Source organism: Ranitomeya imitator, chromosome 6, assembly GCF_032444005.1.
Source record: "Ranitomeya imitator isolate aRanImi1 chromosome 6, aRanImi1.pri, whole genome shotgun sequence".
Taxonomy (NCBI): domain Eukaryota; kingdom Metazoa; phylum Chordata; class Amphibia; order Anura; family Dendrobatidae; genus Ranitomeya; species Ranitomeya imitator.
The window spans coordinates 505,216,041-505,360,219 of record NC_091287.1 but is presented as its reverse complement, the minus strand read 5'-3'; the positions used below and the strand labels follow the sequence as shown (position 1 = coordinate 505,360,219).

The 144,179-nt window shown below is 44.7% G+C and overlaps 1 protein-coding gene across 1 annotated transcript; it reads left to right on the top strand.

Annotated features, from left to right (window-relative positions):
- Positions 1 to 43,336: 43,336 nt before the first annotated feature.
- On the top strand, positions 43,337 to 127,840 carry LRP12 (LDL receptor related protein 12). Its single transcript, XM_069731763.1, has 8 exons — positions 43,337 to 43,451; positions 51,205 to 51,285; positions 104,671 to 104,727; positions 107,764 to 107,899; positions 108,954 to 109,156; positions 112,728 to 113,820; positions 116,123 to 116,255; positions 125,567 to 127,840. The coding sequence occupies exons 2-8, from the start codon at positions 51,216 to 51,218 to the stop codon at positions 126,413 to 126,415; spliced, it is 2,541 nt and encodes an 846-aa protein (XP_069587864.1). The 5' UTR covers positions 43,337 to 43,451; positions 51,205 to 51,215; the 3' UTR covers positions 126,416 to 127,840.
- The last annotated feature ends 16,339 nt before the right edge of the window (positions 127,841 to 144,179 follow it).

Genomic DNA, 144,179 nt, shown 5'->3' with positions numbered 1-144,179 from the left:
TCAGGCCCCTGCTGGGAGATCGTTGGTCGCTGAGGAAAGTCCAGAACTTTATTTCGTCGCTGGACTCCCTGCAGACATCGCTGGATCGGCGTGTGTGACACCGATCCAGCGATGTCTTCACTGGTAACCAGGGTAAACATCGGGTATCTAAACGCAGGGCTGCGCTTAGTAACCCGATGTTTACCCTGGTTACCAGCGTAAAAGTAAAAAAAAAAAAACAGTACATACTTACCTACCGCTGTCTGTCCCCGGCGCTCTGCTTCTCTGCACTCCTGCACTGGCTGTGAGCGTCAGTCAGTCGGAAAGCAGAGCGGTGATGTCACCGCTCTGCTTTCCGGCCGCTGTGCTCACAGCCAGTGCAGGAGGAGTGCAGAGAAGCAGAGCGCCGAGGACAGACAGCGGTAGGTATGTAGTGTTTTTTTTTTTTTACTTTTACGCTGGTAACCAGGGTAAACATCGGGTTACTAAGCACGGCCCTGCGCTTAGTAACCCCATGTTTACCCTGGTTACCCGGGGACTTCGGCATCGTTGGTCACTGGAGAGCTGTCTGTGTGACAGCTCTCCAGCGACCAAACAGCGACGCTGCAGCGATCGACATCGTTGTCGGTATCGCTGCAGCGTTGCTGAGTGTGAAGGTACCTTAAGGCAAAAGACAGGTGCATAATCTGATTGCTGATCAAGGTCAGAATTCCAGGAAAATAGTGCATTAAAACAAAGGGGCTAGGCAAGCGGATGGTCAAAGGTAAATCTAAGGCCGAGCAACAAAGATCAGAATATAAGAACTCAGAGCACTTAGCAAACACACACCACTTGATGTAAGCTACAACTGGCAGTAATTGGTGGCAGACAGCCAGCTAAATAGCCAGGTAATCACTCCAAACAGAAGACACATGGAAAAAACACCACACGCCCCAGACTCGATTGGGTGGCTGGACTGTCACTGACAACACTGACAGCTCAGCATCCCTCATTCCTAGATTGGATGGCTGAACTTTCAGTCACTGTGTCCAGACACACCGATAGGAGCAATTGTGACAATAATATAGGGCAACAGACCCTGATTCCAGTAATCTGTCACTGACTGGACTGCTTGGTGCAGTTTTGATAGAATCCCTGTTTTCTCTGTTGTAGATGTGTCAGTGCTCAGAATGCTGAGCTGTGTACAACCTTACCCACACTCACGATTGGCAGCTTCCAGTGTAAACTGTACATGTTCAGCAAGCTGTCAATCAGTGGTGGGGCGGAGTTACACAAATTAGTTGGACTGGCTTGCACGTGAGACCTAGTCTTCTAGTGATAATCTCTTGCGGATAAAACACTGATTAACTGAATAAATCATAAATACTATCAAATAATCTTCATTAGTTACAAAATTGAAATTTACATGATAAGAACACTGTAAAATGGTGCATGCTTATGTCTAAAAACATGCCAAAAACAAAGATACAAGCTGATGTTAATAGTGCATCCTGAATGAAACATATGCATATAAAAATTCAATAGATGCAGTAAGAAGGGTAAGGGAACAAAACATACAGTAAATATATTCAAAGTAATAGATAAATATAAACAGAATCCCCTTTATATGATACCCGACCAGTCCACATGTGAATCTTCCAAATGAATAATCTGCCCAACATTAGCCAAGGTAGATGTCAGCTTAAAGATGAGAAAAAGAAGTTAGATTATACTCACCTGGGTGGGCGGTCCGATCTGATGGGCGTCGCGGTCCGGGGCATCCTATCTTCATACGATGACGTCCTCTTCTTAGTAACATAGTAACATACATAGTAACATAGTTAGTAAGGCCGAAAAAAGACATTTGTCCATCCAGTTCAGCCTATATTCCATCATAATAAATCCCCAGATCTACGTCCTTCTACAGAACCTAATAATTGTATGATACAATATTGTTCTGCTCCAGGAAGACATCCAGGCCTCTCTTGAACCCCTCGACTGAGTTCGCCATCACCACCTCCTCAGGCAAGCAATTCCAGATTCTCACTGCCCTAACAGTAAAGAATCCTCTTCTATGTTGGTGGAAAAACCTTCTCTCCTCCAGACGCAAAGAATGCCCCCTTGTGCCCGTCACCTTCCTTGGTATTGTGAGGTGCCAAAGGGAGAAGTACTAGAAAACAGATATGTTTCTCCCCGTTTCATTTCATATGTATCACGGTATTGATTGTGAAGCTGTTTATTTCTCTGTAATCCGGTCCTGGTTCCTTTAGTGATCAGCCTGAAAGCTCTGGTGCTTCCCTTCCACACATACAATCCAGCTTTTGCTTCAGCTGATATAATCAAGGAACTGCTGGGATCTCAGTCGCTCATCTGCTGGTCTGGGAGCTGACACAGTAAGGTTGCACAAACTTCTTTCTTGTTGTATAGGTTTATTTTGCAGTTAGTATCTTGTTGTTAGTTAGTGGCCAGACGGCCTTAGACATTTTATTTCATGTTTAGCACGTGTAACATTGTACGGCAAATGTGTACAATAAATACACCTGACACATACCTGTGTGGAACTCGCTAGCCTGCTATTGTTTGTTGTGACTCCATAGCCACCTGCTTGGGCCAAAGCAGAGATCCCTGATGAGCTATATTCCCACAAATGGTTTTGAGAATGCGGGCATAGTGGCTGTTGGACTGTGACTGCAGATAAAGTGCTCTGTGTATGTCCTGGCTGAAAGCTCATGTGCTTTTGAAGAGCCAAGAGTCCAGTAATATGGAGGAACTAGTGAAACAGTTATTGCAGGCAAATGTGCAACAACAGCAGACCAATACTTACTTCCAGCAAGCCCTGGACCAGCAAAACCAGATTCAGCAAGAGCAGTTGAATGCAATAAAGCAGGCTTTGATTCGGCAGCCCCGAGATGAGAGGGATCATGCACAAAGTGTTGCTGGTGCACGGAAAGCCGTACAAAAAACCCTGCTTAAAATGACTGCTGACGATGATGTAGAAGCGTATCTCACCGTATTTGAACGTATTGCAGAACGTGAGCATTTACCGGTGGACATGTGGGCTGAAGTGGTTGCGCCATTTCTGAGTGGAGATCCACAAAAGGCCTATTATGATTTAAGTGGAGTGGATGCTATGGACTATACCAAATTAAAAAGCGAAATCCTGGCAAGGCTGGGAGTAAACACATATGTACGAGCACAGAGGGTACATTTATGGACTTTTGTGGAAGATCAGCCAGCCCGCTCACAAATGCATGATCTTATCCATCTAGTAAAAAAATGGCTGCAACCAGAGATTTTGACATCTGCAGAGATGGTGGAACGTGTTGTTCTAGACAAGTACCTGCGGTCCTTGCCCCCTAAGTTACAGAGGTGGGTTGGACAAGGTGACCCATATACAGCCGACCAGTTGGTGAATATGGTCGAACGCTACAATGCTTCCGAAAGCCTACTCCAAGGGACGTTATCACCTCGCTGGGCTCCCAAGAAATCCCCAGAAAATACTGCGAGACCTACTTCATCTTCAAAAAAAGAGAACGTTGCAATAAAGGGTAGCAGACCCACAAAGAACTATGGAGGCGGTACAGTCTCACAGCAATTCAGCAGACCCTATCAGGCGTCTCCGGCGAGGAAGCAAGGACCTATACAATGTTGGCGATGTCGCGGGCTTGGCCATGTAGCAGCTAACTGCCCAATGACTACAGAGCCAATGGACTGTAACGCTATGAGACGCCTTTCGTTATATGTACAGTCAGTCTGTGTTGCAGAGGTCCTCACAGGAAATGAACGACACGTGTGTTGCCTCGAGGTCGACGGCCATAGTATGAATGCCGTCTTGGATTCCGGCAGTCAAGTAACTCTGGTACATGCCAGTTTGGTGGACCCTAGAGCCCTAACGAACTCAACCCTGGGCATTAGTTGCATCCATGGCGATATAAAAAACTACCCCACTGCCTGGGTCACCCTTGCCACGCCAGTAGGAACCAAAAGACATCAAGCGGCAGTCCTAAAGTCTATGGGACATGATGTAATATTGGGGAGAGACTTTCCCTTATTTTGGGACTTGTGGAACCTTAAAAATGGCATGAGCACTCTAGTTGAGGAGGGTGCCGTGGGGCTAACCCCTGAGCTAATGCAGCAAGAGGGGGGGGAGTCCATCTCAGAGGTAACTCCAGAATCTGTAGACTCACCTCTGGCTGTATATGCAGGCGACGCAAGTGAACTAGAGGAGGCTATAGAAATGCCAGGTCTTGAGGTGGCCCGTGGTAAGTTCGGGACCGCTCAACACCAGGACCCTACTCTGGCAAGGGCATGGGAAAATGTAAAGGTCTCTGAGGGAAGACCATTGTACCCAGGGGCTCAAAATGAGTTCACACACCTAGCTGTGCAACAGGGTATGCTGTATCATATAGACAAAGTGCGGGGGGTGGCGGTAGAGCAACTAGTGGTGCCCAAGTCCTTTCGCCAGGTAGTTTTGGAACTGGCACATAAACATCCCTTGGGGGGACACCTGGCCGGAGAAAAAACAAAACACCGTATTCTGCAGCGTTTCTTTTGGCTGGGTCTAGGGGGGGACGTGACCCGGTATTGTCAGTCCTGTCCTACGTGTCAATTGACCACACCTATGTCACATTTTAGAAGCCCCCTTGTGCCCTTACCAATAATAGAGGTGCCCTTCGAGAGGATAGCAATGGATATAGTGGGTCCATTAGTTAAATCTGCCAGGGGACATCAGTACATTTTGGTAGTACTAGATTATGCCACTCGTTACCCTGAAGCAGTGCCTCTGCGGAATGCCAATGCGAAAGCAATTTCAAAGGAGCTTGTTAATATGTTTTCTCGCACCGGCATTCCGAAATAAATACTAACAGATCAGGGAACCCCCTTTATGTCTCGAATACTTAAGGACTTGTGTAAGCTACTAAAAATCTCCCACTTGCGTACTTCAGTATATCACCCTCAGACTGACGGGTTGGTGGAGCGATTTAATAAAACCCTGAAGGGAATGTTGAAAAGGGTGGTAGATAAGGACGGGAGGGATTGGGATGCTCTCCTACCATATCTCCTGTTCGCTATACGGGAAGTACCCCAATCCTCCACAGGCTTTTCGCCTTTTGAGTTAGTTTACGGGCGATGTCCTAGAGGCCTGTTAGATATTGCTAAAGAGACTTGGGAACAAGAGGTGACTCCTTATCGCAGTGTAATTGAACACGTAATGCTTATGCAAGATAGAATTGAGGCGGTCATGCCAATAGTTAAAGAATGTTTAGAACGTGCGCAACAGGCCCAAAGCACGGTATATAACCGAGCGGCTAAAACACGAGTCTTTCAACCCGGAGACAGGGTGTTAGTATTAGTACCCACTGTAGAAAATAAATTTCTTGCGAAGTGGCAGGGCCCATACGAGGTGTTGGAGAGAATAGGTGAAGTGAATTATAAGATATATCAACCAGACAAGAGGAAAACCGAACAAATCTACCACATAAACTTGCTTAAGGCCTGGCGGGATAGGGAGAGTCTAATGACAAAAGCCACCCTTAATGATGGACCTCGTAGGGCACCCCCATCTGTGGTAAATGACCCCCAGGTAGCATTGCCAGAGGTGGGTATTGCAGAGACACTATCCGAAAGTCAGAAACGAGAGACTAAGGAATTTATACAGAAAAACGCAGAGGTTTTTTCAGAGCTTCCTGGTCATACTCACTTAATTAAACACGACATTGTTACTGATCCACAGGTCCGTGTACGACTAAAACCATATCGAATTTTGGAGGCTCGGAGACAAGCCATTGCCCAGGAAGTCGAGAAAATGTTAGAACTTGGAGTCATTGAAGAGTCCCGGAGTGATTGGGCTAGCCCAATCGTGCTAGTGCCCAAACCCGATGGGACTATTAGGTTTTGTAATGATTTTCGGAAATTAAATGAGGTATCAAAATTCGATGCCTACCCGATGCCGAGAGTTGATGAACTTATAGAGAGACTGGGTTCGGCCAGGTACATATCTACTATCGACTTAACAAAAGGTTATTGGCAGATTCCCCTCACGGATTCAGCCAAAGAGAAAACGGCCTTTGTAACGCCACAGGGACTGTTCCAGTACCGTGATATGCCATTTGGGTTGCATGGTGCTGCAGCCACCTTCCAACGTCTAATAGATATTGTCCTTAAACCCCACGTCCGGTATGCGTCCGCATACTTGGACGATATCATTGTCTTTAGTGATGACTGGGACACACATTTGTCAAAAGTACAAGCCGTCTTAGACTCGATAAAAACTGCTGGGTTAACTGCCAATCCTAAGAAATGTACCTTGGGATTGGAAGAGGCTCGCTATCTGGGATATAGCATAGGGCGAGGAGTCGTAAAGCCACAGACCAATAAAGTGGACGCTATTCAGAATTGGCCACGACCGGTCAACAAAAAAACAGGTCGGAGCCTTTTTAGGGATCATTGGCTATTATAGGCGCTTCATTAAAAATTTTGCCACCATCGCGGCCCCTCTCACAGAGCTTACCAAGGGCTCAAAATCTATCACAATAAAGTGGAACGCAGAAGCAGAGAAGGCCTTTCAGTATTTGAAAACGGTCCTCTGTGACCAACCAGTGTTGGTTGCCCCTGACTTTAAACGGGAGTTTATTGTCCAAACGGACGCCTCTGGTGTCGGCCTCGGTGCAGTGTTGTCACAGGAAGTGAATGGCGAGGAACACCCAGTAAGCTATCTGAGTAGGAAGCTTACCAGGGCAGAAAAGAATTATAGCGTGGTTGAGCGCGAAGCCCTGGCTGTGAAATGGGCCCTATTCACCTTACGCTATTATTTACTAGGTCGCCAATTTAGGCTAGTAACGGACCATTCACCCCTAACATGGATGTCCCGCGCAAAAGAGGGCAATGCGAGGGTGACACGCTGGTTCTTGGCATTACAACCTTTTAACTTTTCCGTTGAGCACAGGGCAGGCGCAGCGCACGGGAATGCAGATGCGTTATCCAGAACACACTGCTTAGTGACTCATCGTGTCCGACCCTACAGGCTCGAACAAAGGAAGGGGGTATGTGAGGTGCCAAGGGGAGAAGTACTAGAAAACAGATATGTTTCTCCCCGTTTCATTTCATATGTATCACGGTATTGATTGTGACGCTGTTTATTTCTCTGTAATCCGGTCCTGGTTTCTTTAGTGATCAGCCTGAAAGCTCTGGTGCTTCCCTTCCACACATACGATCCAGCTTTTGCTTCAGCTGATATAATCAAGGAACTGTTGGGATCTCAGTCTCTCATCTGCTGGTCTGGGAGCTGACACAGTAAGGTTGCACAAACTTCTTTCTTGTTGTATAGGTTTATTTTGCAGTTAGTATCTTGTTGTTAGTTAGTGGCCAGACGGCCTTAGACATTTTATTTAATGTTTGGCACGTGTAACATTGTACGGCAAATGTGTACAATAAATACACCTGACACATACCTGTGTGGAACTCGCTAGCCTGCTATTGTTCGTTGTGGCTCCATAGCCACCTGCTTGGGCCAAAACAGAGATCCCTGATGAGCTATACTCCCACAGTATAAACAGATCCTCAGCGAGATATTTGTATTGTCCCCTTATATACTTATACATGGTTATTAGATCGCCCCTCAGTCGTCTTTTTTCTAGACTAAATAATCCTAATTTCGCTAATCTATCTGGGTATTGTAGTTCTCCCATCCCCTTTATTAATTTTGTTGCCCTCCTTTGTACTCTCTCTAGTTCCATTATATCCTTCCTGAGCACCGGTGCCCAAAACTGGACACAGTACTCCATGTGCGGTCTAACTAGGGATTTGTACAGAGGCAGTATAATGCTCTCATCATGTGTATCCAGACCTCTTTTAATGCACCCCATGATCCTGTTTGCCTTGGCAGCTGCTGCCTGGCACTGGCTGCTCCAGGTAAGTTTATCATTAACTAGGATCCCCAAGTCCTTCTCCCTGTCAGATTTACCCAGTGGTTTCCCATTCAGTGTGTAATGGTGATATTGATTCCTTCTTCCCATGTGTATAACCTTACATTTATCATTGTTAAACCTCATCTGCCACCTTTCAGCCCAAGTTTCCAACTTATCCAGATCCATCTGTAGCAGAATACTATCTTCTCTTGTATTAACTGCTTTACATAGTTTTGTATCATCTGCAAATATCGATATTTTACTGTGTAAACCTTCTACCAGATCATTAATGAATATGTTGAAGAGAACAGGTCCCAATACTGACCCCTGCGGTACCCCACTGGTCACAGCGACCCAGTTAGAGACTATACCATTTATAACCACCCTCTGCTTTCTATCACTAAGCCAGTTACTAACCCATTTACTTGTCTGCCCTGTTGAGGGCAAAGTACTGCAGTGCGCAGGCGCTGTGCCTCTCTGACCTTTCCCGGCACCTGCGCACTGCAGTACTTTGCTCTGCCCTCAACAGGGCAGACAAAGTACGCCTGCGCTGAAGCCGCAGCGTAAATACAAGAAGAGGACGTCATCCAATGAAGATGGGAGGCCCTGGACCAAACTACGACGCCCATTGGACCGGACCACAGCGGGACCGCTCCTGGGTGAGTATAATATAACCTCTTTTTCTCATCTTTCAGGTTACATTGGGGGCTTATCTACAGCATTATAGAATGCTGTAGATAAGCCTCTGATGCTGGTGGGCTTAGCTCACCTTCGATTTTGGGGGTGACAGGTTCCCTTTTATATTCTCCTGGCATTCACCAAATCCAGAGTCATTCATTAGATGCCGGACAGAGAAACATGACCCGACACTCCACAAAGAATGTTTCCACTGTTCCAAAGTTTACACCACCCCATCTGATGCTCAGCCTAAGGCCGGCTTCACACTCAGCGTATGAAAATACGGTCCGTATATTACGGCCGTAATACGCTGAAAAGTCCCGAAAATAGTGGTCCGTAGCTCCTCCGTAGGCAGGGTGTGTCAGCGTTTTTTGCGCATGGCATCCTCCGTATGTAATCCGTATGGCAGCCGTAATGCGTGTTTTTATCGCAGGCTTGCAAAACCGACATACGGCTATACAAGGGATCCATGTGTAAAAAAAAAAAAAAAAAACATATATACTGTCTGTATATATATATATATATATATATCAGTAGACAAATATATGTATATATATTAATATTTCATCCAGCGCGATATAGCAGAAAGCCGGTAATTCAATTACCGACTTTTGCTTTCTCCTTCCTAAAACCCGACATGATATGAGACCTGGTTTACATACAGTAAACCATCTCATATCCCAATTTTTTTTGCATATTTCACACTACTAATGTCAGTAGTGTGTATATGCAAAATTTGGCCGTTCTAGCTAGTAAATTAAGGGGTTAAATGGCGGAAAAAATTGGCGTGGGCTCCCGCACAATTTTCTCCGCCAGAGTAGTAAAGCCAGTGTCTGAGGGCAGATATTGATAGCCTGGAGAGGGTCCATGGTTATTGCCCCCCCCCCCCCCCGGCTTAAAACATCTGCCCCCAGCCACCCCAGAAAAGGCACATCTGGAAGATGCGCCTATTCTGGCACTTGGCCACTCTCTTCCCATTCCCGTGTAGCGGTGGGATATGGGGTAATGAAGGATTAATGCCACCTTGCTATTGTAAGGTGACATTAAGCCAAATTAATAATGGAGAGGCCTCAATTATGACACCTATCCATTATTAATCCAATACTAGTAAAGGGTTAAAAAAAACAAACACACACATTAAAAATTAATTTAATGAAATAAACACAAAGGTTGTTGTATTAATTTATTCTACTCTCAATCCACTCACTGAAGACCCTCGATCTGTAAATAAAAAAAATAAAATAAACCAAGACTATACATACCTTCCGAGGATCTGTAAGGTCCAACGATGTAAATCCATCTGAAGGGGTTAAAATATTTTGCAGGCAGGAGTTCTGTTAATGCAGCGCTACTCCTGCCTGCAAAACCCCAGCGAATGAAGGTAAAGTAGGTCAATGACCTATATTTAGCTTCATTTGCGGTGAGGCGCCCTCTGCTGGCTGTTCCTAGATCGTGGGAACTTTCCTAGAAAGCTCCCTGGCTCGAGTTCATATGAGGACAACCAGCAGAGGGCGCCCTCTTATGATCTCGAGCAAGGGAGATTTCTAGGAAAGTTCCCACGATCTAGGAACAGCCAGCAGAGGGCGCCTCACCGCAAATGAAAGAACAGCCAGCAGAGGGCGCCTCACCGCAAATGAAGGTAAATATACATTAACAGAACTCCTGCCTGCAAAATATTTTAACCCCTTCAGATGGATCTACATTGTTGGATCTTACAGATCCTCGGAAGGTATGTATATGCTTGGTTTATTTTATTTTTTTTATTTACAGATCGAGGGTCTTCAGTGAGTGGATTGAGAGTAGAATAAATTAATACAACAACCTTTGTGTTTTTTTCATTAAATTAATTTTTAATAATGTGTGTGTGTGTTTTTTTTTTTTAACCCTTTACTAGTATTGGATTAATAATGGATAGGTGTCATAATTGACGCCTCTCCATTATTAATTTGGCTTAATGTCACCTTACAATAGCAAGGTGGCATTAACCCTTCATTACCCCATATCCCACCGCTACACGGGAATGGGAAGAGAGTGGCCAAGTGCCAGAATAGGCGCATCTTCCAGATGTGCCTTTTCAGGGGTGGCTGGGGGCAGGTGTTTTTAGCCGGGGGGGGGGGGCCAATAACCATGGACCCTCTCCAGGCTATTAACCCCTCTGTGACCTTAGACGTACTATCCCGTCGAGGTGCCCTGGGCTTATCTGACCCTGGACGGGATAGTACGTCATAGCCGATCGGCCGCGCTCACGGGGGGAGCGCGGCCGATCGCGGCCGGGTGTCAGCTGCTTATCGCAGCTGACATCCGGCACTATGTGCCAGGAGCGGTCACGGACCGCCCCCGGCACATTGACCCCTGGCACACCGCGATCAAAGATGATCGCGATGTGCCGGCGGTGCAGGGAAGCACCACGCAGGGAGGGGGCTCCCTGCGGGCTTCCCTGAGACCCCCGGAGCAACGCGATGTGATCGCGTTGCTGCGAGGGTCTCACCTCCCTCCCTGCTCCCTCCAGCCCCGGATCCAAGATGGCCGCGGATCCGGGTCCTGCAGGGAGGGAGGTGGCTTCACAGAGCCTGCTCAGAGCAGGCACTGTGAAGGCTGCAGCGCTGCATGTCAGATCAGTGATCTGACAGAGTGCTGTGCAAACTGTCAGATCACTGATCTGTGATGTCCCCCCCTGGGACAAAGTAAAAAAGTAAAAAAAAAAATTTCCAAATGTGTAAAAAAAAATAAAAAAAAATATTCCAAAATAATGAAAAAAAAAAAATATATATTATTCCCATAAATACATTTCTTCATCTAAATAAAAAAAAAAACAATAAAAGTACACATATTTAGTATCGCCGCGTCCGTAACAACCCGACCTATAAAACTGTCCCACTAGTTAACCCCTTCAGTAAACACCGTAAGAAAAAAAAAAAAAAAACGAGGCAAAAAACAACGCTTTATTATCATACCGCCAAACAAAAAGTGGAATAACACGCGATCAAAAGGACAGATATAAATAACCATGGTACCGCTGAAAGCGTCATATTGTCCCGCAAAAAAAGAGCCGCCATACAGCATCATCAGCAAAAAAATAAAAAAGTTATAGTCCTGAGAATAAAGCGATGCAAAAATAATTATTTTTTCTGTAAAATAGTTTTTATCGTATAAAAGCACCAAACCATAAAAAAATGATATAAATGAGGTATCGCTGTAATCGTACTGACCCGAAGAATAAAACTGATTTATCAATTTTACCAAACGCGGAACGGTATAAACGCCTCCCCCAATAGAAATTCATGAATAGCTGGCTTTTGGTCATTCTTCCTCACAAAAATCGGAATAAAAAGCGATAAAAAAATGTCACGTGCCCAAAAATGTTTTCAATAAAAACGTCAACTCGTCCCGCAAAAAACAAGACCTCACATGACTCTGTGGACCAAAATATGGAAAAATTATAGCTCTCAAAATGTGGTATTGCAAAAAATATTTTTTGCAATAAAAAGGGTCTTTCAGTGTGTGACGGCTGCCAATCATAAAAATCCGCTAAAAAACTCGCTATAAAAGTAAATCAAACCCCCCTTCATCACCCCCTTAGTTAGGGAAAAATAAAAAAAAATGTATTTATTTCCATTTTCCCATTAGGGCTAGGGTTAGGGCTAGGGTTAGGGCTAGGGCTAGGGTTAGGGCTAGGGTTAGGGCTAGGGTTAGGGCTAGGGTTAGGGCTAGGGTTAGGGCTAGGGCTAGGGTTAGGGCTAGGGTTAGGGCTAGGGCTAGGGTTAGGGCTAGGGTTAGGGCTAGGGTTAGGGCTAGGGTTAGGGTTAGGGTTGGGGCTACAGTTAGGGTTGGGGCTAAAGTTAGGGTTAGGGTTTAGATTACATTTACAGTTGGGAATAGGGTTGGGATTAGGGTTAGGGGTGTGTCAGGGTTAGAGGTGTGGTTAGGGTTACCGTTGGAATTAGGGTTAGGGGTGTGTTTAGATTAGGGTTTCAGTTATAATTGGGGGGTTTCCACTGTTTCGGCACATCAGGGGCTCTCCAAACACGACATGGCGTCCGATCTCAATTCCAGCCAATTCTGCGTTGAAAAAGTAAAACAGTGCTCCTTCCCTTCCGAGCTCTCCTGTGTGCCCAAACAGGGGTTTACCCCAACATATGGGGTATCAGCGTACTCAGGACAAATTGGACAACAACTTTTGTGGACCAATTTCTCCTGTTACCCTTGGGAAAATACAAAACTGGGGGCTAAAAAATATTTTTTGTGGGAAAACAAAAAGATTTTTCATTTTCACGGCTCTGCGTTATAAACTGTAGTGAAACACTTGGGGGTTCAAAGTTCTCACAACACATCTAGATAAGTTCATTGAGGGGTCTAGTTTCCAATATGGGGTCACTTGTGGGGGGTTTCTACTGTTTAGGTACATTAGGGGCTCTGCAAACGCAATGTGACGCCTGCAGACCAATCCATCTAAGTCTGCATTCCAAATGATGCTCCTTCCCTTCCGAGCCCTCCCATGCGCCCAAACGGTGGTTCCCCCCCACATATCGGGTATCAGCGTACTCAGGACAAATTGGACAACAACATTTAGGGTCCAATTTCTCCTGCTAACCTTGGAAAAATACAAAACTGGGGGCTAAAATATAATTTTTGTGGAAAAAAAAATATTTTTTATTTGCATGGCTCTGCGTTATAAACTGTAGTGAAATACTTGGGGGTTCAAAGCTCTCACAACACATCAAGATGAGTTCCTTAGGGGGTCTACTTTCCAAAATGGTGTCACTTGTGGGGGGTTTCTACTGTTTAGGTACATTAGGGGCTCTGCAAACGCAATGTGACGCCTGCAGACCATTCCATCTAAGTCTGCATTCCAAATGGCACTCCTTCCCTTCCGAGCCCTCCCATGCGCCCAAACGGTGGTTCCCCCCCACATAAGGGGGATCAGCGTACTCAGGACAAATTGGACAACAACTTTTGGGGTCCAATTTCTCCTGTTACCCTAGGGAAAATACAAAACTGGGGGCTAAAAAATAATTTTTGTGGGAAAAAAATTTTGTTTTATTTTTATGGCTCTGCATTATAAACTTCTGTGAAGCCCTTGGTGGGTCAAAGTGCTCACCACACATCCAGATAAGTTCCTTAGGGGGTCTACTTTCCAAAATGGTGTCACTTGTGGGGGGTTTCAATGTTTAGGCACATCAGTGGCTCTCCAAACGCAACATGGCGTCCCATCTCAATTCCTGTCAATTTTGCATTGAAAAGTCAAACGGCGCTCCTTCCCTTCCGAGCTCTCCCATGCGCCCAAACAGTGGTTTACTGCCACATATGGGGTATCAGCGTACTCGGGACAAATTGGACAACAACTTTTGAGGTCCAATTTCTTCTCTTACCCTTGGAAAAATAAAAAATTGGGGGCAAAAATATAATTTTTGTGAAAAAATATGATTTTTTATTTTTACAGTTCTGCATTATAAACTTCTGTGAAGCACTTGGTGGGTCAAAGTGCTCACCACACCTCTAGATAAGTTCCTTAGGGGGTCTACTTTCCAAAATGGTGTCACTTGTGGGGGGTTTCAATGTTTAGGCACATCAGTGGCTCTCCAAACGCAACATGGCGTCCCATCTCAATTTCTGTCAATTTTGCATTGAAAAGTCAAACGGCGCTCCTTCCCTTCCGAGCTCTCCCATGCGCCCAAACAGTGGTTTACTGCCACATATGGGGTATCGGCGTACTCGGGACAAATTGGACAACAACTTTTGAGGTCCAATTTCTTCTCTTACCCTTGGAAAAATAAAAAATTGGGGGCAAAAATATAATTTTTGTGAAAAAATATGATTTTTTATTTTTACGGTTCTGCATTATAAACTTCTGTGAAGCACTTGGTGGGTCAAAGTGCTCACCACACCTCTAGATAAGTTCCTTAGGGGGTCTACTTTCCAAAATGGTGTCACTTGTGGGGGGTTTCAATGTTTAGGCACATCAGTGGCTCTCCAAACGCAACATGGCGTCCCATCTCAATTTCTGTCAATTTTGCATTGAAAAGTCAAACTGCGCTCCTTCCCTTCCGAGCTCTCCCATGCGCCCAAACAGTGGTTTACTGCCACATATGGGGTATCAGCGTACTCAGGACAAATTGGACAACAACTTTTGAGGTCCAATTTCTTCTCTTACCCTTGGAAAAATAAAAAATTGGGGGCAAAATATAATTTTTGTGAAAAAATATGATTTTTTATTTTTACGGTTCTGCATTATAAACTTCTGTGAAGCACTTGGTGGGTCAAAGTGCTCACCACACCTCTAGATAAGTTCCTTAGGGGGTCTACTTTCCAAAATGGTGTCACTTGTGGGGGGTTTCAATGTTTAGGCACATCAGTGGCTCTCCAAACGCAACATGGCGTCCCATCTCAATTTCTGTCAATTTTGCATTGAAAAGTCAAACTGCGCTCCTTCCCTTCCGAGCTCTCCCATGCGCCCAAACAGTGGTTTACTGCCACATATGGGGTATCAGCGTACTCAGGACAAATTGGACAACAACTTTTTGGGTCCAATTTCTCCTGTTACCCTTGGTAAAATAAAACAAATTGGAGCTGAAGTAAATTTTTTGTGTAAAAAAGTTAAATGTTCATTTTTATTTAAACATTCCAAAAATTCCTATTAAACACCTGAAGGGTTAATAAACTTCTTGAATGTGGTTTTGAGCACTTTGAGGGGTGTAGTTTTTAGAATGGTGTCACACTTGGGCATTTTCTATCATATAGACCCCTCAAAATGACTTCAAATGAGACGTGGTCCCTAAAAAAAAATGGTGTTGTAAAAATGAGAAATTGCTGGTCAACTTTTAACCCTTATAACTCCCTAACAAAAAAAAAAATTGGTTCCAAAATTATGCTGATGTAAAGGAGACATGTGGGAAATGTTACTTATTAAGTATTTTGTGTGACATATCTCTGTGATTTAATTGCATAAAAATTCAAAGTTTGAAAATTGCGAAATTTTCAAAATTTTCGCCAAATTTCCGTTTTTTTCACAAATAAACGCAGGTACTATCAAAGAAATTTTACCACTATCATGAAGTACAATATGTCACGAGAAAACAGTGTCAGAATCACCAGGATCCGTTGAAGCGTTTCGGAGTTATAACCTCATAAAGGGACAGTGGTCAGAATTGTAAAAATTGGCCTGGTCATTAACGTGCAAACCACCCTTGGGGGTAAAGGGGTTAATATCTGCCCTCAGTCACTGGCTTTACTACTCTGGCAGAGAAAATTGTGCGGGAGCCCACGCCAATTTTTTCCGCCATTTAACCCCTTAATTTACTAGCTAGAACAGCCAAATTTTGCATATACACACTACTAACATTTTATTTATAATAAAAAAAAAAAAAAAAGGTTCCTCGCATCATGTTCTCATACACTTTATGCAGTAATAGCCCTCTGTGTCTGTACTGCTACATACTTAGGCAGTTAACTGGTTCATGCAGCTTTACATGAACACCTGAGCCTTACACTATGGCCGGTCCGAATAACTAAAGCAATTGTTACCATCCACCTCTCGTGTCTCCCCTTTTCCTCATAGTTTGTAGCTTGCGAGCAGGGCCCTCACTCCTCCTGGTATCTGTATTGAACTATATTTCTGTTATGCTGTAATGTCTATTGTCTGTACAAGTCCCATCTATAATTTGTAAAGCGCTGCGGAATATGTTGGCGCTATATAAATAAAAATTATTATTACCGTATATACTCGAGTATAAGCCGAGATTTTCAGCCCATTTTTTTGGGCTGAAAGTCCCCCTCTCGGCTTATACTCGAGTCATATACCCGGGTGTCAGCAGGGGAGGGGGAGCGGGGGCTGTGTAATCATACTTACCTGCTCCCAGCGCGGTCCCTGCAGTCCCTGGCTTCTCCGGCGCTGCAGATTCTTCCTGCACTGAGCGGTCACATGGCACCGCTCATTACAGAAATGAATAGGCGGCTCCACCCCCATAGGGGAGGAGCCGCATATTCATTGCTGTAAATGATCGGTGCCATGTGACCGCTCAATTACAGGAAGAAGCTGCAGCACCGGAGAAGCCAGGGACTGCAGGGACCGCGCTGGGAGCAGGTAAGGGGAGCGCAGCGCTATAATTACCTGCTCCTCGCTCCGGCTCCGTCTGCAGCGTCCTCTAGCAGTGACGCTCAGGTTAGAGGGCGCTGTGACGTAGTCAGTGCGCGCCCTCTGCTGAGCGTCAGTGCTGGAGACGGAGCCGCACGAGGAGCAGGTAATTATTGAAAGCGCCGGCGTCCTGAGAAGAGAGGTGAGTATGTGATTTTTTTTTTTTTTTATGGCAGCACCAGCAGCATTCTAAGGAGCACCTATGGGGCCATAAAGGTGCAGAGCATATATGGGGCACAGCATTATAAGGAGCACCTATGGGGCCATAAAGGTGCAGAGCATATATGGCACAGCATTCTAAGGAGCATCTATGGGGCCATAAAGGTGCAGAGCATATAAGGGGCACAGCATTATAAGGAGCACCTATAGGGCCATAAAGGTGCAGAGCATATAAGGGGCACAGCATTATAAGGAGCACCTATGGGGCCATAAAGGTGCAGAGCATATAAGGGGCACAGCATTATAAGGAGCATCTATGGGGCCATAAAGGTGCAGAGCATATAAGGGGCACAGCATTATAAGGAGCACCTATGGGGCCATAAAGGTGCAGAGCATATAAGGGGCAGCATTATAAGGAGCATCTATGGGGCCATAAAGGTGCAGAGCATATAAGGGGCACAGCATTATAAGGAACACCTATGGGGCCATAAAGGTGCAGAGCATATAAGGGGCACAGCATTATAAGGAGCATCTATGGGGCCATAAAGGTGCAGAGCATATATGGGGCACAGCATTATAAGGAGTACCTATGGGGCCATAAAGGTGCAGAGCATATAAGGGGCACAGCATTATAAGGAGCACCTATGGGGCCATAAAGGTGCAGAGCATATATGGGGCACAGCATTATAAGGAGCACCTATGGGGCCATAAAGGTGCAGAGCATATAAGGGGCACAGCATTATAAGGAGCATCTATGGGGCCATAAAGGTGCAGAGCATATATGGGGCACAGCATTATAAGGAGCACCTATGGGGCCATAATCAAAGGTGCAGAGCATATATGGCACAGCATTATAAGGAGCACCTATGGGGCCATAAAGGTGCAGAGCATATATGGGGCACAGCATTATAAGGAGCATCTATGGGGCCATAAAGGTGCAGAGCATATATGGGGCACAGCATTATAAGGAGCACCTATGGGGCCATAATCAAAGGTGCAGAGCATATATGGGGCACAGCATTATAAGGAGCACCTATGGGGCCATAATCAAAGGTGCAGAGCATATATGGCACAGCATTATAAGGAGCACCTATGGGGCCATAAAGGTGCAGAGCATATATGGGGCACAACATTATAAGGAGCACCTATGGGGCCATAAAGGTGCAGAGCATATATGGCACAGCATTATAAGGAGCATCTATGGGGCCATAATCAAAGGTGCAGAGCATATATGGCACAGCATTATAAGGAGCACCTATGGGGCCATAAAGGTGCAGAGCATATATGGCACAGCATTATAAGGAGCATCTATGGGGCCATAATCAAAGGTGCAGAGCATATATGGCACAGCATTATAAGGAGCATCTATGGGGCCATAATCAAAGGTGCAGAGCATATATGGGGCACAGCATTATAAGGAGCATCTATGGGGCCATAATCAACGGTGCAGAGCATTCTATATAGCACAGTTGTATATGGAGCATCTATGGGGCAATAATGAACGGTATGGAGCATCTATTTTTATTTTTGAAATTCACCGGTAAATGCTGCATTTTCTACCCTAGGCTTATACTCGAGTCAATAAGTTTTCCCAGTTTTTTGTGGCAAAATTAGGGGGGTCGGCTTATACTCGGGTCGGCTTATACTCGAGTATATACGGTATATTATTATGTAAAAAAATGGGGATATGAGATGGTTTACTGTATGTAAACCAGGTCTCATATCATGTTGGGTTTTAGGAAGGAGAAAGCAAAAGCCGGTAATTGAATTACCGGCTTTCTGCTATATCGCGCTGGATGAAATATTAATATATATACATATATGTGTCTCAATTATATATATATATATATATATATATACCTATTCTATGTGTACACATTTATTCTACCTATTCTACTGTAAGCTGTCAGTGTGATTTTACTGTACACCGCACTGAATTACCGGCTTTTCTCTCTAACACCGCTGCGTATTTCTCGCAAGTCACACTGCTGGTCCGTGTGTAATCCGTATTTTTGGGGCTTCCATAGACTTTCACTGACATTTTATTTGTGCAATACGGTGACAAACGCAGCATGCTGCGATTTTCTACGGCCGTAGAAAGCCGTATAATACTGATCAGTTTAATACGGCAGATAGGAGCAGGGGCATAGAGAATAATTGTGCCGTATTTTTTGCGAGTTTTACGGACGTAGTTTCTGCGCTCTTACGTCCGTAAAACTTGCAAGTGTGACGCCGGCCTAATGCTTGGTGATGTAAGGCTGCATACATCTGCTCAGCTATGGATCTCCATATCATGAGGCTTCCAGCGCACAGTTTTGTGCTGATGTTAAAATACCAGAGGAGGTCTGGACTCTGCAGTTATAGGGTCAGAAGAGCGTTGGTCACTTTTCTGCCCTCTGCTCCTCAGCACTCGGTGACCCCGCTCTGTAACATTATGTGGTCTCCACTTCATGGCTGAGTTGCTGCGGTTCCTTATCTTATCAATAATATCACTCGCAGATGGTGGAATATTGAAGAAGGAAGAAATGTCAGGAACTGACTTGCTACAATGGTGGCTCTGATTACAGGACTGTCCTGGGTTCAGTGTGTTCTTTACCACCAGCCAATCTGTCACGAATAAAAAAAACACAAAAATTGAGCTTGGTTTTAGTCTACATGCAGCACATAAACGCATGTTCACATTGGCCAAAAAGCGCACCAAACCTACAAGAAGCAAAATGAGCAAAAACCCTGCTGTAACTAAATACCGTAAGTAAAAAGCAAAAGCGCATTTAAATAACGCAGAGTTCTTAGTAATACTGTTTTAGATCAAAAATAGCATAAAAGCCATCCCACCATCGACAAGGTGACCCTGATCGGGACGGTCCTAAGCTTTCTACTATTAAAAATCTTACCATATGTTAGAGTTGACCTCAGTGTCTGAATAAGGGCAGACAAAAGGACCGGGTCCCGACCTGTGGACACCAGTCTGGGGAAGCCTTTAAATGTAATTTCCAGCTCAGGAGAGGGAGGCCACACCCCTGTCACAAATGTCTACAAAGGTAGAGGGCATGGTGAGGAGCAGGATGTTATATACTGCAGATAGTGAGACTGAAAAAACCCTGGATTCAATACTTTTGTCTATAACGCGTATATTAACTGGCTGAACACAGGGAAACAGAAATAAGGGAAGCAAAGATCAACAAGCTCAATTGGCAGCACTTTTTGGTTATGCTGGTCGGCCTCAACTCCTGGGAATTGACTGTTAAACTTGGTCCACAGAAGCTATAGCACAGGCAAAGCCCATCCATATTGGAGCCCACTGTCCGTACCCCTTGTAACCACTCTGGACATGCGTTTTCCAAACTTCTCTCCAGGACATATCTCATGTAAACCGCTCCTCCTGGTGTTCTCTTACCGCCACATTAACATGCTGTGCAAAATCCTAAAATGATTTTCTGAGTAAGTGGAACTGTCATCACATCTAAGGAAAGATAACTTACATGTCAGGATTCATTTCAATACATTTAAGCATCTTTCTTCATCTTATGGTTCTCGACGTAATAATCAAAGACCGAGAGTTTGCTCCGTGGAAATATTACCATCGTATTACAATGCTGCTGAGATTGTTGGACCATTTTGAAGGACACTGCTGCTGATTCGGTACATCTAGGCTCCTCATATACTGCACTGTCTCAGCAGACCTGGACGCGTTACAATACCTTGACGCACTGCCGCAGGCTGACATATCGAGGTCATAATGTGCTTAATTTCAAGCCTACCTGTTAAGGTGTTTCTCTCTTCTCATTACTGTGGTTAAACCATGTTCAGTGAATATCATAATGCAACTGACATGCACGAGGATGGAGAATGGCGTTCACGTGTGCCAATCTGGAGTTAAAACCCCCATATAAAGATAGTCTATAGTCTGGGTACAAAACTGGGCAAGCACCTGTCACTTATTCTGGTCTATTCATTACTGTTTGTACTCCATGTGCATTGTGTGGCATAACGCAACACAAGGCGAATGTAGAGTAGAATGTGTGCATGAATTGGGAGTGACAAGGGTTAACTCAACAGCCTCGACCCCCCCATTGTAAAAGAGTCCATCGCCTCTGCTGTAGGTCCAACGCTGAGTGTCCACAAAAGCATGAGAGCTGTCAAAGGTTGCACTGCTTTCTCTGTTGTTTTCACGTTGGTGGTTGAGCTAGGACTAGAGGAGGAATGATGACCCAATGCAGTTGAATGTGCCATGGGGATACACAGTTATGGGGCACCGAGTTGGATTGCTAGGGGAGCACTTGCATTGCTTTAGAATACTGTGGATGGATATGTTAAAGAGGCATCTAAATGCAATTTTTAAATAGGTGACTGACTGGCACTCCAGGGGTTATCCGAGACTATTTTAGTTTTTTACCACTGGCCTATGAACTAATAGACTAGTAGTTGTTAACTACCTTCCTGTTGTCCTGGTGTGATCTCTGCGGCACAGATCGGTCACAGATCAGTGGCTTCTGCATATGCCATGTCGACAGAGGAGCGGCTTCTCTTCTGCTCTATTGATGGGGCATGACTGCCAAAGTTCTGGTGATTGACAGCCAGCTCCTCTGCCTAAATGCAGGAAGCCAGATGTCAATCAGCATGATGTTGAAAGTTATGCCCTGTCGGTAGAGCAGCTCAGAAGAGGAAAATCTTCTATGATGTTGACAGTCACGACTCATCGACAGAGCAGCTCAAAAGAGTAAGAACTTCTCTGTTGATGTGGAACAACTGAATCGCCAGCAGGAGTGGTCACTGACTGCTCTGAGCCTGCGCTGGACAGAACAGGCAGGTAGTTGCCCCTGTTAGTTTTTAGGACAACCGCTTTAAGGGGCACTTGGCTTCGGACTTGCAGCATGGACTCTTAAGGGTCAAGAGGCTAGTACCGCATTCCCAACGTTTACCTTGTAGACGGGCCACTCTGCAAGCGTTTTTCTTTGCATGTGATAATGTAAGAAGCCCCAAATTTACTAAGAGCTGTGTGTTCCTAAATAGCTTTGCCAAATGTTATTCCAGCACTCCTTTGATTAGGACTGGCATGTGAAACAGTGGTTTTAGCTAGGGTACATGCACATGATGTCTTTGACATCGGAGTATCTGCATAGTTTTCGAATCAGAAGACGTTTCAGGGAAATGATGGCCGTGATTTTCCTGAAGTGTCTTCTTTGGCTACGTTCACATTTGCGTTGTGCGATGTTGCGTTGGCGACGCAACGCACAACGCAAACAAAAACGCACGCTAAAACGCATAGTTTTGCAACGCATGCGTCCTTTTTTGCCGAATTTTGGACGCAAAAAAAATGCATCTTGCTGCGTCCTCTGCGCCCTATCGCTTGCGGCAAAAAAAACGCATGCATCGCAAAATGCATGCAAACGCATGTCCATGCGCCCCCATGTTAAATATAGGGCACATGGCGCATGCGTTGCCGCGGCTGCGCCCGACGCAGCCCGGCAGAACGCAAATGTGAACGTAGCCTTTGCCATCGGTTATTTCATTTTTGCAGTGTCATTACAATTGGTGTCTTTTAAAAAAAAAAAAAAAATTATATATCTAAAATTGTAGCAGCTTCCAAGAGGAAGCCTCCTGGACAATGGACCAGTCACGTCTTTTAGCTGCTTCCTGGCTTTCAAAGCCTAAAGCAGTTAAAAAAAAGTTTTAAAAGATGAAGCATACGCCCAGGCAGAGGTCACTGGATGCTATAAGGTCACAGTGCACGTCAAGACATCACAGCCTTACGATACACAGTGACCTATGTCGGCAGTATGGTTTGGTCTATAATGAAGATCCTGGACATGCGGTGCGCAACGGTGGAAAGAAGAAGACCAGAATACAGGCGGCGAGCAGGAGGGCGGTCAGAGAAATGAGAACTACGGTAAATATTTTTTTGTTTTTGTTTTGAATATCCGATGTTGGTATCTATGAGTTAAAAGGGTTTTCTCATATTCTGTCTACCTTGCCTCCTGGCGTACGGCTCGCTATGGGAGTAGAGCTGGGGTGCTTCTGATGATTGATAGCTCAGATCAATGATATTGTTGAGGCAGTGACCAAATAGTGCACTAACTCACGTTGCAAGAAAAAGCACCTTTGCCTCTGCATCCGAGAAGCGAAGGGGGGTGAATGAAGCTGGCCGTATCCAGCTATTTTCAAAGCAGTGCTTACAAGATCTACATTAAAGAGCTTGTAAACACTGCGCTCCTTTCTTAGGCACCGCTGACCATCTACAGCTGCAGCCAGCACTTCAGGCAGCAAGCAGTAAACCATAAAATTAAAAATGTGCAAATTGCAAAGTTGCTTGTTTTTACAAACACTTTGCAATATTTCCCATTTAAGAAGATGAGACGACCCCGCTAATGTAATAATAATAATAATAATAATAATTTTTATTTATATAGCGCCAACATATTCCGCAGCGCTTTACAAATTATAGAGGGGACTTGTACATACAATAGACATTACAGCATAACAGAAATACAGTTCAAAACAGACACCAAGAGGAGTGAGGGCCCTGCTCGTAAGCTTACAAACTATGAGGAAAAGGGGAGACACGAGAGGTGGATGGTAACAATTGCTATAGTTATTCGGACCAGCCATAGTGTAAGGCTTGGGTGTTCATGTAAAGCTGCATGAACCAGTTAATTAATTTTTTTTTTTTTTTTAATATAGGCCACACAGGGATCGTTAGGTTAATGCATTGAGGCGGTAGGCCAGTCTGAACAAATGAGTTTTTAGGGCACGCTTAAAACTGTGGGGATTGGGGATTAATCGTATTATCCTAGGTAGTGCATTCCAAAGAATCGGCGCAGCACGTGTAAAGTCTTGGAGACGGGAGTGGGAGGTTCTGATTATTGAGGATGCTAACCTGAGGTCATCAGCGGAGCGGAGGGCACGGGTAGGGTGGTAGACTGAGACCAGAGAGGAGATGTAGGGTGGTGCTGAGCCATGGAGTGCTTTGTGGATGAGGGTAGTAGTTTTGTACTGGATTCTTGAGTGGATGGGTAACCAGTGTAATGACTGGCACAAGGTAGAGGCATCGGTGTAACGGTTGGTGAGGAATATGATCCTGGCAGCAGCATTCAGGACAGATTGGAGCGGGGAGAGTTTGGTAAGAGGGAGGCCGATTAGTAGAGAGTTACAATAGTCCAGACGAGAATGAATAAGTGAAACAGTCAGAGTTTTTGCAGAGTCGAAAGTAAGAAAAGGGCGAATTCTAGAAATGTTTTTGAGATGCAGGTAAGAAGAGCGAGCCAGTGATCGGATGTGGGGGGTGAATGAAAGGTCAGAATCAAGGATGACCCCAAGGCAGCGGGCATGTTGCTTTGGAGTAATGGTGGAACCGCAAACGGAGATGGCAATGTCAGGCAAAGGTAGGTTAGTAGAGGGAGAAAACACGAGGAGTTCAGTTTTTGACAGGTTTAGTTTCAGATAGAGGGAGGACATGATGCTAGAGACAGCGGTAAGACAATCACTGGTGTTTTCTAATAAGGCAGGCGTGAGATCAGGAGAAGAAGTGTATAGTTGGGTGTCGTCAGCATAGAGATGGTACTGGAAGCCAAATCTACTGATTGTTTGTCCAATAGGGGCAGTATACAAAGAGAAGAGGAGGGGGCCTAGGACTGATCCTTGAGGAACCCCAACAGTAAGGGGAAGGTGAGAGGAGGAGGAACCAGCGAAACATACAGTGAAGGATCGGTCAGAGAGATAGGAGGAGAACCAGGAGAGAACGGTGTCCTTGAGGCCGATGGAGCGGAGCATAGTGAGGAGGAGCTGATGATCCACAGTGTCGAATGCTGCAGAGAGATCCAAGAGAATTAGCATGGAGTAGTGACCATTAGATTTAGCTGTTAGTAGGATTAGAGACTTTAGTGAGGGCAGTTTCAGTAGAGTGTAAAGAGCGGAAACCAGATTGAAGAGGGTCGAGAAGAGAGTTATCTGAGAGATAGCGGGTAAGACGGGAGTGGACCAGGCGTTCGAGGAGTTTAGAGATGAAGGGAAGATTAGAGACAGGTCTATAATTAGCGGCACAGTTTTGGTCGAGGGATGGTTTTTTAAGTAATGGATGTATGATGGCATGCTTAAATGAGGAGGGAAAAATACCGGAAGTGAGGGAAAGGTTGAATATTTTTGTTAGGTGAGAGGTGACAGCCGGGGAAAGGGACTGGAGGAAATGTGACGGAATGGGGTCACTGGTGCAAGTGGTCGGGCGAGAAGATGCAAGGAGCCTGCTTACTTCTTCTTCTGTAACTGGTTCAAAGTCAGAGAGTGAACTAGATGCAGTGGGGGAGGGAGGACAGTGCATGGTATGAAGAGATTGGGAGATGATTTCCTGTCGAATATGGTCAATTTTTTCTTTGAAGTAATTGGCCAGATTGTCAGCACGGAGATCCGTGGTTGGGGCCTGCGCTCTTGGGTTGAGTAGGGACTGGAACGTGTCAAAGAGACGTTTAGGGTTATTGGACAGGGAGGTGATGAGGGTGTTGAAGTAGGTTTGTTTGGAGAGGTGAAGGGCAGAATTGTATGTCTTTAGCATGAACTTATAATGGATGAAATCTTCGGGTAGATTAGATTTTCTCCACAGACGTTCTGCGCACCTGGAGCACCGCTGCAGGAAACGTGTTTGCAGCGTGTGCCACGGTTGTTGCCGTCTGTGCCGAGTTGTTTTATGTATAGGAGGAGCAGCTTCATCCAGAGCACTTTGCAGGGTTTCATTGTAATGCTTCAATGCAGAATCAGGACATGAGATGGAGGAGATTGGGGCCAATGAGGACTGCAAGTTCTTCATAAGTTCCTGGGTGTTAATGGCCTGTATGTTTCTATAAGTGTGGAAAGTGGGGGTGACCTGAGCGGGATGGCAGTTCTTGATAGAGAATGAAAGAAGGTGGTGGTCAGAGAGTGGGAGAGGGGAGTTTGTGAAATCATCCACTGAGCAAAGCCGGGAGAAGACCAAGTCAAGGGAGTTTCCATCTTCATGTGTTGGCGAGTTAGTATGCTGCGAGAGGCCGAAAGAGGAGGTTAGAGCCAAAAGGTGAGAAGCAGATGGGGAGAGGGGAGAGGCAATAGGGATGTTGAAATCACCCATGATAAGGGTGGGGGTGTCACAGGAAAGAAAGTGTGGAAGCCAGGTGGCAAAGTGATCCAGGAACTGATGAGAGGGGCCGGGAGGACGATACACCACCACCACTCGCATGGAGAAGGGGACGTAGAGTCTGACCACATGGACCTCAAAGGAAGGGAAGACAAGTGAGGGTACTTGGGGGATAACTTGGAAAGTACATTTTGGTGAAAGGAGCAGACCAACGCCTCCACCTGCTCTGTTGTCCGATCTTGGGGTATGAGAAAAGTGTAGTGCACCATATGAAAGAGCAGCAGCAGCGGTGGTGTCTGACTGCTGGATCCAGGTTTCAGTAAGAGCCAGGAGATTAAGAGAATTAGAAAGGAAGAAGTCATGGATGAAGGAGAGTTTATTGAGTTGTAACATTTGGCTGCACTAAATTAAAAAAACTGCACTTTTTTTTGTTAAAAATGGTGCAAAAAAAAAACAAAAAAACCCTGCAATGTTTTCCTCTAGAACGCAGCCTAAAACAAATGCATGAAAAATATATAATTTCTTAATGCAGTTATTTGTGTAGCTGCAAAATGATGTTCTTGTCAAAAGCATTTACGGTATGCCTTTTTTGATGCATTTGCCTGACATTGATTGCTAAAGATAAAATAGTATTTTCATGTAAGACACAGAATCAGCCACAGATGGACGTCTGATACACGTGGGCCCCACATTTGGCCCCTGCCTCTCTCATGAGTAGGGGAACCTGATTCATTATACATGCAATCCAGTCTTTGGACAGAACAGTACAGAAACGGATCACCATTAAATAAGCCCTCCTATAGGTCCATCGGCAGGAAAATAAAAACATATAAGGATCTCGGAAAATGGCAACATAAACCAACATTTTCTTTTATTTTTACAAAGTTATGATTTTTTTAAAGCACTTAAATATATATATATATATATATATATATATATATATATATATATATATATATATATATATATATATATATCTGTACAAGTTTGGTATCGTCATAACCGTACTGATCCGTAAAATCCTGTTATCCAGTCATTGTTAGTGCATAATGAACAAAGTAAAAAAGCAAACTCAAAATCAATGGCGGCATTGCATTTATTATATATATATATATATATATATATATATATATATATATATATATATATTACCTCGATTTTAATTTTTCCCCCCGTCTTTTAGCACGTTACATGGTAAATTGAATGTTGTTATTCTAAACCACTCTCATATGGCCATTTATACGGAAAAATAAAATTGCTATGACACAGTTCAGAGAGGTGGAAAAAAATAGAAAAAAAAAATTTAAAGCACAAAAATAAGGAGTGGCGCAGTAATGAAGGAGTTAATAGGAATTCCGTGTGAAAGGAATGACAATACCGGCACTGTTCAAGACATGGCGTTCTGTGGGAACTTTTGCGGTCAGGTAATTTGCTGGCACAGTGGTGCATGGAGGTGAATGCTAGCACTATTACTTATGGGGTAGCCATATTTGCCCTATTCATGGGGTCACTTCGATGGAGGTTAAATTGCTTAGTTAGAATTGCAACGTCTGGGACCCCTATTCCTATTGCTCCCTACAATCAGGGGATGAACTGAGAGATTCCGGTAGAAATGCATCAGCTGTTCCATGCCGGACACTACTGCGAGCAGCTGCACCGGGACATCTGTCACACACAGCCACAAGCCCATTTGCTTCCAATGTTTTTTGTGGTATCAGCATCAGTATGTGTGATTACTATAAAGAGGTTCTTCCCATCTCATACAGTGATAGAATACTGTTATAAAATGATGGTATAAAATTGTGACAATATAAGGGGCACATCAATACATAAGTGAGTATAAAGGTACTGTCACACTAGACGATATCGCTAGCGATCCGTGACGTTGCAGCGTCCTGGCTAGCGATATCGTCCAGTGTGACAGGCAGCAGCGATCAGGCCCCTGCTGGGAGATCGCTGGTCGGGGAAGAAAGTCCAGAACTTTATTTCGTCGCTGGACTCCCCGTAGATGTCTTTGCTGGTAACCAGGGTAAACATCGGGTAACTAAGCGCAGGGCCGCGCTTAGTAACCCGATGTTTACCCTGGTTACCATCCTAAAAGTAAAAAAACAAACAGTACATACTTACCTACAGCCGTCTGTCCTCCAGCGCTGTGCTCTGCACTCCTCCTGCTCTGACTGTGAGCGTCGGTCAGCCGGAAAGCAGAGCGGTGACGTCACCGCTCTGCTTTCTGGCTGCCCGGCGCTCACAGCCAGACCAGAGAAGCAGAGCGCCGAGGACAGACAGCGGTAGGTAAGTATGTAGCGTTTGTTTTTTTACTTTTTAGGATGGTAACCAGGGTAAACATCGGGTTACTAATCGCGGCCCTGCGCTTAGTTACCCGATGATTACCCTGGTTACCGGGGACCTCGGGATCGTTGGTCGCTGGAGAGCTGTCTGTGTGACAGCTCTCCAGCGACCAAACAGCGACGCTGCAGCGATCCGGATCGTTGTCGGTATCGCTGCAGCGTCGCTATGTGTGACGGTACCTTTAGGTTCACGGTCCGGACCACCCACCAGCCTCCTGACCACAATTCAACAGCCTAAGGCCTCATTCAGATGTCCTGACCATTATTGGTCACTGTGCCAGATTTACCATCAGTGTTTAATCGGTGATTTTCACCTATGGAAACTGTTAAAATTGCCTGAGAAGCTTCTCATATCCATTAGAATAGTAATCACGGATTGTACGCTGATGCCATCCATGTCCTGTCCGTGATATCCCCGGTGATTTTTATTTAACCCCTTCATGACCCAGCCTATTTTGACCTTAAAGACCTTGCCGTTTTTTGCAATTCTGACCAGTGTCCCTTTATGAGGTAATAACTCAGGAACGCTTCAACGGATCCTAGCGGTTCTGAGATTGTTTTTTCGTGACATATTGGGCTTCATGTTAGTGGTAAATTTAGGTCAATAAATTCTGCGTTTATTTGTGATAAAAACGAAAATTTGGCAAAAATTTTGAAAATTTCGCAATTTTCACATTTTGAATTTTTATTCTGTTAAACCAGAGAGATATGTGACACAAAATAGTTAATAAATAACATTTCCCACATGTTTACTTTACATCAGCACAATTTTGGAAACAAAATTTTTTTTTGTTAGGAAGTTATAAGGGTTAAAATTTGACCGGCGATTTGTCATTTTTACAACGAAATTTACAAAACCATTTTTTTTAGGGACCACCTCACATTTGAAGTCAGTTTGAGGGGTCTATATGGCTGAAAATACCCAAAAGTGACACCATTCTAAAAACTGCACCCCTCAAGGTGCTCAAAACCACATTCAAGAAGTTTATTAACCCTTCAGGTGCTTCACAGCAGCAGAAGCAACATGGAAGGAAAAAATTAACATTTAACTTTTTAGTCACAAAAATTATCTTTTAGCAACAATTTTTTTATTTTCCCAATGGTAAAAGGAGAAACTGAACCACGAAAGTTGTTGTCCAATTTGTCCTGAGTACGCTGATACCCATATGTGGGGGTAAACCACTGTTTGGGCGCACGGCAGGGCTTGGAAGGGAAGGAGCGCCATTTGACTTTTTGAATCAAAAATTGGCTCCACTCTTTAGCGGACACCATGTCACGTTTGGAGAGCCCCCGTGTGCCTAAAAATTGGAGCTCCCCCACAAGTGACCCCATTTTGGAAACTAGACGCCCCAAGGAACTTATCTAGATGCATAGTGAGCACTTTGAACCCCCAGGTGCTTCACAAATTGATCCGTAAAAATGAAAAAGTACTTTTTTTTCACAAAAAAATTCTTTTAGCCTCAATTTTTTCATTTTCACATGGGCAACAGGATAAAATGGATCCTAAAATGTGTTGGGCAATTTCTCCTGAGTACGCCGATACCTCATATGTAGGGGTAAACCACTGTTTGGGCACATGGTAAGGCTCGGAAGGGAAGGAGCGCCATTTGACGTTTTGAATGAAAAATTATTTCCATCGTTAGCGGACACCATGTCACGTTTGGAGAGCTCCTGTGTGCCTAAACATTGGCGCTCCCCCACAAGTGACCCCATTTTGGAAACTAGACCCCCCAAGGAACTTATTTAGATGCCTAGTGAGCACTTTAAACCCTCAGGTGTTTCACAAATTGATCTGTAAAAATGAAAAAGTACTTTTTTTTCACAAAAAAATTCTTTTCGCCTCAATTTTTTCATTTTCACATGGGCAGTAGGATAAAATGGATCATAAAATTTGTTGGGCAATTTCTCCCGAGTACGCCGATACCTCATATGTGGGGGTAAACCACTGTTTGGGCACACGGCAGGGCTCGGAAGGGAAGGCGCGCCATTTGACTTTTTGAATGGAAAATTAGCTCCAATTGTTAGCGGACACCATGTCGCGTTTGGAGAGCCCCTGTGTGCCTATGCATTGGAGCTCCCCCACAAGTGACCCCATTTTGGAAACTAGACCCCCCAAGGAACTTATCTAGATGCATATTGAGCACTTTAAACCCCCAGGTGCTTCACAGAAGTTTATAACGCAGAGCCATGAAAATAAAAAATAATTTTTCTTTCCTCAAAAATGATTTTTTAGCCTGGAATTTCCTATTTTGCCAAGGATAATAGGAGAAATTGGACCCCAAATATTGTTGTCCAGTTTGTCCTGAGTACGCTGATACCCCATATGTGGGGGTAAACCACTGTTTGGGCGCACGGCAGGGCTCGGAAGGGATGGCACGCCATTTGGCTTTTTAAATGGAAAATTAGCTCCAATCATTAGCGGACACCATGTCACGTTTGGAGAGCCCCTGTGTGCCTAAACATTGGAGATACCCCAGAAATGACCCCATTTTGGAAACTAGACCCCCAAAGGAACTAATCTAGATGTGTGGTGAGGACTTTGAACCCCCAAGTGCTTCACAGAAGTTTATAACGCAGAGCCATGAAAATAAAAAAAAAAAATTATTTTCTCAAAAATGATCTTTTAGCCTGCAATTTTTTATTTTACAAAGGGTAACAGGAGAAATTTGACCCCAAAACTTGTTGTCCAGTTTCTCCTGAGTACGCTGATACCCCATATGTGGGGTTAAACCACTGTTTGGGCACATGCCGGGGCTCGGAAGTGAAGTAGTGACATTTTGAAATGCAGACTTTGATGGAATGCTCTGTGGGCGTCACGTTGCGTTTGCAGAGCCCCTGATGTGGCTTAACAGTAGAAACCCCCCACAAGTGACCCCATTTTGGAAACTAGACCCCGAAAGGAACTTATCTAGATGTGTGGTGAGCACTTTGAACCCCCAAGTGCTTCATAGAAGTTTATAATGCAGAGCCGTGAAAATAATAAATACGTTTTCTTTCCTCAAAAATAATTATTTAGCCCAGAATTTTTTATTTTCCCAAGGGTAACAGGAGAAATTGGATCCCAAAGTTGTTGTCCAGTTTCTCCTGAGTACGCTGATACCCCATATGTGGGGGTAAACCACTGTTTGGGCACATGCCGAGGCTCGGAAGTGAAGTAGTGACGTTTTGAAATGCAGACTTTGATGGAATGCTCTGCGGGCGTCACGTTGTGTTTGCAGAGCCCCTGATGTGCCTAAACAGTAGAAACCCCCCACAAGTGACCCCATTTTGGAAACTAGACCCCGAAAGGAACTTATCTAGATGTGTGGTGAGCACTTTGAACCCCCAAGTGCTTCATAGAAGTTTATAATGCAGAGCCGTGAAAATAATAAATACGTTTTCTTTCCTCAAAAATAATTATTTAGCCCAGAATTTTTTATTTTCCCAAGGGTTACAGGAGAAATTGGACCCCAAAAGTTGTTGTCCAGTTTCTCCTGAGTACGCTGATACCCCATGTGTGGGGGTAAACCACTGTTTGGGCACACGTCGGGGCTCAGAAGGGAAGTAGTGACTTTTGAAATGCAGACTTTGATGGAATGGTCTGCGGGCGTCACATTGCGTTTGCAGAGCCCCTGGTGTGCCTAAACAGTAGAAACCCCCCACAAGTGACCCCATTTTAGAAACTAGACCCCCCAAGGAACTTATCTAGATATGTGGTGAGCACTTTGAACCCCCAAGTGCTTCACAGACGTTTACAACGCAGAGCCGTGAAAATAAAAAATCATTTTTCTTTCCTCAAAAATGATGTTTTAGCAAGCATTTTTTTAGATTCACAAGGGTAACAGGAGAAATTGGACCCCAGTAATTGTTGCGCAGTTTATCCTGAGTACACTGATACCCCATATGTGGGGGTAAACCACTGTTTGGGCACACTTCAGGGCTCGGAAGTGAGGGAGCACCATTTGACTTTTTGAATACGAGATTGGCTGGAATCAATGGTGGCGCCATGTTGCGTTTGGAGACCCCTGATGTGCCTAAACAGTGGTAACCCCTCAATTCTACCTCCAACACTAACCCCCCCACACCCCTAACCCTAATCCCAACTGTAGCCATAACCCTAATCACAACCCTAACCACAACCCTAATTCCAACCCTAACCCTAAGGCTATGTGCCCACGTTGCGGATTCGTGTGAGATATTTCCGCACCATTTTTGAAAAATCCGCGGGTAAAAGGCACTGCGTTTTACCTGCGGGTTTTCCGCGGATTTCCAGTGTTTTTTGTGCGGATTTCACCTGCGGATTCCTATTGAGGAACAGGTGTAAAAAGCCGCGGAATCCGCACAAAGAATTGACATGCTGCGGAAAATACAACGCAGCGTTTCCGCGCGGTATTTTCTGCACCATGGGCACAGCGGATTTGGTTTTTCATATGTTTACATGGTACTGTAAACCTGATGGAATACTGCTGCGAATCCGCAGCGGCCAATCCGCAGCCAAATCCGCACCGTGTGAACATAGCCTAATTCTAAAGGTATGTGCACACGCTGCGGAAAACGCTGCAGATCCGCAGCAGTTTCCCATGAGTTTACAGTTCAATGTAAACCTACGGGAAACAAAAATCGCTGTACACATGCTGCGGAAAAACTGCACGGAAACGCAGCGGTTTACATTCCGCAGCATGTCACTTCTTTGTGCGGATTCCGCAGCGGTTTTACAACTGCTCAAATAGAAAATCGCAATTGTAAAACTGCAGTGAAATGCGCAGAAAAAAACGCGGTAAATCCGCCATAAATCTGCAGCGGTTTAGCACTGCGGATTTATCAAATCCGCAGCGGAAAAATCCGCAGAGGACCAGAATACGTGTGCACATACCGAAACCCTAACCCTAACCCTAGCCCTACCCCTAACCCTAGCCCTAACCCTAACCCTATTCTAACATTAGTGGAAAAAAAAATTTTGCTTTATTTTTTTATTGTCCCTACCTATGGGGGTGACAAAGGGGGGGGGGGGGGGTCATGTATTATTTTTTTTATTTTGATCACTGAGATATAATCTATCTCAGTGATCAAAATGCACTTTGGAACGAATCTGCCTGCCGGCAGATTCGGCGGGCGCACTGCGCATGCGCCCGCCATTTTGGAAGATGGCGGCGCCCAGGGAGAAGACGGACGGGACCTCGGCTGGATCGGTAAGTATGATGGGGTGGGGGGGGACCACGGGGGGGGGATCGGAGCACGGGGGGGGGATCGGAGCACGGGGGGGGGGAATCGGAGCGCGGTAGGCGTGGAACGGAGCACGGGGGGCGTGGAACGGAGCACGGGGGGGCTGGAACGGAGCATGGGGGGGTGGAACGGAGCACGGGGGGTTGGATCTGAATGCAGGGGGGGGTGATTGGAGCACGGGGGGTGATTGGAGCACGGGGGGAGCGGACAAGAGCACGGGGGGGAGCGGAGCACTGGATGGAGGGGAGCCGGAGCAGTGTACCGGCCAGATCGGGGGGCTGGGGGGGCGATCGGTGGGGTGGGGTGGGGGCACACTAGTATTTCCAGCCATGGCCGATGATATTTCAGCATCGGCCATGGCTGGATTGTAATATTTCACCCGTTATAATGGGTGAAATATTACAAATCGCTCTGATTGGCAGTTTCACTTTCAACAGCCAATCAGAGCGATCGTAGCCACGAGGGGGTGAAGCCACCCCCCCCTGGGCTAAACTACCACTCCCCCTGTCCCTGCAGATCGGGTGAAATGGGAGTTAACCCTTTCACCCGATCTGCAGGGACGCGATCTTTCTGTGACACAGCATATGCGTCACAGGTCGGATTGGCACCGACTTTCATGACGCATACGCTGTGTCACAGGTCGGGAAGGGGTTAAAGGGAACCTGTCACCCCGTTTTTTGAGATTGAGCTATAAATACTGTTAAATAGGGCCTGCGCTGTGTGTTCCTATAGTGTATGTAGTGTACCCCAATTCCCCATGTATGCTGAGAAATAACTTACCAAAGTCGCCGTTTTCGCCTGTCAATCAGGCTGGTCAGGTCGGGATGGCGTGGTGACATCGGTGGTTCTTCCTCAGCTTTACGTTGGTGGCGTAGTGGCGTAGTGGTGAACAAGCAGCGCGCGATCTGCGCTGTAATCCCTTGCATCGGTGGGGGCGGCCATCTTCCTGGGGCCGCGCGTGCGCAGATCGAGTGCTCTGCTGCACGGGGCTTCAGGAAAATGGCCGCGGGATGCCGCGCGTGCGCATTAGAGATCGCGGCGGCCATTTTCCCAAAGCCGAGATGCAAACTCGGCTTTGGGAAAATGGCCGCCGCGATCTCTAATGCGCACGCGCGGCATCCCGCGGCCATTTTCCTGAAGCCCCGTGCAGCAGAGCACTCGATCTGCGCACGCGCGGCCCCAGGAAGATGACCGCCCCCACCGATGCAAGGGATTACAGCGCAGATCGCGCGCTGCTTGTTCACCACTACGCCACTACGCCACCAACGTAAAGCTGAGGAAGAACCAGCGATGTCACCACGCCCTCCCGACCTGACCAGCCTGATTGACAGGCGAAAACGGCGACTTTGGTAAGTTATTTCTCAGCATACATAGGGAATCGGGGTACACTACATACACTATAGGAACACACAGCGCAGGCCCTATTTAACAGTATTTATAGCTCAATCTCAAAAAACGGGGTGACAGGTTCCCTTTAAGACTCCAATCGACAACAGAAAGGTCTCCCTGATTATTTTGATTCCGCAAGTGTGAATAGCACCATAGACTTTAAAGGGTTTTGACAAGGCTTGGGGCGAAAGTCTGCAGTCACTCAATATGACTGCAGACTTGTGAATTCTCACAGTGTGCACAGTGCATGCTGTCAGGATTCACCGGTAACAGCAGCAAGCGTCCGGTGACTGTAAAGTATGTGCTGTTCACACTTACAGCCACATTCCTACTAGACATGTCCACTAGTATTGAGCAAGGTCACACACATGTCTAGTCGGCACAGGACCGCATGTATGCAAATTGCAAACTTGTGGTCATGCACCCACTCCTGGAGTCGCCACCAGAGAATCCTGACAATGCACATACTGCATAGAGTGACTGCAGACTTGATCCCCAGGCCTGGACCTTCCATTTAATGAGTATGTGTTCTACAAGTGAAAACGACAGAACATGTATGTGAAAAATGGACGTCTCAGTGAGGCCTTATTGTCTTATATGAGGCTGTTAAGTTTGGGACATAAAATCCGCAGCGAGTCTGGAGATAACGGCCTATAATCAGACCGTGAAAGTCACACTTGTGAAGATGGCCTAAATTGGAATTGTGGAATTGTGGTATTTTGTTGCATGGGACGGTATGTGCCAATCCGATTTCTTTTCTACGGACATACAGAGTCCCAAAACTCCACTCACAATGACAATGTTAAAAAAAGCAAACATATAAAGTAGGCTTTAAAAAGGGCACAAATGAAAAACACCAAAAACTAGACATTAAAAGGCAAAAATTCAATAAAGAGTTGAGGAATTACTTTTCTTCAAATGAACGGAAGTAACATAAGAAAAGATCAGACTTTCAAAGCAAGAGCTAAAAGTCATGGTCTGTAAACAGCTTACAACACAGCAAAGGGATCTCATTGTTAAAAGTTATCAGAAGTGTATAAAAACAATTCTGAGGCATTGGATGTACCAGGAACATTGTGACAACGGTCATCAAGACGTGGTTTAATTTGGCACAACATTGACATTACCTAAAACTAGATGTCGCTAGAAAATTGATGAAGAGACCAGAAGACAATTTGTCAGGGAGACTGACAAGAGGCCTACAGCAACATTAAAGGAGCTGCAGGAAAGTAATGGAAGTATTTTCTTCTATAGAAAATCATCTAAGACCAGCTATGTTTGTGTCCAAACCTACATCATCTCCCAAAAGCATGTGATGTGGGAAAATGTATTATGATCTGACAAGACCAAGATTGAACTTTTTGGCCATAATTCCAAAAAATATGTTTGGCGCAAAGTCACCACTGCACATCATCAAAAGAACATCATACCCACAGTGAAGTATGGTGGCAGCATTATGCTTTGGGGCTCCTTTTCGGCAGCTAGAACTGGGGCTTTAGTCAAGGTGAATTATGAACAGTTCCAAATATCTGTCAATCTTTTATTAATACCGTCAGGCAGCTAATGAAAAGCTGAAGATGAAAAGGAATCTCATATTTCAGCACAAAAACAACACTGAGTCACATACAAATCAACAAAAAATGGCTTCGCCAGAAAAAGGTCAAAATTTTGGAAAGGACCAGCCAGAGCCCAGACCTAAACTCAACTGAAAATCTGTGGGTGACCTGAAGAGGGCGCTGTCCACAGATGTCTGAGGGGGTACATTGCTAATTCTGCCATAAAGTGCCATAGTGACAGACTCTGACCCAAAAGGCATGAATGCTGTAATATATTCACAGGACACATGCACAAAGTATTACAGGGTGCACATATTTATGCAAGCACATTATTTTTGTTCTTTTCCACCTGAAAATATCTCAATTGAATAGTACAGATTATGGGTGACATGGAAGCAGGGAAAAACTTCTGCTATTATTCTACATGGTATGATTTTTTTACAGGGGTGTGTAGACTTTTTATACTCACTGTATACTCATCTATACACATGAACAAGACGAGGCTGAAGTTGGTTTCTTATTCGTTCAGTTTCTTATTCGGCAATTTTTTCTTTTCTGTTTTTTATAGGTTTAACAACTAAAAATAATCATCACAATAATAACATACAATGCAGTGAGGTGCCCTAATGTGAATACGCTTAAAAACGGCTACAAAAATAATAAAACTGGCACAAAAATGGGCATCAAAGTGGGCACCAAAGAGCGCTGAAGAAAGGGTTAAATGCCTTTGGGCCACTGATCTAACACTGCAGACATATAGAACAGGGCGCCCCGCATCCAAACCAGTGATTTCCAGCCTGGCCCAAATGGGTTCAGGGCACCAGAACTGGCATCAAAGTGGGCAGACAGTCAATTCTTGCCATTTTAATAAGTAACTGATGTTTTTAAGGGGTTAAATGCCTTTGGGCCACTGATCTGACACTTAAAATTCACAGATATATATGCCCTGCATCAAACCCAGGTCCCTGCAGCCTGGCCCAAATGGGTTCTGGGCACCAGAACTGGCATCAAAGTGGGCAAACAGCCCATTTTCACAGATTTGAATAAGTAACTGATATTTTTAAGGGGTTAAGTACCTTTGGGCCACTGATATGACACTTAAAATACACAGAAAGTGATGCCCTGCATCAAACCCAGGTCCATTCTGCCTCGCCCAAATGGGTTTTGGGCACCAGAACTGGCATCAAATTGGGCAAACAGCCCATTTTCTCAGATTTGAATAAGTAACTGATGTTTCTAAGCGGTTAAATGCCTTTGGGCCACTGATCTGACACATAAAATACACAGATAGTGATGCCCTGCATCAAACCCAGGTCCCTTCAGCCTGGCCAAAATCGATTCTGGGCACCAGAACTGGCATCAAAGTGGGCAAACAACCCATTTTCGGTGCCGCGCCCTCCGCGCTGTTTTCGTTTCAAAACCGACGCCTGTGCTGTCTACTACTGTGTGGGGCAGGCGCAGTAAGCTCTGGCCGTCTGACATCCCAGCCAGGCTTGCAGACTGCGCGTGTGCGGCCGCCCTGCCTATGAATCCCTGCCCCGCACTGTGCATAATGCATAACACAGTGCGGGGCAGGGATTCCCAAGGTGGGTGGCCGCAATGCCCGCACAGGCGCAGTCTGCAAGCCTGGCTGGGACGTCAGAGGGCCAGAGCTTACTGCGCCTGCAAACACAGTAGTAGACAGCGCAGGCTCCGGTTTTGAAGCAAAAACAGCGCAGAGGGGGCGGCGCCGAAAGCCCCTGAAGATTTGAGTGACGGCAGAGTAGCGGTTCAAGCTGGGGAGTGAGGACCCGCTTCCTTGGACAAAGATAGGTATTTTGCATAACTTTCAAAACGCTTTATTTTCGGAATACATGAACCAAAAACTAAAAGAGCAACCTTGGTAGAATGCAGCATTACTGCTGCACAAGGTGGCTCTTTTAGTTTATAACGGCTGGAGGGGGGTGACAGTGGCCCTTTAAGAGGAAGCGACAGTTCGTTTATAGAGCATAGAAGACAAGCTAGTAAATTAGATATTTTACTCCATAAAAAAAGGAAGGCAGTGTTTACAAAGTATAAAAGATGTTCTAAAGAAGACAAACTCATATGTACATTGAAGATTACAAAAAAAAAGGATTAACATTGAATAGAGAACAATTACAGATCGTTCAGGTCATTTCATATCAGCATGGCGGCCTTGTGCTCAGGAGGAGAAAGAGCTTCCATATATCCAGATGCACGAGCACAGCTTTACCGAGCTGTTGTTAGTTGGCTTCCTGCACCAAGACTGCTGGAATGCTGAAACACAAAAATATTCTTAGCCCAAAAACCCAGGCACTCCCCCTGTAGTGACATCACTCTGGGGCTGAAACCTCCCCTTTACTGAAAATATTAAAACTATTTTTATGCATATCTCACTGTATGAACCTCGTATATGAAATACGCCAGGATCAAGCAGTGTATTACGTCGGGGCGATTCTTTTAATTGTAAATACGGATTGATTCCCTGAACCGCTTACGGAAAAATCTGCACTTTGCCCTCGTTGGGTTTAGCTGCTAGCGTTTTCAGTGTGTGATAGATCTATCGATGGATGTCTGGAATATATAATTCTTATCTTTGTAGCTGAAATCAGTGGAGCTATAACTTTAATAGTACAAAGAAACTCAGGGCTTTACACCAGTTCAAACTAGTCTTTGGTGGGAGGGGGGGAAATGAGCAGCCTTCACAGAGACTGCTAACGGCAGCTACAGCCATAACTTCTAGTGAGGGTTTTGAATTACACTCATAGCAGCAAGCAGAAGAGGGGGGTCGGAATGACCCACAGCGTCTGTTCTCTGCTCTTGGTTGTAGCAGAGCTCGGTGTGTGCGATAATACACAATCAAATACCTCATGTTCCTGACAGGGAGGATAACTTTATGATCCCCGCCACTAACACCAATAGGACATGAACCGGGGTTGTTCAGGTTGCTTACTTCTTTCTGAAGGGGAATTATTTCTGTCCCACTTCAAAGTTCCGGTTTTGAACTTGCAGCTCTATGGCACCCCCCTTACCCTTAGGTCAGAAAGGGTACTGCACCTAGGATAATTAGTAGCCAGAAAGTCTGCCTTCTTTGTACTGGCTAATTGGCACGCTGCAGCGAGGGCGATATAACTACTCCCACTCAGGCGGGAACAATAACTATCAACGCCGTCCATTGCAACAAGGTCTCCCAAATGCAGAGGACATATCCGCTGCCACGAGCTCCGATTTTTTTAATTCATAATGTGTCAGGAGGCAACTCAAATTAGTAGAGTAAGTCTCTTCAGAGGACAGGACAGTACGTTGTAGAGCAAGGAGAAACAAATCTAGTAATTTTATATATTTTACTACAAAAAGGTAGGCTGCGTTAACAGAATTATAAAAAGATATTCGAAAAATAGACAAGTATCGTATGTACAGTACAATTACAACTAAAATGGGATTAAATTTAAAAAAACACTTAGTTTGTTATGTAATTTCATCTCATAGCAGACCATGTGCTGTGGGGGATGGGCATACATCAAGATGCATTACAGATTGGTCTCGCAGTTGGACCCTAGACAAAAGACTAGTGAAGATTGATGTCTAACTCACTGATCTCCGTGCCCAAAACCAAGGCACTGCCCCTGTGGTGATCTCACTCAGAGGCTGAATACTCCCCTTTCTTCGAGTTATGACAAGACATCTCTATACACAACTCGCTGTATGAACCTCGGAGATGAAGGACACAATGATCATGATGCTCACCATGTCATGGGGGTTCTTTTAAGTATAAACACGGCGTAGATATATAACCCGCTTAAGGAGAAATCCTTGCCTTGCATTTTTTTGGGTGTAGATACTAGCGATTTCAGTGAGTTATAGATTTCTCGGTGGACATTCGGAATATGTAACCCTTATATCCCTATTCCTGATCTGTGTCAGTGTACATAAATTTTCAAGAAAAAAAAGTCCCATGCGGTTTGAAAGTGGCTGTACCAGTTATAGCTAGTATCAGGCGGGAGGGGGGATGAGGGGTTGAGGGAGAGGACGGCTTTCACAGCACAAAGCCATAAAAATTTCTCAGTGGAGCTTGCACGCTGGTCTTCAATTACAGCCATATAGCAGGGGGAAGGGAGGAAGAGAGGCTTTGAATTCCACCCTTGTGCTGGCAGGCAGAGGAAACTGCAGCTGAGAGCCCTGTATGTGTAATTGAAGTAATCAGAATTTCTTCCTGTTTCCTGACAGGTGCAGTTGAAAAGGTATAATTCTACAGGTTTCAAAATATATCAAGCCTTCAAAGACCGTTAAAAATTGTATAAGTCTGTAAAAAGAAGGTTTTGCAAATTTCATTAAATATAATGAAAAATTGCTGCAACATTTTAACACTAATAAAAGTGACATAATGACAATGGTGATGGACCACAAAACCATTATGGGGGATGTAAGCGTGGAGTGACATCAGTGGCCCAAAGGCATTTAACCCCTTAAAAACATCAGTTACTAATTCAAATCTGCAAAAATAGGCTGTTTGCCCACTTTAATGCCAGTTCTGGTGCCCAGAACCCATTTGGGCCAGGCTGGAGGGACCTGGGTTTGATGCACGGCATCACTATCTGTGTATTTTAATTGTCGTATCAGTGGCCAAAAGGCATTTAACCCCTTAAAAACATCAGTTACTTATTCAAATCTGAGAAAATGGGCTGTTTGCCCACTTTGATGCCAGTTTTGGTGCCCAGAACCAATTTGGACCAGGCTAAAGGGACCTGGGTTTGGTGCAGCACATTACTGTCTGTGAATTTTAAGTGTCGTAATAGTGGCCCAAAGGCATTTAACCCCTTAAAAACATCAGTTACTTATTCAAATCTGAGAAAATGGGCTGTTTGCCCACTTTGATGCCAGTTCTGGTGCCCAGAACCCATTTGGGCCAGGCTGGAGGGACCTGGGTTGCTTGCAGGGCATCACTTTCTGTGTATTTTAAGTTTCAGATCAGTGGCCCAAAGGCATTTAACCCCTTAAAAACATCAGTTACTTATTCAAATCTGAGAAAATGGGCTGTTTGCCCACTTTGATGCCAGTTCTGGTGCCCAGAACCCATTTGGGCCAGGCTGGAGGGACCTGGGTTGCTTGCAGGGCATCACTTTCTGTGTATTTTAAGTGTCATATCAGTGGCTGAAAGGCATTTAACCCCTTAAAAACATCAGTTACTTATTCAAATCTGTGAAAATGGGCTGTTTGCCCACTTTGATGACAGTTTTGGTGCCCAGAACCCATTTGGGCCAGGCTGAAGGGACCTGGGTTTGATGCAGGGCGTCACTTTCTGTGTATTTTAAGTGTCAGATCAGTGGCCCAAAGGCATTTAACCCCTTAAAAATATCAGTTACTTATTCAAATCTGTGAAAATGGGCTGTTTGCCCACTTTGATGCCAGTTCTGGTGCCCAGAACCCATTTGGGCCAGGCTGGAGGGACCTGGGTTGCTTGCAGGGCATCACTTTCTGTGTATTTTAAGTTTCAGATCAGTGGCCCAAAGGCATTTAACCCCTTAAAAACATCAGTTACTTATTCAAATCTGAGAAAATGGGCTGTTTGCCCACTTTGATGCCAGTTCTGGTGCCCAGAACCCATTTGGGCCAGGCTGGAGGGACCTGGGTTGCTTGCAGGGCATCACTTTCTGTGTATTTTAAGTGTCATATCAGTGGCTGAAAGGCATTTAACCCCTTAAAAACATCAGTTACTTATTCAAATCTGTGAAAATGGGCTGTTTGCCCACTTTGATGACAGTTTTGGTGCCCAGAACCCATTTGGGCCAGGCTGAAGGGACCTGGGTTTGATGCAGGGCGTCACTTTCTGTGTATTTTAAGTGTCAGATCAGTGGCCCAAAGGCATTTAACCCCTTAAAAATATCAGTTACTTATTCAAATCTGTGAAAATGGGCTGTTTGCCCACTTTGATGCCAGTTCTGGTGCCCAGAACCCATTTGGGCCAGGCTGGAGGGACCTGGGTTGCTTGCAGGGCATCACTTTCTGTGTATTTTAAGTGTCATATCAGTGGCTGAAAGGCATTTAACCCCTTAAAAACATCAGTTACTTATTCAAATCTGTGAAAATGGGCTGTTTGCCCACTTTGATGACAGTTTTGGTGCCCAGAACCCATTTGGGCCAGGCTGAAGGGACCTGGGTTTGATGCAGGGCGTCACTTTCTGTGTATTTTAAGTGTCAGATCAGTGGCCCAAAGGCATTTAACCCCTTAAAAACATCAGTTACTTATTAAAATGGCAAGAATTGACTGTCTGCCCACTTTGATGCCAGTTCTGGTGCCCTGAACCCATTTGGGCCAGGCTGGAAATCACTGGTTTGGATGCGGGGCGCCCTGTTCTATATGTCTGCAGTGTTAGATCAGTGGCCCAAAGGCATTTAACCCTTTCTTCAGCGCTCTTTGGTGCCCACTTTGATGCCCATTTTTGTGCCAGTTTTATTATTTTTGTAGCCGTTTTTAAGCGTATTCACATTAGGGCACCTCACTGCATTGTATGTTATTATTGTGATGATTATTTTTAGTTGTTAAACCTATAAAAAACAGAAAAGAAAAAATTGCCGAATAAGAAACTGAACGAATAAGAAACCAACTTCAGCCTCGTATGAACAAGTTGGCTATGCAGTGACATAATGCCATCCCATGCTCCCTTTTGCTAGCAGCAGCCCCTCACACTGCCCTGGCCGCCCCCCTGACCTCCTGACACCGCGTTCTCCAGCACTGTAACCTCTCATTAGCTTTGTGCTTTCTAGAGCCCCCATAGTTTGGCTACTGACCAATCACAGCTCTCTTTCCATTTTCCATCGTGTAGAATCGAGATAAGCCGCTGTCGTCGATTGGTGGATTGCGTGCCCCATGGTGATTGGACGCGAGTGGGCAGATGGGCGGGGGCAGACGCAGCAGGGAAGTGTTTTTTTTGCGGGGTGAGTGTGTATCGCTCCAGTATCCGGTCTGCTCTCCGTGCTCATCCGTTACCGAGCGGCGGACCGAGCGCGGAACACGGCAGGGAGGTGAGTGCTGTGCTGCGGGGGAGGGCGCAGGAAGGAGACGTCCATGACTCTGCCTTCTATAGATCCCCATTGTTCCCGCTGTGCTGCGGTTCTACATAGAACTCTATTGTGTCCTGACAGGCGGCACACAGAGCCCATTATGTGGTGTGTACAGTGCGTGCAGCCCCGCGCTATACGGAGCCGCACTGTGCCTGTATACAGGGGGCTGGAGGCTGCTCCACTATTAGCCGGGTCTACACAGACCCATTGTCTTATCGACTGTACCTAGACCCCAGTGTCACCCCCATCTTACTGACTGTACCTAGACCCCAGTGTCACCCCCATCTTACTGACTGTACCTAGACCCCAGTGTCACCCCCATCTTACTGACTGTACCTAGACCCCAGTGTCACCCCCATCTTACTGACTGTACCTAGACCCCAGTGTCACCCCCCATCTTACTGACTGTACCTAGACCCCCAGGGTAATCCCCCATCTTACTGACTGTACCTAGACCCCCAGTGTCACCCCCCATCTTACTGACTGTACCTAGACCCCAGTGTCACCCCCATCTTACTGACTGTACCTAGACCCCCAGTGTCACCCCCCATCTTACTGACTGTACCTAGACCCCCAGTGTCACCCCCATCTTACTGACTGTACCTAGACCCCCAGGGTAATCCCCCATCTTACTGACTGTACCTAGACCCCCAGTGTCACCCCCCATCTTACTGACTGTACCTAGACCCCAGTGTCACCCCCATCTTACTGACTGTACCTAGACCCCCAGTGTCACCCCCCATCTTACTGACTGTACCTAGACCCCAGTGTCACCCCCATCTTACTGACTGTACCTAGACCCCCAGTGTCACCCCCATCTTACTGACTGTACCTAGACCCCCAGTGTCACCCCCATCTTACTGACTGTACCTAGACCCCCAGTGTCACCCCCATCTTACTGACTGTACCTAGACCCCCAGTGTCACCCCCATCTTACTGACTGTACCTAGACCCCCAGTGTCACCCCCCATCTTACTGACTGTACCTAGACCCCCAGTGTCACCCCCATCTTACTGACTGTACCTAGACCCCCAGTGTCACCCCCATCTTACTGACTGTACCTAGACCCCCAGTGTCACCCCCCATCTTACTGACTGTACCTAGACCCCCAGTGTCACCCCCCATCTTACTGACTGTACCTAGACCCCCAGTGTCACCCCCATCTTACTGACTGTACCTAGACCCCCAGTGTCACCCCCATCTTACTGACTGTACCTAGACCCCCAGTGTCACCCCCATCTTACTGACTGTACCTAGACCCCAGTGTCACCCCCCATCTTACTGACTGTACCTAGACCCCCAGTGTCACCCCCTATCTTACTGACTGTACCTAGACCCCAGTGTCACCCCCCATCTTACTGACTGTACCTAGACCCCAGTGTCACCCCCATCTTACTGACTGTACCTAGACCCCAGTATCACCCCCCCATCTTACTGACTGTACCTAGACCCCCAGTGTCACCCCCCCATCTTACTGACTGTACCTAGACCCCAGTGTCACCCCCATCTTACTGACTGTACCTAGACCCCCAGTGTCACCCCCTATCTTACTGACTGTACCTAGACCCCAGTGTCACCCCCATCTTACTGACTGTACCTAGACCCCAGTGTCACCCCCCCCCATCTTACTGACTGTACCTAGACCCCAGTGTCACCCCCTATCTTACTGACTGTACCTAGACCCCAGTGTTACCCCCATCTTACTGACTGTACCTAGACCCCAGTGTCACCCCCATCTTACTGACTGTACCTAGACCCCCAGTGTCACCCCCATCTTACTGACTGTACCTAGACCCCAGTGTCACCCCCCATCTTACTGACTGTACCTAGACCCCCAGGGTAATCCCCCATCTTACTGACTGTACCTAGACCCCCAGGGTAATCCCCCATCTTACTGACTGTACCTAGACCCCCAGTGTCACCCCCTATCTTACTGATTGTACCTAGACCCCAGTGTCACCCCCCCTATCTTACTGACTGTACCTAGACCCCAGTGTCACCCCCCTATCTTACTGACTGTACCTAGACCCCCAGTGTCACCCCCATCTTACTGACTGTACCTAGACCCCAGTGTCACCCCCATCTTACTGACTGTACCTAGACCCCAGTGTCACCCCCCCATCTTATTGACTGTACCTAGACCCCAATGTCATTCCCCCATCTTACTGACTGTACCTAGACCCCAATGTCATTCCCCTGTCTTATTGACTGTACCTAGACCCCAGTGTCACCCCCCCGTCTTACTGACTGTACCTAGACCCCCAGGGTAATCCCCCATCTTACTGACTGTACCTAGACCCCCAGTGTCACCCCCCATCTTACTGACTGTACCTAGACCCCCAGTGTCACCCCCTATCTTACTGACTGTACCTAGACCCCCAGTGTCACCCCCCATCTTACTGACTGTACCTAGACCCCAGTGTCACCCCCCTATCTTACTAACTGTACCTAGACCCCCAGTGTCACCCCCCTTCTTACTGACTGTACCTAGACCCCCAGTGTCACCCCCTATCTTACTGACTGTACCTAGACCCCAGTGTCACCCCCCTATCTTACTGACTGTACCTAGACCCCAGTGTCACCCCCATCTTACTGACTGTACCTAGACCCCCAGTGTCACCCCCCATCTTACTGACTGTACCTAGACCCCCAGTGTCACCCCCATCTTACTGACTGTACCTAGACCCCCAGTGTCACCCCCCATCTTACTGACTGTACCTAGACCCCCAGTGTCACCCCCCCATCTTACTGACTGTACCTAGACCCCCAGTGTCACCCCCCCATCTTACTGACTGTACCTAGACCCCCAGTGTCACCCCCCATCTTACTGACTGTACCTAGACCCCCAGTGTCACCCCCCCATCTTACTGACTGTACCTAGACCCCAGTGTCACCCCCCCATCTTACTGACTGTACCTAGACCCCAGTGTCACCCCCATCTTACTGACTGTACCTAGACCCCCAGTGTCACCCCCCATCTTACTGACTGTACCTAGACCCCAGTGTCACCCCCCCATCTTACTGACTGTACCTAGACCCCAGTGTCACCCCCATCTTACTGACTGTACCTAGACCCCCAGGGTAATCCCCCATCTTATTGACTGTACCTAGACCCCAATGTCATTCCCCTGTCTTATTGACTGTACCTAGACCCCCAGGGTAATCCCCCATCTTATTGACTGTACCTAGACCCCCAGGGTAATCCCCCATCTTATTGACTGTACCTAGACCCCCAGTGTCACCCCCTATCTTACTGACTGTACCTAGACCCCAGTGTCACCCCCCTATCTTACTGACTGTACCTAGACCCCCAGTGTCACCCCCTATCTTACTGACTGTACCTAGACCCCAGTGTCACCCCCATCTTACTGACTGTACCTAGACCCCAGTGTCACCCCCTATCTTACTGACTGTACCTAGACCCCAGTGTCACCCCCCCATCTTACTGACTGTACCTAGACCCCAATGTCATTCCCCTGTCTTATTGACTGTACCTAGACCCCAGTGTCACCCCCCCCCCCCCGTCTTACTGACTGTACCTAGACCCCCAGGGTAATCCCCCATCTTATTGACTGTACCTAGACCCCAATGTCATTCCCCGTCTTATTGACTGTACCTAGACCCCCAGGGTAATCCCCCATCTTATTGACTGTACCTAGACCCCCAGGGTAATCCCCCATCTTATTGACTGTACCTAGACCCCCAGGGTAATCCCCCATCTTATTGACTGTACCTAGACCCCCAGTGTCATCCCCCTGTATTGATAGATTGTACCTAGACCCCCAGTGTCATTCTTACGGAGTGTACGTAGATCCAACAGACATGGCGAGGTGCAAAAAATGTTAATAACCCCACAAGCCTGAATTTCAGTCCGTGCATTCTCCCGCCCCTTGCACTTCACAGTGCGCTCAGCCAGTGTGGATGACATTTATCGTCGCTCCATATATGTTACCAGAAGGTAACGTCATTATCCACATTTGTTTCACCTTTACTCTGGAGTGCTGCCTGCATTTTTCCCTATGTCTGGATTGAGGCAAGTCTGGGATGTTTTGTCTGGGAGGCGTGCACCCCCCTATTGGTGAAGTGCTGTTCCAAATAATATGTAATAAATCTATACTTACTACTTCTGTGCTGAACATCACTTCCAGCAATTCGTCTACTCCATTGTGTTTGGCCATTTTGGCGATGAGGGGGTATCACTACTTGTGTGCTGGGGGTGCACTAGTCCTGTATTTAGGCACAAGACTCGAGGCGATGCCTCTTTTCCCCAGATGATGTAGATTCTTGCTACCACACTGGTCACCCGTCTGTTCAGACATTTCATGTGTGTGTTCAGTTTTAGGAGCCGATAAATGCAGTAAGTGATCTGTTGCATTAGTTATGAAAATGGAAGCAGCGGGGCCCCGATGGTTATTATGGGGGGGGTGAAGTCCTGCATGCAGAACCTTCTTCCATTCCGAAAAAACAAAACAAAGCCCAGATAACACGGGCGCAGTCAGACTGCCATATAAATGAGCACGGACTGGCCGGCGGCTCTCCCCACCCGAGCGCGACAGCTTCATTGAAATACATAAAGCTGTCACGTTTGGGTCCGGAGAGCCGCCGGCCAGTCCTGTGTTCTGATTTATTCAGCCGTCTGACTACTTAGAAAGATCCCAGGTCCTTACTAGGACTGATCTATTGCTTTCCACCTACTATAGTTGGTAAACAGTTGAGGGCTGGGATCGATCCTGGCAAATGTGCTCAGTGGATGCCACAAACCGAAATGTTCCCTTATTTCTTCTCCTTTACCACCTTGATTACCCACTGTGATCATGTGGCATCGGGACGCCCGGCAGTTGCAAGAATGAATTGGTTCTCTGCGTTATGCAGCAGGCTTGTCCTATGGTTATGTCACTACTGTCTGTACTGAGACATATTGTTGCTAAGTCCTGGGAAATCCCTTTAATAAAGTCACAGAGAAATAAATTCCCCTATTGTGCTGCACAGAGCGGCAAACGTGAGAATCGGGCATTGCCATCCTGCTGGTCACATCAGTGCTACATACATTTTATCTGCCCACTTTTAATGCATTTTGTTCTGTGCTGATATAAATGAGACGCCTAATCGTCCCCAACTGTTTATACAATCGCTCAGATATTATTTTTGCCTTTTTATAATGTCTTATTCACAAAGTGATCTCCGGTGGTCAGTCATGCGGCTCAATATAGTGCGAGTACTGGAAAGACTAATGAAGTGATGCTTTAGGCCACGTTCACACAGCTAAAAAATGACATCGGACCCTGTATTGAATCTGCTAAACCAAACTTGGAACACCAAAGGTTCCTGTTTTTCAGCATTTGAATGAGATCATGAGAAATTGCTATATTCTGATGTTAAAGAGCGTATCCAGGACTATTATTCATTATTTATTTTAAATGAGCTATGGGCCTATGAACTAACCGGCAGGTACTTGCTATCTACCAGCCTGTTGTGCCCAGCGAAGATCCCTGCTGGCACAGAGCTATCACAGACCGCTCCTGGTAGCGATTCTGCAGCTCTCTGACAGAGAAGCAGCTTTTCTTCCACTCTGCTCTGAGGGGATGTGACTGCCAGCATCATGCTGATTGAGAGCCAGCTCCCTACTGCCTTCTGCGGGGAGCCAACTGTGAATCAACATGATGTCAGCAGTCACGCCTCATCCACAGAGCAGCCAAGAAGAAGAGCTGCTCTGTTGATGTGAAGCACCTGAATTGCTGGCAGGAGCAGACAGTGACCTCTCTTAGTTGGCAACTAACTGACTAGGCCCATAGCGAAAATAGTAAATAAAATGGCCCTAAACAACCACTTGAAGAGGACACTTTAGCTGCTGAATTTTAAGGCTCTCCAGTGCAAGATTTTTTTTTTTTTTTTTCATTTTTTTTTTACTTAGCTGCTGTTTAATCTCAGCTTTCTAAAAATCACAGTAAAAATGCTAATATCTAATATATAATTGCCTAGAATACTACTTCCTGCAATTTGTGCCAACTTCCTGTCCGGAGATAATGTCCGGAGCTAATGTCCGGAGATAAGTGACGTCAACAGTGTCCAGTGTCTGATTGGTTGCCGCCTGCTGCGATCGACCAATCAGAAACGTGCCGTACTGTGACACACTCCGCCCGCCATTTTGGTGTGATTTTTGAATTTTTACCTCACAGCAAGTTTCTACTGCGTGGAGGCGGGCCCAGTGACGTTGCTCTTCAAGCTCCTGCCGAATTTCGTCAAAAAAATCATAATACCATTTACCAAAACTATATATATTTAGTTGTGAAGTGGTTCAGTGACATTTTCACACCAATTTTGAACTTTTGTTTGGTGTTTTCTCCATATACTGCCTATTATTCACTGACTGTTATACTGAGAGACTGCCGTTTATTAACCTCTTCTTTGCCACATTGGGTATATTGCTCTATTATTTGCCACATAAGGACATTGTCCATTATTGCCCAGCAATTTCTTAAATGACAAGAATTGTCAAGAGCTGGTAAGTGCAGCCATTTTTTGTTCTTTCTTACTATTATTTATTAATTGTATTATTCTTACATTTGAATAAATAAAGTATATATGGATTCTAGACTCCCGATTCTTTAGAATCGGGCTGCCATCTAGTCTAATATATAATTGCCTAGAATACTACTTCCTGCAATTTGTGCCAACTTCCTGTCCGGAGCTAATGTCCGGAGCTAATGTCCGGAGCTAATGTCCGGAGATAAGTGACGTCAACAGTGTCCAGTGTCTGATTGGTTGCCGCCTGCTGCGAGCGACCAATCAGAAACGTGCCGTACTGTGACACACTCCGCCCGCCATTTTGGTGTGATTTTTGAATTTTTACCTCACAGCAAGTTTCTACTGCGTGGAGGCGGGCCCAGTGACGTTGCTCTTCAAGCTCCTGCCGAATTTCGTCAAAAAAATGATAATACCATTTACCAAAACTATATATATTTAGTTGTGAAGTGGTTCAGTGACATTTTCACACCAATTTTGAACTTTTGTTTGGTGTTTTCTCCATATACTGCCTATTATTTTTGTTCTTTCTTACTATTATTTATTAATTGTATTATTCTTACATTTGAATAAATAAAGTATATATGGATTCTAGACTCCCGATTCTTTAGAATCGGGCTGCCATCTAGTATAATATATATTTTTTTTCCACTCAATATTTGGGAAATTGCAATTGGTGTGGAGACATAAGAGTCAGTTTGTCATTGTGATGGTGTTTTTTTAAGGTTTGTGTCTTGGCCACGTGCCCCTCGGTATTTTGTTTTCGCAATAGAGTTCTTTATAGGCCTTGGATAAACACAAGAGCAAATTGTTACAAAATGAAAAAAGCGTCACATATAATGCTTGCCCTTTTTTTTTTTTTTTTTTCTGTAAGGATCCTGAGGACTGTGTGTGGGGGCTGTAATGGGGATAAACACAGATCTAATATTCACCTATCCACAGGCTTGGTCAGTGCTGTAGACCGGACTTGCCCTTTAAAGTTGTCCATGTTTTTTTTTTTTCTTTTCTTGGCCATACCTGACAACCTTGGTGGCATCTTTCTGCATACCAGGGACTAGGCCCATCTGGAGCCAAGACGCTAATGTGAACTGGGCCGATTTCAATATTTTCCCTGCAGTAGATGCTGATTTGTGTTTGTATAACATTCGCTGTGTTATTTTATTAGTGTCTTTAATTGTTTGTTCTCCGACAGGCACATTTGTCATGGGACTGGGTGCGCAGTCTCTACAGGGATGGATGTCCGGGCTGCTGCTGTGTCTGCTCAGTGTGGCTGGTGAGTACCAAAACTGTGTGGTCTATTATCCGTCTTCACTAGAGATGAGCAAAAAGATCTGAACTACCCTGGTCTGACATCCAGTTCAGTCTTCCATGACACCCAGACAGGACAGTGTTCACTTATGTGGTGGCAAGCTTCTTTCCGGCATCCAGGGCACCTCCACCGCTTTCTAGTCCTCCGAATGTTCCTCATGACACTGATGAGGAACGTTAATGTGAGGGTCACAAATTAAAGGGCTTGAGGTGTGCTGTGAAGGGATTTCTGGAGCTCCAAAAAGAAAAATCTCAAAATGAGTCAGAAGGAGGTATCCGGAGCCAAGACTCCAGCAGCTCCGTGTTTTGATGCCCTCATTATTGGTCACTGCATGTTCAGCTTCTGTGATCACTCGGGCTTTGTGGCTAGATAGATGTAGATGGCCAAATCTCCATGTCCTGAAGGGTGTTCCACATGCCAGCTCTCTGAGATGCCTCCTCGTCTTAGTGTAATCCATAGTGCCGGAGGTTCAGTGCCGCTGTGGATGATGTCCCTTCTAGATGCCCAGCGTCAGTCATGCCCAGCAGTCTCCCCACCGTTAGAAGGTCCCGTGGAGAGAATACTGTTGGCAAGCTAAAACGAGTTGGTTCTTGCTTTCACTTGGATCAATCACTGTTCAGTTTCTTATTAAAGTGACTTTTCCCTGAAACCCCTAGTGACAGATGTACTTCTGGGATGACATTTGCTTTGTCTCTTGCCTCCGGCACAGTTGCTGCATGGATCGGTTTTATACGTTCAGAGCATTGGAATTTTTAAATGTTTTATTTTCATAGATTTTGTCCATTTTTTAAGAAGAATTATTGTTTGAGATGTGTCCAGTTATCTCTGCCCGTGCATAGCAATGTATGAGCTATCCGCCTCTAACATCAGTGGTAAACTATTATCGTGGATGTCTGAAGCGTGATGCCGTCTGGAGTACGGTCCGTATCGGCTGTGGATCTGCTGGCCTGTGGTCTTCATCCTCATAGACATGTACGGCAGTCTGTGAATAACCCCACAGGTTATAATGGCTATTTCTGAAAAATACAGGGAGAACGCTTACATGCAACACTGGTGTCTGAATCGGGCATAGAATTACGTGTGATGCCGCCTATGATTGTATCAATAAAGTTTTATCAAGGCCATATAACAGGAAGTGTTAAAAAAAAATTTTTTAAAAAAAAGCGCTAGTAACCAAAGGATGCTTTCACGTTGCGTTTAGTCACCTGTCCGGTGGTCCCGTCAGGGCTTGTGTCCAAACCCCCTCAATGGGATTGGGAAAATGGGATTCAGGAGTATACGCTGACAGGGCTATAGACTTTAATGGTGCGTACAGTCGACATGCGCACTATTGTACATCAGTTTCGGGCATGTTCACCCTGTCATAGACTGCATTGCAGCGTTCGCCTCCAGTATAGAATGATAGAATGGTAGAGTTGGAAGGGACCTTTTGGGTCATCTGGTCCAACCCCCTGCTCAATGCAGGATTCACTAAACCATCCCAGGCAGTTGTCTGTCCAGCCTCTGAAGACTTCCATTGGAGGAGAACTCACCACCTCTCATGGCAGCCTGTTCCACTCATTGATCACCCGCGCTGTCAAAAAGTTTTTTCTATTATCTAATCTGTGTCTCCTCCCTTTCAGTTTCCTCCCATTGCTTCTAGTCTTGTAGGTGTATACGCACAAATCAAAACAGCGGTGTATCACCAGTCAAAAAGATGTATATCAAAGCAGGGTGTGACTAATAATAAAAATTAACTTTTAATATATATATAATGCTAAAATCGGTATAATCAACCACATATAAATAAACAAAAAAAGGACTCACAGAACATATTCCCATATACAGGGAATCTACGGATTATAGGATCCCTAAGACTGTCCACATGGACGCCTCAGTGTCAGTCTTAAAAGGGAAAAATCAAACATCTCCCAAGAAGGAGCATGTAACATGTACGAGTTGTTTCTCTCACCGCATATAATAAATACCGTGAAAATGCGGTGAAGGTGCATGTATCCTGTCTTTGTCGTTAATGCAGAGCCATACACAATGCATAAAAAATTGGAACGATCTCGCCTCCAGTTTTCTTGTAACGGCAAGACCACTCACATCCGCAGCATCTGGGAGGGGGGGTCCACAGTTTTGACCACACATATACCCATCCAAGCTGTCAGACGTGTGAACTAACCCCAAAACATCAACCGCATTCTTCCCACCTTCACCGCATTTTCACGGTATTTATTATATGCGGTGAGAGAAACAACTCGTACATGTTACATGCTCCTTCTTGGGAGATGTTTGATTTTTCCCTTTTAAGACTGACACTGAGGCGTCCATGTGGACAGTCTTAGGGATCCTATTATCCGTAGATTCCCTGTATATGGGAATTTGTTCTGAGAGTCCTTTTTTTGTTTGTTTATATGTGTATACGCACAAAAATGATGCCCGACAGGGCACACGTTCACTCTGTCAGCGCATGCGCCTGGATTGCAGGAGGTTCGGACATAAGCCCCGATGGGACGATCGAACAGGTGACTAAACAAAATGTGAAAGTGCCATAATTTGGCTAAGGCTAGGTTCACATTGCATTAGTGCAGTACGTTTAGCGCATACGCTAACGGACTGCGTTAACGCAATGTCCAAAAAGGGACCGCGTTTAGCGCAGATGCCGATCTGCGCTAGCGAGAACGGACCCAAAAATGCTGCAGACAGCGTTCGAGGTCCGTCACAAAATAATGGAACATCGCTAACGCATGCCAAAAATGGGATGCGTTACATACATTGCGGTCAATGGGTGCGCTAACGGATCCGTTACATTGCGTTAGTGGCGCTATGTAACGGATTGCGTTAGCGGATACCCACTAACCCACTATGTGAACCTAGCCTAAATGCTACATCATCAAAAACTCCTCATCCTGGGAATTTGGCCTTAATGTGTGCTGCAGTCATGCTTGTGGTTACCTAACTTCAGCGGCCACTCTATGTATTGTATGCTGCAGTTTTGGAACATTTGCAAAAACTCTGATTTTTCCAAATCCCCTGATGTTTTGCTGCTTTTTTTTTTTTTTAAACGATTGCAAAGAGCAATGGTTAGTGAACCCAATCTCCTACTTCTGTGTCCTGTGGAGAGGTTGGGGGGGACCATTTCTTGAGTGTCCTGGGAATAAATAAATAACCAATGCTGCATTAGCTTTCATGGCAAACTTGGCAGCTCCTCACCGTGCCCATGATACTGTCCGTCTGCTGTAATCCTGTCCCGGCACCAGTCACATCGGGCCATGGTGGGGTTCAGCCGTGTCTTTCCAGGTGGCAGCCGGTGGTTTGTCTCTTCGTGATTCTGGGCGCAGCTGAATGGGAGGAAATGCGACTTCTGTGTGTGGGGAAACCACAGACTGAAGAAAACGTCTGCTGCGAGTTACAACACATGGTGACTTGTCTGCTGTCGTGGGGGGAGCGTTAGTGTGAACAGCCGGGGTCCTGAAGCTTCAGGCCTCGCATTGTGGTGTGAGGGTAAAGTGTGGTGCCGTAATGACAGACTATCGGTGTACGAGTCCGTAGAGGTCTATGTAAGAGACTGCTGGGATCGCGCCATCCCAGATACCGGTGGGCAGGTATGTAGGGATCTGTGGCGACATTTCCGAGACTTGAGGTAATTTCAATCACAAACCTCAATGGTGAGCCCCGATCATCAGTGTTCTTGACAGAATTCTGTGGTAAAATACTGTATATAGACGTAACCTTTCTGTGCAGTGCGGCGTTACACAAAAATTAATTTTGGCGTTTTGGGGCAGCTCAGCCAACACTGCTGTGGCGAGGCATGGTGACTCCGTATGCACTAAAACGCGTGTTTGATAGCACCACAGCCCATCTGTCATAAAGCGTTATTTCCACACAAAAAAAAACCCAACATTTTTCTATAAGTCATAAGATAGGGGGTTCTACCATTGGGACCCCCAGTGATGTCGAGATTGGGTTGGAGGTGAAGCATGTGCACCTAAGCTGGCTGCAGAGGCCAATTCTAAGGGGATCCAGAGACGGGTACTCAGGATTACTGGGGGGCACAGCTGGCAGAACTCCTTCATCATTCGGCTTATCCTTTAGAGGAAGGGAAGTTGACTTTAGTCTGGTTCTCACAGCATTAGTCCAGCATGCGAAATCCCAAATTCTTCAGCTTTAATTATAAGAATCCCTTTAAGGAATAGATTACAGTGAATCGGAGCATGTGCTCTCCATTACCATATTAGTGGAAGGAATGCCTGCTTTGGACAACCTCATCAGTGACATGTAAAATGTGTCCGTGGATGAGAGGCTTTGTTTTCCATATTGTTTCTGGCCGTTGAACTGTGGAAGTTTAATGGGGCTTCTTCCCACTAGAGTTCAGCCGCTGTTCAGCCATGACTCTGTCCAGTGAGGGGCGTCTGGGCTTCTCCCTGTTTCCCATAACACCATGTCTGGAATTTATCATCCATATTCCTTCCAGACTTCCCTTTGCTTCTACTGAACTTTCTGTATGACTCTGCGTTCCAGGTTATGGAATTCCCATAACGTGTTTGTGTGTGTGTGTGTGGGTTTTTTTTTGTTTTTTTTTTAATTCTCCTCCTAATCACTTAAAGTATGTGCACACAATGCGGAAAACAGTGCGGATCTGCAGCGTTTCTGCAGCAGTTTTCCATGAGTTTACATTATAATGTAAACCTATGGGAAACAAAAAAACGCTGTGCACATGCTGCGGGAAAAAAAAATGTGCGGAAACGCAGCGGTTTACATTCCGCAGCATGTCACTTCTTTGTGTGGATTCTGCAGCGGTTTTACACCTGCTCCAATAGAAAACCGCAGTTGTAAAACCGCAGTGAAATCCGCAGAAAAACCGCGGTAAATCCGCAATAAATCTGCAGCAAAAATGCACCGTTTTTGCCCTGCAGATTTATCAAATCCGCTATGGAAAAATCCGCAGTGGACCATTATACGTGTGCACATAGCTTTAGGGTATGTTTCCACGTTCAGGAAAACTGAAGGGGTTAAATCATTTTACACCCAAGAGCTCTGCTAATGCAGCTGTGCTCCGGACTGTAAAAATTGGTGAATGAATGGAATGCAGGGGAATGTACTGTAGTTGCCTCGAGTCACGGCGATGTGCCCTCTGCTGTATGAACTCGAGCCTGGGAACTTTTCAGAATATTTTTCCCAGGCTCGACTTCATATGAGTTCATCCAGCAGAGGGCGCATCGCCGTGACCTCGAGGCAACTACAATACATTCCCCTGCATTCTATTCATTCACCAAGTTTTACAATCAGGAGCACAGCTGCATTAGTAGAGCTCCTGGGTGTAAAATGATTTAACCCCTTCAGATGGATTTACAGCGTGGGACAAGACTGAACGTCGGAAGGTATGGAATATTGTTTGTTTTTTTCCTTTGTTTCAAATGACAAGGGTCTTCAGGTGGATTAAGAGTATAATAAACTATTAAAACAACATGTCTTTATTTCATTAAAGTACTTTTTAATAATGTGTGTTTTATTAACCATTTCGTACTATTGGATTAATAATGGATATGCGTCATAATTGACGCCTCTCCATTATTAACCTGGCTTGATGTCACCTTACAATAGCAAGGTGACATTAACCCTTCAATACCCGGGAATGGGAAGAGAGTGGCCAAGTCCCAGAATAGGCGCATCTTCCAGATGTGCCTTTTCTGGGGTGACTGGGGGCAGATGTTTTTAGCTGGGGGGGGGGGGGAAGCCATAAACGTGGTCCCTCTCCAGGCTATTAATATCTGCCCTCAGTCACTGGCTTTACCACTCTGGCGGAGAAAATTGCGTGGGAGCCCACGCCAATTTTTTTCCAGGATTTAACCCTTTAATAGCTAGACACACCAAATTTTACACACACACACTCTTGTTACATTAGTAAAGAGGAATATGTAATAAAAGAAGAGATATGAGATGGTTTACTGTATGTAAACCATGTCTCATACCATGTCGGGTTTGTGAAGGAGATAGGAAAAGCCGGCAATTGAATTACCTGCTTGGCTTTTCTGCTATCTAGCGCTGTATGAAAAAACAAATAAAAAAAAAAAAAAAATATATATATATATATATATATATATATATATATATATATATTCTGTATTCTATATGTATTCTGTATTCTATATGTATTCTGTATGTATTCTATATCTCTACTATGTGTAGACATTTATTCTACCTATTCTATTGTCAGTGTGATTTTTTTTTACTGTACACCGTGCTGAATTTCTGGCTTTTCTCTAGAACACCGCTGCATATTTCTCGCAAGGAACACTGTTGGTCCGTGTATAATCCGTATTTTTCTCGCCCCCATAGACTTTCATTGGTGGTGTGTTTGTTTTTTTTTTTGTCTTTTTTCGCCATACGTTGACAAACGCAGCATGCTGCGATTTTCTACGGTCGTATAAGACCATATAATATGGATCCGTAAAATACGGCAGATAGGAGCTGGGCCATAGAGAATCATTGTACCATATGCAATCTGTATTTTCTGCGCCTCTCATACGTCCGTAAAACTTGCTAGTGTGACGCCGGCCTAAGGGCTCATACTCACTTGCGAGAAACTCTGATGAGTCTCTCACATCAATACCCGGCACTGCCGCCGACACTCAGATCAATAGCCATACATGCAGCCGCACACTCCGCACCTGAGTGCCGGGTATTGCTGTGCGAGACTCATCCGAGTTTCTCACTAGGGAGTATGAGCCCTAAGGCCGGGATCACACATGCAAGAAATAGGTCCGAGTCTCGCGTGGTAATACCCGACACTGCCGCCGTCTCTCTGGAGCGGAGCGTGCGGCTCCATGTATTGCTATGCGGCCGCACTCTCCGCTCCTGAGTGACGGCGGCAATGCTGGGTATTACCATGCGAGACTCGGATGTATTTCTCGCATGTGTGATCCCGGCCTAAGACTGAGTTCAGGGTTTATGAAAATTCATCCATTTATTTCTTTAAAAGAAAACTTTCATCTGTATTGCCATCCATATTAAGCCAGCATGTAGTGTGTTTTTTTTTTTTTTTTTTTTTTTTTTTTTTCGTACATAAACAGTGAAAAATGTGCAAAACCAAATGCTGTTTCCTGTGTTAATTACTATGTATCTGTATTTTAAAATTGAAAAAAAAAAAGTCTGGATTCAGCTCACTGAGGGTTCATATTACAGCTGCCTGTTGCAGTCTATGGAGGGTCGAGTTGGAGAGAGGAGCAGACTAAGAGAAGCTGGTAAATTTGTGCTGCTTTCCACTAAGTGTCTTCTTACTCTAGTGTTGGATTCAGATCCGCACTGCTCAGTACTTTACAAAATTACAGACCTCTCCATTCTTTGTAGGAGGGAAGACCTTCAAAATCGACAGCGTGTCAAATTCTTATTTTCCCCACTGTAGCTTAGTTAGGTCTCATAAATATGGAGTCGCAGTTTCAGAGTCCTCCTAAATTTACGCTAACATCAGGTTTGTTTCTCTAGCTGTCTGTTCGGGTCCTTTACTGTCTCTAGATCCGATACAAATGATTGCCTGACTTGGAAATCAAATATATATATTATTTGATGCTGCCGGACCATTACACACTGCGTCCGCGATCTGCCGGCTTTTTGTTCTACACTTGAGAACAGTTGACTGCTTTCTTCTCAGATTCTCGATTTCACTGCTAGACCTCGAGGCATCAGATTTGTGTAAGATGGTTAGCAACGTCACAGCGCACTCACTTCACCACACGTGAGGGTTGTGTGGGGGGTTTTGTACGCTTGGCTGTTGTGCCTTTCTTTTTTTTGTGGAAGAAGTCAGCATGATATATTGGGTTTCCTTAAAGAAAGCTTCCATGTAAAGGTAATTAAACTGAGGCTGGTTAATGCCACGTGCAGCGTCTGAGGAGGTCGTCCATGATACAGGACTTCTTTGGCGGGGTTTAGTGACTTTTAGGGTATGTGCACACGTTCAGGTTTTTCCGGGGTTTTTCGCGATAAAAACGCAATAAAACCGCATTAGAAACTGCAGACATATGCATCCTATCATTTAGAATGCATTCTGCAATTTTTGTGCACATGATGCGTTTTTTTTTCCGCAAAAAAAAGCATTGCGGTAAAATAAGCAGCATGTTCATTAATTTTGCGGATTTTCTGCGTTTTTCCCGCTATTCTATGCATTTGGGAAAAAACTCGCCAAAAACGCATGCGGATTACTGGCAGAAATGTCTGGTTTTTGGCAGGAAAATTTCTGCAAGAAATCCTGACGTGTGCACATACCCTTACTGCTCTTCAGGACCTACATACAGTGGGGCAAAAAAGTATTTAGTCAGTCAGCAATAGTGCAAGTTCCACCACTTAAAAAGATGAGAGGCGTCTGTAATTTAAATAATAGGTAGACCTCAACTATGGGGGACAAACTGAGAAAAAAAAATCCAGAAAATCATATTGTCTGTTTTTTTTATCATTTTTTTTGCATATTATGGCGGAAAATAAGTATTTGGTCAGAAACAAACAATCAAGATTTCTGGCTCTCACAGACCTGTAACTTCTTCTTTAAGAGTCTCCTCTTTCCTCCACTCATTACCTGTAGTAATGGCACCTGTTTAAACTTGTTATCAGTATAAAAAGACACCTGTGCACACCCTCAAACAGTCTGACTCCAAACTCCACTATGGTGAAGACCAAAGAGCTGTCAAAGGACACCAGAAACAAAATTGTAGCCTTGCACCAGGCTGGGAAGACTGAATCTGCAATAGCCAACCAGCTTGGAGTGAAGAAATCAACAGTGGGAGCAATAATTAGAAAATGGAAGACATACAAGACCACTGATAATCTCCCTCGATCTGGGGCTCCACGCAAAATCCCACCCCGTGGGGTCAGAATGATCACAAGAACGGTGAGCAAAAATCCCAGAACCACGCGGGGGGACCTAGTGAATGAACTGCAGAGAGCTGGGACCAATGTAACAAGGCCTACAATAAGTAACACACTACGCCACCATGGACTCAGATCCTGCAGTGCCAGACGTGTCCCACTGCTTAAGCCAGTACATGTCCGGGCCCGTCTGAAGTTTGCTAGAGAGCATTTGGATGATCCAGAGGAGTTTTGGGAGAATGTCCTATGGTCTGATGAAACCAAACTGGAACTGTTTGGTAGAAACACAACTTGTCGTGTTTGGAGGAAAAAGAATACTGAGTTGCATCCATCAAACACCATACCTACTGTAAAGCATGGTGGTGGAAACATCATGCTTTGGGGCTGTTTCTCTGCAACGGGGCCAGGACGACTGATCCGGGTACATGAAAGAATGAATGGGGCCATGTATCGTGAGATTTTGAGTGCAAACCTCCTTCCATCAGCAAGGGCATTGAAGATGAAACGTGGCTGGGTCTTTCAACATGACAATGATCCAAAGCACACCGCCAGGGCAACGAAGGAGTGGCTTTGTAAGAAGCATTTCAAGGTCCTGGAGTGGCCTAGCCAGTCTCCAGATCTCAACCCTATAGAAAACCTTTGGAGGGAGTTGAAAGTCCGTGTTGCCAAGCGAAAAGCCAAAAACATCACTGCTCTAGAGGAGATCTGCAGGGAGGAATGGGCCAACATACCAACAACAGCGTGTGGCAACCTTGTGCAGACTTACAGAAAATGTTTGACCTCTGTCATTGCCAATAAAGGATATATTACAAAGTATTGAGATGAAATTTTGTTTCTGACCAAATACTTATTTTCCACCATAATATGCAAATAAAATGTTAAAAAAACAGACAATGTGATTTTCTGGATTTTTTTTTTTCTCAGTTTGTCTCCCATAGTTGAGGTCTACCTATGATGTAAATTACAGACGCCTCTCATCTTTTTAAGTGGTGGAACTTGCACTATTGCTGACTGACTAAATACTTTTTTGCCCCACTGTAACTTGTACAAGGTTTACCACTACTATTAAAGGGATATTTTTAACTAACATTGTTCGTATACAATACTATAATATGCTGCAATAATGTGATCAGCAATGGGATGGGGGGGGTGCTGATCTGTTAGAGCCCTGCCGATCACTGGAGCAAAAGGACCAGGTTGTTTCCACGTCATCCCTGTTCTGGGGGGGGGGGGGCTCGTTCCCTGTTCTGCGGCGGGGGGGGGGCTCGCTCCCTGTTCTGCGGCGGGGGGGGGGGCTCGTTCCCTGTCCTGCGGCGGGGGGGGGGCTCGTTCCCTGTCCTGCGGCGGGGGGGGGGGCTCGTTCCCTGTCCTGCGGCGGGGGGGGGGGGCTCGTTCCCTGTCCTGCGGCGGGGGGGGGGGCTCGTTCCCTGTCCTGCGGCGGGGGGGCTCGTTCCCTGTCCTGCGGCGGGGGGGGGCTCGTTCCCTGTCCTGCGGCGGGGGGGGGGGGCTCGTTCCCTGTCCTGCGGCGGGGGGGGGGGGGGGGGCTCGTTCCCTGTCCTGCGGCGGGGGGGGGGGGGGGGGCTCGTTCCCTGTCCTGCGGCGGGGGGGGGGGGCTCGTTCCCTGTCCTGCGGCGGGGGGGGGGGGGGGGGCTCGATCCCTGTCCTGCGGCGGGGGGGGGGGGGCTCGATCCCTGTCCTGCGGCGGGGGGGGGGGCTCGATCCCTGTCCTGCGGCGGGGGGGGGGGGGAGGGGCTCGTTCCCTGTTCTGCGGGGGGGGGAGGGGCTCGTTCCCTGTTTCCGGGGGGGGGGGGGGGGGGGCTCGTTCCCTGTCCTGCGGCGGGGGAAGGGGAGGGGCTCGTTCCCTGTTCTGCGGGGGGGGGGGGGGCTCGTTCCCTGTTCTGCGGGGGGGGGGGGGGGGCTCGTTCCCTGTTCTGCGGGGGGGGGGGGGGTGCTCGTTCCCTGTTCTCCGGTTTTGTTCACGTCCAGCCACCGCTCCCTTCAGACAGGATTCTGTTCTCTGGATCCCTCAGTTTTTTTTTTTTTTTTTCTTTTTTTCTCCAATCAGCAAAATATCACCTATTGTATGGTCAGATGACCCCTAAAGATGGCAATAGCCCTTTATGGTCACTTGTTGTCACTCGTTTTGTCCATAACTAATTTATCAGCGTGAATAAAGAAGATCACATTTTACTTTTTTAGGTTCCAGATATTTAGAAACTCTTCAGTCAGGTGACCTTAATTTGTGGCTTGTAACTTCCCGAAAATAGGCAAAAATATTGAGACTGTTCTCAGAAGAATGTGAGTGGGTTTGATTCAAGCCAAATATTTACCGTAATCAGGACTACAAGCTCACCGTAGACGAGGAAAGCTCCACCGGCTTCCACCCCCCAAAGCTTCGCCTTTATGTTTCTTGAGGGGGTTGTCTTGAATTAGAAAAGCATGGTTGCTTCAAGAAACTGCTTCATCTGTCCATAGTTTGTGAGATATTGCTGCTTCCTGTTGGAAATCTAGAAACCTCTATATCCTGGCCTGTGTACACGTGGGAGGGTTTTGTTTTTTTTTTTTGTTTGTTTTTTTAGTTTCTTCTCATTTCTCCTCATTACGTATCATGCAGCTGGTCTGCTTGAAATAAAAATCACTTATGTTCTTGACAGACTTTCTGTTTAGCTGTTTTTATAAAACCACTTTGCTGATGAAATGCTCAGGCTCCCCCCCACCCCCTTTTTTGTAAGTGTTTCCAGATGTAATCCACTCTTTACCAGGCACTGTCCAGTCAGAACAAGAAAAAAGCTTCCAAAATTCTTGAAAACCATTATGAGAAACAGAGGAAGCAAAAACGGAAAAAAATTGCCCAAAGAAATGATTCCTGATGCCTTGTACTCAAACTGTATTTGTTTTATGTGCTTTTTATTGCCTTTTTTGGCACTGCATTATTTTTCTTTAAAATGTTTTTATCTCCTGGTATTTGGCTTTGACAACTTTATTAATATATTCTTGATTTACATGTGTTTTTAGTGAGTTTCTCCAGTAAAACACTGTTTGTTTGTTTTTTCTTGTGCAGCAGTGTGAACCTAAGGGTACCGTCACACAGTGCCATTTTGATTGCTACGATGGTACGATTCGTGACGTTCCAGCGATATCCATACGATATCGCTGTGTCTGACACGCAGCAGCGATCAGGGACCCTGCTGAGAATCGTACGTCGTAGCAGATCGTTTGGAACTTTCTTTCGTCGCTGGATCTCCCGCTGTCATCGCTAGATCGGTGTGTGTGACACCGATCTAGCGATGCGTTCGCTTGTAACCAGGGTAAACATCGGGTTACTAAGCGCAGGGCCGCGCTTAGTAACCCGATGTTTACCCTGGTTACCAGCGTAAATGTAAAAAAAAAAACAAACAGCACATACTTACATTCCGGTGTCCGTCAGGTCCCTTGCCGTCTGCTTCCCGCACTCACTGACTGCCGGCCGTAAAGCGAAAGCACAGTGGTGACGTCATCGCTGTGCTGTGCTTTCACTTTACGGCCGGCAGTCAGTGAGTGCGGGAAGCAGACGGCAAGGGACAGACACCGGAATGTAAGTATGTGCTGTTTGGTTTTTTTTACGCTGGTAACCAGGGTAAACATCGGGTTACTAAGCGCGGCCCTGCGCTTAGTAACCCGATGTTTACCCTGGTTACCCGGGGACCTCGGCATCGTTGGTCGCTGGAGAGCTGTCTGTGTAACAGCTCCCCAGCGACCACACTACGACTTACCAACGAACACGGCCAGGTCGTATCGCTGGTCGTGATCATTGGTAAATCGTATAGTGTGACGGTACCCTAAGGGAAGGGAGTGTTCACACTAAAGGTACCTTCACACTAAGCGACGCTGCAGCGATACCGACAATGATCCGGATCGCTGCAGCGTCGCTGTTTGGTCGCTGGAGAGCTGTCACACAGACAGCTCTCCAGCGACCAACGATCCCGAGGTCCCCGGTAACCAGGGGAAACATCGGGTTACTAAGCGCAGGGCCGCGCTTAGTAACCCGATGTTTACCCTGGTTACCATCCTAAAAGTAAAAAAAAAAACGCTTCATACTTACCTTCCGCTGTCTGTCCTCGGCGCTCTGCTTCTCTGTACTGGCTGTGAGCACAGCGGCCGGAAAGCAGAGCGGTGACGTCACCGCTTTGCTTTCCGGCCGCTGTGCTCACAGTGAGTGCAGGAAAGCACAGCGCCGGAGGACAGACAGCGGAAGGTAAGTATGAAGCGTTTGTTTTTTTTACTTTTAGGATGGTAACCAGGGTAAACATCGGGTTACTAAGCGCGGCCCTGCGCTTAGTAACCCGATGTTTACCCTGGTTACCGGCGAAGACATCGCTGAATCTGTGTCACACACGCCGATTCAGCGATGTCAGCGGGAGAGCCAGCGACCAAATAAAGTTCTGGCCTTCTAGCCCCGACCAACGATATCCCAGCAGGGGCCTGATCGCTGCTGCCTGTCAAACTGAACGATATCGCTAGCCAGGACGCTGCAACGTCACGGATCGCTAGCGATATCGTTTAGTGTGAAGGTACCTTAAGTTTTTGTGGTGCTTTTTTGTTGTTGTTTGTTTTCTCTTTTGCTGTTCTTTGTGTGCGTTTGTTTCCTGAGCTTTTGAGGGGAAACTCCTCAGGGATGTGGAGTTGCTAAGCCAAACCTCCGACACCTCATTTTCTCCAACCCCACAGCACTTGTCACTACTGAGCATGTGCATAAAGTGCAGCACAGATTCATCTCCACTAAAAGAGGAGATCCTTAGATCTGAAACTGAGCAGACATTTTTCATAACTTTCCAAAATTATTATGAAGACATTTACAGCACATCCGCTTTGTACTACTTTATTAATTTATTAGATATTTTAGGAGTCGGTCCATTTAATGCCGACAGACTCCACAGCTCTGGTTACCATTCCATCAGCTCAGTAAAAAGATTGTATTAGCCCTTAGGCTACTTTTACACAACAGGTTTTTGGCATCGGGCACAATCCGGCGAATTTTTCAAAATATTGATCCATGTTTTTGTTTTTTTTGTTTGTTTTTTCCTCATAGAGTTGTATTAGCGCTGGATTGCGCCCGATGTCCCAATGTTTCATCCGTTTTTTTGCCGGATCCGTCAAAAATTAGTTTTCCGGGGGACAGAGAAAACGTCCAGAGGAACGTGGGTTTTTTTTTTTTTTCTCCTCCTCTCCGGCGGAAAACCGCACAGCAGCTGATCCAGCTATAAACGGATGAAACGCAAGAAGTTGCCGAATCTGGAGACCGGATCCAGTTTTTTACAGAAATCATGCATTTTCCAGTATGGAAAGTTTTTTTTTTTTTTTTTTTTTTTCACCCAATGAAATTAATGGGTGGTGAAAAGATACTGACAATCTGCACCAAAAATTGCAGGTATTGGGATTTGCAGCAGTTTTTATACCAAGACCTGATTTAAATAGAATTTTTTTTTTTTTTTAATTTCCTGCTGGTTTTGCTGCATAAAAAAAACACTGAAAAAATATGAGCATAGCCGAAGTCCTCTGTGGAGAGGCTGGGGGAAGGGCGTCTTGGCCTGAAACAGGAAAGAAATATATCTTGGTACCGTGTTAGCCAGTAGATAGAAAAATATTTAGAATAGAGTCCTCAGTGGTTGATACCTTTTTAATGGCTAAGGCTTCTTTCACACTAGCGTTGGAATCTCCCCGTCGCAATGCGTCGGGGAGAGATTCCGACGCTAGCGTTTGCTGCATTGCACAATGGAGGCAGCGGATGCATTTTTCCGGCGCATCCGCTGCCCCATTGTAAGGTGCGGGCGGAGTTCCGGCCGCGCATGCGCGGTCGGAAAAAGCGGTCCGTCGGGAGAAAAAAAACGTTACATGTAGGGTTTTTTTCTCCCGACGGTCCGCCAAAGCACGACGCATCCGTCGCAAGACGGATGCGAAGTGTGCCAATCCGTCGCAAATGCGTCGTCAATAGAAGTCTATGGGGAAAAAACGCATCCTGCAAGCACTTTTGCAGGATGCGTTTTTTTCTGCAAAACGACGCATTGTGACGGATTTAAAAAAACGCTAGTGTGAAAGTACCCTTACTGAAAAGATGGTAACAAATTGCAAGCTTTCGAGACTACATACGTCTCTTCATCAGGCAAAGACTAAAACAAATTCTGAAGAATCACATATTTATGACCACGGACAAGATAAAGATCCCCAATTCACATCAGGACTACAAGATCCCAGGTACTTTCAGTTGCGTCACTTCTAATGTAGTGTACCTAATTATTTGTACTAAATGACCAACCAGGGGTCTGTATGTGGGGGAGACAGGGCAAAAGCTTAGAACAATAATGAACTCTCATGGCCATACAATAAGAGAAAAAAGAAAGGATCTACCTGTGGCAATACATTTCTGTCTCCCAAATCATAACATTATGGACATGAAATTACTTGTATTGAAAGGAAACTTCAAATCTCAGAGAGACAGAAGTCTGGGAATATAAACTGATGACGACCTTTGACAGTCTTAATGCAGGAATGAATGTGTCGCACGGATTTATGTCTTTTTACATCAACTAAGGAACTTGCCCCTCAGCCCATGAAGGGTCATCACAACAGAGACCCTAATCACAGGAAAATAAAACATTCCTTATCTAAGAACTGGCCCAATATTTATGGACGTAACTGTTTATCACCCATGGTAATTCTGCTTTGTCACCTGGCTTATCCATAACATGCATATATATATATAAATTTTATTTTTTTTTTATTTTTTATTTTTTTTTTATACCATGTTGTGCATAAATATGTGATTCTTCAGAATTTGTTTTAGTCTTTGCCTGATGAAGAGACCTGTGTAGTCTCGAAAGCTTGCAATTTGTTACCATCTTTTCAGTTAGCCATTAAAAGGTATCAACCACTGAGGACTCTCAATTCTAAATATTTTTGGCCTGAAACATCATGTTAGTATTTGTATGATAATACCGGCAATGCTTGATGGCCGGGAAACCACAATTGTTTGTGAACGGTACCAATCATTTGCAGGACGGCATCAGTTGAAAGAAATTGTTCATTATATTCAAAACCAATCCTTCTGGCCGTCTTTCATGTAATACAGGTCCTTCTCAAAAAATTAGCATATAGTGTTAAATTTCATTATTTACCATAATGTAATGATTACAATTAAACTTTCATATATTATAGATTCATTATCCACCAACTGAAATTTGTCAGGTCTTTTATTGTTTTAATACTGATGATTTTGGCATACAACTCCTGATAACCCAAAAAACCTGTCTCAATAAATTAGCATATTTCACCCATCCAATCAAATAAAAGTGTTTTTTAATAACAAACAAAAAAACCATCAAATAATAATGTTCAGTTATGCACTCAATACTTGGTCGGGAATCCTTTGGCAGAAATGACTGCTTCAATGCGGCGTGGCATGGAGGCAATCAGCCTGTGACACTGCTGAGATGTTATGGAGGCCCAGGATGCTTCAATAGCGGCCTTAAGCTCATCCAGAGTGTTGGGTCTTCCGTCTCTCAACTTTCTCTTCACAATATCCCACAGATTCTCTATGGGGTTCAGGTCAGGAGAGTTGGCAGGCCAATTGAGCACAGTAATACCATGGTCACTAAACCATTTACCAGTGGTTTTGGCACTGTGAGCAGGTGCCAGGTCGTGCTGAAAAATGAAATCTTCATCTCCATAAAGCATTTCAGCCGATGGAAGCATGAAGTGCTCCAAAATCTCCTGATAGCTAGCTGCATTGACCCTGCCCTTGATGAAACACAGTGGACCAACACCAGCAGCTGACATGGCACCCCACACCATCACTGACTGTGGGTACTTGACACTGGACTTCAGGCATTTTGGCATTTCCTTCTCCCCAGTCTTCCTCCAGACTCTGGCACCTTGATTTCCGAATGACATGCAAAATTTGCTTTCATCAGAAAAAAGTACTTGGGACCACTTAGCAACAGTCCAGTGCTGCTTCTCTGTAGCCCAGGTCAGGCGCCTCTGCCGCTGTTTATGGTTCAAAAGTGGCTTTACCTGGGGAATGCGGCACCTGTAGCCCATTTCCTGCACACGCCTGTGCACGGTGGCTCTGGATGTTTCCACACCAGACTCAGTCCACTGCTTCCTCAGGTTCCCCAAGGTCTGGAATCGGTCCTTCTCCACAATCTTCCTCAGGGTCCGGTCTCCTCTTCTCGTTGTACAGCGTTTTCTGCCACATTGTTTCCTTCCAACAGACTTACCATTGAGGTGCCTTGATACAGCACTCTGGGAACAGCCTATTTGTTGAGAAATTTCTTTCTGGGTCTTACCCTCTTGCTTGAGGGTGTCAATGATGGCCTTCTTGACATCTGTCAGGTCGCTAGTCTTAAGGTACCGTCACACTTAGCGACGCTGCAGCGATACCGACAACGATCCGGATCGCTGCAGCGTCGCTGTTTGGTCGCTGGAGAGCTGTCAGACAGCTCTTCAGCGACCAACGATCCCGAGGTCCCCGGTAACCAGGGTAAACATCGGGTAACTAAGCGCAGGGCCGCGCTTAGTAACCCGATGTTTACCCTGGTTACCAGCGTAAAAAAACAAACAGTACATACTTACATTCAGCTGTCTGTCCCTTGCCGTCTGGTTCCTGCACTGACTGCTGGCCGTAAAGTGAAAGCAGAGCACAGCCACAGCGGTGAGTCACCGCTGTGTGACTCACTGCTGTGCTGTGCTTTCACTTTCACTTTACAGCCAGCAGTCAGTGCAGGAACCAGACGGCAAGGGACAGACAGCTGAATGTAAGTATGTACTGTTTGTTTTTTTACGCTGGTAACCAGGGTAAACATCGGGTTACTAAGTGCGGCTCTGCGCTTAGTTACCCGATGTTTACCCTGGTTACCAGTGAAGACATCGCTGAATCGGTGTCACACACGCCGATTCAGTGATGTCTGCGGGGAGTCCAGCGACCAAATAAAGTTCTGGACTTTCTTCCCCGACCAGCGACAGCACAGCAGGGGCCTGATCGCTGCTGCCTGTCACACTGGACGATATCGCTAGCGAGGACGCTGCAACGTCACGGATCGCTAGCGATATCGTCTAGTGTGACGGTACCTTTACCCATGATGGGGGTTTTGAGTAATGAACCAGGCAGGGAGTTTATAAAAGCCTCAGGTATCTTTTGCATGTGTTTAGAGTTAATTAGTTGATTCAGAAGATTAGGGTAATAGGTCGTTTAGAGAACCTTTTCTTGATATGCTAATTTATTGAGACAGGTTTTTTGGGTTATCAGGAGTTGTATGCCAAAATCATCAGTATTAAAACAATAAAAGACCTGACAAATTTCAGTTGGTGGATAATGAATCTATAATATATGAAAGTTTAATTGTAATCATTACATTATGGTAAATAATGAAATTTAACACTATATGCTAATTTTTTGAGAAGGACCTGTATGTATGGGGCCATGGTGAATGTCTCCCAGTATATAGATAAACCACTTATCTTGCATGTCTGGAGACACACTGACTTTTATATATTATATACCGTACACTACCGTTCCAAAGTTTAGGGTCACCCAGACAATTTAGTGTTTTCCATGAAAACTCATACTTTTATTAATCAAATGAACTGAAAATCTAGTCCAGACATTGACCAGGTTCGAAAAACAGTAATTAGACCTACCGGTAATTGTATTTCCAGGAATCCATCCTGACGGCACCATTGGAGGACGTCTTTCTTAGGGTATGTTTTCACATTCAGGAAACACTGCGTTTTTGACGCTGCGTTAAGCCGCAGCGTCAAAAACACAGCGTCCAGATGTTACAGCATAGTGGAGGGGATTAAATGATATCCCGTCTCCACTATGCAGGAAAAAAAAACGCATGCTGCATTGTCACGAGAACGCACATGCGGCACGTTTTTTCAGAACGCAGCATGTTACAATGAGCAAAACACGCAAGAACACCGCAGGTGACCTGCCAGTGACCTCAGGTGCAGATTTGGTCAGGATTTTACCTGCATAAAATTCTGACCAAAGCCTGAACCAAGCCTGAATGTGGACACATACCCTGACCCTCAGTGGGACAGGAACAACAAGCGGTTAAAAGGACCCTTCCCACTCCACCCACCAGTGATTTTCTAAGTACCACATCTGGATGGATGCAAAAAGAGTTTATTAACAATTACACCAATGTTACATCACATTAGTACATTTCAGAGTTTGCAGTGGGAGGGATCTAGTAGTGCTGTCAGGATGGATTCCTGGAAAAACAATTACCAGAAGGTCTAATTACCATTTTCCAGTACACCACCTGACAGCACCATTGGAGGAATACCAAAGGATGGTAACCTAGGGTGGGACTACTACATGTAATACTTTTCTACCAAAAGCTAACTGTTCTGATGGGACATCTAGTTTACAGTGTCTGGCAAAGGTAGAAAGACTGGTCCAAGTCGCCGCCCTACGGATCTGTTCTGCTGAGGCACCCCCTTTCTCTGCCCATGATGTAGCAATAGCTCGGGTTGAGTGGGCTCTAAGGGTATCTGGGGGATCTTTCCCTTGGGCTGTATCTGCTAGGTTTACCGTAGTCTTAATACACCTAGCAATGGTTGATTTTTGCTGCCTTACAACTTCTATTTTACCCCATGCTTCCAGAAGCCCTTCCCACAAGTTGGTTTGGCTTGATGGGCACTTTTTGCATACCATACAGTTAAGCTGCTCCGACAACAGCTCAATGGGTTTGAGATCTGGTGACTGCGCTGGCCGCTCCATTACAGATAGTACACCAGCTGTCTGCTTCTTCCCTAAATAGTTCTTCCATAATTTGGAGGTGTGCTTTGGCTCATTGTCCTGTTGTAGGATGTATATGGCTCCAATCAAGCGCTGTCCACAGGGTATGGTATGGCGTTGGGTAATGGAGTGATAGCCTTCCTTATTCAAAATCCCTTTTATCTTGTACAAATCTCCCACTTTACCAGCAACAAAGCAACCCCAGACCATCACATTACCTCCACCTGCTTGACAGATGGCGTCACACTCTTCCAGCATCTTTTCAGTTGTTCTGCGTCTCACAAAAGTTCTTCTGTGTAATCTAAACTCCTCAAACTTGGATTCGTCTGTCCATAACACTTTTTTTTTTTTTTTTCAATTTTCCTCTGTCCAAAATCTGTGTTCTTTTGCCCATATTAATCTTTTCCTTTTTTTAGCCTCAGATATGGCTTTTTCTTTGCCACTCTGCCCTGAAGGCCAACATCCCGGAGTCGCCTCTTCACTGTAGATGTTGACACTGGTGTTTTGCGTGTACTATTTAATGAAGCTGCCAGTTGAGGACCTGTGAGCCGTTGATTTCTTAAACTACAGACTCTAATGTACGTGTCTTGTTGCTCAGTTGTGCAGTGGGGCCTCCCACTTCTGTTTCTACTCTGGTTAGAGCCTGTTTGTGCTCTCCTCTGAAGGGAGTAGTACACACCGTTGTAGGAAATCTTCAGTTTCTTGGCAATTTCTCGCATGGAATAGCTTTCATTTCTAAGACCAAGAATAGACTGTCGAGTTTCACATGAAAGTGTGTTGTGTTTTTTTTTTTTTTTTTTCTGGCCATCTTGAAAGTTTAATGGAACCAGCAAATGTAATGTTCCAGATTCTCACCTAGCTCAAAGAAAAGTCAGGTTTATAGGTTCTCTAATCGGCCAAACTGTTTTCAGTTGTGCTGACATACTTGCACAAGGGTATTCTAACCATCCATTAGCCTTCTTACACAGCATACTCAAAGTACTATAAGAACACTGGAGTGATGGTTGTTGGAAATGGGCCTCTATACGCCTATGAAGATATTGCATTACAAATCAGATGTTTGCAGCTAGAATAGTCATTTACCACATTAACAATGTATAGAATGTATTTCTGAATCCTTTAATGTTAGCTTCCTTGGAAAAAACTGTGCTTTTCTTTCAAAAATGAGGAAAATTCTAAGTGACCATAAACTTTTGAACAGTGGTGTATATCTTTAACTTCTTAAGGTACCGTCACACTAGACTATATCGCTAGCGATCCGTGACGTTGCAGCGTCCTGGCTAGCGATATCGTCCAGTGTGACAGGCAGCAGCGATCAGGCCCCTGCTGTGCTGTCGCTGGTCGGGGAAGAAAGTCCAGAACTTTGTTTCGTCGCTGGATCTCCCGCTGACATCGCTGAATCGGTGTGTGTGTGACACCGATTCAGCGATGTCTTCACTGGTAACCAGGGTAAACATCGGGTAACTAAGCACAGGGCCGGGCTTAGTAACCCTATGTTTACCCTGGTTACCATCGTTAAAGTAAAAAAAACAAACGCTACATACTTACCTACCGCTGTCTGTCCCCGGCGCTCTGCTTCTCTGGTCTGGCTGTGAACACAGCGGCCGGAAAGCAGAGCGGTGACGTCACCGCTCTGCTTTCCGGCTGCCCGGCGCTCACAGCCAGAGCAGAGAAGCACAGCGCCGGGGACAGACAGCGGTAGGTAAGTATGTAGCGTTTGTTTTTTTTTACTTTAACGATGGTAACCAGGGTAAACATCGGGTTACTAAGCGCGGCCCTGCGCTTAGTTACCCGATGTTTACCCTGGTTACCGGGGACCTCGGGATCGTTGGTCGCTGGAGAGCTGTCTGTGTGACAGCTCTCCAGCGACCACACAGCGACGCTGCAGTGATCCGGATCGTTGTCGGTATCGCTGCAGCGTCGCTAAGTGTGACGGTACCTTTACTCCTTTTGGAAATGCATGTTGCGTAATTTCTACCCGAACTGCCTCTGGAAATAGGACGTGAAAGCTGAGATGCGATCTACTCGCTGACTGTGAGACCAGCAGAGGCCGGTGTATTGACACTCTCATTAAGCTGACTTCATCCAAGATGTGCTCCCAGATACCCGAGCCGTTCCCTTGTTCTAGTTGTGCTCTCTGACCCCCGAGAGCTGCCGCTCAGGTAGCTGGCATTTGTGTTGTTACTCCCTCCACGATCCCAGGACAATGATTGAACGTCTTACATCCAAATGTCAAGTGATTTCTTGCGTGCAGGATGCGTCCTCGGTGTCTCCGTACGAGGCGATGTGTTAACATTGTTTTTGCCAGTTTTTGTGTTCGAAGGGGAAATTTATGAATCCTCTCGATGCACTAGTTATTTTTTTTTTCAATAATTTTGGTGCCATTGGTGCCAGAATATGAAATCCCCGGCGGCTCTTGCTTGCTATTGTGAGCTAGATGTTTAGCGTATATTGTAGCGGCTCTGGACTATGCTCCCTATCTGAGGAAAGTGCCGCGCTGCCACAAAATATGCCTTGCGGGAAGTTTGCTCGGCCTGGAAGCCATAATTCCTCTCATTGTCTTCCATTACCCTTTTTCAGTCTAAAGACCCCCCCCCCCCCCCCCCCAAGATTACCTGTTGAGAATTCGATTATGCGCTCTCTGAATTCCCCAACACCCGATTCTCTGTGAAAAGGTCATCCCTTGAAATTTTAACTGGCCGGATCAGAAATCTGGAGGACCCAGTATGTAACTGTTGGTGATGAGCAAGCATGCTGGGATAAGGTTTTATCTGAGCAACAGATCATGCCATGATTAAGACCTGATGGTCGAAACGCGTCGGCGTTGACCACCTGGGACCCCCATCTCTTTTTTGCAAATGTTTGCATTTTAAAGTGTTTCCAATAAATTGACTTTTTAGAAGATCCATGCTGGAGATTATTTTTTTTTTTTTTTCATTATAATAAAAGTAAGTACAATAATCTTAAACCATACAAGTCACGACTGGTACAGGAGGAGAGAGGACCCTGCCCGCGAGGGCTCACAATCTACAAGGGATGGGTGAGCATACAGTAGGCGAGGGTAGAGCTGGTCGTGCAGTGGTTTGGTCGATCGGTGGTTGCTGTAGGCTTGTCGGAAGAAGTGGGTCTTCAGGTTCTATTTGAAGGTTTCGATGGTAGGCGAGAGTCTGATATGTTGTGGTAGAGAGTTCCAGAGTCGGGGTGATGCGCGAGAGAAATCTTGTATGCAATTTATGGGAAGAGGAGATAAGAGGGGAGTAGAGAAGGAGATCTTGTGAGGATCGGCGGTTGCGTGCAGGAAAGTACCGGGAGACGAGGTCACAGATGTATGGAGGAGACAGGTTGTGGATGGCTTTGTATGTCATGGTTAGGGTTTTGTACTGGAGTCTCTGGGCAATGGGGAGCCAGTGAAGGGATTGACAGAGGGAAGAGGCCGGGGAATAGTAGGGGGACAGGTGCATTAGTCGGGCAGCAGTGTTTAGAATAGATTGGAGGGATGCGAGAGTGTTCAGTGGGAGGCCACAGAGCAGGAGGTTGCAGTAGTCAAGGCGGGAGATGATGAGGGCATGGACTAAGGGTTTTGCAGATTCTTGGTTTAGGAATGTACGGATCCGTGAAATATTTTTACGTTGAAGGCGGCAGGAAGTGGAAAGGGCTTGGATATGTGGTTTGACCCGAGGCAGCGAGCTTGTGGGACTGGGGAGAGTGGGCAGCCATTTACTGTAATGGATAGGTTCGTTGGGGGGTGTCGCGTAAGATGGGGGAAAGATGATGAATTCAGTTTTGTGCATGTTAAGTTTTAAAAATCTAGCGCAGAAGAAGAATGAAATAGTGGACAGACATTGAGGGATTCTGGTTAGTAGGGAGGTGATATCTGATCCAGAGATGTAGATCTGTGTCATCAGCATAGAGATGATACTGAAAGCCGTGAGATTCTATGAGCTGTCCCAGGCCAAAAGTGTAAATGGAGAAGAGCAGGGGCCCTAGGACTGAACCTTGCGGGACTTCGACAGATAGGGGGCGAGGTGAGGAGGAGGTGGTGTGTGAGTGGGAGACGCTGAATGTCCGGTCTGTTAAGGTACCTTCACACTGAACGACTTTAGAATGATAGCGATCCATGACGTTGCAGTGTCCTGGATAGCGATATCGTTGTTTGACACGCAGCAGCGATCAGGATCCTGCTGGGAGATCGCTGGTCGGAGCTAGAAGGCCAGAACTTTATTTCGTCGCTGGATCACCCGCTGACATCCCTGAATCGGCGTGTGTGACACCGATTCAGCGATGTCTTCACTTGTAACCAGGGTAAACATCGGGTTACTAAGCGCAGGGCCGCGCTTAGTAACCCGATATTTACCCTGGTTACCTAAAAAAACCAAACCACTACATACTTACATTCCGGTGTCTGTCGCGTCCCTCGCAGTCAGCTTCCCGCACTGACTGTGAGCGCCGGCCGAAAGCACAGCGGTGACGTCACCGCTGTGCTCTGCTTTACGGCCGGCCGGCGCTCAGTCAGTGCGGGAAGCTGACTGCGAGGGACGCGACAGACACCGGAATGTAAGTATGTAGTGGTTTGGTTTTTTTAGGTAACCAGGGTAAATATCGGGTTACTAAGCGTGGCCCTGCGCTTAGTAACCCGATGTTTACCCTGGTTACCCGGGGACCTCGGCATCGTTGGTCGCTGGAGAGCTGTCTGTGTGACAGCTCTCCAGCGACCACACAGCGACGCTGCAGCGATCGGCATCGTTGTCTATATCGCTGCAGCGTCGCTTAATGTGACTGTACCTTTAGGTATGACTAGATCCAGGATAGGGTCAAGTCTATGATACCAAGGGATGAGAGGGTCTGTAGTAATAGGTTATGGTCCACTGTGTCAAAGGCAGAGGACAGGTCCAGGAGGAGGACGGAGTAGTGTCGCTTGCTCTTGGTGATTAATAGGTCATTGGTGACCTTAGTTAGGGCAGTTTCAGTGGAGTGGTGTGACCGGAAGCCTGATTGTAAGCGGTCAAAGAGGGAGCAGGAAGAGAGATGGGAGGACAGTTCAAGATGGACGTGTTGTTCCAGTAGTTTTGAGGCATAGGGGAGAAGTGATATAGGGCGATGGCTAGACACAGGATGGGTTAAGAGAGGGCTTTTTGAGGACAGGTGTGATTGAGGCATGTTTATCCCCTTTCTGCCAGCTGACGGAATAGTACGTCAGCTGGCAGATCCCCTGCTTTGAGGTGGGCTCCGGCGGTGAGCCCACCTCAAAGCCGCGACATGTCAGCTGTTTTGTACAGCTGACATGTGCGCGCAATGAGCGCGAGCGGAATCGCGATCCGCCCGCGCCCATTAACTAGTTAAATGCCGCCGTCAAGCGCTGATAGCGGCATTTAACTAGCGCTCCCGGCCGCGCGGCCGGAAATGCTCGCACTGCGGACCTCCGTCACATGATCGGGGGTCAGCAGTGCATCGCCATAACAACCAGAGGTCTCCTTGAGACCTCTATGGTTGTTGATGGCCGATTGCTTTGAGCGCCACCCTGTGGTCGGCGTTCAAAGCAACCCTGCATTTCTGCTACATAGAGGTGATCTGTACTTCACCTCTATGTAGCAGAGCCAATCGAGTTATGCATGCTTCTAGCCTCCCACGGAGGCTATTGAAGCATGCCAAAATTTAAAAAAAAAAGTGATTAAAAATATAAAAAAAATAAAAAATATATAAAAGTTCAAATCACCCCCCTTTCGCCCCAATCAAAATAAAACAATTAAAAAAAAATCAAACATACACATATTTGGTATCGCCGTGTTCAGAATCGCCCGATCTATCAATAAAAACAAAGGATTAACCTGACCGCTAAATGACGTAGCGAGAAAAAAAATCAAAACGCCAAAATTACGTTTTTTTTGGTCGCCGCGACATTGCATTAAAATGCAATAACGGGTGATCAAAAGAACGTATCTACACCAAAATGGTATCATTAAAAACGCCAGCTCGGCACGCAAAAAATAAGCCCTCACCTGACCCCAGATGACGAAAAGTGGAGACGCTACGGGTATCGGAAAATCGCGCATTTTTTTTACATTTTTTTTTTTTTTTTTAGCAAAATTTGGAATTTTTTTTCACCACTTAGATAAAAAATAACCTAGACATGTTTGGTGTCTATGAACTCGTAATGACCTGGAGAATCATAATGGCAGGTTAGTTTTAGCATTTAGTGAACCTAGCAAAAAAGCCAAACAAAAAACAAGTGTGAGATTGCACTTTTTTTTGCAATTTCATCACACTTGGAATTTTTTTCCCATTTTCTGCTACATGGCATGGTAAAATCAATGATGTCGTTCAAAAGTACATCTCGTCCCGCAAAAAATAAGCCCTCACATGGCCATATTGACGGAAAAACAAAAAAGTTATGGCTCTGGGAAGGAGGGGAGCAAAAAACGAAAATGAAAAAGCGGAAAAAGCTCCGGGGGTGAAGGGGTTAAAGCTTGAGGGGAAAACACAAGTTGTTAGTGATAAGTTGAAGAGATGGGTTAGGGTTGGGATGAGGACTGTGGCGAGATGCTGGAAGACCTTGGATAACTGTTGGCTGGACCCATCAAGCGCCATTGGCCAAAAGGGGCTTCAAAGCACACATCTGCGTCCCCACCTGACATCTGTCAAGGGTGATTTGGGAGCCCCCATGTATGGTAGATGGAACGATCCGTTCTGACCAGCCCACCCCCTCACTGACTTTCCTATGTATGGGAGGAGGCGCTATGTGTCCATAGTAGTTATCACCTGAGTAATTCAACAGATGAGAATCTTGTGGCATTAAGGCCATGTGCACACGTTGCGGATTTGCCTGTGGAATTTTCTGATTCTGCATCTCATGGCAGAAAACGCAGGTCATAATCTGCACGTTCTTAGGCGGATTTTGTGCGGATTTCATGCGTTTACCCCTGCATTTTCCTACAATGGAATTGGTGTAGAAACGCACAAAGAATTCCGTGCAGAATTTTTATTTTCCCATTGGTTTATATTGTACTGTAAGTCATTTGCGTTTCTGCACACACAAAAAACGCTGCGGATCCGCAGTAAATCCGCAACATGTGCACATAGCCTTAAAGCTGTGAAATTTGTTGCAGAAACGCTGACGATTTACCACGCACTCCCGTTGTGCATCGCAGAGCAATCTGCAGGATTAACCCCTTTGTGACCAAGCTAATTTTTTTTTAAATCTGACCATTGTCCCTTTACATAGCAATAACTCTGAAATGCTTCAACGTATCCCACTGATTTTGAGATTTTTTTTTTTTTTTGTGACATTTTAGATTTTATGATAATGGGGAATTTAAGTTATTTTTTTGCTTTTAATTTATAAAAATATCAGATATTAAAAAAAAATAAATAAACAATTTTTTCAAACTTTGATTATCCTTTTAGGGTATGTGCACACGTTCAAGATTTCTTGCAGAAATTTCCTGACAAACCGGACATTTCTGCCAGAAATCCGCATGCGTTTGTCGCGTGGTGTTTTTTTTTTTTCCGCGCGTTTTTTTCCGGAGCTTTCCCAATGCAGGAAAATGTGAAAAAATCCCCAAAATTTATGAACATTCTGCTTTTTTTACCACGATGCGTTTTTTTCGCGGAAAAACAAAACGCATCATGTGCACAAACTGTGGAATGCATTCTAAATGATAGGATGCATATGTATGCGTTTTTTTGTGTTTATCGCGTTTTTATAGCAAAAAACTCGTAAAATCTTTAACGCGTGCACATATCCTGAATCTAGATAGCCATATCACACACAAAACATTAATAAATAACATTTCTCTCATGTCGGCTTTACATCAGCACCATTTATAAAATGTTATCTTATTTTGTTAGTATTTTAGAAGATTTGAAAATGTAGTGTGTGTGTATATATATGTGTATATATATATATATATATATATATATATATATATATATATATATATATATATATATATATATATATATATATATATATATATATATATATATATATATATATATATATATATATATATATATATATATATATATATAATTTTTTTTTTTTTATTTTTTTTTTAAGACCTGTTCAGTTTTGAAATGACTCTGGGGGTCCTATATATTGGAAACCCCCCAATGTGATGCCATTTTAAAACCAGCCCCCTCTCACATACTGAAAACTGCAGTCAGGTAGTTTATTAACCTTTCAGGTAATTTTCAGGAATTAATGCAAAGTGGCATGATAGAAATGAAAAAGTGTATTTTTACCACCTAAATGTCGTCGCTAACTTCTGAACAGGCCACTATGTAGCCCGGAGACTAAAGCCGCTATTTGGCTGTGAATTGTCATGGCAAACATCAGGACCACACAATCATGATCTCAGGGTGCCAATGGGGATAAAGCGGGAACACCCACACTCTGTTTAACCATTTTAGATGCTGTAGTCACTATTGACAGCATTTACCGTAAGTGGTTAAACAGATTTGGACGGTGCCAACACTGATGGTGACTGTGCAGAAAGTTGTCAGCTATAGTGTCCAGCTGCTGGATTGTCTCCTGTATGGGGAGGCTATTCTCTAATATCTCACGTCTGTAAAAAAAAAAATGTTTTGGTGGTCACTAAGGGGTTAAAATAGGGACCACTCGTCACTTTACCAGGCAGATTTTAGCAGCAATAACTTTTTTTTATTTTTATAATGATCTCCGATGTTGCTGTGACGGCAGCTCGTGTTTTCCGGTGCTCAGTGTGACCCCTGGTTCTTGACGTTGCCCAGCACGGAAGGTTTTCACCATCTCCAGGACGTTTCTAACTCAACACTTTATGTATGGTTGGTCACTTCATCTCTGAAATCACTTTCTTGTGGTGATCAGCAGGAAGAAGTTACAAAAGGCAGAAGTGTTGGAAGTGTAGAGGTAACCCGGTGTCCTGTGTCTGGGAGCAGACACAGGGGCCAGCACTAGGTGGGCTTTGTTCTGGTGGCACTGTGACCTCTACAGGAATTAGCCATAGCACAGTCACATGTCCACCTTTTGGCTTGGATGTTGTTGGTTGGAAAGGCCTTGATATCCCAATGATTTGGTCAGCGTCTGCCTGCCCCAAGAGGGTTTCCAGAATCCCCTGAGGCAATTTTACACTATGTCTAGACCTTGTTCTTCTTGTAGCCAAAAGGGCCCTGCTGTGAAATCTAATGTTGTTGCATTGATCTCCAGAGGTCAACAGAAGGAAGGACACCACTCCTTCTTTACTGAGGCCGAGAGGATCTCATGGGATAACTGTATTTGATGTGTGACGGACACATTACTGATGTGTTTAATGGTCTTGTTTGGGTTTTTTTTTAATGTTTTTTATTAAGCATTCCAAGTCTGTGACTAGAACAAGGCCCTGCATCTTGCTCATCCATGTGCTGTATTTGGTAATGGACCTGGGCTGCAACACTAGCCGTGGCCTGTAGGGAAGAGCGGCACTGTTCCTGGAGAGGCATGGGTGGGGGATCGTGGGGTTTCAATCTATATTTTTTTTTTGTGTATGTACGGTGCGTGTGTGTATACATACATACATACATACATACATACATACATACATACATACATACATACATACATACATACATACAATATATTTTTCTCTCTTGCTTTATGGAGAACTTTTTGCATTTTTCAGTCACCATTTAGACATGGTCTCTTGTGAATTTTCTATCTGGAACCTGTTTTTACTGTGAAGTTAGTTTTCAGCACATTGTTTTGTGAAATCTCCGTGTTAAATGGAGAAGGCGATGCAGGTGTCATTTATTTTTACCCTGTAGTCGGTCAGCCATAAAACAAGGCGAGCTTATTGTGTCTATTGCAGTGGGGGGTTTCTGGTCATATGTTTGTGTATTTCCTGTGCTGTTGTGTATTGTTTTTATGTTTAACCATCCTAATGTCCGCCATCAGTATTGTAATGCCGTCCTCTACTTTGAGGCCCTGGAACTCCATAATGCGGCATGCCATGATATTATTTTTTTTTTTTTGTGTGTGGCAGTGGTCTAGCTGCTGAGTCTTTCACTGAACATATGCGGATGGGGGTCTCAAGTCCAACGTGAAAGCAGCAGTAGTCCACACGTGCATTCCCCCACCCCTATTGTACATTATTGGAGCATTGAGCATGTGCGACCACTGCACCATTACCTGTCTTATAGGAGTGGTGGGCTTCCATGCTCTCTAATGCTCCTTTAACATCAGACTTTGGAGCCCCCCATTCTTTACATGATAAATGTGTGTTGGGGGGGGGGGCTCTCAACCTTTCCCCAGGAACTGGGGTCCAGAAGTCTCTTGGTGAGCATGTGCATCCACCAGAGAAGTAATGGCGCAGTGGTCACACATGAACGCCACTCAATTTACGGACTATAGAAATGGTGGTCACACGTGCTCACTAATGCACCATTAGCATAGGGAGACCCCACTCCTGCTCTTATCAGCAGAGCCCCCACCAGTGATTATACATGTAGGTGATATATTGCTATATGCTGCAACCCCCTAGGCTTAGTTTCCTTTCTTTGTGGAATTCTACAAGAAGGAATGATGACCTCGCTCGTAACGAAATATATATTATTCTCTAAAATATAAGCTGTTCAGCTAGGATGCATTCTTTCCTAAAAATCTTATTGTTTCTAGAACTTGTATTTCATATGAAAAGGGGCTGCGGGTGGTCTTATGTCTGCTGAATCCAGATGAGCCTACATGTAGAGATGTAGAATACATCACATGGGGGAACTGATATAATGGTCGTACTAAAAAGGAGACCCCGTTCAAGGTCGCGGAGGTCATACTCCTATTGTTCCATGTTCTTGCACGGTTTTGGGCTTACTTAAGGCCCATCTGCTTGTTTTAAACGGGGTGTGTGTCCTTAGCTGACGCTTCTAACACTCTGCGTGAATCATCACATATACCATTACTTACACTGACGCTGACAAATTGGTGCAATGATAATTCCTTTATTTTTAGTTGTTGTTAGTGTGAATTTACTCTGCATCTTTTTCTTCTGTACATCCCTGAAGAACGCACTGCAAACAAAATGTACTGCATTATCGCTGACCTCCAAAAAATAAAACACAAACCTTGTCAGGGGAACGCCTAGCTGGAAAATATCCTTTCCTCCCCCCCCACCCCCCTCAAAAGGAATCTAAAAACGATTGTATTACTGAAACTAGTGGTGTGGTTGGATCTGTATGTACCCCAACAACGTCGCTCAAAAGAAATCTGCGAGATCGAGCTTGTAGGACATAAGTAAATTGGCCTGGAAATGCGTTGGCGGCATGTCTAAGTGCATTGACACCCCCTAAGGCATTCTGTCCTTTTTAAGACTTACAAATTAGCCCTGGAGTCCATTGGAGGAGTGTCCACATACTTGGTATGACCCAAATACACTTTCAGGACAATTTTGCGTACGTTTTCAAACCTCAATTTCTCAGTGCTGGCCTTTTGTTGCAGAGTTTGGCTGTTCCTAACCCAGTTTTAAGCCTCTTGCACATCTTTCTGTTTTTGTTTTTTTTTAGTTTTTTTTTCAACTTGCATATGAAAATGATCATCATTATCACCTCTGCTGTACAATCAATTGTTCAGGCACCTGACTATAATCCTACAAAATCCCTGACTTTGTACAAGTGTACCTAAATCTATTAATGATCTTTTGAAGTCAAAGTGGGGTCACACCAAAAATTAATCTGATTTATGTTTCTCTTTTATTCACTTACTTTGGATTTTGATCCCCCCCCCCCCCTTTTTTTTGGGGGGATGCCAAGGGCCATTTGTATATTTATACCTTCTTTTGGGGGCCGTGCAAAATTATAAACTTGAAAATTTACCTGGCTACGTTTAGTTAGACGTTTAATTTCCAATATCCACCCCCTCCCCCTCCCCCCCCTCCAGTGTGATGCCTGAAATTACTTCTTTGGTGCAGTTGTGTTATTAGGTGTTAGTGATGATGTTGCTACTTGCAATTGCTTTTCCGGATTTGTCGGTCTGAAACAGTCTACTCTTTGCGATAAGACGTAGCAAACACAAGTGTATATTATACTGCAGGTCTCTTCACATGGAGAAATCAATTGTTACATTTATATAACTCAAGCTGTGAGAGATTTTCGGTATACATCACATAGGACACGGACTGCTGTATACACATCACCTAGACACCAGGCTGCTGTATAGACATCACACAAGACGCTGACCTGTTCTCTAGTACTGTGGGACGGGGGGAGTGCTTTGTGTGCTTACTCCACCAATAATATGTCCTGGCACTAGCTAGCGTGACTACGTAATCTTTCATTGCACGCGCCACAGTGTTCATTAGTGGATGTTGCATCTGCGTGCTGGCACAGTAATAAGAAATTAAAGAGCCGGCAGCTGTCAAAACGCAGCTGCAAGTTCAAGCGCTGCGGTCCTCAGGAATTTGTCCGAGGGATGGAGAAAAGCTTGTTGCAGGCTGTGAATAGCCCATGGGCTTGAGGTTCCCTGCGATGATCTAGTCCATGGTTTCATCAAAGCTAGGACTCCACATAACCAATGCTTCTCTCCTGATGATCCAGGCCTGATTGTGATGTCCCATATCATGACCACATCTCATTGTCTGGATTCTTGTCACTTCCAGACCTTCAATAATCTTCCCTCTCACTCCCTTGATAGGTATGCTAGCGCTTTTTTTTTTTTTTAGAAGAACAATTGACCTGACTTTATCTTGACGTCATGTTGACTTGTAGTGTAGATTTCATGTTTTACATGCTGTTTTGCATTTAGACAGTTAAGTTGTGTCCTGCTATTTTTACTACCTGCCACCTGCTGCAAGTGTTTGTTGCCAAACATCTCTTTCCCCAGCACTGTCTGCCGCTCCTGTTTGTTCTGTACACATCGTATGCCAAGGTGACCGTGTATAATCTAACTGATCAGTGCGATGTACAGTTTCCGAGGATCATAAATTAATTATCGTGGTGGCTAACTAGTGACCTGGTTTTAACCCTGAGGCCAGGCCGTTATAAGCGGGTGCCTAAAGGACCTGCACATTTTCTAGCGCCAGTGGACACCACCCTGGGATCCAACTACAAATTGTGTAAAACATGTATATTTTATACTGAAGCAGTGGAATGGTTTTTGTGTCATAGATCACTGACTAATTCCACAGCACAGAAGAACCATAGTGTTTCAGACACCCTTCACTCTCGACTGTTTTCAAAAGTGTTTAGAACACTTACCAGGCATGGCAAAGAGGTGACACCCATCAAGGAACGCCATGGGCCTTCAGAACCGCAGCATTTAATCATGGTCTAGATTCTCCTTGGTGTTTTAGAGATCATTCTGCAGGGATATTGGCCCCTTAACATAGGGAAGTTTCTCCCAGATGAGGCAAATTAGATGGAGGCTCTGAGCACCTCGTTCTAGTATGTCCAAGAGATGCTCTACAGTAGTGGTCCCCCCAACCTTTCTGACCTTGAGAGCCACATTCAGCTCTGTAAGAGGGTCACGAGCCACATTCAGCTACTGCTCCCCTCAAAGTAGTGGCAACCAAAGCCCCAATTATGGGTATAATGATAACCAAAGCTTTTTCATACAAATCACCCTGAAGCAGTATACCAAGGTCCAGGGGTTCCCACCAAACCCCCATTCAGCATTCTTCCATCACACATTCCCAACACGGTCTCATCCATCTTCAAGCACCTCCTCTGACTGGCAGTATCATCCCGTCTCCAGCGTACCATACTTAAATTGTCTTTAAACCCCCAAGACCAGTGGAAGTGTACCCAAATCTGCTCTTCTGTGCGGGGCTACTCACAAAGTTCACCATTTTGAGATGTGCTCTTCATACTTGTTTACTAAATCTGGAGCTAATGCACCAAGCTGGGAGACAGCCGTGAGCCACAATTCATGGGACTGCGAGCCACATGTGGCTTTCGGCTACAGGTTGGGGGCCCCTGCTCTAAAGCATTAAGATCTGGGACGTTGAATGACAGGGAAGTTTGGAAAACTAGATCATAAGCCAGTTAATGATACTAGGACCTCGAGTGGTGCATTGTCCTGTTGAATGTGTCCTGCTTCTATAGAGTACAAGCGTACAGAAGCCCTAAAGGGACGATCTTGGTTGACCATACACCAAAGACTAATGTTGACTAAACTGTATGTGTATGGGGCGCCAGCTGACTGATGGTCGGGAGATAGGTGGGTTGCACGTGGCTGATCGTATTGTTCTAACAGAGAGAAGCCACCTGTAGATGTAAACCTGCGACTTTCTCATGAAGAACATGGCAGCGCTCGGCCAAACAAGCGAGTGCAGCTACCCGTGCATGGAAGAGGCGGCTGAGATAGCTGTTGGCTGAATGATCGACCGAATCATCATTCGGTCTACAGCAATCTGTGTGTAGCCGGCCTTAGACAGCAGTGGCTCTCTGAAATGGTTGTTTGTTGTAGGAGTTTGTTCAGACACATTAGTTGGAGCACCAGGGTTGTATTCCACTGCAGTCAGGAGAGCAATTCTGACCTCATATTCTGACTTCTTTCAAGAGCTAGTTGATAATGTCCACGGGACCCCCTTTGGCTGATATCTTTCCTTGATCACACCATTCTCTACATGGTCAACACCATTCCATGGCCACAAGATTTAAAAAAAAAAAAAAAATGTTTTGTAATGCTGGACCCATCTAGTCTAGCAGCGGTGACCAGACTGCGAACAGAATTGTCCAGATCTGCCTCTTATTCCCTATTCTAATGTGAATTTACACTGAAGCTCCGTTGCACACGTGCTCACTTGATTTTTCTGGCATTTATGACTAATAATTGTCTATATAGTGTAAAATGAGATATAGGAAGATGTGGAGATGTAGCATAGGGGGACATCTCATTTAGAGAGATGGGTGGATGGGGGGTGTATATAAAAAGGTGGTACTGCTAGATTTAGAAACAAAGCCAAAATCTTTTACCATTTTGTTTTTCCTGTGATTCATGGTCAGTAGAAGAGAGAAGAATACCTTTCTCTCAGTGCCAAGGCCGCTCTTCGTTTATATGTTTAATATTCTGTTTCCAAAGCTGGATGTTTATTCCGGACATCTGTCTGTCCATATGCAATTCATACTTTTAGTTCTTGGCACAGTTCTCCCTGAGACGTCTCCTGCTATTGCATGAAGCCCCCATATTACCTTCATAAGCTGGCCATTGTATTTAGAGGTCCGGTGGGCCTACCTATAGTGATTTGGCATGACCATGGAAGGTGACCGAGTATTCGAATACTTCTGTCTTTTCTGTGGTGTAGTGGCTTTTTTTCCTGTGATTTGCTTATGGTAACTGACAAGAATGGAGGGAAATGATTGAGATCAGACATTTTTCTGTATTTTCTTACAGTAAACCTAGAGAAGAAAACAATCTACCTATTGCTAACCAGAATTCCAATAACAGGGAACAAGAGGTCAACCTGCTTTGCTCATACAATGAGCAAACTTTTAAGTCCCAAATTATGTTTAAGAGGCGTGCAGGATTAAGATGAACCAAATTAATTAAGAGGCATGCGACACTCCCCCCGAAAAAAGAAGAAAAAAAAATGTTTTTTTGGGTTTAGAATCAGCCCTTTTGCTGAATTTGATGGGGGAGTGAAGTCCTGTTCCGGGTCCACCTAATTTGATCTGCTTCAAACTTCAAAACTTTGCAACTTTTCAAGGTTTCAAAGTGGGTTAAATAAAAAAAAAATTCAGCCCTTTTAGATTTTGTATCTCTGCATAATGTCGCTCTGTCTCCTGTTGATCATAGTTGGACAACTGACGGTACATTCCCACGGTCAGTAAACGCTGCGGGTTGGACGCTGCATACATCCACAGCGTCCAACCCACAGCGGCCAGATGTTACAGCTTAGTGGATGGGATTTCAAGAAATCCCATGTCCAGAGAAGCTCACGGCTTCCCTGCGGAGACAGACATGCGGCGCGTCTTTCCAGACCACAGCATGTCTATTTATCTGAGCGCCTCCGCAAGATAAATTTCCCATCCAATGTATCGGACTCAGTGATTCCTCACGGTTCAGTAAACACATTCAGAATCGCCTGCGTTCAGAAGCCGGCAGTGCTTCGGGCAGAGCGGACATGTGCTGCATCCAAAGCGCTGCGGGTTACTGACCGTGGGAACATACCATTAGTCACTGCAGAGAACGCACTTTCTCATCAATGCAAGGACTAATGATCCGGGTATTGGCATACAAATATACCCAACTTGTTTGGGGAGGAAATTTGGGATAAACTACCACCCTTAAAGTGAACCTGTCAGGAGGAATTTGCCAAGTAAACTGCAGGTATTGTCATGTTGCCGCTGTTATACTGATTTAAAATGATACCTGGGGTGAAGAAATCCATCTTGTGGTTCTTGTGTAATCTGTGTTACTAGTTTTCAGCTAATGACATACTCGTGCTCCAGGGTGGGACTGTAGGCAGAGTCTTATCTGGAAAGGCCTGCCCACAGGCCGCCCCGAAGCACAAACAGTCTGTCTATGATGAGGAAGGCCGGGTGCCCATGATCTGGAACGAACAGCGCTTTGGATGCGGCATATATTTGATGTGTCCAAATCGCTGCATTTTATTGAACGCAGATAAATCCACGTGTTCACTGAACCGTGCGGATTTACCACATTCAATAAATTTCTATTGATGTAGTTTCTGTAGCGGAGACTAGCGTCTCTGCAAGGGAAATTAACATGCCGCATGTCAGTCTGTGTGGGTGATAGGCAGGCACACATGCACACGTTTCTAGAAATCCCTTCCACTATGCTGTCACATCTGACCGCTGCAGGTTAGACGTGGCATAAATATGCAGTGTCAAACCCACAGTAGTTCCTGATCATGGGCACATACCCTAACATGTTTGTGCTTCGTGGCGGCCTGTGGGCAGGTCTTTCCTTGGTTTCTGTGGCCTAGAGCAGGAAGATGAGATGCTGCCTAGAGTCCTGCCTCGGAGTACGGGCATGTCATTAGCTGAAAACCTCTAAGGGCTCATCTCCACTTGTGTGAGAAAAAAATGGTCCGATTTACGGACCGAAAAAACTGATGTAACGTCTGCGAGTGTCATGCGATTTTTTTTTTTTTTTATACGCACGGGTCTCCTTTGAAAAGCCGGTAATTCAGCGCAGAGTACAGTAAAATCACAGTGAAAGCTTAGATGAGAGTAGATATATACACATAGAATAGGTATATATACATATATATATATGTCAGGGAGATATATATATATATATATATCTCCCTGACATATATATATATATGTATATATACCTATTCTATGTGTATATATCTACTCTCATCTAACCTGTCAGTGTGATTTTACTGTACTCTGCGCTGAATTGCCGGCTTTTCTAAGGACACGGGTGCGTAAAAATCGGACAGCACTCGCATGGTGCGAGTGCTGTGCGTTTTTTTTCTCGCACCCATTGACTTGCATTGGCGAGTCTCATCCGAGAATCTCAGCAATACGCAGCATGCTGCGATTTTTTTTTTTTTTTTTTTTTCTCAGCCGACAGATTTTTCTCAGTCCGATTTCGGCTGGGAAAAAAATCGCAAATGGAGTGTCACCTATTGATTAACATTGGTCCGAGTGCAATCCGATTTTTTTTTTTTTTTTTTTTTTTTTTAATCGGATTCCACTCGTCCGTTTTCCTCACAAGTGGAGATGAGCCCTAACATAGTAACATAGTTAGTAAGGCCGAAAAAAGACATTTGTCCATCCAGTTCAGCCTATATTCCATCATAATAAATCCCCAGATCTACGTCCTTCTACAGAACCTAATAATTGTATGATACAATATTGTTCTGCTCCAGGAAGACATCCAGGCCTCTCTTGAACCCCTCGACTGAGTTCGCCATCACCACCTCCTCAGGCAAGCAATTCCAGATTCTCAGTGCCCTAACAGTAAAGAATCCTCTTCTATGTTGGTGGAAAAACCTTCTCTCCTCCAGACGCAAAGAATGCCCCCTTGTGCCCGTCACCTTCCTTGGTATAAACAGATCCTCAGCGAGATATTTGTATTGTCCCCTTATACACTTATACATGGTTATTAGATCGCCCCTCAGTCGTCTTTTTTCTAGACTAAATAATCCTAATTTCGCTAATCTATCTGGGTATTGTAGTTCTCCCATCCCCTTTATTAATTTTGTTGCCCTCCTTTGTACTCTCTCTAGTTCCATTATATCCTTCATGAGCACCGGTGCCCAAAACTGGACACAGTACTCCATGTGCGGTCTAACTAGGGATTTGTACAGAGGCAGTATAATGCTCTCATCATGTGTATCCAGACCTCTTTTAATGCACCCCATGATCCTGTTTGCCTTGGCAGCTGCTGCCTGGCACTGGCTGCTCCAGGTAAGTTTATCATTAACTAGGATCCCCAAGTCCTTCTCCCTGTCAGATTTACCCAGTGGTTTCCCTTTCAGTGTGTAATGGTGATATTGATTCCTTCTTCCCATGTGTATAACCTTACATTTATCATTGTTAAACCTCATCTGCCACCTTTCAGCCCAAGTTTCCAACTTATCCAGATCCATCTGTAGCAGAATACTATCTTCTCTTGCATTAACTGTTTTACATAGTTTTGTATCATCTGCAAATATCGATATTTTACTGTGTAAACCTTCTACCAGATCATTAATGAATATGTTGAAGAGAACAGGTCCCAATACCGACCCCTGCGGTACCCCACTGGTCACAGCGACCCAGTTAGAGACTATACCATTTATAACCACCCTCTGCTTTCTATCACTAAGCCAGTTACTAACCCATTTACACACATTTTCCCCCAGACCAAGCATTCTCATTTTGTGTACCAACCTCTTGTGCGGCACAGTATCAAACGCTTTGGAAAAATCGAGATATACCACGTCTAATGACTCACCGTGGTCCAGCCTATAGCTTACCTCTTCATAAAAACTGATTAGATTGGTTTGACAGGAGCGATTTCTCATAAACCCATGCTGATATGGAGTTAAACAGTTATTTTCATTGAGATAATCCAGAATAACATCCCTCAGAAACCCTTCGAATATTTTACCAACAATAGAGGTTAGACTTACTGGCCTATAATTTCCAGGTTCACTTTTAGAGCCCTTTTTGAATATTGGCACCACATTTGCTATGCGCCAGTCCTGCGGAACAGACCCTGTCGCTATAGAGTCCCTAAAAATAAGAAATAATGGTTTATCTATTACATTACTTAGTTCTCTTAGTACTCGTGGGTGTATGCCATCCGGACCCGGAGATTTATCTATTTTAATCTTATTTAGCCGATTTCGCACCTCTTCTTGGGTTAGATTGGTGACCCTTAATATAGGGTTTTCATTGTTTCTTGGGATTTCACCTAGCATTTCATTTTCCACCGTGGAGAAGGTGGTGTTTAATATGTTAGCTTTTTCCTCGTCATCTACAACCATTCTTTCCTCACTATTTTTTAAGGGGCCTACATTTTCAGTTTTTATTCTTTTACTATTGATATAGTTGAAGAACAGTTTGGGATTAGTTTTACTCTCCTTAGCAATGTGCTTCTCTGTTTCCTTTTTGGCAGCTTTAATTAGTTTTTTAGATAAAGTATTTTTCTCCCTATAGTTTTTTAGAGCTTCAATGGTGCCATCCTGCTTTAGTAGTGCAAATGCTTTCTTTTTACTGTTAATTGCCTGTCTTACTACTTTGTTTATTTGTTTAGCCACATTGGGTTTTTCCTATTTCTAGTCCTTTTATTCCCACAAGGTATAAACCGCTTACACTGCCTATTTAGGATGTTCTTAAACATTTCCCATTTATTATCTGTATTCTTATTTCTGAGGATATTGTCCCAGTCTACCAGATTAAGGGCATCTCTAAGCTGGTCAAACTTTGCCTTCCTAAAGTTCAGTGTTTTTGTGACTCCCTGACAAGTTCCCCTAGTGAAAGACAGGTGAAACTGTACAATATTGTGGTCGCTATTTCCTAGATGCCCAACCACCTGCAGATTTGTTATTCTGTCAGGTCTATTAGATAGTATTAGGTCTAAAAGTGCTGCTCCTCTGGTTGGATTCTGCACCAATTGCGAAAGATAATTTTTCTTGGTTATTAGCAGAAACCTGTTGCCTTTATGGGTTTCACAGGTTTCACTTTCCCAGTTAATATCCGGGTAGTTAAAGTCCCCCATAACCAGGACCTCATTATGGGTTGCAGCTTCATCTATCTGCTTTACAAGTAGACTTTCCATGGTTTCTGTTATATTTGGGGGTTTGTAACAGACCCCAATGAGAATTTTGTTACCATTTTTCCCTCCATGAATTTCGACCCATATGGACTCGACATCCTCATTTCCTTCGCTAATATCCTCCCTTAAAGTGGACTTTAGACAAGACTTTACATAGAGACAAACCCCTCCTCCTCTCCGATTTTTACGATCCTTTCTAAACAGACTGTAACCCTGTAAGTTAACTGCCCAGTCATAGCTTTCATCTAACCATGTCTCGGTTATTCCCACTATGTCAAAGTTACCTGTAGATATTTCTGCTTCTAGTTCTTCCATCTTGTTTGTCAGGCTTCTGGCGTTTGCGAGCATGCAGTTTAGAGGATTTTGTTTTGTTCCAATCTCCTTGCTGTGGATTGCTTTAGAAATGTTCTTACCTCCCATCTGAGTATGTTTTCCTGGGTCTTCTTTGTTCAAGTCTAATGTTTTTCTTCCCGTCCCCTCTTCTTCTAGTTTAACGCCCTCCTGATGAGTGTAGCGAGTCTTCTGGCGAATGTGTGTTTCCCAGGTTTGTTGAGGTGTAGTCCATCTCTGGCGAGGAGTCCATCGTACCAGTAATTCACACCGTGGTCCAGGAATCCGAATCCTTGTTGTCTGCACCATCGTCTTAGCCAGTTGTTTGCATCAAGGATCCTGTTCCATCTCCTGGTGCCATGCCCGTCTACTGGAAGGATAGAAGAAAAAACTACCCGTGCATCCAGTTCCTTTACTTTCTTCCCCAACTCTTCAAAGTCTTTGCAGATTGTCGGTAGGTCTTTCCTTGCCGTGTCATTGGTGCCAACATGTATCAGAAGAAATGGGTGGACGTCCTTGGAGCTGAAGAGCTTTGGTATCCTATCGGTCACATCCTTGATCATCGCACCTGGAAGGCAGCATACTTCTCTTGCAGTTATGTCCGGTCTGCAGATGGCTGCTTCTGTGCCTCTCAGTAGTGAGTCTCCCACCACCACCACTCTTCGTTGCTTATTGGCTGTACTTTTTGCTGTAACACTGATTACACAAGAACCACAAGACTGATTTCTTTACCCCAGGTATCATTTTAATAAGTATAACAGCAGAAGCATGACCATGCCTGTAGTTTACTTGGCAAAATCCTTCTGCCGACTTCACTTTAAGGTCTCGTTGATCAACAAAATACATGCACACTTTTTTTTTTTTTTCCTCAATTCATTGATATAGTATACTCCCATTTTATGCTTTGCATTGCTCAATTCTGTTTTCCTAGCTTACCATAATTCACTTGAAGGCTACACACTACTTTTTGTTTCACTTTAGGCCACGTTAGGAGGAGACTTCAATTTCTGCATCTAGAGATGAGCGTCCCTGAACTGTAAAGTTCGTGGTTTGTACCGTACCATCGAAGTTCATGTCCCTATTCATTTCAATAGTGTTCAGGTACAACTCTGGTGCCCGAACCAGACTTTGGATTAAAGTTTGTTTGGACACCAGAACCCGAACTTCAGTGGGTCCACTCATCTCTAGCTGCAACCTTTATTTTCTACAGAAGAAATTTGCTGGCTAGTAAGTCATGTGGTTACAGCAGTATTGGCACTGATTCACAGAAGCAATGTATACAGTATGAAGGGGGAAGGGTCTAGCTGGCACGGAGAAGCATCTACCTGTGACTAGGCGGCAGCTTCACGTTATCGGTAATGTGAAACGTGTGGTGTTTTTTTGTTTTTTCTTTTTACTACATTATGTGACTCTTGATATTCTGGTAGCATAGTCATGGATCGTGAAAGCAGAAGAAATGTTGAAATCATGGTGCCAGTATGAATGGTGCATTTTAGCACTTTTTAGAGGTTTTTTTTTTTAATTTTTTTCTTTTTTTCACTGTAGATTCACTTTAACCCCTTTACCCCCAAGGGTGGTTTGCACGTTTATGACCGGGCCAATTTTTACAATTCTGACCACTGTCCCTTTATGTGGTTATAACTCTGGAACGCTTCAACGGATCCCAGTGATTCTGACATTGTTTTCTCGTGACATATTGTACTTCATGATAGTGGTAAAAATTCTTTGATAGTACCTGCGTTTATTTGTGAAAAAAACGGAAATTTGGCGAAAATTATGAAAATTTCGCAATTTTCCAACTTTGAATTTTTATGCAATTAAATCACAGAGATATGTCACACAAAATACTTAATAAGTAACATTTCCCACATGTCTACTTTACATCAGCACAATTTTGGAACCAAAATTTTTTTTTTTTGTTAGGGAGTTATAAGGGTTAAAACTTGACCAGCAATTTCTCGTTTTTACAACACTTTTTTTTTTTTTTTTTTTTAGGGACCACATCTCATTTGAAGTCTATATGATAGAAAATACCCAAGTGTGACACCATTCTAAAAACTGCACCCCTCAAGGTGCTCAAAACTATATTCAAGAGGTTTATTAACCCTTCTGGTGCTTCACAGGAATTTTTGGAATGTTTAAATAAAAATGAACATTTTACTTTTTTTCACAAAAAATTTACTTCAGCTCCAATTTGTTTTATTTTACCAAGGGTAACAGGAGAAAATGGACCCCAAAAGTTGTTGTACAATTTGTCCTGAGTACGCTGATACCCCATATGTGGGGGTAAACCACTGTTTGGACGCATGGCAGAGCTCGGAAGGGAAGGAGCGCCATTTGACTTTTCAATGCAAAATTAACAGGAATTGAGATGGGATGCCATGTTGCATTTGGAGAGCCACTGATGTGCCTAAACATTGAAACCACCCACAAGTGACACCATTTTGGAAAGTAGACCCCCTAAGGAACTTATCTAGATGTGTGGTGAGCGCTTTGACCCACCAAGGGCTTCACAGAAGTTTATAATGCAGAGCCGTAAAAATAAAACCATTTTTTTTCCCCAAAAAATTATTTTTTAGCCCCCAGTTTTGTATTTTCCCGGGGTAAGAGGAGAAATTGGACCCCAAAAGTTGTTGTCTTATTTGTCCTGAGTACGCTGATACTGCATATGTTGGGGTAAACCCCTGTTTGGGCGCACGGGAGAGCTCGGAAGGGAAGGAGCACTGTTTTCCTTTTTCAACGCAGAATTGGCTGGAATTGAGATCGGACGCCATGTCGCGTTTGGAGAGCCCCTGATGTGTCTAAACAGTGGAAACCCCCCAATTATAACTGAAACCCTATTCCCAACTGTAAATGTAATCTAAACCCTAACCCTAATTTTAGCCCCAACCCTAACTGTAGCCCTAGCCCTAATGGGAAAATGGAAATAAATACATTTTTTAATTTTTCCCTAACTAAGGGGGTGATGAAGGGGGGTTTGATTTACTTTTATAGCGGATTTTTATGATTGGCAGCCGTCACACACTGAAAGACACTTTTTATTGCAAAAAAATATTTTTTGCGTTACCACATTTTGAGAGCTATAATTTTTCCATATTTTGGTCCACAGAGTCATGTGAGGTCTTGTTTTTTGAGGGACGAGTTGATGTTTTTATTGGTAACATTTTCGGGCACGAGACATTTTTTTGATCGCTTTTTATTCCGATTTTTGTGAGGCAGAATGACCAAAAACCAGCTATTCATGAATTTCTTTTGGGGGAGGCGTTTATACCGTTCCGCATTTGGTAAAATGGATAAAGCATTTTTATTCTTCGGGTCAGTACGATTACAGCGATACCTCATTTATATCATTTTTTTTATGTTTTGGCGTTTTTATACGATAAAAACTATTTTATAGAAAAAATAATTATTTTTGCATCGCTTTATTCTCAGGACTATAACTTTTTATTTTTTTGCTGATGATGCTGTATGGCAGCTCGTTTTTTGCGGGACAAGATGACGCTTTCAGCGGTGCCATGGTTAGTTATATCTGCCTTTTTGATCGCGTGTTATTCCACTTTTTGTTCGGCGGTATGATAATAAAGCGTTGTTTTTTGCCTCGTTGTTTTTTTGTTTTTTTTTTTCTTATGGTGTTTACTGAATGGGTTAACTAGTGGGCCAGTTTTATAGGTCGGGTCATTACGGACACGGCGATACTAAATATGTGTACTTTTGGTTTTTTTTTATTATTATTTAGATAAAGAAATGTATTTATGGGAATAATATTTTTATTTTTTTTTCATTATTTAGGAATATTTTTTTTTATTTTTATTTTTTTACACATTTGGAAAATTTTTTATTTTTTATTTTTTTTTTTTACTTTTTTTACTTTGTCCCATGGGGGGACATCACAGATCGGTGATCTGACAGTTTGCACAGCACTCTGTCAGATCATCGATCTATCTGAGAGCACTGCAGGCTTCACAGTGCCTGCTCTGAGCAGGCTCTGTGAAGCCACCTCCCTCCCTGCAGGTCCCGGATGCCGCGGCCATCTTGGATCCGTGTCTGGAGCAGGGAGGGAGGTAGAGAGACCCTCGCAGCAACGCGATCACATCGTGTTGTTGCGGGGGGCTCAGGGAAGCCCGCAGGGAGCCCCCTCCCTGCGCGATGCTTCCCTGTACCGCCGGCACATCGCGATCATGTTTGATCGCGGTGTGCCGGGGGTTAATATGCCGGGAGCGGTCCGTGACCGCTCCTGGCACATGGTGCTGGATGTCAGCTGCGATAGGCAGCTGACACCTGGCCGCGATCGGCTGCGCTCCCCCCGTGAGCGCGGCCGATCGCGTATGACGTACTATCCCGTCGGTGGTCATAGGGGCCCACCCCACCTCGACGGGATAGTACGTCTGATGTCAGAAAGGGGTTAAGGCCGGGTTCACACTAGGGTAGAATACGGACGAGTGCTATGTGAGAAAACATTGTATAGCACTCAGACAAGTGTTAATCTAAGGGGCAGCTGACATCACCGTATTATTTTTTTAATTTTTTTTCTCAGGCGTATTCGACGTGCATGTAAAATCGCAGCCTGCTGTGATTGTCACCGAGACTCGCCAGTGCAAGCCTATGGGTGCGAGAAAAAAATCGCACAGCACTTTGACCATGCGAGTGCTGTCCATGTTTTTGTTTGTTTTTTTTTTACGCTCCAGTGTCCTTTGAAAAGCTGGCAATTCATAGAGAAAATATATTGCGTAGAAGAAAAGCCAATAAGTCATCTGCCATGTTCTGTAAGATCACTGTAGGAGCCGACAGGATATTGGAGATGGATTACATATAGTAAATACAAATGGAATATATAGATGTCAGTGACAAATACAATTAGTACAGTGTGTGCAAATTACTGGACATGTATTTAATTAATAAAAGATTATTTTTCGGGAAAAAAATGGCGTGGGCTCCCACACAATTTTTGTAACGAGCAGAGGGAAAGCCGACGGCTGGGGCCAGATGTTTATAGCCTGGGAATGGGTAATACCCATGGAGCTTCCCAGGCTATTATCATCCGCTCATAGCTGTATAATTAGCCTTTACTAGCTATTAAAATGGGGGACCCCCTCCCCCCCCCAAAAAAAAGACGTAGGTTCCCCCTGTAACTAACCAGGAAAGGCTATGCAGACAGCTGCGGGCTGATATTAATAGCATAGGAAGGGACCATGGCTATTGCCCCCCCCTCCCCCAGGCTAAAAACACATCCTTCAGCCGCCCCAGAAAAGGCTCTAAGATGCACCAATTCTGGCACTTGGCCTCACTCTTCCCACTTGGCCTGTAGCGGTGGCAAGTTGGGTGATAATTGGGGGGGTTGTCACCGTCAGCCCCGAGGTTGGTAGTGGAGAGGCGTACATAAGACGCCCCCATTACTAGATAAATACTAGATAATACTTTATCTAAAAAACTAATTAAAGCTGCCAAAAAGGAAACAGAGAAGCACATTGCTAAGGAGAGTAAAACTAATCCCAAACTGTTCTTCAACTATATCAATAGTAAAAGAATAAAAACTGAAAATGTAGGCCCCTTAAAAAATAGTGAGGAAAGAATGGTTGTAGATGACGAGGAAAAAGCTAACATATTAAACACCTTCTTCTCCACGGTATTCACGGTGGAAAATGAAATGCTAGGTGAAATCCCAAGAAACAATGAAAACCCTATATTAAGGGTCACCAATCTAACCCAAGAAGAGGTGCGAAACCGGCTAAATAAGATTAAAATAGATAAATCTCCGGGTCCGGATGGCATACACCCACGAGTACTAAGAGAACTAAGTAATGTAATAGATAAACCGTTATTTCTTATTTTTAGGGACTCTATAGCGACAGGGTCTGTTCCGCAGGACTGGCGCATAGCAAATGTGGTGCCAATATTCAAAAAGGGCTCTAAAAGTGAACCTGGAAATTATAGGCCAGTAAGTCTAACCTCTATTGTTGGTAAAATATTTGAAGGGTTTCTGAAGGATGTTGTTCTGGATTATCTCAATGAGAATAACTGTTTAACTCCATATCAGCATGGGTTTATGAGAAATCGCTCCTGTCAAACCAATCTAATCAGTTTTTATGAAGAGGTAAGCTATAGGCTGGACCACGGTGAGTCATTGGACGTGGTATATCTCGATTTTTCCAAAGCGTTTGATACCGTGCCGCACAAGAGGTTGGTACACAAAATGAGAATGCTTGGTCTGGGGGAAAATGTGTGTAAATGGGTTAGTAACTGGCTAAGTGATAGAAAGCAGAGGGTGGTTATAAATGGTATAGTCTCTAACTGGGTCGCTGTGACCAGCGGGGTACCGCAGGGGTCAGTATTGGGACCTGTTCTCTTCAACATATTCATTAATGATCTGGTAGAAGGTTTACACAGTAAAATATCGATATTTGCAGATGATACAAAACTATGTAAAGCAGTTAATACAAGAGAAGATAGTATTCTGCTACAGATGGATCTGGATAAGTTGGAAACTTGGGCTGAAAGGTGGCAGATGAGGTTTAACAATGATAAATGTAAGGTTATACACATGGGAAGAAGGAATCAATATCACCATTACACACTGAAAGGGAAACCACTGGGTAAATCTGACAGGGAGAAGGACTTGGGGATCCTAGTTAATGATAAACTTACCTGGAGCAGCCAGTGCCAGGCAGCAGCTGCCAAGGCAAACAGGATCATGGGGTGCATTAAAAGAGGTCTGGATACACATGATGAGAGCATTATACTGCCTCTGTACAAATCCCTAGTTAGACCGCACATGGAGTACTGTGTCCAGTTTTGGGCACCGGTGCTCAGGAAGGATATAATGGAACTAGAGAGAGTACAAAGGAGGGCAACAAAATTAATAAAGGGGATAGGAGAACTACAATACCCAGATAGATTAGCGAAATTAGGATTATTTAGTCTAGAAAAAAGACGACTGAGGGGCGATCTAATAACCATGTATAAGTATATAAGGGGACAATACAAATATCTCGCTGAGGATCTGTTTATACCAAGGAAGGTGACGGGCACAAGGGGGCATTCTTTGCGTCTGGAGAAGAGAAGGTTTTTCCACCAACATAGAAGAGGATTCTTTACTGTTAGGGCAGTGAGAATCTGGAATTGCTTGCCTGAAGAGGTGGTGATGGCGAACTCAGTCGAGGGGTTCAAGAGAGGCCTGGATGTCTTCCTGGAGCAGAACAATATTGTATCATACAATTATTAGGTTCTGTAGAAGGACGTAGATCTGGGGATTTATTATGATGGAATATAGGCTGAACTGGATGGACAAATGTCTTTTTTCGGCCTTACTAACTATGTTACTATGTTACTAACCACGTAGTCACAATGTAAGAAAACGGGCAACTCGAAAAAAGTCATTTAATGAAAGCATGACGGACTCCTTTTTAATAGTCTTAATTAAACCGTACGATGAATTTACTTCACCTATGTGAAGTCGACTCAAGCGTCGTGGAAATTTTCCCACGGCGCTCGCACTGATGTCGGAAAGGTGAAGTGAGTTCATTGGCTGTGAACTCCCAGGACCTGTCAGATGGCACCGCAAGCAGGAGAACTTTCTCACGCTCACGGTGCCCCCAGACAGGGAATAGTAGTTCACACAGAGACACTGAGCACCGTGTGCTCAGTGTGTCTGCTGGTTGACAGGCTGTATGGTCTCCTCCTTACCGTATAGCGCGTTGGTACCCATGTGTAGTGTTTTTTTTTCTGGATCATCAGTTGCTCCTTACTTGTGTCTTTGACGCCATCGCAAATGCGGACAAAGTAAAATCGATTTAAAACTTCTAAAACTGCATCTTTAAAAACTTTGCATTTTTTTGTTTCAGATCGTTCCATTTAACACCTACAGATTAGAATTACATACACAGAAATTACAAGTACATAAAATATTTAAAGGGACAAGATAATGGGAAGGCGAGCCCAGCCCAAACCAGCTTACTAACTCAAACTATGCAAATTCATTGTGACATTTTAAACCCACGTAGCCGGCTGGTGCCGGGGAGCGTCAGCGCGTTTCACATTGTATTCCTGTGGATGCTTTCTGATACACTGGGTAGAAGAGGAACTGAGCAGCACTATATGCCATAATCCTTTTATAAGCTAGGTGTTTAAAAATGCAGCAGCCCTGGGGCGGACAAGCCGTATGTTGTAGTAGCGCGCACCTGAGGAATCCGCACATTGAATTAAACCCACTCAGAATTCCAGCTTCTCTCGTGTCGTTCTAGTTTCTTCCTGCTTTCTTGCTTCCGTAAAGCCATTTTCTTCAAGGTCCCTCTTCATTAGAGCTTCTTGGTATGACAGATCTGCCTGCAAGTAGGTAAAAGGTAGATTAAAAAAAAAAGCAATACACGGTGCAATATTTGAGCCGCAGGATATAAATTCTGAATGTCTATCACGTCTCCGGTGAGAACATTTCCTAGCTGAAGCCACGGCACAACGCCGGATCCATTGTATGTCGGACTCCATTGACTCATAGTATGGGTTGTTGTGTTACCATCATTGTTGTGATGGCACGAGTTTATCTGCGCTGCCCTATTGGTGTTTATGCATTAACGGCAGCATGAACATTGCCTGTCGGGAACGACCGCTGTCAGCATATTGTCAACTGTTTGCAGCGTGCCAAAAAGTGTTCAATGATCATCTATAGTTATGGGACTCTACAGAATAGTTTGGTAGGTGAAAATAACTACTGGTTGTGTTAGGACTAGTCGTACCATTTGGTTTGCTATAGTCTTGAGCGACTTGTTAAGAGCAATAATTCCACTTTACCATGGGGACAACCTGGAAAAATGTCCTTGAGGTAACCCCTACAAACTTCCCGGTGACAGCTATTGTTCTGACGGTCTTGGGTTATGTGCACATTGAGTCTTTTAGACGCCGGCAGAACTGCTGAGTCTTTTGAAACGGAAGACTACTCAACCAAACGGTGGCGTTGTTTTGACTATTAAAGCATTTTTCTTTGCACTGACTTGTGGTTGTCCTAACCCTCGCCCCATCCCATTCCATGTGTATATATAGACTTTTGAACCATTATCAGGTCACTTCTTTTAGATTCTTCAAGCCTTTTAAAGCCTGAAACGCTAGAAGAAAAAGCTTAACATGTGAACAGCAAGACATTTTAAGGCGTGCTGCGTGACCGCAGGAGGCAGCCACAACGCTTGAGATAGTCGGACAGCAATTGCAGACTCCTATGTACAGGGGCTGCCTTATTTGAGGTGTGCAAGTGTCGTTACACACCAGCAAATGGCTGCAGAAAAAGTTAATGAAAAAAATTGTATTAAAAACAATTGATTTATATAACCACTTTAATTTTTTTTTTAAAAATCGCGGCACCTTCGCTTTTTCAGGTGGGTCTCTGAGCTTCTGAAATGGATATCTCGAGCACACTCCTACCGTTATGGTGAAAATCTAATCGACTTTCATAAAATGCTGGTTGCAAAACTGATTTTTTTTTTTCTTCCCCTAACCAGCTTAGTAGGATTTTATACTGCTCAACAAATGCCTCTCCTCCCCCACCTTTCCCCCATGTGTTCCCTTTGAGGATCGGAAGTTTTAGTGGAACTGGTTAGTTTTGAGGACCAAGTTAGGCTACTTTCACACTAGCGTCGTGTGACGGACGTCGCAATGCATCATTTTGGAGAAAAAACACATCCTGCAAAGTTGCCCGCAGGATGCGTTTTTTTTTCTCCATAGACTTGCATTAGCGACACATTGTGACGTATTGCCACACGTCGTGTTTTTGGCGGCTGCGACGCACAAAAAAAAACAGGGTAACTTTTTTTTGTGCGTCGGGTCCACCATTTTCAATCGCGCATGCGCGTCCGAAACTCCGCCCCCTCCCCAGAACTCACAATGGGCAGCGGATGCGTTGTAAAACTGCATCCGCTGCCCACATTGTGCTAACCAATCACACTGTCCGTCGGGCCGACGGTTTGCCTTAAAGATTTGCCTTATGGTTTTCAAGTGGTTTTACAACAGAGAAATCTGCTGCTTTCTCCACCAGGACAAATCGTGCGCTTTCAAAATTCTCAAATCTGGGGTAAAATCTGTATTCAGTGAAGACAAAATGTTTCATTACAGAGAGGATCTGATCAGAAGCAACTGAAGACCTCCATCTCTGTAACATTCTGTCTGCAGCGAACACAGATTTTACAAAAGAATTTAGAATTCTGAAAATGATTCGGTTCTAACAGGGGAAAAAAAGCAATTTATTTGAGCTAGATCACAAACTTCAGGTGTACTATTGATTTATGAAATACAAATTAAAACAACGGTTACTATTTAAACTTTATTTTTTCCCCTATCCAAAGAATAAGCTTTAACAGGAACGTGCCCGGAGGATGGACGCCTATTCACTAATTACGTGGCTGGGCTTGTCTTTTAGTAGTGATCTCAGCCACCCCCATTGTTTTGAAAAAGTGAGAATTAGGATATACTGTGAACTTTGCCCATATAATGAAATTGCCCCTAAAATACAAATGCTGCCACATAATTACTTAATCGGTGACAACACTGTTATCTGGTTCCATCTAATGTCTGATAGGTGTAGAAGGATCCGCAATACTACGTCTTTACTTACCCAGTTTATGTAGATTATATTTCTAGAGGAATATTTGCATGATTTTCTGTGGCTCGTTACTTGAGTTATGGGACATATTCAATTTATTCTGTAGAAGCCTCTGTGCAGTTATTCATACAACTAATTTACTTTTACATTCCTGCTTTTTTTTTTTTTTTTTTATATTTATTTGGCATCTGGTTAGTGTTGTACACACAACTGTTTTGTACATTTTATACCTTCAGACTCCAGTATAATCTGATATAGGAAAGACATATATCTTGGACCACGGAGGACTCACAATTCCAAATATTTTTGAAGTATAATCTGTGAATCTGTAGCTCTACATCCGGCCTCTTGACCTTCTTGCTTGCTTTCTCCATTCCATCTTTGGAATAAGCTGAAATATTACACTTGTGCTTACATGCACATGTCTGAGTATAAGATCGATTAATTTACTGCAAACATGCCGGGACAAGCTGCCCGAAACTATATTTCCCTGAAGATCAATGTGATTCACATTTAATATGTATGCTGGCTCCCATCATAAAATGGGTCGGCGCTCGTGTGCTACAAAGCCATTAATATCCTACCAGGTACTGCTGGCAACATGTCCTCTTGTATTCCTCAGGCATGGAGTCTCAAATATGGCTTCATTAATGTTTTAAAGGGATTGTGTCACTGATATTTCATGTTTTTTCTGGTTTTATTTACTGTAAAAATTTTCCCTTTTAATTATGTTCCTTGTACACAATTGTGGGGTCAGCTGTCTTGCTTGAGTTTTTCTGTGGACAACACTTGGGGCACGTACCCATATGTGAGAAAAATGGACGAGTGCAATCAGGTAAAACATCGGATTGCGCTCAGACCAATGTTATTCAATGAGTTACATCTCATCTGCAAAATTTTTTATTTTTTTTCTCAGCTCAAATCGGACTGAGAAAAAAAAATTGCAATTTGCTGCATATCTCGGACGAGACTCGCCAATGCAAGTCAATGGATGCAAGAAAAAAATGCACAGCACTCGTACCATATACGATGTACATACATATGTACATATATACATACTTGAGTATAAGCCTCCCACCCCCTAATTTTGCCACAAAAAAACTGGGAAAACTTAATGACTCGAGCATAAATGCCTAGGGTGGAAAATGCAGCAGCTACTGGTAAATTTCACAAATAAAAATAGATACCAATAAAAGTAAAATTAATTGAGACCTCAGTAGGTTAAGTGTTTTTGAATATCCATATTGAATCAGGAGCCCCATATAATGCTCCATACAGTTCATGTGGCCCCATACAAAATACGCCCCATATAATGCTCCATACAGTGTATGATGGGATCCATAAGATGCTCCATATTTAAAATATGCCCCGTACAATGCTGCACAAATGCTGATTACAGCCCCATAAGATGCTCCATACAGATATTTGCCCCATATAATGCTGCACATAGCCCCATAAGATGCTCCATAGAGATATTTGCCCCATATAATGCTGCACATGGCCCCATAAGATGCTCCATAGAGATATTTGCCCAATATAATGCAGAGAACAACCAACCACCAGAGCAAAAGACCTAACCCCAAGAACAGATCACATAGCAGGGTATACGTATTAGAACAATAAGTCTTTATTATTAGTAGTGGTAATACACATGGATAAAAGTGCACATGTTGGATAAAAAACAAATAACCAGGATAAAATCTCCAAAACGGTTTTATATAAAAACCAATATAGGCATAAGGTGTACCCAAAAAAAGGGGAAAAAATATATATCAGGACTCCTTAGGAACAATCAGAATTGATACTGTGTGACAATGTGGAAAACATGGTAAGATATATGAAATAACGTGAGCATATAATACAAAATCACTATGGGGTTAAAGACAACCCGTAATAGGGTTGTAAAAACAACTTTTATATGAATAAAGTGCAAAAAGGTGCAAATGTGCAAGCCTGCAGTGTAATACTAGTGTGGAAGGCACCCACTATATGATGAGCGCAAATTAGCACAATATAACCAAAGGAAGAAGTGAAGGGAAATCATGAAAAAAATGATAAAATTGTAGCGGAGATCCTGTACCTTATGGTGTCACCGAATCCAATCAATGCGCACCCCAACTCGCGTTTCGAATTTAAAATTCTTCGACATCCCCCTGACGAAGGATTTTAAAAACTGGTGGAAAGCATGCCAAGACGCGTGATAGCTGTGATTAAAAATAATGGTTATTCCACAAAATATTGATTTCTGAACTCTTCCTGAGTTAAAACCTTATTATTGTTTCTACATGATTAAGAACTTGTGTTTTTTGTTTGTTTTGTTTTTTGCATTATTTGAGGTCTGCAAGCAATACTTTTTTTTTGTTATTTTGACCATTTGTCATTTTCAGAAAATAAATTCAAAATGTATTGCTTGGAACTTCAGAGACACGTTGTTAATAGTTTATAGAATAAAAGAACAATTTACATTTTACTCAAAAATATACCGATAAAGAGAAAAATCAGACAAACTGAACAATTCTTGTTGCCGAGTTTTCCCTGTAAACACAGAACTGGCTAATCAGATCTTTTCCCAGTTGATTATAATGCTTAGTGCTGCATAAAATGAATAACCTTCATTTTTTTTTTCTTCTCTAGAATATGGCATCCATGCTGAGCACCTGGAAAATGTTCATCTTTCAGGGCTCCCACTGGGTAAGTGATTAAAAAATAGGTCCGGAGTTTGTTGTATGTACCGGCAAAAGAAAAAAAAAAGTGCAACTTGCCCAAAACACGAGCAGTTTCTCCTATAAATAGCCGCTCGCTTCAAGTTTACTGCTGCATGTAATGTAAGAAATTAAGTGGCTGAATTCTGAAAATATTCAGAAAAGATTAAAGTGACATCTGCCTTGCTCAGAGCAGATTTCACTTAACTAAATCGACTGCCTAATTTCCTGCCTACGTAAACCCGCCATTAGCTGGCTGTTGGGAATCTATTTGTATGCAGTGATTTCCATGAAATGAAAATTATTGTTGGGTACTCTGAGATGGAAGAGCAGCCGTCACTTGGTTACGGATTCTAGAGCGAATAAACTTTTTTTTTTTTTTTTTTTTCCCCTGTATTTTCTTATGTTTGCTTTTCTCTTTTTAATGGATTCTTTTTCTTTTTTTTTACTTTGGTCTTTTGTATGCATATTTAGTTCCTATCACATGACTATAATTGTTTGTTTTATTTACGGTATGTGGTTTCGTGACTTAGCTTGCCCAAAAAAAAAAGAGATGCCTACACATTTGGTATTGTTCCCTGCTCATTTTTACTAAACACACAGTAAAGGCAAACTATTTTTTTTGTTTACCACATTTGTTGGGGAAATAAAAAATTCCTTTACTTTCCTGTACATTATTTAGTCAATTAAGGTTGTTCAAGACTATACCTCCATTCTGCAAAAAAGCAATCGCCCTCCTAAAGTTGTCAATGGAGACATAGTTATGGCTTTTGGAATAAGAGGAGTAACCAAAGGAAAGCGTGAAAACCTATGATGGAAGATAACTTTCTGATAGATGCAAGTTTGACCACAGAACCCCCAACAATCCAGAGTCCTCAAGATTGGTGGTGGTTCAATTGACGGTAGGACCACAATCAGCTGTTGTGTTATCCAGTGCCTGCAAGGAGTAAATTCAGGGAGTGGAGCTGCAGAATGCATTGTCATTCAAGGTGTAGTTGCAGCTGCTGGGTACTGCAGAACACCTTTTATTCTTTTGAATAGCGGCTGATCAGTGGGGATGCTGTGTGTTGGACCCCCACAAATCTCATATTGTTTAGCTTTCATGTCGGCAGTCAATATTGCATGACAAGATTATGAACTTGGCGATACCAAATGTGTGCGTTGTTTGTTTTTTTTTTTTGTTTGTTAAATCTTTAATTTTGAATGGGGAAAACTTTGTATAGAATCATATATTTATGTATACATATGTACTTACACATGTATACATACATATACACATGTATACAATATATGCGTGTGTATATGTGTGTGTGTGTATGTATGTATATATATATATGCATATATTGTATACGTGTATATGTGTGTGTATATATATATGTATGTATGTGTATATATATATATATATATATATATATATATATATATATATATATATATATATATATATATATATATATATATATATATAATATATGTGTGTGTGTATATGTATGTATATATGTGTGTATATATATATACACACACATACACATGCGCACACACACACACACACACACACCTGCTGTGTGTGACAGAAATGATCACGTGCTATGATAACCACTGGGGTCTCCAGCAGACTCTGGGTTGTCATACCAACCCATCGGGGACTAGCAGTCATGTGCCGATGGATACTGGTGCCGATGGGCGGAGCTAAGACGCGCATCCTTTTTGTGCGAGTTAAATGCCACTGTCAGTAATTGACAGCGGCATTTAACTAGTCAATAGCTGCAGGTGGATCGCAATTCCACCCACGGCTGTTAGAGGAACATGTCAGCTGATTAGATCAGCTGTCATCTGCTGTGCTGGAAAAGGTGCTGGCTCATCGCCAGAGCCATCATCAAAGAGGGGGAGGAGACCTATGACGGTCACTGCACGTCTGTGTCATTAAGTGGTTAAATATGATTTGAGTTCTGCATCTTAAGGTAAGGCCTCCTTCACATGTACGTGTGGTGACAGTTTTTACACGTACCGGAGACACTTACACACGTAGACCCAGTCAAGTGAATGGGTCTGTGCACATGTCAGTCTGTCCGTGGGCAAAACACACTGACATGTCTGTTTTTTTATTAGCAACACGTGCCACAAAATGTCCCACACATAGATGACATGTATTTTGTTTGTTTTTTTAACAGCGTAACACACACTGGCGCCTGGGAAAAAGCAGTACAGTTTGCGCTGTTCCCAGGCACCGGGTACTGAAGACAGCTCAGATCCTTGTCGCCTTGTCTCACTGTGATCGGCACGAGCAGACGACAATGCTAGTTGTATTCAACACCTGCTGTATACACCATGTGTGAAATGAATAATTTAAAACAAAATGGCGTGGGCTCCCGCATAATTTTCAAAACCAGCAAAGGGAAAGCCCACGACTGGGACTGATGTTACTAATCTTTGAAAGGGGACAATATCCCAAAAGGTTCCCAGGCGATTAATAACAACTCACAGCTGTTTGCTTAGCCTTTACTGGTGAGTTTACGGGGAACCACCAGATGAAAATAACGTAGGGTCCACCTATAAATTCTCACCAGTAAAGCCTAAACAGACAGCTGTGGGCTGATATTAATAGCCCGGGAAGGGGCCCCCTCATGACGAACACTGATATCTCCGGTGCTGGTTTTTCCAGTACCGGAAATATCAGGCCATGCGAGAGAGTTTGCTTTTGCATTGCTGTCACAGCCTGTTAGCACCTGCACATTTGTTTTGAGGCGCTCCCTTATTATTTATAGATTGTCTTGCATTGATCAGTACTGATATTTATACCTGTACCATACCGTATATGGAGGCTTATAGTGACTGAGCTCACAGTGCCACCTGCTGGCAGATACAAGCCTTGCACTGTGCTCCTCCAAATTTATTGGATCAGTAATGAAACATTTTCTTTTTATGTCTCCCAGTGGTCCCATAGTTATGACTGTACTGCAGAAAACTATTACCTGCTTTTCTGTAGTTAAAGCTAACAATATATTTTCTTTTCTTCCCATCCTAGCTTGTAGCGGGATTCCTGAACAGATTAGACAGCCTAGCGGTGTTATCACTAGTCCGGGATGGCCTATAGAATACCCATCCAGAATAAACTGTAGCTGGTACATCCATGCCAACCCCGGGGAGGCCATCACCATCAGGTATGTGGCACACTGTTACACAATTGTATGGTGAGCCTGGCTGTATAAGCCATCAGTGCTACTAATCCATCTGTTACAATGCATAAGAGATGTCATCGCACGATATACACACAGATGGATAGATATAATCTAGATCTGTGTAATTTACACACAATTAACAATGGGGCAGTGCAGATTAGCATTTTTTTCTCTTGAATGAATAGTTGGTTGCTGCAGGCTCCGGCAATGACTACAGATCACCGAGAGTTTCTACAGTCAAATCCACGATAATCCGCCACATCTCCACGACTTGCATTTATAAAGGATTGCCTTTGCTTGGCAAGTCGTTTTAAAGCACCACTTCAACAGTCCAAAAACACGAAAAAGTCCTGCTAAAGTGGTGCTCCTAATGTAAGGTCCATGACCCTACTCTTATACTCACCTGCTGCCATTTTCGCCTTTATCACCGTGGCTCCCCGCGGTCTCCGGCAGCTTGTGACCTGCCGGCTGCTTCAGTGTTTTATGGTCACAACTGGTCCAGTCTGAGAGCCACCTTCTGCCTGTCTTAGACTTGCATTGAAGGCTTATGACGTCATGTCTCACTTCTGGCCAGTCATAAGTTGCGGGACCGGTGAAGACGCCGGAGGGCGAGTATATGACCGGGGGAAGGGGACTGACACTAGAAACACCACTCCAGCACTGAAATGAGAAACCACTGAAGTGGCGCTTTAAAAGGGTTTTCTTGTGAACCCAATCCCTGTAGTGGATCCACGAGAGCCAGAACGTAGAACCGCCCTGTACAGGCCTCTCCAGCACCGACAAATTACATTGATCATGCTCACCTGATCTATGAAAAAATCGGCCATATCTAAACCTCAAAAAAAAAAAAGAGATATTCCAATATGTTTAATTTTTGCGATGTACAAATGTTATGTTGGCTCCTGACCACCATCAGAGACACCACTATCAAGCTACTGTGAGGATCATTATTCCCGGGTTGCTTTATTTCCAGTATATCATGACATGCACAGAGGACTTTCTGACCTTTTTTCTTATGATTTTCCTCTAATTTCAGTTTCCAAGAGTTTGATATTCAGGGATCGCCCTCCTGCAGTTTTGACTGGTTATCTATAAGTCCAACACAAAACTCTGACGGGGTCAAGGCATGTGGCTCCACAATCCCAGCACCATATACCTCCACACAGGACCACGTATGGATCAAGTTTCATGCAGATGACCACATTTCCAAAAAAGGATTCCGCCTATCTTATACTGCAGGTAGCTCGTGATCTGTGTGGGCGGGCGTAATGTTGGCTTGTGGCATTGTGGACCATGTTAGGAGACATATGGCAAAAGGTCTCGGAGCTGCTTTAAGATCTTGACTCTGCGTTCTGCAGCTCCTGCTTACATCTCAGACACCCAGACAATCCCTTTTCTTCATAAGTAGTCCTGCTTGGTCTCTTCACATCTATGGAAGATTTGGCGAATTGAAGCTCTTGTACATTCTGTGCCAGTCGAATCCGAATGTGGCATCATAAGGCAATGGCCATTACACAAGGCCTGCCTAAGCTTGTTTGACAGGGCTGGTGTAATATTGTGGGTTCTTTTTATTCTTTTTTAAATGAACAATCCTTTTCCTTTCTGTCAAATACATGATGTATCTAGCCGACATATGTGCCTCGATTTTAGCTGTAGTCTGTGAAGAGACCTGACTGCCACCATTCAATCTCCCTGCTGAACTGCCAGTGGAGAAAATGCACATTACTAGAACCTAACTCCCCGCTTTTAAAGCAGATTCTACACAATGAAAGGTTATTTTCAGCAACACAAAGTCCAGATCCAAATATAGTGACTCCACTTTTGTGAGAATCTAGAAGTATGGCGTACTTGAATCAACGTTTCATCCGCAACCCTTCATCAGGCCTTCAAGTTGACACCAGGATTCTCATGCATAGGAGGGGAAACCATGATCATGGGGTAATGACCTTAAATGTGAAGAACAATATGATGTCCTAGTCGCAACACCTCTGGACCATAGTCTTTCTTTTCTTCATGTGTCTCAACTTGAATGCCTGACGAAGGTTTGTTGTAAGCCCGAGATGTTGCTTTGACTTCTCTGTTCTGTATTCTCACAATAGTAGATTAAAGAAACTTTTCAGGTTCAGAACAATACTTATCCAGGAATTTAAGTTTGGACTCCAAGAGTCTAAGGAAGAATAGAGACAATAGTCCAGGAGGTGTTGCCATACCTACCATACCATAGACTTCTAATGGTCTTCACGTTTGAGGCTATTACCCCACCACCATCGTTTCCTCTTGTTCGTTAGGCATTCAGGTTGAGACTCCAGGATTCTCATGAAGGCATGTCCTCAAATGTTTCTTTACTCTGTTCTTCTGGAGACTCGCAAAAAGTATTAATTGAATATGGAGGACTGTATTTGGATCTAAATTTTGTGGTGTTTCACCAAGAAGCTTTGTCTGGTGTGCCGTTTCCCCCCAACAATTCTGGATTGGATGAGATTGTGGGCAGCCCACCTACAACACACACCCACTAATATGTACTAATGGAGAGAGAAACTGCCTGCAACTTCTAACATGTGCACGAAATATGTACATGAGCCTCCATTAGTCCAGTGAGTGGCCCAAAGTGCCCTCTTGGCCTCCTTCCGACTCCCATGCATTACTAAACTGTCTAGTAAAAAAAAAATACTTTAAAATCAATTACCTAGCTTATGACCTTAAAGTTTGCCTTTTATGAGCACCTCATATGCACTCCATCTCTGCCAAATGGATGAAGTCAATAAATCATTTGCAGCTGCACAATGGAGTCTTGTTGTGCTTCCTTGAGTGTAAGGGAGCTGAGCTGAAACAATCCTGTGTAGTGTGGGAGGCAGTCTGTTGTATAGCAAATAGCACAGCCTGTTACCACTTGTGACTTTGGAAACGTGTTATCAAATGATGATATTGTTGGGGGTGCAGAGGTAGTAGTCCCACCTGGACATAAGTTATACAGGTCCTTCTCAAAAAATTAGCATATAGTGTTAAATTTCATTATTTACCATAATGTAATGATTACAATTAAACTTTCATATATTATAGATTCATTATCCACCAACTGAAATTTGTCAGGTCTTTTATTGTTTTAATACTGATGATTTTGGCATACAACTCCTGATAACCCAAAAAACCTGTCTCAATAAATTAGCATATTTCACCCATCCAATCAAATAAGTGTTTTTTAATAACAAACAAAAAAACCAACAAATAATAATGTTCAGTTATGCACTCAATACTTGGTCGGGAATCCTTTGGCAGAAATGACTGGTGCAATGCGGCGTGGCATGGAGGCAATCAGCCTGTGACACTGCTGAGATGTTATGGAGGCCCAGGATGCTTCAATAGCGGCCTTAAGCTCATCCAGAGTGTTGGGTCTTGCGTCTCTCAACTTTCTCTTCACAATATCCCACAGATTCTCTATGGGGATCAGGTCAGGAGAGTTGGCAGGCCAATTGAGCACAGTAATACCATGGTCAGTAAACCATTTACCAGTGGTTTTGGCACTGTGAGCAGGTGCCAGGTCGTGCTGAAAAATGAAATCTTCATCTCCATAAAGCATTTCAGCCGATGGAAGCATGAAGTGCTCCAAAATCTCCTGATAGCTAGCTGCATTGACCCTGCCCTTGATGAAACACAGTGGACCAACACCAGCAGCTGACATGGCACCCCACACCATCACTGACTGTGGGTACTTGACACTGGACTTCAGGCATTTTGGCATTTCCTTCTCCCCAGTCTTCCTCCAGACTCTGGCACCTTGATTTCCGAATGACATGCAAAATTTGCTTTCATCAGAAAAAAGTACTTGGGACCACTTAGCAACAGTCCAGTGCTGCTTCTCTGTAGCCCAGGTCAGGCGCCTCTGCCGCTGTTTATGGTTCAAAAGTGGCTTTACCTGGGGAATGCGGCACCTGTAGCCCATTTCCTGCACACGCCTGTGCACGGTGGCTCTGGATGTTTCCACACCAGACTCAGTCCACTGCTTCCTCAGGTTCCCCAAGGTCTGGAATCGGTCCTTCTCCACAATCTTCCTCAGGGTCCGGTCTCCTCTTCTCGTTGTACAGCGTTTTCTGCCACATTGTTTCCTTCCAACAGACTTACCATTGAGGTGCCTTGATACAGCACTCTGGGAACAGCCTATTTGTTGAGAAATTTCTTTCTGGGTCTTACCCTCTTGCTTGAGGATGTCAATGATGGCCTTCTTGACATCTGTCAGGTCGCTAGTCTTACCCATGATGGGGGTTTTGAGTAATGAACCAGGCAGGGAGTTTATAAAAGCCTCAGGTATCTTTTGCATGTGTTTAGAGTTAATTAGTTGATTCAGAAGATTAGGGTAATAGGTCGTTTAGAGAACCTTTTCTTGATATGCTAATTTATTGAGACAGGTTTTTTGGGTTATCAGGAGTTGTATGCCAAAATCATCAGTATTAAAACAATAAAAGACCTGACAAATTTCAGTTGATGGATAATGAATCTATAATATATGAAAGTTTAATTGTAATCATTACATTATGGTAAATAATGAAATTTAACACTATATGCTAATTTTTTTAGAAGGACCTGTACATGGTCGAAACAGTGAGTGCCATTTTATAGCATTGCTTGCCTTTTCTAAAAGATTTTTATTAGGCTAAGTACACACTCCGTCTTTGCACTTCGCCTACAGGATATGTCTCTACATATACTTTAGAATATCTTCCAGTTTCTTATAGAAAACCACACAGAATAAAAATAACATTTTATGAAGTCAAATTTTTTATTTCTTTTTTGTATTTTATTTTTCTATTTTAAGGAAAGAAAAAATGCGACCGGAACAGATTTCGTTGTGACAACGGAAAATGTATCTCCGAAACCTTAAAATGTAATCACATGGACGACTGTGGGGATGGTTCAGATGAGAAGCTATGTGCCAAGCTGGGTCGCCCGACAGAGGCGGCCTTTCAGCCCTGTGCTTCCAGTCAGTTTCAGTGCCTGTCGCGTTTCACTAAAGCCTACACTTGCCTGCCTAACTCTGTGAAGTGTGATGGCAACATTGACTGTCTGGACTTGGGAGACGAGATTGATTGCGAGTTACCTACCTGTGGGCAGTCACTGAAATACTTCTACGGGGCATTCAGCTCCCCCAACTACCCCGATTTCTACCCCCCAGGCAGCAACTGCACGTGGCTTATTGACACCGGAGATCGCCGGAAGGTGATTCTGCGTTTTACAGACTTCAAGCTGGATGGAACCGGCTATGGCGATTATGTAAAAATTTACGATGGGCTGGAGGAAACCGCTCGTAAACTTTTGCGAGTTTTAACCGCTTTCGATTCCCACACTCCACTTACAGTAGTGTCCTCGTCGGGGCAAATCCGGGTCCATTTTTGTGCGGATAAGGTGAATGCGGCCAGAGGATTCAACGCAACCTACCAAGTGGACGGCTTCTGTCTCCCATGGGAGATTCCCTGCGGGGGCAACTGGGGCTGTTACACTGAGCAGCAGCGATGCGATGGCTACTGGCATTGCCCCAATGGAAGGGATGAGTTGAACTGTTCAATGTGCCAAAAAGATGAATTCCCTTGCTCCAGAAATGGGGTGTGCTACCCCCGTTCTGACCGCTGTAATTACCAAAACCATTGCCCCAATGGTTCGGATGAGAAAAACTGCTTCTTTTGCCAGCCAGGAAATTTTCACTGCAAAAATAACAGATGCGTCTTTGAAAGTTGGGTATGCGATTCTCAAGACGACTGTGGGGACGGGAGCGATGAGGAAAACTGTCCGGTAATTGTGCCCACGCGGGTCATCACCGCGGCGGTGATTGGCAGCCTCATCTGTGGGCTGCTGCTGGTGATTGCATTGGGTTGTACCTGCAAGCTCTACTCTCTACGCATGTTTGAGCGCAGGTAAATATAATTCATATATACCATTTTTTTTTAATTGTGTGTGTGTGTGTATATATATATATATATATATATATATATATATATATATATATATATATATATATATATATATATATATATATAATTTTTTTTTTTTTTTATTTTTTTTTTTTTATTTGCTTTTATATTTATTATATTTTTGTTCTTTTTATGAGAAAAACTGGATGTTGTAGGTTAAATAGATTTTTAGAAATCAGGTTTAATGTGATGAATATAGGGAATAAATATCTTTTAAGATGCATTGTCTCCACTGCTGCCTTTCGCTACTTCACCTGCTGCTGGATGTCGTGTCCATCGAGATGTCCCATAACTATGGCAGCCGGTCATTGCGTGTCCCGGTGACATAACCCACCACAGGTCCTATGGATGTAAAGTAGCAGCAGAGGGCACTGAGAAGTCTTTTAAAGGGAACCTGTCACCCCGAAAATCGCGGGTGAGGTAAGCCCACCGGCATCAGGGGCTTATCTGCAGCATTCTGTAATGCTGTAGATAAGCCCCCGATGTTACCTGAAAAAGGAGAAAAAGACGTTATATTATACTCACCCAGGGGCGGTCCCGCTGCTGGTCAGGTCGGATGGGCGTCTCTGGTCCGCTGCGGCGCCTCCTATCTTCATTACAAGACGTCCTCTTCTGATCTTCAGCCACGGCTCCGGCGCAGGCGTACTTTGCTCTGCCCTCTTGAGGGCAGAGGATAGTACTGCAGTGCGCAGGCGCCGGAAAAGTCAGAGGCCCGGCGCCTGCGCACTGCAGTACTTTGTCTGCCCTCAACAGGGCAGAGCAAAGTACGCCTGCGCCGGAGCCGTGGCTGAATATCAGAAGAGGACGTCTTGTAATGAAGATGGGAGGCGCCGCAGCGGACCAGAGACGCCCATCTGACCTGACCAGCAGCGGAACCGCCCCTGGGTGAGTATAATATAACCTCTTTTTCTCCTTTTTCAGGTAACATCGGGGGCTTATCTACAGCATTACAGAATGCTGCAGATAAGCCCCTGATGCCGGTGGGCTTACCTCACCCTCGATTTTCGGGGTGACAGGTTCCCTTTAAAGGTGTTGTTCCTATTTTACCTTTTTAAAAAGTTCCAATTGGAGGGCCCATCACATGACTGCGGGATCCTGGACCCAGTTTCCTGACTCTGATCAGTGACCCTTTAATTTTGGTTTTTGTTTAGTTTTTCCACATCCTTGGCAAGGTATTACTTTTTCGTAGGCTCCCTCGCACTCCTTTCCCCAGCACTTTTGTTCCTTACCCACCGTTAAGTTCCTGCTCACCTCTATGGCATCTTCAAAAGGAGAAGGGCATCAATCGAAAACATGGGTTAGGACCTTCTGCAACAGGGCACTGACTTGGAGGCACGATACCTCCTGATGTTTAGTGACCGGCAGAAGGTTACACTTGATCCCTCTTAGGCACCGCAGTAGATTGGGACATATCTACCTATAAAAGCTTTTTGGAAGGTTGTTTGGACTGCGCTGAAAACTCCTTGAAAGGGAAAACAAGACCACTCTGCTAAAGGGGTTTTGAAAGTTGCAGGTAACCTGTACTTCTGTTATTGTATCTTATAAAGGAGCCCAATTCAAGAGAGTTTATCAATACGGTTAATTCTCAATGCGTTTTCGAGTTATTGTTACTTCTTCAGGAGGACCATGGAGATCTATAGTTCTCCTGAAGAAGTAGGAATACTTTGAAACGTGTCGAGAATAACACTTACTGTTTTAATCTATAGTTCGATCAAAGTACATGTTCTAGCATGCCAACTTTTTATGATGGCCTTGGAGGACAGTAGAGGCAAAACTTTCGGTGCTGTACGTATGGCAATTATTACTGCAGCCGGATTCAGGCGCAGAACCCTTTTATATACTGTCTCTGCGTCATCCTTTTGGGGTTGCAGACTTGGATCAATTCTAAATTTTCATGGGACTAGGTCTGACTTGTCCTCTTCAGCACAGAAGCTGTGTGCATGACCACTGCATCATCAGTATTGATGCCTAGGTAGACGGCATGAGACTGAGGCCATTAATTGGTGACAGCGGCCACATGTTTTAGACTAGATGTAGATCAGTAATGCTGATTTTGATACAACATGCCATTGCCTTCATGTGCCTCAATTTTGGGCCCATCTTGGGTAACGTTTTAAACAATTCTAGCACTAGGGGGAGCACAGCAACTTGCTTCAGTTCAGTGTATGCATCATCACGTACATGTCATAGCCCCTTATTCTGATGTTTTGTATTTTTTATCTCTTGGCTTTTCTCCTTCCTAAAGGTCCTTTGAAACCCAACTTTCACGCGTGGAGGCTGATTTATTGAGACGGGAAGCCCCTCCATCTTATGGCCAACTGATTGCTCAAGGCTTAATCCCACCAGTGGAGGACTTTCCGGTCTGCTCTCCAAACCAGGTAAATGTCTGAATTCATTAGGACCCTTGGGCTTTGTGTGCATGATCGTAAAGAACAGCGGTTTGGACACAGCTCACCTGAGCTGCTTTCTACAGTACAAGCACAGTGGATGGGAGTTATAGAAAGCTCATGCCCAATGTGCTTCTATTTACCGCTGCGTAAACATACCCGCGGTGTGGGTTTACGAGCCGCAGCATGTTAATTATCTGCAGCGTAGTCTCGCCCACAGCCATTCATTAGATGCGGTAAATCCACATGGTTCATTGAACACATGTAAGTTTACCTGCGTGATTAGTATGCAGCGTTTTGGATGCATCGAAAATACGCTGCTATATCCTGATTGTGGGCACATAGTAAGGCCATGTTGTTCATTAACCCCTTCATCCCCATGACGTTTTTTTCACCTTCATGACCAGGCAGATTTAAAAAAATCTGACTAGTGTCACTTTGTGGTAATAATTCTGCAACACTTCAACGGATCCCACTGATCCTGAGATTTTTTTTTTTGGGACACATTGCACTTTATGGTAGTGGCAAATGTGAAAATATCGGAAACTTAGCAAATATTTTCCAATTTTCAAACTTTTTAAAAAAATTTATGCCCTTTAAACTGGTTATTGGATTTTTCAGACTATAAGATGCATCGAACCATAAGATGCACCTAACCTAAGGTTTTAGAGGAGGAAATTTTAGAGAAAAAAAAAATTGAAGCAAAAAATTTGGTCAATTCTGTACTAATATCCCCATCTCTAGCCTGGTATGCATGGCCCCCCTCATCCCTAGCCTGGTACGCTTGGGCAAACCCCCTCATCCCTAGCCTGGTACGCGTGGGCAAACCTCCTCATCCCTAGCCTGGTACGTGTGGGCAAACCCCCTCATCACTAGCCTGGTACGCGTGGGCAAACCCCCTCATCCCTAGCCTGGTACGCGTGGGCAAACCCCCACATCACTAGCCTGGTACGCGTGAGCAAACCCCCTCATCAGTAGCCTGGTACACGTGAGCAAACCCCCCATCAGTAGCCTGGTACGCGTGGGCAAACCCCCTCATCAGTAGCCTGGTATTCGTGGGCAAACCCCCTCATCAGTAGCCTGGTACGCGTGGGCAAACCCCCTCATCAGTAGCCTGGTACGCGTGGGCAAACCCCCTCATCACTAGCCTGGTACGCGTGGGCAAACCCTCTCATCACTAGCCTGGTACGCGTGGGCAAACCCCCTCATCAGTAGCCTGGTACACGTGAGCAAACCCCCTCATCACTAGCCTGGTACGCGTGGGCAAACCCCCTCATCCCTAGCCTGGTACGCGTGGGCAAACCCCCACATCACTAGCCTGGTACGCGTGAGCAAACCCCCTCATCAGTAGCCTGGTACACGTGAGCAAACCCCCCATCAGTAGCCTGGTACGCGTGGGCAAACCCCCTCATCAGTAGCCTGGTACGCGTGGGCAAACCCCCTCATCAGTAGCCTGGTACGCGTGGGCAAACCCCCTCATCAGTAGCCTGGTACGCGTGGGCAAACCCCCTCATCAGTAGCCTGGTACGCGTGGGCAAACCCCCTCATCACTAGCCTGGTACGCGTGGGCAAACCCTCTCATCACTAGCCTGGTACGCGTGGGCAAACCCCCTCATCCCTAGCCTGGTACGCGTGGGCAAACCCCCTCATCCCTAGCCTGGGCAAACCCCCTCATCCCTAGCCTGGTACGCGTATCTGCTTTAAGCTTATAAGCGGTGCATGGCAGTGACATCATGCTCTACTTACAAGCCAAAGGACAGCTGCTGGAATACTCGCTGCTCTCCACGCCTGGACTATATTTGTGGAGAGCAGTGAATATACATTGCTATTTAATAGCGGACAATCTGTTAGCTGCAGCCGCCAGCTTCCTGCAGCTGCCGGGCGTTCACATGTGCCCCCTCCTAAAGGGAATGAATATTCACTTCATTCCACGTCTATTCATTCCCTTAAGTAGCAGAGACCCACAAAAGCCCGGCAACTGCAGGAAGCCAGCGGTTGCGGCTAACAACATGTCTTCTTTTAAAGACCAATGACTATTCACTGCTTTCCACTCCCAATCCCACTTTCAGCTTACAGGCCACTGTACTTGGGTGACCCCACTGCCAACTTTTCAGCCTGCGGTCACCATGGAGATTGGCACAACACTATCACAATCGCTCCCTCTCTAACCAGATTGCTGTTGCTATTCACAGCAGCATCAGAGGGGTTAAACATCTGCGATTGGCGCTAGCACTAATCGTGGGTGTTTCTGCAGGGTGTCGGCTATAATGTATAGCTAATGCCTGCTATTGATCATGCCAGCTCTGCGAGTGAGCCTACACAATTGTCGTGAACAGGTTAAAAGGTTGTTTAAAAAAAAAAAAGGTATTTTGTGTTTACAATGGCGCCTTGATTGTCAATTGTGTGGATCTGGTATTGCAGCTCAGTCAGTTACTTAAATGATGTTGGGTTGCATTACCATTACGACTCCACATGGACATAAGGGGTTTTAGTAATAGGTAGGCAGAGGTTGTGTTTTGTTTTTCTTCCTTAATCCTGGATAAATAGTTGCCTTTTTTTTTTTTTTTTTTTTTTTTTTCTTTGTAAGGCTATGTGCCCACGTTGCAGAATAGATGCAGATTTTTCCTCATCAAAAGTTGGGACAAAAATAAAAAGGCTCCTTTGAGGTCATTTCCTAGTCCGACCCCTCTTCTACGTTTTTATTTTCTTGTTGGATTCAAGATGCCACAAGTGCAGCCCCAGCGGCGTCTCAGCCAAGAAAATATGCATATTTTGCTGCTTACATTACTGGTTCTGCTGGATTATGGGATGCCCATGGTGTCATTTCCTATTTGCTGCGGTTTTGATTTACAAAACCGCAACAAATGCGCTTGAAATCCGCAAACATTTTTAATATTTGCTGATTTCAAGCGTTCCCATACAAGTCTGGTGGCGGAATCACCACGATTCTGCAAAATAAATGAACATGCTGCGTACTTTACCGCGATGCGATTCCGCTGCAGAAAAATACGCAGCATGGGCACAGCAATTGTGGAATGCAACTAAAGTTAATGGGATGCGTTTCGTTAGCTTTTTTTAGGCGTTTCCGCAGTGGAAAACACAGCGGAAACGCTTAAAAAAACGCAGCATATGCACATAGCCTAAATCTCTTGTAAAGCACCATCCAGTCTCTCTTAATATTAAGAAAATGTGAATATTCGCATTTTAGACAAACTTTTTTTTTTTTTTTTGGAGTGCAAAAAGTGTAGGATTTTTTTCTATTAGGAACAGCAGGATTTGTCTATATGTTCATGTAGCAGAGCTGTGTGTGTGTGTGTATAACACTACAGAGAGACACTAACAATAGATCTGTTACCCTCCTATTCTACCCTAGTACATAGTGATATTGACGTCAGGGCCGGCGTCAGCACCCGGGCAAGTGCCGGGGCCCTGGCGAGACGGGGGGCCCACTAACGCTGTCATAGAGATCCATCTGGCCGTTTAATTTGCGCTGGCACAAGCATCTTCTCAGTCAGTGCAGCAGAGCCAGGCACATAGGGGTTAAGCGCATCCAGCGTGACATTGTGGACGGAGAGAGCACCTTCTACTGCTCTGCTCTCCCGCCCCTCGCTGGCTGCACTCACTGACTGCTGAACTTATCAGGACAGGCAGATTCCGGAGGAGCTCCTACCCGCCCTGAGTGAGTGCGATGTATCGCTGTATTCTGACAGTCTGGGTGACCTGGGACGGCCACAGCTGATATACTGTACTAGCTATTGAACCCGTTCTACGCCCGGGTGGCGAGCATTTATATTGGTATATTGTCTCCATCCTGGTATGTGCTGCTCCATCCTGCGTCCCCATCCTGTCATGCGCTGCTCCATCCTGCGTTCCCCTTCCTGTCATGCGCTGCTCCATCCTGCGTCCCCATCCTGTCATGTGCTGCTCCATCCTGCGTCCCCATCCTGTCATGCGCTGCTCCCATCCTGCGTCCCCATCATGTCATGCGCTGCTCCCATCCTGCGTCCCCATCATGTCATGCGCTGCTCCCATCCTGCGTCCCCATCCTGTCATGCGCTGCTCCATCCTGCGTCCCCATCCTGTCATGCGCTGCTCCATCCTGCGTCCCCATCCTGTCATGTGCTGCTCCATCATGCGTCCCCATCCTGTCATGTGCTGCTCCATCCTGCGTCCCCATCCTGTCATGTGCTGCTCCATCCTGCGTCCCCATCCTGTCATGTGCTGCTCCATCCTGCGTCCCCATCCTGTCATGTGCTGCTCCATCCTGCGTCCCCATCCTTATGTGCTGCTCTATCCCGTGTCCCCATCCTTATGTGCTGCTCCATCCTGCGTCCCCATCCTGCTGCTCCATCCCGTGTCCCCATCCTTATGTGCTGCTCTATCCCGTGTCCCCATCCTTATGTGCTGCTCCATCCTGCGTCCCCATCCTGCTGCTCCATCCCGTGTCCCCATCCTTATGTGCTGCTCCATCCCGTGTCCCCATCCTTATGTGCTGCTCCATCCCGTGTCCCCATCCTTATGTGCTGCTCTATCCCGTGTCCCCATCCTTATGTGCTGCTCCATCCTGCGTCCCCATCCTGCTGCTCCATCCCTTGTCCCCATCCTTATGTGCTGCTCCATCCCGTGTCCCCATCCTTATGTGCTGCTCCATCCTGCGTCCCCATCCTTATGTGCTGCTCCATCCTGCGTCCCCATCCTTATGTGCTGCTCCATCCTGCGTCCCCATCCTTATGTGCTGCTCCATCCCGTGTCCCCATCCTTATGTGCTGCTCCATCCTGCGTCCCCATCCTGCTGCTCCATCCTGCGTCCCCATCCTGCGTCCCCATCCTGCTGCTCCATCCTGCGTCCCCATCCTGCTGCTCCATCCTGCTGCTCCATCCTGCTGCTCCATCCTGCTGCTCCATCCTGCGTCCCCATCCTGCGTCCCCATCCTGCTGCTCCATCCTGCGTCCCCATCCTGCTGCTCCATCCTGCGTCCCCATCCTGCTGCTCCATCCTGCGTCCCCATCCTGCGTCCCCATCCTGCTGCTCCATCCTGTCATGCGCTGCTCCATCCTGCGTCCCCATCCTGTCATGCGCTGCTCCATCCTGCGTCCCCATCCTGCTGCTCCATCCTGCGTCCCCATCCTGCTGCTCCATCCTGCGTCCCCATCCTGCGTCCCCATCCTGCTGCTCCATCCTGTCATGCGCTGCTCCATCCTGCGTCCCCATCCTGTCATGCGCTGCTCCATCCTGCGTCCCCATCCTGTCATGTGCTGCTCCATCATGCGTCCCCATCCTGTCATGTGCTGCTCCATCCTGCGTCCCCATCCTGTCATGTGCTGCTCCATCCTGCGTCCCCATCCTGTCATGTGCTGCTCCATCCTGCGTCCCCATCCTGTCATGTGCTGCTCCATCCTGCGTCCCCATCCTTATGTGCTGCTCTATCCCGTGTCCCCATCCTTATGTGCTGCTCCATCCTGCGTCCCCATCCTGCTGCTCCATCCCGTGTCCCCATCCTTATGTGCTGCTCCATCCTGCGTCCCCATCCTGCTGCTCCATCCTGCTGCTCCATCCTGCTGCTCCATCCTGCGTCCCCATCCTGCGTCCCCATCCTGCTGCTCCATCCTGCGTCCCCATCCTGCGTCCCCATCCTGCGTCCCCATCCTGCTGCTCCATCCTGCGTCCCCATCCTGCGTCCCCATCCTGCGTCCCCATCCTGCTGCTCCATCCTGTCATGCGCTGCTCCATCCTGCGTCCCCATCCTGTCATGCGCTGCTCCATCCTGCGTCCCCATCCTGCTGCTCCATCCTGCGTCCCCATCCTGCTGCTCCATCCTGCGTCCCCATCCTGCGTCCCCATCCTGCTGCTCCATCCTGTCATGCGCTGCTCCATCCTGCGTCCCCATCCTGTCATGCGCTGCTCCATCCTGCGTCCCCATCCTGTCATGTGCTGCTCCATCATGCGTCCCCATCCTGTCATGTGCTGCTCCATCATGCGTCCCCATCCTGTCATGTGCTGCTCCATCCTGCGTCCCCATCCTGTCATGTGCTGCTCCATCCTGCGTCCCCATCCTGTCATGTGCTGCTCCATCCTGCGTCCCCATCCTGTCATGTGCTGCTCCATCCTGCGTCCCCATCCTTATGTGCTGCTCTATCCCGTGTCCCCATCCTTATGTGCTGCTCCATCCTGCGTCCCCATCCTGCTGCTCCATCCCGTGTCCCCATCCTTATGTGCTGCTCTATCCCGTGTCCCCATCCTTATGTGCTGCTCCATCCTGCGTCCCCATCCTGCTGCTCCATCCCGTGTCCCCATCCTTATGTGCTGCTCCATCCCGTGTCCCCATCCTTATGTGCTGCTCCATCCCGTGTCCCCATCCTTATGTGCTGCTCTATCCCGTGTCCCCATCCTTATGTGCTGCTCCATCCTGCGTCCCCATCCTGCTGCTCCATCCCTTGTCCCCATCCTTATGTGCTGCTCCATCCCGTGTCCCCATCCTTATGTGCTGCTCCATCCTGCGTCCCCATCCTTATGTGCTGCTCCATCCTGCGTCCCCATCCTTATGTGCTGCTCCATCCTGCGTCCCCATCCTTATGTGCTGCTCCATCCCGTGTCCCCATCCTTATGTGCTGCTCCATCCTGCTGCTCCATCCTGCGTCCCCATCCTGCTGCTCCATCCTGCGTCCCCATCCTGCGTCCCCATCCTGCTGCTCCATCCTGCGTCCCCATCCTGCTGCTCCATCCTGCGTCCCCATCCTGCGTCCCCATCCTGCGTCCCCATCCTGCTGCTCCATCCTGCTGCTCCATCCTGCGTCCCCATCCTGCGTCCCCATCCTGCGTCCCCATCCTGCTGCTCCATCCTGCTGCTCCATCCTGCTGCTCCATCCTGCGTCCCCATCCTGCGTCCCCATCCTGCTGCTCCATCCTGCGTCCCCATCCTGCGTCCCCATCCTGCTGCTCCATCCTGCGTCCCCATCCTGCTGCTCCATCCTGCGTCCCCATCCTGCGTCCCCATCCTGCGTCCCCATCCTGCGTCCCCATCCTGCGTCCCCATCCTGCGTCCCCATCCTGCGTCCCCATCCTGCGTCCCCATCCTGCGTCCCCATCCTGCGTCCCCATCCTGCTGCTCCATCCTGCTGCTCCATCCTGCTGCTCCATCCTGCGTCCCCATCCTGCGTCCCCATCCTGCTGCTCCATCCTGCGTCCCCATCCTGCTGCTCCATCCTGCGTCCCCATCCTGCTGCTCCATCCTGCGTCCCCATCCTGCGTCCCCATCCTGCGTCCCCATCCTGCTGCTCCATCCTGCTGCTCCATCCTGCCTCTGACCCGCTCGGCGCCGAGTGCTGGGGGGCCTTAGCAGGCGGGGACACCGGCGCGCTGTGGGGGTCAGGTGCCGGTATCGCCGCCAGCTCAGGCCCCCCAGCACTTACTATATTCACCTGTCCCCGTTCCATCGCTGAGCGGCGCCATCTTCCCGGTCTCCTCGGCCTGTGACTTTTCAGTCAGAGGGCGGCGCCGGCGCGCATGCGCGTCATCGCGCCCTCTGAACTGAAGGCCACAGGCCGAGGAGACCGGGAAGATGGCGCCGCTCAGCGATGGAACGGGGACAGGTGAATATGTCCGATACTCACCCTCCTGGCGGTCCCTGCTTCTGCGGGGGAGATTGCGGTGTGCGTTCAGTGTGAACGCACACCGCGATCTCCCGGGAGCGTCGCTCTGTGAGGCCCAGACTGCGCTTGCGCTTGCGCAGTCTATCGAGGCTTCGGACAGAGTGACGCTCCCAGCGTTATATTATAGATATTACATACTTCAGCAGCCGCCCAGGCCCCCAGCACCTGTCCTGTATATGTATATACTGTATCTATACAGCCTGTATGACAGTATATATAATATATATACAGGACAGGTGCTGTTCTGGGGGCCTGGGCGGCTGTTGAAATATATACACTGCACAGTACCACTGCCCTGTATATATACACTGCACAGTACCACTCCTCCTGTCCTGTATATATACACTGCACAGTACCACTGCCCTGTATATATACAATGCACAGTACCAATCCTCTGTATATATACACTGCACAGTACCACTCCTCCTGTCCTGTATATATACACTGCACAGTACCACTGCCCTGTGTATATATACACTGCACAGTACCACTCCTCTGTATATATACACTGCACAGTACCACTCCTCTGTATATATACACTGCACAGTGCCACTCCTCCTGTATATATACTGCACAGTATCACTCCTCCTGTATATATACTGCACAGTACCACTCCTCTGTATATATACACTGCACTGCACCGCTCCTCCTGTCCTGTATATACACTGCACAGCACCACTCCTCCTGTCCTGTATATATACACCGCAGAGTACCACTCCTCCTGTCCTGTATATATACACTGCACAGTACCACTCCTCCTGTCCTTTATATATACACTGCACAGTACCACTCCTCCTGTCCTGTATATATACACTGCACAGTACCACTCCTCCTGTCCTGTATATATACACTGCACAGTACCACTCCTCCTGTCCTGTATATACACTGCACAGTACCACTCCTCCTGTCCTGTATATACACTGCACAGTACCACTCCTCCTGTCCTGTATATATACACTGTAGAATTTTCAATAGCGGTCACTCATGTAAGAAGTGAAATCTGGTATTGTACTATGTAGCTATATTTCTCTGCTGTATTTGGGCATCATGACTTTCGCCCGGGGCCCTCAAAAACCTGGAGCCGGCCCTGATTGACGTCTCCACTTTTAACTGCCAGGGAAGTTTTAATTAGCATTAAAAAAGTGTTTTTTTTCTGCTGTCTAACCTGGTGTGCATCTTATGGTAAGGTGCATCTTATTGTCCGAAAAATACAGTGCTTATGTTGGGTTTTGTGGGTTGTTTTTTTTTAATAATTGGAGAAACAACCCAATTCAGATCTACAGAACAGATCATGGCCACAGAAACATTTTTCCAACAAATCCTCCTAGGGCCACATCTAAGCCAAAATTCCCGCACAGAGGCTTTCCTAACCAATGACACTGCACAGCCAAAAAAAGGTTAAAAAAAAAAGGGACAAAGTACTGTTTTAGCCATCATTTTCTGGTGGTTTGGGGATCCCGACCGTTAAACGAGGCTTCATAGTTTTCAATGGATGGAGGAGATTGGGGAGGAAAGTTAAGAGGCGGCCATGCACAACAGATAGTTGGCTCGACAAGTTTGGTAGGATTGGATAAGGAGCAAATATGTTAAATTGATGATCCCATGAAGGACACCAATTACTGTTTTTAATAAGTTTTTTTTTTTTTTTTCAGGCTTCCGTTTTGGAAAATTTGAGAATTGCTGTACGTTCTCAACTAGGATTCACATCCATTCGACTCCCAATAGCCGGCAGGTCCAGCAACATTTGGAATAGGATTTACAATTTTGTACGGTCCCGTAATTCTGGTTCTCTGTCTTTGGCGTCTACGAGTGGAGATGGTTCTACAAGCCAAGGAGCTAACCGAGAGGGAGAACGAGGAACCTCGAGCAGGGGACTCTTCTCTGTAGAGTCTGAAGATACAGATGTGGAAAATGAAAGAAGAGATGCTCAAGGGGCTGTTGGAGGTGTTGCTGCTCCTTTGCCTCAGAAAACCCCTCCTGCTTCTGCCGTGGAAGCCACAGTGAGTGGAAGTGGGAGTTCTACCACTCCAGCTTCTAATAGTAGACCAGCAGCTACTATCAGGGAGACTCCTGCTCCAGAACTTCCCGTTGTAAGTCCAGCCCGTCAGCAGCTCAGCAGCGCTCTTAGCAGAATGACTCAAGGTTTACGATGGGTGCGGATTACTCTTGGGAGGTCAAGCTCTGCAGGTCAGAACCAAAGCCCCCTGAGGCAACTCGACAGCACTGGAGCTGGAAGAGAAGACGATGATGATGTAGAGATGTTGATTCCAGCTTTAGACTTTGACCTAAATGACTGCACTAGACCATTACTTGATCTTGTCTCCGATCAGGGACAAGGACTTGCACAGCAAAGTGCAACATCTCAAGGAGCAAGGTCCTGCAGTCGCGATGGTCCTTGCGAGTGTTGTGGGATTGTCCACACTGCTCAGATCCCAGACACCTGCTTGGAAGCGGTGCTCAAGAATGAAAGTAGCGACGATGAAGCATTGCTACTCTGCTAGGGCACACGCGGCACTTGGGAATCGTGTTTGGAGCAATATCTTGTCACCATTTTGTACTTCACAGAAACCAACAAACGCTTGGAATATTCAGGCAAAAAAAAATGAATACAGGAACTGGTTCTGCATCCTGACACTGGTGGTTACTACCATGAATGTCCTTCTGCGGAGATGTTGGTGGATGATCCATAAGCTTTTTATCAGTACAGAATTAAAGTCTAGTTTACGTTGTCATCTTTGGTTGTGTATGTGGCTCAGTGAGCACCAGTAACTTGTGGCCAAATGTAACGAGTAACAGAGAAGACTCTGCTTTGGGTGTAAAGCAATCTCCCTCTGACAAAAATCACAGAACTTGAACCCTAATTAGGTTCTGTAAGAAAGTGTGTATTTTTTGTTTTGTGTGTTTTTGGTTTTTTTAGTTACTCAGAACTTTACAAACCCTTCTGCCCTTTTTTTTCTCTGCAAACATTAATCAATGTTTTCTCGTAATAATCATTTCAAATTATGAATTTTTACAATGATCACCCAAAGACAGATGCAACTATTATGTAAATCTGCGAGTCGCTATTACAGCGTGTATTTGTGGCAGTGGCGATTATAGGCTTGGCTAACAAACTTTTTTTTTTTTTTCTACTGTTGAGCGACATGATCCACTTGGGATCCAGGTACTTGAAATGAAATATATCGGTACTTAAATCTTACATTTACGGTACTTGGACTAGAAGTGTTGCACAGAAATAGAAACGTTTTCCTTCATGAGGGTGTAGTACCTCATTTTGTCCAGCAAGGTCACTGTGATGGGCTATGAAGAAGGTACAGCAACCTAAAGAAAGCCCAGCATTTGTAAGGAAAAGCTATGTAAAATCAATTTTTGGAAGGAAAAAAAACTGGTTTAAAAACCTCTACCTTTTTGGAGAATCCTTTTTTTTTTTTTTTTTTTTTTTTTTTAAAGGTTACACATATACTTGATATAGCAGGATATGCTTTTTACATTGTCATTGGAATTATGCTTGAAAGGGACAAAAATGTAAAGGGCTCCTGTTGCCTGCATTTAGTGGTGGGAGCGATATGGGACGCTGCTGATCATATTTCTCTTAAAGGTGTTGTGTACTACTTGGACAATTTCTTATCATACCAAGCTTGGCCCCAATAAAATAACGCTATACGTGTCTCCCGTGTCGGCACTGTTCCCGCTGTGTCGGTACTCTCTCTCTCCGCAGCTGATCTGACTTCCTCCTTATGATCAACTAGATGGTGGCCCGATTCTAACACATCGGGTATTCTAGAATATGCATGTCCACGTAGTATATTGCCTAACCACGTAGTATATTGCACAGACACGTAGTATACAGCACAGAGCCACGTAGTATACAGCACAGACACGTAGTATACTGCCCAGTCACGTAGTATGCACCACATCCCTGTTGGAAAAAAAAAAAAAAATTAGAATAAAAAATAGTTACATACTCACGTTCCGGAGCCTCCGGATCGAAGCGGCCGGTTACCGATGCTCCTCGCGCGCTCCGGTCTGAAGAGTGCATTGCGGTCTCGCGAGACCGCACGTCATCTCGCGAGACCGCAATGCATGGAGCGGTCACCGGGGCGACGCAAGGAGCATCGGTAACCGGCCGCTTCAATCCGGGGGCCAACGGACGGTGAGTATATAACTATTTTTTATTTTTAACATTAGATATTTTTACTATTCATGCTGCATAGGCAGCATGAATAGTAAAAATTTGGTCACACAGGGTTAATAGCAGCGTTAACCGAGTGCGTTATACCGCGGTCAATGCTGCCATTAACCCTGTGTGAGCGCTGACTAGACGGGAGTATGGAGCGGGCACTGACTGCGGGGAGTAAGGAGTGGCCATTTTCTTCCGGACTGTGCCCGTCGCTGATTGGTCGTGGCTGTTTTGCCGCGACCAATCAGCGACTTGGATTTCCATGACAGACAGAGGCCGCGACCAATGAATATCCATGACAGAAAGACGGAAGTGACCCTTAGACAAATATATATATATAATTTCTCTGAAGGCAGGGACAGCGACGCTAGCGCTGATTGGGCGCTGACGTCACGAGTTACCGCACAAGAGCGACTGCCGACACCATGGGAATGATGCCTAAACGGGAGGGGAGTATAAGCTTTATTTTATGGAGGCCAAACATTTTGATAAAGAAGGGGTTGTCCTACTAGTGGACAAACCCCTTTTAGGAGGCGCTCCATAGTATACAGTCGTGTGTTCGATCCATTAACCAATGGGCACACATGCCGCTGCCTCCAAATTATAAGGCTGCCGTCACACTAGCAGTATTTGGTCAGTATTTTACATCAGTATTTGTAAGCCAAAACCATGAGTTCAAGAAATAGAGGAAAAGTATAATAGAAACATATGCACCACTTCTGTATTTATCACCCACTCCTGATTTTGGCTACAAATACTGATGTAAAATACTGACCAAATACTGCTAGTGTGACGGCAGCCTAACAGTCGCAACAAGGAGAAAATGTGCAGGAACAGCACCGATCTATAGAAGCTGTGCTGTCTGTATAGGCGGGGGAGCTAAAGAAACTGCTGAGCAGAAATATCCAGGCGGTGTATAGAGATTGGGCAGGATTTGAAGACGTTTGCACAGTTATTCCAGAACCAGCGCTGCTCTGTGCCCCTGGTCAGTTTGGGAGTTTTTCAGAAGAAAGCAGGCAGCCTTTTTCTTTTTTCGTTTTAATGCTTAGACCCTTTAAAGGGAACCTGTAATTAGATTAATGCTGCCTGAACCACAGGTATCATGAATCTGTTCCTGGCTAGAGATTGCAGCCCGGTATATATATATTTTTTTACTTTGTACGCTGCTGCTTTTCAGCCAAAACCTAGTTTGAAAAGCCGGTCGTGATCCATAGGGCTAGAAGTGACTCTTCCGATGCAGCCCTTGGTCGGCTTCTCCCTGCCCTCTTCCAGGTGATTGTGTGTGCGACACGTGACCACTAAGGTCAGCCATTGTCTGCATCAGTCATGTGATTACTGGGCCTGATGTCATTGCTGGGAGACCATTAACGAAGTAGCCCAAAATCCAAGACCAAGGGCCAATGGACCGGCACACTACTTTACTTGTAGAGTATGGTGGATATTGGGGTTGTCTTGAGTCCCGGCAAAGTGTAATATTTTTCTTTTAAAGGGTCTCATGATGTGCAGCATTGGAGGAGCTGATGGGCTGTGGCGCTCCAGGGTCCGGCGAGCTTCAGCAGCAGTAGCCGGTAACTGAGGGGCCACAAGCTTTACGCAATTACATCTAAAAATCATAGTTTTTGAGACTATTGGTAATTGTTAAAAAGTTGGGATTTTTTTTTCAGTTTTTTTTTTTTGCAATTTTACCCATTTAACAATAGGATTGGAAAATTGGGAAAAATGCAGCACGTTGAGTTGCAATGGAAAGGAAAAAAAAGTTTTATGTATTTTTTTTAGCAATACACATGCGCGTAAAGTCGTCTACATTTTTCATATCATGGTTTACAAGAATGTTTTTGTGTCGTGATTAAAGTGTCTGTGTCCATCCATCCACACAGTGATTCGGGCTGTTTTGTTGGCCTCAGCGACCGCACAGAAGCCAGTCTACCTGATGTTAGCGGAGATTACTATGTTCATGAACCTTGTCAACAAATGAGAAACCTGTCTTTTACGGCGTCTGCAGAAGTTTGAATAGTTGTTAGTTTCATCCAGAAAACTCGGACGATTTATTTATTTTTTTTCCTTAATTTTCATTGGTGTGCCATCCATGTGTCCAATTTGGTTATGTCCGTGTGCGATCTGTTTTCCTACAACTCCATTAAACCATGATCACATACAGTTTCATAGATTTGTAAGAGAAATCTATCTGTAAAAATCAGATGGACTGTGTGAGACCCCAATTTTTTTTTTTTCTTCTGGCAGACACTTGGACCGAGGGGGGGAAAATAAAGCTGTTTATCTGGACAGCACTATTGAATAACGTGGGTCATTGTGCTGCCCGATTTTATACACTCATCTGCCTGAGCCCTTGGGCCTCGCAGTATTTCAGGAGGCGACGCAATGGTCTTTGCCAGTTTACAAGCTTGTCTAGAATTTAACGTTGTGAACTTGAATCTAAAACTTGTGATTTTAAAGGGAATAGACTTCTGCGTTTGGAAACAAACCTTATGCACCGAGGTTGTCTGATGGCAGAGAGCTGATGTGTGGGCTCACTTAGTCCCCAAATCGCTGAACCTACATGTAGGTACGCCAGCCGCTCGGTAGATCTGCCATCATTTCAGAGATTAGTATTTTAAAATCTGAAAAATTGCTCCACTTTGTATACAACTTAGAGAAGAGGTTCTCCAACCAGTCCCCCTTGAAGTATACAGGTACAGTGCGGAAAATAAGTATTCGATGCACTCCCGATTTTGCAACTTTTCCCTCCTACAAAAAATGGAGAGGTCTGTAATTTTTATCGTACCTACACTTCAACTCTAAGACAGTATCTAAAATTTTTTTCGTATCAAATTCTTATTTTCATGTCATGTAAAAAATCCTACAATGTGATTTTCTGGATTTTTTTTTTTTTAAGTTTCTCTCTTACAGTTGAAGTGTATCCACGAGAAAAAATTACAGACCTCTCCATTCTTTGTAGGTGGAAAAACGTGCAAAATCGTCAGCGTATCAAATACTTATTTTCCCCACTGTAGATTTTCCCAATTCGGGATGTGACCAGAAAAGTCATGACATAGATTTTAAAGGGAAGAGATTACTACTATGCATTGCCTTGAATTTTTTTAAGTGGGTCTTTAAATTTATTTTTTTTTATTTTTTTTTTTTTTTAGTTTTACTTATAATGTAAACTGGGGCTTTATTTATTGTATCTATATACAACTTCAGTCTCAAGTCTTGCTTTGGGAATTGGTCGTTTTGGTACTGTCAGAGAGCAGAACTGTTTTCCAACATTCACACCTCTGTGACTCCGTGTATGTATATCGCTATATACATGCACCAAAAAAAAAAACACTATGCGCTTTCTTGGATATATTCAGGTGGTTTCTGTTTTTGCTACAGACAAATTTGCTTATACTAATACCATTATTTTATCTGGGTTCTTACTGGTTCATTGCTGGTTATAAGAAAAAATTTTCACACAGTTTTTCTATATTTTTGTAATGTAAAAAAAAAAACCACAGTGTAATATTGACAAACTTGTGATTACATTGGAAAAAGAAATCTGCTGTTTTTTGTTTTGTTTTGTTTTTTTTTTTTTTATTTATTCATTTTTTTTTTCCCTTCATTTCTTCCTTTTTCGTACTTTTACTGAACATTATTAATATGGACGTTGTGTTTGTGTCTGTATGCTATTTATTGAATTTAAACACTTTGAACGGCATTTTACAAGCATGTTTCAAGTCCTGTGCATATGTCCTGTGTAGTCAGTTAAACTGACCAAATGTTTTATGTATGAACATTAAATTTACTTTTTTGCTAAACTTTGTGTGACCTGGGTCTAATGTTAATAATTGTCCCCTCAGTATGTCCTTTCACTTGACCTATAAAACAAACACTTGGGCTCCGGTTCATCAATACTGGCATTAACACTGGTCTTCAGGGGATATGTTAATCAGAGGTGCACACCTCGTTAACTAAATCGGCACATATAAAAAGTGGCCAAAGGTTTTGAACCTTATGCAAATTTGTTTTTGTTTTTTAAAGTTTGCTGCTTTAGTGTGTTTTGGATTTTTTTTTTTTTTTTTTTTTTTATGTATAAACTTTAACTTTGTTTCTATGTTAAACTTTAAAAACTTCAGAAGTGCTTATTCCCTAAAAACAGATGACTAAAAGATCCACGTTATCAAAATTTGTTAGTCAACTTTTGGCTGTGATTGTTCAATCAAAACTGAGAACTACTAGAAATAAAAAATAAAATAAAAAATTCCCCTCTTTTCATTTTTTTTTTTTTTTTAAATAAAAAAAGTACCTTTTTACAATTATTATTTTTTTATAGAATTGGACACCCTATTGAACGGACACTGCAAAGCACACCCCACACAATAGCTCAGATCCGTTTCAATGTGAGACATGTATTGACAAACAGCTTTCCTTCTCTCTTCACTGCACAGTGATGGAATGTGCTGAAGAACAGCAGAGCTGAGTGTGACTAACAAAGCTGTCAGATTTCATCTGCAGCAGTCAGTGGGGCGGAGGGGCAGTGCTGCAGAGGTTGTCTTATTACAAAGTACGGTAGCTCTCCTTTCAAATCTAAATGAGGACTAAATATGTATGTGTGTGTGATAGATATATATATATATATATAATTTTTTTTTTTTTCCAAAGTAGTTGTAATGCTGCAACTCAACTGTACTTCCACTTCCCCCCACACTGACTGCTGGAGATGAAAGCTACTAATCATACCCAGCTCTGCTGTTCTTTACCACCTGTAATCACTGTGCAGTGAGGAGAGCAGACTGTTATTAGTAAAGTGAAGGAGTGTTTTTTTTTTTTTTTCTTTTTCGTAGTATGTGGATACCTACTTATGATTGGCAGGGCAGACAGCACTGAGAGTACAGCTCCTGAAAGTGTTTGTAATTACACGTGTTAGCCAATTACACGGACACTTCCCACACACTGACAGCTTTAAACTCTCATCTCTGACAGTCAATCACACATGTCTACTGTGCCCCGGTACATCATGACTCTGCAGTGGCGAGTGAAGACCATTTGCCGATACGTACATGTCTCATAGTCGGCCTGATCTAATATGTAGCGGGGTGTGTACTTCATTCCCCAGTGTGCTGCTGCCTGGTTAGCATCAGTAAGGGGAAGATGTACACGCCCCAGTGAAATCTCTCTGGTAATGCCCACATAAACTTAATTTTTTTTTTTTAACTGCTCACGTGCCAAATAATTTGCTTATATTTATGGAGAAGCAAAATTTAAGAGGAAAAAGGCTTGTACTGCTCTGCAGCGCCTATTACATCATGTGTCCAATTCAATCTGAAAAATTTTGTGAAAAGTTCTCTTTGACTAGCTGTAAGACCACTAACTGCAGCAGGACAACCCTACCACCACCAGACATTAGACATTAGATGCTTCTTATGAGCTGGAGATTAAACCACTTCCCCTCTGCTGATTTTCTACAAGTCACACAGTCTGCAGCATTTCTAGCGTGATCCTGAAAAACTGAATACTACAATTTCTGCTACTTTTGACAAGTTTACAGAGCAAAACCAAAAGCAACACCTACCAATGGGATCACCTGATGGTCTCCACAGGTACCAAAACTGGTGATCCTACCACCTGTCACCACTTCTGAGGCCACTGACTAACATCAGGGACATGTCGGTTGGGACATAATCACATATCTCTGATCTCTGACACTGATCTCTTTTAAACCACATATCCAAGCCCTTTCCACTTCCTGCCGCCTCCAACTCAAAAATATTTCACGGATCCTCACATTCCTAAACCAAGAATCCGCAAAGACCCTAGTCCATGCCCTCATCATCTCCCGCCTTGACTACTGCAACCTCCTGCTCTGTGGCCTCCCACTGAACACTCTTGCACCCCTCCAATCTCTTCTAAACTCTGCTGCCCGACTAATCCACCTGTCCCCCCGCTATTCCCCGGCCTCTCCCCTCTGTCAATCCCTGCACTGGCTCCCCATCACCCAGAGACTCCAGTACAAAAGCCTAACCATGACATACAAAGCCATCCACAACCTGTCTCCTCCATACATCTGCGACCTCGTCTCCCGGTACTTTCCTGCACGCAACCTCCGATCCTCACAAGATCTCCTTCTCTACTCCCCTATTATCTCCTCTTCCCACAATCGCATACAAGATTTCTCTCGTGCATCCCCCCTACTCTGGAATTCTCTACCACAACATATCAGACTCTCGCCTACCATCGAAACCTTCAAAAAGAACCTGAAGACGCACCTCTTCCGACAAGCCTACAACCTGCAGTAACCACCGATCGACCAAACCGCTGCACGGCCAGCTCTACCCTACCTACTGTATCCTCACCCATCCCTTGTAGATTGTGAGCCCTCGCGGGCAGGGTCCTCTCTCCTCCTGTACCAGTTGTGACTTGTATTGTTCAAGATTATTGTACTTGTTTTATTATGTATACCCCTCCTCACATGTAAAGCGCCATGGAATAAATGGCGCTATAATAATAATATGGTCCCAGTGGAAACCATCAGAGCAGTGGGGTGATCCCAGTGGTACATATTGCTCGCTTTCTTATACTTCTGTAATGAAACATTCGGTTAATGTCTCTAATTGTATCGTCATAGACCGAGGTCTTTCCCCTTCGCGCCCTTCCCGCCCTTCCCACTAACAAGGGCTCATTGGACTCCTAATTGACCACCATGGAATGCTATATTTTTGCATCTTTCCCTGGCAACACCAATATGAATCTTATATTAAAGATGTCCGTGTTCTATAATTTGGAACTTGATTTTTCTTGTTAATATTTTATGGGTAATTTTACTGTGCGTGTAAAAATATGCTAAAATTTATTAAGCAACTTCTCACAAAAGATGCACCTTTTTCGTATTATTTCTATCTCTCACTGCTGTTACATAGAATCCTACTGGGAATTACGACTAAAGTGAAAACTAGACGAAGCAACTCTTAATATCAAGCAGCAGCTGCAAAAGCAAACAATATTTTACATAAAATTCTAGTTGACTGCATGGTACAAGCTCCCTAGGGGGTCATTGGAGAATCTGTACCTCTTAGTAAGAGAACACCAGGTAACTACCATGGCCTGTGATGACTTTAATGCTGGCAATATGACCCCTTCACCATAGCTTTCGGTTATTTCACCAAGTAATACACACTGTCGAGATTCTAACAAAATGGCTTCCCTAATTCCAGTGGACTCTCTCAGCAGGACTGCACACCCTACACTTCATAAATTATTCAAATCTTGTTTTGAAAATGTTCAAGGTGTTGAATTTACCCTCAAATCTGCCATTCTAAATCGGAACCAGCATCTGTGTATTGTGCTGGAAAATAAGTCCAATACATGAAAGATAACCCTAGAGCAGACAAGACTAAAAGGATCTGCTAACATCTTGATTCCAGATACAACCGGACACCTTCAGAAGTCTTGTGGAGTCTGTTCCTCAACAGGTCAGGGACTGTTGTAGTGGAACAAGGGAGACCTACACAATATTAAGCAGGTGGTATAGGCAGTTTTGTTTGTTATTTTTCTGTAAAATAAGTTATCGATAATCTCTACCTTGATGAATTGCAAAGTTTCTATATGTCTTCTGTTGCTCCGTTTTGAGGTCACGTTTTACTGCTTACTGATGTGTGCACTTGAATGAACATGACCTTGACACTCTAGATTATTCAGGTAACCGTTAACCAGCTGTTCTGACTGTGACAAATTCCAAAGATTTTTTTTTGCCAATGTGGGTCCCTCCTACTAAAGTTCATAGCCTCTAAAGGTCCATAGTGACTGATTTCTTCACCTAACTACTGTTCACGGTATTTGTTCTAGACTGCAAACTGGAGCAAGTCTACAAAAATATTACAGGGTGTCCTACTGGCATGATTTGTCACCTTTTGCGACCTATATTTTTATAATCAATTTGTTGGATTGACTTGGCCATTCTTTGTTCAATATTCTGAAAAGTTGGTGAAGCTGGTTAGGACTGCTGAAAAAATGCTAAAAGCTACAGAGTTGCACAAAAGCTTTGCGTCATTGGACAGTTTTATGCCACAATTTTGTTAACATAAATAGGATTTGCCGCCTTTTGTGCTTATCTCAAGTGTTAGGCTTCATTTAGACATTTCACAGTAGATCAGTCTGATGAAATTGCTGGAAGTGACAGGATGGCAAGTGCAGTACAGTGCAGCTTTACAAATAAAATGATGAAATTGGACCTTTGTTCCGTGATTAAATTTCTTAACAAAGGAAGAAAAGAAACCTAAAGAAATCAATGAAAGGATTATTGCTGTATATGTTGTTACACCTTTCTACAAGCAAGTAAAGTTTTGGGCCAAGCAGTTTAAGTGGGGTAGGAAGTCATTTTGAAGATGACTACCGATCAGTGACTTGTCACATCATCTTCAGAGAAAATGTGCCATTAAAGAAGAGACTGTGATTTTGGAATGTCAAAGTCTGTGTTATAGGTCATGAATTGGGCATTTCAGTTGGCACGGTTTCCAGTACCATTCATGATATTTTGATGTCAAAGTCCAGTTCCCGGTGGTGGCCACAGATGTTGACCCCGGAGAAAAAAAAGTGTTGCCAGAAATTTTTAGCCAATAGAATTTAAACATGTTTAGAGAAAATCCAGGAGACTTCTGTTCGAAAATTATTACTGGTGATGAAACATGGGTCCACCACCATGATCCTGAGACCATACAAGAGTCCATGCAATGGAAGCACAAAGGATCACCAACTCCAAAGACATTTTGTGTCCAGCAGGCAGCTGGAAAGATCATGGCAACAGTTTTGTGGGTCACAGAAGGCGTTTTATTAATAGAATTCATACCACACAAGGCAATTACTGGAGAGACCTATGCTTTGACAATGAAGGCATTACAAAAGGCCATCAAGAGAAATATTGTGGGAAGTTGTCGACAGGTGTGTTGCTGCTTTATGACAATGCGCCAGCTGACAAGTCTCATAAATTAAGAGCTGCTATCTGGAGAATGTGGCTTCATGGAGTTTTACCATGCTTCCTACAGACCAGACCTAGCTCCCTGTGATTACTGTCTATTTCTGAACCTGAAGAAATTTCTGCATGGGCAATGATTCCTTGATGATGATGTAGTCGAAGAGGCAGCAACAGGGTTCTTGCCGCAGCAAGTAGTCTCCTTCTCTTGGGGTATCTAATTACTGAAGCCAAAGTGGAATAAGTGTGTTGAAGTCAAAGGAAATAATTTGAAAAGTAGTAGGTGCAATTTTCTCAAACATTTTTCATATTCAGGTAGATTACTTATTGAATTTTATTATATACATTTTTTATTTTTTAAATCTCAGATGATGCACTGATGAAAATTAGTGATGAGCGAGTTTACTCGTTGCTCGGGTTTTCCCGAGCACGCTCGGGTGACCTCAGAGTATTTGTTGTTGCTCGGAAATATTGTTTTCATCTCCTCAGTTGCATGTTTTACGGCTTCCAGATAAGCTGAATACATGTGGGAATTCCCTAACAAACAGGCATTCCTCACATGTATTCAGTGTATCTTGAAGCCGTAAATCATGCAACTGAGGCGATGAAAACTATATCTCCGAGCAATAACAAATACTCGGAGGTTTCCCGAGCGTGCCCGTGGAAAACCCGAGCAACGAGTATACTCGCTCATCACTAATGAAAATCTGTTCCCGCCTATGAGGAAAAATCACATTTGAATGAAGCCATTGTTTATGATGAAATTATTTATTTTCAGTCTACTTTATAATTTAGGAATGTCAGCATAAAGTGCAGTATTAATCTTAACAAACACTACAGGCCTCCATACACAATAGATAAGTCGGCTGAATCAGCCAGTATCAACCCACTGTGTGTATGGAGTCTTCCAGTAGAAGAGTAGGATTGTCACTCTGGAATTCCAATGGTCGATTCTTTTGCTCTTGAGATATTTTTCTGCCTGGCAATGGTCAAAGAGAACGATGGAGCATTGGGCCCAGCCCTTGTATACTGTAATACTGACTGAAAGATGTACTAAGATGGTAGACCGTGGGCCACTATTAGGCCCTGGCTGCCATAACAACCAATCGGCCTCCCTTCATTGCATTCCAAAGGGGCTCCCTCCTTTGTCTATGCCGCAGTCCGCATCAACCCAGGCACTTTTTGCCTATGGATTCAGAATACAAATTTCCTTTCTGCACGATCACCACATTTGTTTGCAGGATCTAACTGATAATCCTAATGTAATAGTCCAACATGGATGTGTTAATGAGCGTGGGCAATTTTGGTGCTTTTATTTCTTTTTCTCTCATTGAGATGAATGATTGTTTTGAGTTCTGTATTATACATTCAGATCTTTTGTGCTGATGGTGGAGCATCCTGTGTCCGCTCTCGCAATTCCTTAATATCCTGAAGTGGGTTTAGTCTAATGTATTTTCTTATTTAAGCCAGAGATTTTTGAGTGAAATATTCATTGGAATGCTTTGAGGAATGTAGTAAATAACAGTTCACAGGTTCAATGTCTATAGGTCCCCCTTTACCCGAGTATATATTTCCTTTTCTGCTTTAAAAAAATGTGTTGTCCGCTCAAATTGTAAGAAATTCTATGCAGTCATACCATGTCATTTTGTATCCTGTCTCCTCTATTTCTTGGAACCCACATCGACAGACATTTTGATCAACGTGTGGCCACCTGGTAAAAGTTAAGGCAGAGCCGATAAGACAATGTGGCCCAAAACTTTCCTAGGAGTGATGCCACTTTGTGCAGGAGTGCATATTTCATTTAAATCTTTTTCTGTCATCACTCTAAATAACTTTACATGGGATCATCCTACAACCCTTTGATGACCATAAGCCATTGAGATGTCATCCCAGTTCCCCAAAACTTTTCATGGAGCCTTCCCAGGTTCCACTTTCAAAATCTGACATGCCGGACTCACTATTTGATGGCTGTTATGCATCATTCACCCCCCAAATCGTGAAAATTTGACTTTAAAAAGGTTAGCCAAACCAGAGTTTATTAAAAAAAAAAAAAAAAGTAGTTATCTGTAGGCAGCTGTTTTGAGAATTTTGGTCACTGCAGAGTAGGATACGAGATGGCTAGGTAACAGGCTCGTTAATGGGTTGGTCGTTGGGTTGCTACATTCAAACTGTAGCACTACACGGACCCTTTCGGGATGAGCGTTGCATTTTCCCACAGAGCCTTGGCAAGAACTGTAAGACTCTCATTGTCAGATGGTAGTCTCCATAAAGTACCTTTACGCCTTTTTACTAGTCGTGGCAAGGATGTGTATGACTACATTTTTTTCCAGGCCTGCATAACATGTTGACCGCAAGCCACATGCGCCCCGCCGAAGGATTTTGTGTGGCTTGCAGAGCTGACCTGGATATGCTGATCCCTTCGGGTTTCGGGACTAGGGCAGAGGAGCGTACATCAGTCCTGGCCTCAACGTGCAGTGGTGCCAGGAGTCAGCACGCTATTGTCATCCGACTGCTGCCGGCTCCTCAGCCATGAAGCCCCATAGAAGAGAAGAGACTGCATGGGCAACAGTAAGTGCTACATGCAAGAGCCGAAGATCAAATGCCTTATTGTGTGTGAGGTCATATAATGGGGGGTAACAATTGTGAAAGGGGGCACAGTTTTGCAAGAGGAAGTGGTGCTGGTGGGGTACTTTACACAGGGGCAATGTGGGGGGATATTTTGCAGAGGGGAATATGTTGGAGAGGGGAAGTAATTATTTATTCAGAGGCGCAGCATTGGAGATTATCTATGGGGCAGTATAATGATACTTTTATTTTTAAGGGAACCATGTCCGGAAATGCTGATGATGATTGAGAAGAGGGAAGTCTGGTCTGGAGAGACTAGCTCAGGCATGGAATCTCATCATGCCTTCTGTGCTACATGGAGACAAAAAAGATGGGAATAACATAAATCGGAAAAGATGTCACCTATAAGGTGCCTGGGTGTAAATGTAATACAGCCTGCGTCTCATCAGTGCTGTGGTCCCTGAATGGTCCAATCTAATGATGACTGTTAACTACCAGTGTTTCCTTACCATTGTTAAAGACATACTGGGAGTTGTAGATTCATGTGATACAATTGTATACAGGGCTGACCTGACTTTGCAATTGATCGCTGTACTAAGCTTGGTGATTTATTCATGTACAGTTGGTGGTAATGGTGCTGCATTCATGTACTGATGGTGGTTCAGAAGCTGCATTTATGTACTGTTGGTGGTTCTGATGCTGCATTTGTGTACTGATTGTGGTTCTGATCTTGTACACATGTAACAATTGAATACATGCTTCATAGCGAAGGTAAAACTTAAAAACCCTCAAAACTGTGTTCTGTGTGGCATGGCAGTCCTTGGAACAAAAAAATGTTGTGCACTCCTGGTTTATTTTATCATGAACCTTGGCTAGAAACAACAACGGAAAAACTATTTTGTACCTGACAGTTAATTGATTTAATATATGTAGATATTGTGCTTGTGTCCATCAGTATTGATTATTGATACTATTTTATTGTAGACTATTTGTCTTGTAATTTCCGGACCACTCCCTATTGTATCACATCATTCAAGTGTCAAAGTGGTTTATGTGAAATAATCGCTGTAAAATCCAAGTAGTTGTACATGTTTTTGTAGGGGTCAAGTTTAACAAGTTGGTAGGTAGGAGAGATGGGCTGTGTGCAAACATTTGGAATTGAGGCTGTAATTTCCACAGCAATAACGCAACTCCCTGCCGCGGGTAAAACGCATGCGGAATTCGCATGCGTTTGCCCGCAAAACACAAGCGTTTTGCAACCGTTTTTAGCTTGCAGAATGCTTGCGTTTTCCAAGCAATCTGAAGCATCGCTTGGAAAAGTGATTGACAGGTTGGTCACACTTGTCAAGCGTAGTGCTTGACAAGTGTGACAAACTTTTTACTATTGATGCTGCCTATGCAGCATCAATAGTAAAAGATGGAATGTTAAAAATAATAAAACAAAAAATCTGGTTATTCTCACCTTCCGACGGCCCCCGATCTTCTCAACGGCAACCCGGTACATTCCGTTCCCAGGGATGCTTTGCACGAAGGACCTTTGTGACGTCACGGTTGCGTGACCGCGACATCCCAGGTGATTCGCGCAAAGCATCCCTGGGAATCGAAGCCGCTGCGTGCACCGCTGAGAGGCGGGAGGACTCCGGGGGCCATCAGAAGATAAGTAAATCCCTATTTTTTATTTTAATTATTTTTTTTACAAGAATATTGTACCCAGGACCTGGATGAGTCTCCTCTTCTGTAGATCCTGGGTACCATCCGCACATGAAGCGCTCACTTTACGCATGGTGGGCATAGCCACATGCATAAAGTGAGCGTTTCAATGCAATCCTATAGCTGCGGAATCACATTTTTTTTTTCTTGCAGGATCTTTCCCACCAAAAGATCAGGTTCTGCTGCAGAAACAAAACGCTGAAAAAACTCCTGGTGTGAACTTACCCTAAGGTGTTTTGTTTGGCTATTTATTATAGTGATAAACCCACTGCCATGAATGTAGCATGCAAAGGGGAATTAACAGGAAGCCCCCTATGACTAGTAACTGATCACTGCAGCTTCTTCGATGACAGGACCATAAATTGAAGTCTCCTTGGACAGAAGAGGCAGCTGTGCCAAATATTTTAACCGGCAACAACTTTTTTCCCCCCTTAATATGAATGTATAATGCTGCCTGCTATTTATTATTACTCGTGGTGATTTCAGATTCAGTTATCTGTGCGCTTGAGAGATCTCCTTACTCCAGGCTCAGAAGCGTTAATTTAAATATATGTCTTGTTCATTTGCTGCTGACATTTCTCCATCATAAAGTGATGGGCGATGAGAGCGCTGATTGCTGACAACACATGCTACTGACATGTCTGTGGGCTTCACCTGCTGTGAACCGGGGTCATTGACTTTAATATAACAGAATGCACCTTTTGGCCACACACATTTCTGTTGGGGTCAGCTCTCCAGAGGTAATCAAAAGTCACACTATAGCCTATACTGCAAATCCAAAATGAAACGTTTTGAGAACTGGTAATGATCAGAAAAAAAGATGGATCTCAATCATTGTAATAAAGCAAATTAAAAAATAATCAGCCTAAAGAAGGACAAATTGTACATATCCAAATTTGTAAATGCTCTCGTATATAAATATAAGTATATTTGGAGGAAATCGAACACCAACTCCTCCTCACTATGCTATGCTCTATTGGCTTGATGGATGCTGCTCTACCTTGGTTCTCCTCCTTCCTCTCTGACCTCTTTCTGTCTCATTTGCTGGCTCTTCTTCTTGCCAGGGTTCCTCAGGGTCCAGTCCTAGGTCTCCTCCTCTTTTCTCTGTACACTGTATCTATTGGACAAATCATCAGTAGATTGTTTTCAGTACCATCTCTGTGCTCCCCCCTGCATTATTACAAAATACCACTGACCGTCTGTCCGCTGTTTTTAATATGTTCTCCTGCTATCTGAAACTGAATCTTTCCAAAAACTCAACACCTTATGTTTCCTCCATTTACTAACCTACCTAAACCTGACATTACTGTGCGATAGTCCCAGGGTCTAGTAGTCCTGTCAATTGGATACAGTTCATTGGCTCCGAGGTCAAGGGACAATTGGCTGATGGATGACCCGGGACATGGCACCTCCAACAGGCAATGCCACGAGGTGTAACCCTTGAACCTGCCTCTGACCTCTCCTGGGCCTTTGTGCACCCTTTGCATACACAGACCCAAATACTAGAGGTGTTTGCACCTCTACTCCCAGTCAAGGAATGAACAGCTCAGCTGCCCTTTTAAACCAGCTGCACCTCCTGGATTGGAGGGTGGGAGTGAATACTTCCACCCATCTCATCTAATGATTCCTAACAAACCTGCACCTATATAGAGTAGAGAAATTAAGTATTGGATACATTGCCGATTTTGCAGGTTTTCCTACCTACAAAGGATGGAGAGGTCTGTAAGATATCATACCATCATTAAGACAAACGTTGATAGAACACTGCATTATGTGTATGTAGCTGTAACATGCTGAATTTATTTTTGTGGTTCACCATCAGTGACATTATTTTTCTATTTTAATGGCTCATTAAAAGTTATATTTTAATTAAAAAGACAGAAAGCAGGTGTAATCCTGTGAAAAACTATCAGTCTACAGCCGGCATCTCCGCCTCATTCCATGCGAGTGTTTAACATGGAGAAATCCGTTTACTAGGTGAGCTGACTGCTTTGTACTATTTTTCATGTATGGTATCGTAGGTACACTTCAACTGTGAGAGACAGAGTCTAAAAATAAAAACCGGAAAATCACATTGTATTATTTTTAAATAATTAAATAGCATTTTATTGCATGAAATAAGTAATCACCTACCAACCAGCAAGAATTCTGGCTCTCACAGACCTGTTAGTTTTTCTTTAAAGGGAACCTGTCACCTGAATTTGGCGGGACCGGTTTTCGGTCATATGGGCGGAGTTTTCGGGTGTTTGATTCACCCTTTCCTTACCCGCTGGCTGCACGCTGGCCGCAATATTGGATTGAAGTTCATTCTATGCCCTCCGTAGTACACGCCTGCGCAAGGCAAGATTGCAGTACGCTCAATCCATCTGAAGACCCTCGCTCTGTAACAAAGAAAATATAATAAACCAACAATATACATACCTTCCGAAGATCTGTAACGTCCCACGATGTAAATCCATCTGAAGGAGGAGCGGTGCTCGTGGCTGCAAAACCCCAGGGAATGAAGGTAAAGTAGATCAATGACCTATATTTACCTTCATTCGCGGTGAGGCACCCTCTGCTGGTTGTCCTCATATGAACTCGAGCCTGGGAGCTTTCTAGGAAAGTTCCCACGCTCGAGGGACTACCAGCAGAGGGCGCCTCACCGTAGAAAGCCATATAATACAGGTCAGTAAAATACGGCAGATAGGAGCAGGGGCATAGAGAATAATTGGGCCGTGTGTAATGCGTGTTTTACGGACGTATTTTATGCGCTCATACGTCCGTAAAACTCGCTAGTGTGACGCCGGCCTTAGACTGTATTTACATGTGCTGAGTTCAGGCCGTTAAACGAGCGTGATCAACAATAATAAAGTCATTTGATGCT

What these genes read in the sequence shown, in the direction of transcription:
- LRP12 (XM_069731763.1), top strand. Translation starts at nt 51,216, where the DNA reads ATGGGACTGGGTGCGCAGTCTCTACAGGGATGGATGTCCGGGCTGCTG. An exon ending in TCTTTCAGGGCTCCCACTGG is followed by an intron (nt 104,728 to 107,763) that starts GTAAGTGATTAA and finishes TTCCCATCCTAG; the next exon opens with CTTGTAGCGGGATTCCTGAA. An exon ending in CTACGCATGTTTGAGCGCAG is followed by an intron (nt 113,821 to 116,122) that starts GTAAATATAATT and finishes TCCTTCCTAAAG; the next exon opens with GTCCTTTGAAACCCAACTTT.